General features: G+C 43.5%; 8 protein-coding genes and 4 non-coding genes across 22 annotated transcripts; 1 reads left to right on the top strand and 11 right to left on the bottom strand.

The window, feature by feature from the left end:
• Positions 1 to 5,474: 5,474 nt before the first annotated feature.
• LOC139405764 (C-type natriuretic peptide 1) lies at positions 5,475 to 7,565 on the bottom strand. Its single transcript, XM_071148188.1, has 3 exons — positions 7,374 to 7,565; positions 6,528 to 6,714; positions 5,475 to 6,246 (listed from the first exon to the last, which is right to left on the bottom strand). The coding sequence occupies exons 2-3, from the start codon at positions 6,624 to 6,626 to the stop codon at positions 5,950 to 5,952; spliced, it is 396 nt and encodes a 131-aa protein (XP_071004289.1). The 5' UTR covers positions 6,627 to 6,714; positions 7,374 to 7,565; the 3' UTR covers positions 5,475 to 5,949.
• Positions 7,566 to 12,341: 4,776 nt separating this feature from the next.
• Positions 12,342 to 30,275, bottom strand: LOC139389453 (non-SMC condensin I complex, subunit D2). Its single transcript, XM_071136221.1, has 32 exons — positions 30,190 to 30,275; positions 29,709 to 29,828; positions 29,534 to 29,609; positions 29,363 to 29,421; positions 29,061 to 29,236; positions 28,340 to 28,485; positions 28,078 to 28,205; positions 27,800 to 27,923; positions 27,462 to 27,609; positions 27,068 to 27,265; positions 26,232 to 26,366; positions 26,063 to 26,150; positions 25,269 to 25,455; positions 24,944 to 25,062; positions 24,108 to 24,323; positions 23,792 to 23,966; positions 23,262 to 23,346; positions 22,953 to 23,089; positions 21,170 to 21,302; positions 19,953 to 20,028; positions 19,617 to 19,865; positions 19,283 to 19,452; positions 18,498 to 18,609; positions 18,291 to 18,414; positions 18,009 to 18,164; positions 16,085 to 16,262; positions 14,428 to 14,522; positions 14,028 to 14,108; positions 13,486 to 13,669; positions 13,129 to 13,297; positions 12,880 to 13,002; positions 12,342 to 12,621 (listed from the first exon to the last, which is right to left on the bottom strand). The coding sequence occupies exons 2-32, from the start codon at positions 29,824 to 29,826 to the stop codon at positions 12,539 to 12,541; spliced, it is 4,248 nt and encodes a 1,415-aa protein (XP_070992322.1). The 5' UTR covers positions 29,827 to 29,828; positions 30,190 to 30,275; the 3' UTR covers positions 12,342 to 12,538.
• LOC139406247 (small nucleolar RNA U85) lies at positions 22,581 to 22,885 on the bottom strand. The gene has a single exon (XR_011633967.1). It is a non-coding gene; the product is annotated as a small nucleolar RNA U85 (small nucleolar RNA).
• LOC139406246 (small nucleolar RNA U85) lies at positions 25,721 to 26,017 on the bottom strand. The gene has a single exon (XR_011633966.1). It is a non-coding gene; the product is annotated as a small nucleolar RNA U85 (small nucleolar RNA).
• LOC139406242 (small nucleolar RNA U85) lies at positions 26,643 to 26,947 on the bottom strand. Its single transcript, XR_011633963.1, has one exon. It is a non-coding gene; the product is annotated as a small nucleolar RNA U85 (small nucleolar RNA).
• On the bottom strand, positions 28,683 to 28,981 carry LOC139406243 (small nucleolar RNA U85). Its single transcript, XR_011633964.1, has one exon. It is a non-coding gene; the product is annotated as a small nucleolar RNA U85 (small nucleolar RNA).
• A 276-nt stretch (positions 30,276 to 30,551) lies between the features above and the next one.
• Positions 30,552 to 34,745, bottom strand: LOC139405763 (inhibitor of growth protein 4-like). The gene is made up of 8 exons (XM_071148187.1): positions 34,688 to 34,745; positions 34,318 to 34,389; positions 33,648 to 33,814; positions 33,437 to 33,551; positions 32,858 to 32,972; positions 32,463 to 32,607; positions 32,265 to 32,326; positions 30,552 to 31,283 (listed from the first exon to the last, which is right to left on the bottom strand). Exons 1-8 carry the CDS (start codon positions 34,722 to 34,724, stop codon positions 31,244 to 31,246), a joined length of 753 nt encoding a protein of 250 aa, XP_071004288.1. The 5' UTR covers positions 34,725 to 34,745; the 3' UTR covers positions 30,552 to 31,243.
• Positions 34,746 to 34,967: 222 nt separating this feature from the next.
• LOC139389373 (28S rRNA (cytosine-C(5))-methyltransferase-like) lies at positions 34,968 to 42,846 on the bottom strand. The gene is made up of 16 exons (XM_071136091.1): positions 42,720 to 42,846; positions 41,859 to 41,986; positions 41,650 to 41,692; positions 41,482 to 41,549; positions 41,068 to 41,324; positions 40,714 to 40,912; positions 40,367 to 40,566; positions 40,141 to 40,230; positions 39,860 to 39,947; positions 39,562 to 39,702; positions 37,001 to 37,140; positions 36,796 to 36,885; positions 36,563 to 36,685; positions 36,280 to 36,377; positions 36,034 to 36,170; positions 34,968 to 35,925 (listed from the first exon to the last, which is right to left on the bottom strand). The coding sequence occupies exons 2-16, from the start codon at positions 41,962 to 41,964 to the stop codon at positions 35,456 to 35,458; spliced, it is 2,250 nt and encodes a 749-aa protein (XP_070992192.1). The 5' UTR covers positions 41,965 to 41,986; positions 42,720 to 42,846; the 3' UTR covers positions 34,968 to 35,455.
• A 9,730-nt stretch (positions 42,847 to 52,576) lies between these two features.
• Positions 52,577 to 54,680, top strand: LOC139405760 (histone H1-like). Its single transcript, XM_071148185.1, has 3 exons — positions 52,577 to 53,070; positions 53,667 to 53,959; positions 54,190 to 54,680. The coding sequence occupies exons 1-3, from the start codon at positions 52,779 to 52,781 to the stop codon at positions 54,640 to 54,642; spliced, it is 1,038 nt and encodes a 345-aa protein (XP_071004286.1). The 5' UTR covers positions 52,577 to 52,778; the 3' UTR covers positions 54,643 to 54,680.
• Positions 54,681 to 54,723: 43 nt separating this feature from the next.
• LOC139389365 (ribosomal RNA small subunit methyltransferase NEP1-like) lies at positions 54,724 to 57,879 on the bottom strand. Its single transcript, XM_071136081.1, has 5 exons — positions 57,643 to 57,879; positions 57,022 to 57,123; positions 56,786 to 56,927; positions 56,447 to 56,655; positions 54,724 to 55,748 (listed from the first exon to the last, which is right to left on the bottom strand). Exons 1-5 carry the CDS (start codon positions 57,862 to 57,864, stop codon positions 55,635 to 55,637), a joined length of 789 nt encoding a protein of 262 aa, XP_070992182.1. The 5' UTR covers positions 57,865 to 57,879; the 3' UTR covers positions 54,724 to 55,634.
• A 584-nt stretch (positions 57,880 to 58,463) lies between these two features.
• On the bottom strand, positions 58,464 to 66,181 carry LOC139389332 (Kell metallo-endopeptidase (Kell blood group)). Of its 8 annotated transcripts, none has more exons than XM_071136031.1 (17): positions 65,687 to 66,181; positions 64,406 to 65,327; positions 64,134 to 64,261; positions 63,862 to 64,014; positions 63,629 to 63,700; positions 63,324 to 63,512; positions 63,015 to 63,175; positions 62,750 to 62,867; positions 62,543 to 62,638; positions 61,811 to 61,909; positions 61,635 to 61,712; positions 61,375 to 61,478; positions 61,181 to 61,270; positions 60,997 to 61,064; positions 60,620 to 60,780; positions 59,905 to 59,994; positions 58,464 to 59,777 (listed from the first exon to the last, which is right to left on the bottom strand). In XM_071136031.1, exons 1-17 carry the CDS (start codon positions 65,774 to 65,776, stop codon positions 59,631 to 59,633), a joined length of 2,766 nt encoding a protein of 921 aa, XP_070992132.1. In that variant the 5' UTR covers positions 65,777 to 66,181; the 3' UTR covers positions 58,464 to 59,630. The 8 variants fall into 8 exon arrangements, with proteins under 8 accessions (XP_070992132.1, XP_070992161.1, XP_070992107.1 ...); XM_071136060.1 differs by having other exon boundaries at positions 61,375 to 61,421; positions 65,687 to 65,924; XM_071136006.1 differs by having other exon boundaries at positions 64,134 to 64,258; positions 65,687 to 65,910.
• A 1,779-nt stretch (positions 66,182 to 67,960) lies between these two features.
• On the bottom strand, positions 67,961 to 91,197 carry LOC139389315 (zyxin-like). 4 transcript variants are annotated; one of them, XM_071135986.1, is made up of 10 exons: positions 90,804 to 91,197; positions 78,539 to 78,825; positions 77,632 to 77,891; positions 76,882 to 76,974; positions 74,375 to 74,941; positions 74,146 to 74,287; positions 73,195 to 73,364; positions 72,887 to 73,065; positions 72,665 to 72,785; positions 67,961 to 70,523 (listed from the first exon to the last, which is right to left on the bottom strand). In XM_071135986.1, exons 2-10 carry the CDS (start codon positions 78,807 to 78,809, stop codon positions 70,413 to 70,415), a joined length of 1,914 nt encoding a protein of 637 aa, XP_070992087.1. In that variant the 5' UTR covers positions 78,810 to 78,825; positions 90,804 to 91,197; the 3' UTR covers positions 67,961 to 70,412. The 4 variants fall into 4 exon arrangements, with proteins under 4 accessions (XP_070992087.1, XP_070992094.1, XP_070992067.1 ...); XM_071135993.1 differs by lacking the exon at positions 90,804 to 91,197 and adding an exon at positions 90,244 to 90,527; XM_071135966.1 differs by lacking the exon at positions 67,961 to 70,523 and having other exon boundaries at positions 72,440 to 72,785; positions 90,804 to 90,935.
• Positions 91,198 to 102,336: the final 11,139 nt, after the last annotated feature.

Below are 102,336 nucleotides of genomic sequence, written 5' to 3'. Positions count from 1 at the left end.
GTCCAAAGACCATGACCCTTCACTTTCAACCTCTCTCCTCTCCTTCTCTCCTCTCCTTCCCTGTCTGGGATGTGAGGAGGGCTGTGTGGACCTATGGCCATGTCCTGGTCAGGTAAGTCTATAGAGTCTGAACACACCACATTTTGCACATTCTCATGCCTGAAGCCAAGACACAGTTCTCACAGAAATAACTTGTGTGGGTGTGTTTTTGTCTGTCTACTCAAGTGACTGTGTCTAAGGAGTTGAGTTCTATCTATGTCAGAGTAACCGAATGGCAAGTCTGGTTATAACACAAGACTGGGTCCGTGGATCTGGTTTTGTTCACTTGGTGTCTCAAAAGAACATTTGGAACAAGAAAACACAAGGATTTTAGTTCTTTAAATGAAACTACCCCTCCAGTCTTCTCTTACATACAGAAATCCAGTCTGTCTGAACGTGGTAGGGACAAGTATATATGTACAGAAATCCAGTCTGTCTGGCCGTGGTAGGGACAAGTATATATGTACAGAAATCCAGTCTGTCTGGCCGTGGTAGGGACAAGTATATATGTACAGAAATCCAGTCTGTCTGGCCGTGGTAGGGACAAGTATATATGTACAGAAATCCAGTCTGTCAGGCCGTGGTAGGGACAAGTATATATGTACAGAAATCCAGTCTGTCTGGCCGTGGTAGGGACAAGTATATATGTACAGAAATCCAGTCTGTCAGGCCGTGGTAGGGACAAGTATATATGTACAGAAATCCAGTCTGTCTGGCCGTGGTAGGGACAAGTATATATGTACAGAAATCCAGTCTGTCTGGCCGTGGTAGGGACAACTATATATGTAGCCCTGTGTCATGTGGCAACTTTCCCTAATTTGAAAGCCTTATCTTTTGATTTAACATGAAACAGCCCACCTTGTATATTCCAGTGTACCACCCTCCTAAACCTAATAGTTGGTTCATTGCAGAATTCCCTGACCTCTCTCTTTGGTTATATGACAGGGTTATTCTTGGAGATCTAAACATTCATGTGTTTAGCCCAAATAATGCACTAGCTAGGGAGTTTTGAACCTGTTAGGAACTTTTAACGTTGTGCTACATGCCACAGGGCCGACACACATTCAAGGCCATACTGTTGATCTGGTGCTGTCCTATGGTCCGAATATTGATTACTTGGAAACTATTGATGTGTGTGTCTCTGACAATCTCAGTGTTCTTTTTAAAACGCTTTCTCCTACTCCTCCTAAAAATGTGTTTGTCGCCACTCACGCTCACATCATTATCTCCACAACTCCTAGTAAGTTCCTCTACCAATGCCTTCTGATTTGTCGTCACAACGATGATTTTCTGGAAAGCTGTGATATATGTGAGGCCACTTTAGACTCAGTGGCACCAGTTAAAACCAGAAATAAAGTGCCGGCCAGCGTCTCACCACGATTAAACGACCACACATCTACTTTCAAAAGTGAACTTGGAAAGGCTGAACGTAAATGGAAGGCCTGTAAACTTCAGGTATTCTATGAGATAATGAAGGAGCTGATGAGAAATGATAATGTTGCTGGTTAAAGATGCAAGAGCGAACTACTTCTCTACCCTGATCTCTGAGAACTCCCCCAACTTTAGAAAATATTAGATCCCAGATTGACAGTAGCTGATTCTATACCAGCATTGCTGGCCAGGAGCCACTTGAGGCAACTACTCTGAGACTGTCTACTGCTTCCTTTTTCTCCTTTGAGCAAATATCCTTTGAGTGCCTCCTTGATACTGTAGGTCACCTGAAGACCTAATCCTGCCCCTTGGACATGATCCCTGCTAGATCACGCCTACTGTTGGGTTGGCCCTTACATCCTGCCTATTGTAAGTAGCTCCCAGTCTTCTGGCTCCTTTTCAGCCTATTTTAAAACTGATCTGGTCCAACCTCTCCTTAAAGAGCCCAATATAGAACCCTCCTCACTGAGTAATTATAGACTTATCTCTAAACTTTTTCTCCAAGATTTTTTGAAAAAGTCAAGCTTTTCAAGCTTATTTGAGTATGAACAACTTATCTGAAAATTTCCAGTCTGGCTTCCGCTCACTTCACAGCACGGAAACTATTAAAAGTCAGTAATGACTTTCTGTTGGCTGCCGATCCTGGCAAATGCTCTACCCTAGTTCTTTTGGATCTCAGTGCCGTGTTTGATACTATTGATCATAATATTCTTGTCACGCAGCTGTAGAGGTGGATGGGAATCCCCGGCGTTGCCCTCGATTGGTTCAGGTAATATTTATGTAAAAAATATTTCTCAGTGAACATATGTGGTTCAGTATCATCCCCAGCACCTATTCACGATGGTGTCCCTCGGGTCAATTCTGGGGTCAAATCCTTTTTTCCCCTGAAACACATTCAGTGACGTTTGTCCATGTATGATTACCTTCTTTTTTAAAGCAATGAGCATGTGCTATGACAATTATAAAATGAAAGGACACATCTATGGTTAATACAAAATGCTGGATACCATTACTGCCTATGCGGTCGCTGGTTACAAAGGTCAATGGTTTGAATCCTCAAACCGACTACTGTAGGTGAAAAATCAGTAGATGTGGCCTTGAGCAAGGCACTTAACCCTAATAATGGCTGATCCCTGGCCGTGAACACACTCTCTGAGGGTTGTCCACAGAAATCCCTCCAAAAATCTAATTCACACGGGTATGAAACACACTTGTACATGTGTGAAATAGTACAAATGTAAACACCCAAGTAATTACTATATTGCAAAATGTAAATTGGTTTTCAATAATTTCTAGGTCAATAAAGACTTGTTGGAACCAGGGAGGGGCGTCGGGGATCTTCTCTTTCTGCTCTCTATAGGAATATAAAACAACCAACTAGTAGAGTCTGAACCCGTAGGCCTTTGGCCCATATGCCTCTACAAGCAAAACACACAACAACTTGTACCTAAATATCACAGTGAAGGAAATAACACAGAACTAGCGCAACATGTTCTCAAACACAGCGTGACATGCCATGACCCATGACACATGAACATCATGTTCAACAGCAAAATAGCAGTCATGCCACCCAGCACTAATATTTTTGTCACAGGTGTTGTGATTTAGGGTGGTGACGAGCCAATGACCTGGGCATAGTTGAACTACCACGACCCCATGTGAACACGCACTGCTCTTGGCCTCCGCTGCACAGCTTAAGGTCAGAGAGGTGAAGTAAAGGTCGTTCTATAAATAGAATCAGACCGGTCTACTCCTCGGTGGATGGTATACACTGGTGATACTGTGTACTGTACTTGACCCTGCTTAATATCACACCACATGATCACACAGTCATCATAGGTCATACTGTAATCCATGGTAGGCTCATATAATGGCCAACTTCTCCCTTAATTGAGGGTTTTCATGTAGGCCTACAGATTTCTGTAAGAAAATATTTTATTTGTGTCTGATAACTAAACATCTCAAGTGCTTTTGAGAAAATCAGAAGAAGCCAAAAGTAGTTTAGAATACTAAAGAGGAGCATTGGCCTGGCCCTAAATCTAGACCCAGAAGACCCTAGACCAGATGGTGCGAGGCTGAGAGTAAAGGAAGACTACTGTTGTAGGCTATGTGTCAAATATACAGTGCTCTCCGTAATTATTGGGACAGTGAAGCATGTTTTCTTCTTTTGGATCTATACTCTAAAAGTTTGGATTTTGAAATCAAACAATGACCATGAGGTTAAAGTGCAGACAGTCAGATTTAATTTGAGTGTATTTCATCCATATCAGGTGAACCGTTTAGAAATTACAGCACTTTTTGTACATAGTCCCCCCATTTTTAGGGGAGCAAAGGTATTGGGACAAATTCACTTATGTGTGTTAAAGTAGTAACAAGATAATTGTGCATCTAACTTTCTCACTCATCTTTATTCACAATTCATTCAGGACTATATGTAATCATGGTAGCATCCACATTAATGTAGAAGTGTTTAGAAACATATTATATTCTTATTTTTAATAAAAGTGACTCCAAAATGACACAATACATTATTTATCATTAATTTCTATTGGGCACAAAATAATCTGAAACTCAACCAAAACAAACCGCAAATGCATCCAACAAGTTTGTAGAGTCACAAGCTTGATGTAATCATTGGTGCTATGAATATGAGACCAAATATTTAACTTTTACTGCTTGAATAGAGCAACCCTACAACCCTGGTGTTGCCAGCACTGTTCATGCTCCGACTAACTTGAGTTATCTGAAATATCTTCAGATTTGACCTCTGGTAAAACATGCATCAGAAAGGTGTACACCTGGGTTCATATGCTGCTGAATTATCATCAGTCTCATAATGTCCATTAACAGAGTCCAGCACTAAGTCTGGAGTCTGGAATGCACATCGGTTTGGACCTTGCAACATGACAGACTAATTCAGACTGACCTCTTGTGGTTTACTTTAGGGACTGCATCCAGTCTTTTAACCTGAGTTAACCTCTTCTGTGAGGAACACACTACTGACTCTCTAGAGCCCCCAATCTCAACTCTGGACCTCGAAGTCACTTCCACTGCATGTTTTCATTGTTCCCCTCTAATCAGGGACCTGTTTAGAGCTGGGACACCAGGTGTGTGCAATTAATTACCAGGTAGAACAGAAAACCAGCAGGCTCCAGACCTCGTAGGGTCAGAGTTGAGTACCCCTGCTCTAGAGACTCAGTATTCACCATGGTGAAATGCCCTCTTTCTCCAAACCAGAACTGACCCTTGTGAAATGCCCTCTTTCTCCAAACCAGAACTGACCCTTGTGAAATGCCCTCTTTCCCCAACCCAGAACTGACCCTTGTGAAATGCCCTCTTTCCCCAACCCAGAACTGACCCTGGTGAAATGCCCTCTTTCCCCAACCCAGAACTGACCCTGGTGAAATGCCCTCTTTCCCCAACCCAGAACTGACCCTGGTGAAATGCCCTCTTTCTCCAACCCAGAACTTTATTTAAAGAGAGAAGACTGTTCTGTTTGGGAAGTACTTGTCATATATGCAAGAGTATATGCACCTTCTATAAGTGAGATACTAACGACATAGTAAATTCAGTTTGGAAGCATCAGTGGTAGCTTGATTAGCGTAGCTCCATGTCCTAATTGGTCCTCCCACACAACCCCACCATTTAATGCAGGCATTTCATTTAGCTCTGAGGAAGACATGTACCTTCTCTCTCTCCCTCAGCTGCCTGTGGCAGATTTAATAAAAACGACCATGGAAACAGAGGTATAAATATCTGCTGTGAGAAATTGAACCTTCAAATTGAATGGAAATGCATGAATATGTAGATGACGCATGCCAATGTGAAATGAACACATGGAGGAGTGGAGGATTTGAGGATGAATCTGCCACTGGAAGATGTCAGGACTTTAATAGAACAACACTCAATACAACGTGGTTCAGTGTACATGTATTCATGCCAAATGTCTAATCAATAGCAGAGAGAAGAAACATTGGACTTTAATTATATTTTTATATTTTTTTCAAATATTTATTTCCATTAAACATGCCATAACACAACTATTCCTGCAGGATTAACAAGGACAATATTAGTCAAGAAAGACAACACTTTTAAATATCTAGTTTTAAATAAAGTGCAGATTTACTGTCAAAACAACACTCAGAGACTTAAAATAGAATAACATCTTGATGTAAACATAACTCTGATACTTTCAAGATTCAAATGAATAGATGTACAATATAAGTACAGCTAACCCCTTCCAACAGCCAGGAGACATACAGAGTAACTTTCTTTAAGCTCGATGGAACCACATTAGCAATACAGCAAGTACACTACAGCAAGTACACTACAGCTACGCTACATGTAGACCTCCTTTGTACTCACATTAACATCCTTGTATTCACCACATGTGTGTAAATGACTGTGTGCTGTGTAGCAGCCTACTGTGTGTTCGTCCTCATATCCCCTGAGGGGCGTCAGTCCCTTCCTCTCTCTCCACTAGCAGCCCAGTCCACTCATTGACCCGATCCTGTCCAGTTTGAGTCCGAAGCATCCTCGGTTCCACCCCCTCCTCGACCGGTCCATCACAGCTCTTTTCTGACTGGCCAGGGTCCCCTTCAGGAGGCGGAGCCAGGTGCTGTCACCCTGTGCTGGTATGTCAGCCCATTTGGGGTACTCAGCGACTTTGACCCCGGAAGTGAAAGCCGAGGAGGGCTCCTCTGGTTGGCTGCTCACCAGGTTCTCCAGGTCATCCAGGGTCAGGTCGTTGTAGCGATCCAGAAACTGCTCAACAAACTAGGCAGGAACAACAAATATGCTGTTATTATTATGCAATAAACATGTTATTATTACTACGCAGAAAAGTCACGAGAGCTCAGTAAAAAAGTTATTGATGATCCATCTCTGCCCTCAATCCAAATATACCCACTACTCCACTCTTCCCCATCTCCCCTCTGTCCCACTCTCCCCAGCTCCCCCTACTCTCCCCCCCGTAACTTTACACTCCCCCTCTTTCTCCATCCCCATCCCCTTTTCCTATTCTCCTCCCATTACCCCTCTCCCTTCACCCTCCTTACCTGGATGGCATCAGGTGAGGGGTGCAGGGTGCGCCCCTCTGTGTGCCCCAGGGGTGTTATCAGGAGCAGAGCAGCACAGAGCAGAGCTGGGTACAGCATGGCAGCAGTGAGTAGAGGGAGGGCAGGAACAGTAATGCAGGAGACTGGCTGGACACGACTACACTGACACTGCAATGACAACAGGATTCTGTAAAAACAGAGGAATTCATATTAATATGCCAATATAGATAATACAGTGACTATTGATACAACTATAATACATCTCTAAAACCATACAGAGAAATGTTTATGACTACACATCACACAGAGCAATGACCACCACCACGACTCTACTGACCATAAAGGTAAATCCATGATCATGCTTTATGATGGCTTTTAATACTCTGATGTTAATAATCAAATACATGAGAAAAACTTCATTTTCGCCAAGGGAGAAATTGCCTTGTACACACAATATACTGCTGTATGAAAAGCTGAGACGAGGTAGAAATTGTGACATTATGTCTGTGAGATGAGTAGTGATTTTCATTTAATAACTTGTAAAAAATCAGATCTACAAATGAGCCCCTGATTCCTCTATAACAAATCAGTACATTATACTTCCTGGTTCTTCAAGATCAAATAGACATGGATGCATTTAAGTATTTACTCAAAAATAATTATTATTACATGACAACGTACTAAATAAAATAAAAACATTCATTGTATATGATGAAATATGCAGCAATACCTACTTTTTGGTACAAATTCCATCTTCCTATGTACCTAATCAACCTGAAAGTACAGGTGCATAACCTCTCATCCTTTCGCTAAACAAACAAATAAAGAATGCATGAAACAACTCACACTTTGTCTTCTTCTCTTGTCTCCGATGCTGTGGGTCACTGTGTGCTCTCACAGGCTGGTTGCATCTCTTTCTCTCAGTCTTTCCCTCTCTATCAGCTACCTCTCACTGTTTGGCACCTGCTGAAAGCATCACTATCTCACGCTTTGCCCCTCCTTTTCTCCTCTTCCCTCTCTCTCACTGATGTTATTGAAGGGATGAGTTATCCTCTTGTGTTCGCTTGGCAGAGGTTTAATGTTAGTGTATCAGCTGGGATGATGCGGTGGGTTTATACCGGCAAATATCCTCCCTCCGGCCCCCTCCATCTCCCCTCCCCTACTTCATCACTGGGATGATGTCATGGCAGTAGGAGTGTTTGTCATCACCAAGGTGACTAGAGGTTGCCGGTGGCCACACCTCCCCTGCTCGGAACACAATGATGTCACGGGAGGACACCCGCCAGGGTCAAAGGGCAAACAGAACATGACAAGAGCGCCCAACGGGTACAGTGGCTGGGGAGGACCAATTTTTGTAGCTGGACCTACAGTGGAGGTCGTCCTCCATCGGTCTGGTAACCCCACCACCCCATCAGTAGGTGTGTATATCCCTGCACTGTATTTGTGTCATAGCATCTCTGCTGTGTCATTGCAAAGCCTCACTTTCCATCCTGTGTGTTTATAGCCTCGCTCTACCCTGTGTGTTTATTGCGCTCGCTCTACCCTGTGTGTGTGGTGCCTTCTCTCCCTCATACAGTGAGCTACAATCTGTCAGTACCATCTGCTCTCAGCCCCCTGCAGCCTCTCTGCCATAACACCAGCAGGCATTGCAGATTAATCTCAGCACCCAGGACCAAATATCTCATACATGCTGGTGTTGTCTGTCATAAGAGACTACCAGCAGATATTATTTGGCTATACTCTACAGCTGTGTTGTAGTACATATTGAGTGTCTCAGTCCTGTCTCGGTGTAGGGTTTATTTGTACTCGGTCTTCCCGTAATTTCTTCCCGAGACCAGAGTAAAAAACTCATAACTTGAAACATGAATGTCTTAACAGTCTTTATACCTAATTATAGACAATATGTTTGCGCAGTGGCAAACCTATAGGCCTCCAGTGATTCTGAAAGGTTTGTGATTCTGAAAGGACATCAACCATAATACCAGCGTACTCATGTAGGAGAGTGCACTTTTTGTAAAACACAAAAGGGCCGGTGTAGTGTAAGGTATACGCAGGTATAAACCGTATATCCAGTTTGTTTTCAGTGGGCATAGCATATACTCACTTAATAATCCCTATTGATGCGTATCAAAGTAGTGTAGTGGTCGTATACGATTTATCAATGACCCAGATAAAGCATGCACAAAGTATCCTACACAATCGCGAAGAACGTGGGGCGGCAGGTAGCCAGCCTACTGTTGGGCCAGTAACCGAAATGTTTCTGGACGAGTCCCCGAGCTGACAAGGTAAAAGTTCTGCCCCTGAACAAGGCAGTTAACCCACTGTTCCCCGGTAGGCCGTCATCATGAATAAGAATTAGGTCTTAACTGACTAAAATAAAAATATATTCACATGCGCGCCGCACACACAGCCTAGTTTCAGAAGAATAACATCTGCAGGCAGCTCTCAACTGTTTTTTACGTGGAGCAGCTCACAGAAGAATGACATCAGTAACCGGTAGGAAAGACGTTTCAATTTTGTCAACTCAAACCATCTCTGGCCTCCAGATTAGCTGCAGGGAACTAGAGTGGAGACCATAAAAACACAGACACTAACAGGACAGAAATATCCTATCTATTAAGCATTAATTCCCAACTATTAATATCAAATAAATCAGGTAAATATGTTACTTTTATATCACACTTTACACAGCTAGAGATGCAGGTGTCATTTTGTTAGCTAGCAAGAACTTGAACAACTGTTATACAGTTAGCATATCTCTTGCGTTCGCAAATTCATTCTGGCTATCTACTCTGATTTCAGAGTACTCTCGTCTGAGTTTGCCAGAGCGCAGAACAACTGATGAATTTACACATGGCTGAATATGACCGGTGCCAGTAAACAAAGGCAAAACAAGTAATAGTTAGTCACGAACGCTCTAGATAACAGGTAAACAACCCAATCAGTTTTGCTAGGGCGAGTAAAATAGTCAGAGTGGGGTGTTCTCTCATTTGTGTCTGGAAGTAGTTAACTAGCAAGCTAGCCAACTTTAGCCAGTTAGTTGGGTGCTTAGTTGGGACAAGCATGCATTGGTAGGCAAGCTGCAGAAGGATGAGGCTACAATTCCCTGTCATGTATCAGTGCAATTTTGACAAACATGCTGAAAAAGTGTTTATTTAATGTTCCTTTGTTAGATTTTAGCTCATCTTGCTATGGCTAGCATTAGTTGATGGTATTGTTGTTGTTTATGTGTGTAACTAAGGGAGAGAGAGCCTACCTTTTCATGGTTGTTTGATCAATAGGACTGTAAAGTTCCCAAATGTAAGAGGACTCCCGTGGTGTTTATATATTTGCAGAAATCCATTCCAAGGATATTTTGTGGGTTTTGGTGAATGTATTCTAATGATCCAAAGTCGCTGTTGCAACTGCCTGAAAACACAGTATAGTTCAAAGTGAATGATGGCAGGCCCATGTGGCAAATGGCTCGTTTGTATACTGTAGCTCTGATTGACTATTAGTGCACTGGTCTGTGTTGCCTCCGGATCGGGACAAGTTATTTGGTTTTATTTACTGCAGTGACTATTAATTGCCCAAACGTACAGGCCGCTTTCACACTCTATATTGCTATAGAATTTATTAAAATGTGAAAATGACCATATCGAAGTGGTCACTTGTCAGAATTATGTTTACAAGTGTCACATTCTTCCTGGGGCAGTATATGAACAGATTTTAAGAAGATTTCATGTTGCTAAAATGCTGTCAGTTCCGCTTTAAATGCAAGTGTTTCACACACATTATTTTCAAAGAGATGGCTAACAAGCAAGCGCTTCAATAAAAAAGTTCCACTCACCAGATGGACATTTGAAAGTTATTCTTGAAAAGGGAGACGCTAATAAATGAGCAACATCCTCTTTGATAACACCTGCTGAATCAGCTGACAACAAAAGCTAGAGTGGGAAAACTACTGCTCGCTATCGCGCAGTGACCTGTTGGCCTTCAAGGAGGCAGACGTTTCTATACGTTTTTGTAATAACAGTCCCACTCATTAAGTGAAAATGTGATTGGTTGATTCCACTGTTATTCCAAAATGTTGCCCTAATACAGTTGAATGGCAGATGCCTTTACCTAGCTTCTGATGGCCTAGTCAATGGCAGATGCCTTTACCTAGCTTCTGATGGCCTAGTCAATGGCAGATGCCTTTACCTAGCTTCTGATGGCCTAGTCAATGGCAGATGCCTTTACCTAGCTTCTGATGGCCTAGTCAATGGCAGATGTCCCCAGAGACCAGCAAAGAAAAAAATATCCATTCAGGATTTTTAGTGTTAACCCTTTCCAACAAAAACTGAAGAGATTGTCTTAATTCTATTTTTAATGATCTGATTCAAAGTCGAGACTGAGCCCGGGGGCTCTGTCTCAAACACTGGCCTACAGACAGTAAGGTCTGGCTGTGGATGGATTTGCGAATTCAGCAACATTCTCCAGTAAACCTCTTTTACAGTATAATGAATACAAATCATGAAACAGTTTGACAAGCCCTTGTCTCCTAAAAACATCTTCCATATCACTTAGTACAGGTGTTTGTCTTGGTCACACCAGTTGAGGCCACTCTCAGTTATCTCTGCATTAATATCTAAGTGTTCCAGGGTTGACCTCGTTTTCCCTAGGGGTTCCATTTCAGGAAATTGGGAACCTCTAGGGGAAAAACTGGACAGGAATCCATTGAGCTACTAATAAGTGAGGTTGGATTAGACACGCCCCACAGAAACCAGCCACCATCACTCACCAGTCGCTGAAATCGAAGTAGTTTATTTTCATGCATCTTTAGTTTCTCACAATATATTCAGGAGTTGTCATCCAACAAAATGTCTGTCAGACTGCCAATGCAGAGTTTATAAACCCAAACTTTACATTGTTAGTCTGAAGTCAAAGGGTGTTTTTTTTTACCTTTACAGAAGTGCACTCCTGTGTCAATTAAAAGGAGAGAGAGCTAGTGGGAGGTAGAGTGGGCGAGGGGGAAGACATTAGCTACAAAAGAGGGGTGGGTGAAGCTACAAGACATGAAGAAGTCAGTGAGGAGAGCGACCGAGGAACGTAACGGGCAGAGAAAAAGCATGGAACAGGAGGGAAGAGGTGTGTGGGAGAGGGGAAGACCGTGGCGATATCAGGAGGTATTGAGGAGCAGAGATGGAGCAAGTGTCAGGAAGAAATAGGGAGTGAAGTCTAAAATAAGTGTAAAATAACATGCTACCATTTTGTTCAGGTGTCAGGCACATCATATACCAGGTGAGACCCGGGAAAAAAGTTTGGGATACATTGTTTAAATGTTTTTAACACAAGTGTGTGGGGGGTGAAAAAGCATGTTACTAAGAAAAGTTTAAAGTATTTTATTGTAAGTGCAAAATTGTCCTCTTTAGTGGTCAAAACGTAAATATGATATACACCCCCACACGTGATATAATTGAAAAGCCCAATGTCTTCTCAAACAGGACTTAATAAAAACGGCTTGTATGGCCTCAGATACGGAACAAGATCTAAATGTCCACTAGAGGAATAAAATTAACTGCTGGGTCTCAGGAGGATTTAGGTTAACAGGTTTAATAACTTCCAACAGGTGGGATTACAGAATATTTCAAACTGGCAGAAATAGGACCATGGAGGAGAGAGTGAAGGAGTACGAATGGTAGCAACCGTGTCTAGCCAAGCTGGGACAGTCCAACCTGAACACACACTATTTCACTGACCAAACACATAATGCAAGAGAAGGGCATTCAATACTCCTTGTAATGAGGGCATAAATCTGACTCCACTTGCAAACACACACACGGATGACAGCGGTTGTGTGGTTAACACCAAAGGTTTATTAAAAGTCTTGATTCAGCTACAAAAAAATATGAGTATTTAAAGTATTTAGTACTGACTAGAGCTACATTAAAAAGATAAAGTTATTTTAAAAATTAAAAAACATGACTTAAAAAGATGACAAAAACAACAGAACATGTGACATACAAACTAAAAGCAGAGGAAGAGAGGGATCAGTGTCGGAGACGAGCACGTCGAGAGGTGCGGGCGATGGGTGTGGTCACCTTTGGTGTCTCACTCTCTGCCATGACAGCATCTGATTGGGTAAAAACAAACATCAGTAACATATAACAAGCAACAACTAACCAGATTTGTTCCTATGAAATTGCAAAGATTAAAATAAATGTAATTTCATTCACTGGGCTCAAATGTACTTCATGACACCATCCTGGGAAGCCAGCACCAACAATCTACTGAGAGCATGAATCAGTTTAAATGCTTTCCATCACTTTAACTGAAAAGCACTGCCAAAACTCAGACTAAAACAGATTGCACTTTCTAACAGTACAAATACCTTCTTCCTCCTCCTCTTCGTCACTGCTGAAGGTGATAACAGCTTTCTTGGAGGACTTCCGGGTTGGTTTAGGGGTCACAAAGCTATCGTCATGGCAACTGGATACAGAGGGCCTGGCTTGACCTTTGAGGGGAGAGAAAGAAAATCATGGAACATTAGCTAAAGTCTATATAATAGGCAAAAATAAATATATTCAGGAGGGAAAATTCACTGTCTACCAGAAAAGGCACTACACGTGTGTACGCTCACCTCTCTTGGGCCTGCCACCCCGTCCCTTGTTGGGTAGTGGCGTGTGAGTGGTGTTCTGGCTGGATCCAGCTCCCTCAGGCCGTTTTGTCTCCATCTCAGGGCTCTCTACGTTCTCCAGCCCCCGGGTGTGAACCGCTGTCAGACGCTTCTCAAACTCTTCCACCTGGACCTGGGGACAGAAGAATCAGAATAAGACCCAGCATGTGTATTCATTTAGAGGCACAGTCAAGAAATCAGTCTGGATAGTCAGAAAGAGTCAGGATAGTCTATAGTCTCTCACTTGTCCCAAGTTTGTTATGTATATCTGAATTCGGGGGTGGGGGGGATAAGGGCTTTCTTAGGTGGTTTGATCTGTACCTTGAGCTGTGGCTTGGCTCCTCGGCGTAGCTTAGCAGTGATGGAGAGGAGAGGCTGGTAGACTCCTGTCTCAGTCAGCTTGTCACTGTAACACTCCCAACACTCCTGGAGCCTCTTCAGCCCTCGCTCACACATAGACAGCAGAGACAGAGACACGGCCAGGTCACACCACTGACGCTCAGTCCTGGAGAGAGAATGGGGGGGAGGGGGTGAGGAAATTTGATTATTCACTTACAACAAATAGTATTTCAAGAACAGAGGACGCCTGACCTGACATTTGAAGAAATCATTCTCCGCCCATGGTCTCGATGATTCACTGTCTGTCTGTGGCTTAATCTAAAATGCCCTTTCTATGGAGGTCTGTGCTTTGAATGACGAGCCAGAAAGAGGGAAAGAGTTGGCCCTGCGTTCGCTGAACAGACGACCCAGGCCTCGAATACTCCTGAGACTGAGAGGAACTAATGCCAGCCGTTATGACATGGAGTGGGAGAACAGAAATTAGGAGATAGGAAGGAAGAGCGAGGGGAAGACGGGCTGCTCACTTTGCTGTCCTGAAGCGCTGACACAGCTTCTCCACCAGAGACTCAGTCTGTCTCTCCTTAGTGATGTAGGAAAACAGCTGCCTGAAAACAGAGACAAAGAGGGAAACATTAAAATAAGGCATTAAAACACCACTCACATATTAGCATCCCATTTCCATGTTATTCAGCACAACAGGTTTCAAACCAGAGTCACAATGTGACCCCAGCATGCCAAGTCATCCAGAGTGTGTAAAGCCTGGGAGAGAACACAGTGGGCAACAGACACAGATTAAGTAGCCCTTAGATTATTAAAGCTCGCGGGTATTTGAATAACTCCCTGCAAGACACACAATACTGATCACAACACAATATACACAGTGAGAGCAGAAGAGGCACACAGCTCAGTGTGGACACCACTCACTTCATGATGGTGTGGAAGTCTTCCTCGTTCATGGCTCTCTCTGGGTCTGACAGTCTGCTGATGATGTCTGGGAGCAGGTTGTAGATGGCATTGTCCTGGGAGGAGAGGCCACTGTGGTTTAGAACATTGGAGGATCCATGACCCTCAGTCTATGTAAAAAGTTCACCAATACACCAACTCCGATTTACAGTGCATTCGGAAAGTATTCCGTTGACTTTTTCAGCATTTTGTTACGTTCCAGCCTTATTCTAAATTTGATTAAATTGTTTCCCCCTCCTAATTACACACAATACCCCCAAAACAACAAAGCAAAAACAGGTTTAGAAATGTTTGCTAATTTGTTAAAAATAAAAACCTGAAATAGGACGTTTACATAAGTATTCAGACACTTTACTCAGTACTTTGTTGAAGCACCTTTGGAAGAGATTACAGCCTTGAGTCTTCTTGGGTATGACGCTACAAGCTTGGCACACCTGTATTTGGGCAGTTTCTCCCATTCTTCTCTGCATATCCTCTCAAGCTCTGTCAGGGTGGATGGGGAGTGTTGCTGCACAGCTATTTTCAGGTCTCTCCAGAGATGTTCGATTGGGTTCAAGTCCGGGCTCTGGCTGGGCCACTCAAGGACATTCAGAGACTCGTCCTGAGCAGGTTTTCATCAAGGATCTCTCTACATTGCGCTATTCATCTCGATCCTTACTAGTTTCCCAGTCCCTGCCATTGAAAAAAATACTGCTGCCACTATGTGTCACCGTAGGGATGGTGGCAGGTTTCCTCCAGACATAACACTTGGCATTCAGGCCAGAGTGTTCAATCTTGATTTCATCAGAACAGAGAATCTTGTTTCTCATGGTCAGAGTCCTTTAGGTGCCGTTTGGCAAACTCCAAGTGGGCTGTCATGTGCCTTTTACTGAGGAGTGGCTTCCGTCTGGCCACTACCATAAAGGCCTGATTGGTGGAGTGCTGCAGATGTGGTTGTCCTTCTGGAAGATTCTCCTATCTCCACAGAGGAACTCTAGAGCTCTGTCAGAGTGACCATCAGGTTCTTGGTCACCTCCCTGAACAAGGTCCTTCACCACCACTTGCTCAGTTTTGCTGGGCGGCCAGTTCTAGGAAGAGTCTTAGTGGTTCCAAACTTCTTCTATTTAAGAATGGAGGGCACTGTTCTTGGGGACGTTAAATGCTGCATAAAGTTTTTGGTACCCTTCCCCAGATCTGTGCCTCGAACACAATCCTGTCTCAGAGCTCTATGGACAATTCCTTCAACCTCTGCTCTGACATGCACTGTCAACTGTGGGACCTTATGTAGACAGGTGTACCCCTCTCCAAATCATATCCAATCAATTGAATTTACCACAGGTGGACTCCAATCAAGTTGTAGAAACATCAAGGCTGATCAATGGAAACAGGACGCACCTGAGCTCAATTTCAAGTCTCATAGCAAAGGGTCTGAATACTTATGTAAATAAGGTGTCAAATAAAAACACTGTTTTTGCTTTTGTCATTATGGAGTATGGTGTGTAGATTGGATAAAACAATGAACATTTTCAAATAAGCCTGTAACATAAAGTGTAGAAAAAGTCAAAAGGGTCTGAATATTTCCCGAAGGCACTGTATATCCCAATCAAATAGAAATGCCTGGAAATAATACTGTGTGTACCTTGGAGGCGAGCTCGTTGAAGAAGTTGAGTGCGAGGCTGGCGATGTGTGTCTGGGGGTCGATGAGCAGCACAGCCACCTCGCTGACCTGACCTTTGACCTTGAGCACATCCTTCAGCACTAGTTGGGTCAGAACAGTCACCGCAGTCTGCCTCACCGCCGGGTTCTCGTCACTCAGCCTAGGCAGGGGAGATAGGGACATGTTATGATGAAGAAACAACATTTAAATGGCATGCAGGTTTCTGCTCTAATCAGGATCAGCTGGGATACCATGTAAGAGAGAGACTGGCTAATCAATGACATGACATGAAGCAATCGACTACCTGGGTGAAAATACGACCAGCTATACATTGGACCTGGAGGCTTCGATGCCAATACCCCTGACTGGCATTGACCATAATCCTCTGCTATGCAGTCATTTCAGATGTACGTGTGGGAGGTACAGAAGGCCTCTACCCCGAGGAAGCTCTGACACAAAATGACTGCAGGGTCTCCCTGGCCTCCATTGTTCTAAACAGGGGAATTAATTAACCACATACACTGGGAAGGGATTTGAGGCCAGGTGGGAAAAAAAAACAATATGCAACTTCTCCTCCTGCCGTGGATTAGGACGTTTTGCAGAGGAACCAGACTCGCCGGGTGTGTAGTCTGCTATACAGTAGATGGTCATAAGCCACAGCTTCAGTATAATTAACTATGCCTGTAAAACAGTGCATTACCATTAGAGTAAAAATCATGTTTAATACCCTTATCAGTCCTCTCCCAGGGAGGGCTGTCTGTCTTTGAGGAGACCCAACACAATGGAGGTGTGTGGGAGACAATTACTGACCGCTACAAAACACTTACCATGAGGAAAAACCTGGGGATTAGTGTTCATAGTGAAAAGCCTGGAAAACACTATTCATCTGAAACACCTCAAACGTAAGAATAACCAAGCATCATAATTAGCACTATACAAAGACAAACAGAACTAGTGGAATGAAGAGATAACGAATTGTAATTAAACTTAATGGGGAAGGGGTATGGCTTCAGTGCATCTCAATGTGGGAGGAACAACCAGCAATCATCATTAAGCTTTCTTCAATGAAGTCCCCATCCTTCCTACGGAGTATAACATATGGCATTACCTGAAATTATCCCCCTTCTCCCTCCGATCTACTCATTGTATAATTATACCACCAAGTAGTTCTGGACACAATCAGAACCTTCAAGCTGTTCTAGGCCTTTCTGCTCAAATTTTATTTGAATGCACGAGCGAGCAGCCCATGGTTGCCACAGTCCAGAAGAGAGGTTGGAGTTCTGAAGAGCACAGTACAATGTACTGTCATGCTATAGCAGAGGTCAAGAATGCTAGTGGAGGACATGACAGCATTTTACAATGCTTCCTATTGGTTTTTTCCTGTTCTGAACATATGGAAATAGGTTTTCGATAAACTGGTTCAGTAGACTGCAGCAGCAGGACGGGGGCGCCTGAAGCAACATTAGCAGACAACCAGATATGGAACGAGCTTGAAGCCCTCAGCCATCCTCATCTAATAGCCACGTTTACCTAAATTAAAAAAGACACACAATCCATAGTACAAACAGCTGGGTAATTAAATAAAGATGTGCTTGTTTGCTCCTTCCATATTCTAAACAAGTTCTATTAGCTGCTTGGTTAATATTTAGTCACTGAATGACAGTGGCTTGTGGGGGGTGCACACCTGGTACAGAGGTTCTGGGTCCTGGTGTTTGGATTACCTGGTACAGAGGTTCTGGGTCCAGGTGTTTGGATTACCTGGTACAGAGGTTCTGGGTCCAGGTGTTTGGATTACCTGGTACAGAGGTTCTGGGTCCAGGTGTTTGGATTACCTGGTACAGAGGTTCTGGGTCCAGGTGTTTGGATTACCTGGTATAGAGGATCTGGGTCCAGGTGTTTGGATTACCTGGTATAGAGGTTCTGGGTCCAGGGCTCCAGGATGTTGGGGAAGCGGACGGTGAGGTCTCCCAGGCCGATGATGGCGTTGGCCCTGACGACTGGCAGAGAGGAGCGCTCCAGCACCGTGAACAGGAGACGGATGTGCTCCTCACACACTGACGGACTGACAGAGTAGAGGGGACAGGTTGACAGCAGGAGAGGGGATAGAGGTTGACAGCAGGAGAGGGGATAGAGGTTGACAGACACACACCACACAAAGGAAAATTATAGAAAAACAATGTAGTCTGACCTGATCATCATGTACTGTGAGAGGGCCAGGCAGGCAGCGGTGGTGAGCTGGGGGTGGCAGTATCTCCCTGGGGAACTACACACCCTCACCAACAGGGGCAGGAACGAGCACAACAGGTTCTCCTCTGGGGGGAGGAGATGTGGTTGTCAAGGCAATTAAATCACACCAGGAAAAATGACAGTTTTGAAAAAGTTATGCCTTTCTTACCAGCCAGCAGCTCAGTCTCACAGATCTTCCTGATCAGCTCTGCCTCGGTGTCCTCAGCAGAAGCACCCATCAACCCAAGTTCTTCCTCCACAGAACTGTCATTGGCCGCTTGCTGTGGGAAACATGGATCATGACAGTTGATTAAGAACTCCCTGTTCATGTCTAGTCTACTGAAAAGTTAGTGATTTAATCTAAAAGAGTAATTAGGAAGAAGTTAGCTGTTGAATTTAGCCCCCTGTTGGGAAGAATCATCAAGACCTGTCAATCACCGTGTTGCGTGACCAAAATTAAACTCATCAAGCGTTTCCCAGGGAGAAAAGTCACTGATTGGCAAGACAATCCTGCTCACCAGGAGACTCATCAACATCCTTTTCTGATAACATTTGGTTTATGAAATGCAATGAGAATCAATTTGACACAAATAGTAAAAGCTCCTTAAACACAGAACATGTGTATATCCCAGCAGTCTCATTACCACTAGGTTTGCAGTATCCTAATTATGACCATTATGTGAATTATTGCATCATTGGTTTGGATTTCCTAAAAATACTGGACATCATTGTGTTCTCAGGGCGGCAGGGTAGCCTAGTGGTTAGAGCGTTGGACTAGTAACCGAAAGGTTGCAAGTTCATATCCCCGAGCTGACAAGGTCGCTCTGCACCTGAACAGGCAGTTAACCCACTGTTCCTAGGCAGTCATTGAAAATAAGAATTTGTTCTTAACTGACTTGCCCAGTTAAATAAAGGTAAAATAAAATAATTAAATTCCTCCATGTCCAGACTGACCTTGGCCTTACGAGAGGGTACCTTCGCCTTCTCCTCCCTCTCTTCTGTCTCTCCTCTCCTCCTCCGCAGCTCAGTGCTGACGCTGCGCTCCAGGTGGGACACCTGCCAGAACGCCACGCAGCCACACAGAGACAGCAGCTGGGCCAGGGACACGCAGCTCACCGCAGGAACTAGAAGGACAGGAACACCGTACTGATCATGAAGTACCAATACAAAGTACTGGTCATCATAATACTAGGCACAGTGAAAGAGAACTGGAGAAAGTCATCTATCTACTACTTTGTTTTACCAGAGTGCACCAACTTTTAAAATAAATATCCACTCTGTCTCTCACCTTGTTCTCCCTGCTCCTCAGGGTCCTGAGATGCACCCGGCAACTGGCTGACATCCTTGTTTGCTGGCAACTGGCTGACATCCTTGTTTGCTAACATCTCCCCGCCCTCCGCAATCTGGTCCAATAGCAGACGAGAGCAGCGCTGGAGGAGGCGGGAGCAGAGCTGGTCTGGGGACTCGGACAGGAAGTACAGCAGACGGACAGCCTGCTCCATGAAGCTCTGCCAATGAGGGTCCGCCATCACCACACCTGGGGCGGGACCAGACAGACAGTCAGTTAAGAGAGTCAGGGGCAGAGACACTACATTCTTCCACTCAAGAGACAGTGTGTACACACCTTCAGCGATGGCTTGTGTGAGGCAGGTAAAGAGCTGGTTGTCCTGAGGCAGTCTGAATGGAGCTCCTTTGCATTGCTGGGGGGGACAATTCAACTCAATCACTTTACACAATTCAAACTCTATAGGGCTGACCCCATTTCGTCACCTGGTAGATTGTTTAGTTCAGGCTGTTGGTTGACAGATTTTAGTCAAGCAGTTAAAAAAAAAAAAGTTCCTGTCTGATTCCCACCTGTCTCAGTGGACTAATCCATTGCAGAGGCCACGGGGATGGCACAGTTCATCACTCTAAGACATGAGCTACTGAACTTGTAAGTGATTATATTTTGTAAGAAAATGGTGCAACAGTAATAAACATTATTTTAGAACAAATGCAGTTTCTCACACGATGGATAGCGGGAGAAGGCGCTGTCCGCGGTTCTGAAACGTAATCTTCAGTGCGCCACTGAATTGGCGCCTTTCCCTTTATGTTGCTATGTGCATAATAGCTAAGTTAACCAGCATATTGTTGTTGCGAACAATGCGGCAGAAGCAGAGTAAGGAGAAGAGAAAATAGCCCTAGCCTTAATTGTCTAAGAAACTTGAGGAAACTAACGTAGATATATAATCCATAGCATAACTGTTAAAACGTCCCTGGCTTTATAAATCATCAATTTCTACAGAAATAAAACAGATCCTGTTTGTTGCCAGTTTGAGTGTTTAATAGCCTACTGATTCCGTGAGCACCAAGCCTCTAACAGCCACAGAATGGCAGATAAAGCAACTTCAAATGTGGCTGTTTTTAATCTTTGCTGTAATAAAGGATGTAGATTTTTGTTAGAACAGACTAAATTTGAAGTTGTTTACACAGTTCCAAACAGGCAGAAAATATTGAAATCTAATAGGACTGGGCAGAGGTGCAGTCATGATGGGTGGGCCTGGGTCCACGCACTACGGAGCCAGGCCCAGCCAATCAGAATACATTTTCCCACACAATTAAAAACAGAAATACTGCTCAGCATCCAGCCTCCCCCTCAGACGATCCCACAGGTAAAGAAGCTAGATGTGTCGGGATCTTTTATTTCAGCTCATGAAAAATGGGACCAACACTTTACATGTTTATATTTTTGTTCAGTATAGTTATGTGACTTTTGGTCAACCAAGATAGTATTTATTTTTGTCTGGGACAGCCCTAGACCTCTAGAAAGTCTAGGCCGGGAATCTACGTGTGGGTTCTTACCCTGACATGGTCAGTGATGTTACAGATGGTGATAACTGAGTCTCTGGCCAGTAAGAAGTCTTCAGTCAACTTCTCTCCTAGAGCCACAGAGCACAGAGTGTCCAGGTTACTGAGGACCACCTCCCTCTCCGCTCTACACAGAGAAACACACAATTACATTAGTCACACTGAATAATCTAAAATGCCACATCTAATCTGATACAAGAACACACATACAAACACGCTATTACACAGCAACTTTAGTGTGGGGTGCACAAATGTTCTTATCAGTAAATGTACATACTGCCATGTCTACACACAACAGAGTAGTAGGCTACGTCATTTAAATTATGCCCAGGCTCCAGATTAATTAATCATCTCATTGGTGCTCGGGCCCTGCGCAGAACACACAGTCTACGGGGGATTGTGTGTAGGAGGGAGGGTTAGAGGAAGTGAGGGGAGGATTCAACAGGTTACGGAAAGAGAGGAGGCACGGTATTGTCCATTACAGTGTGGGTGGACTGCAGATAGTCCCCCTCACCCCTCCACCGGCAGTGGCTGTCTTTGAAGGAGACAGAATGTGTGTTTAAAACGCTTGTTCTTCATTGAAAACCCTGGCGGTGAGCCCAGATGTGTGTGGTCGTGACTTAGACTCAATGGAGAGAAGTCTGTGTACTCTGCTGTGCTCCTACTGACAGACTAAAGGCGCCAGCATGCTTCAGTTCAGCTAACCAAATGAGTATGCTAGCATACTCTTAAAAGACATTACCTTTAACGACGAAAAAAAGAGTCAATAGTACTGTTTGTCCATTTTGAGACAGCGTAGCCAGTACACTTCCTCAAAATAGTCTGAATTAATCTAAGATAGAAATTAATGACAGAGTTCACGTTTATGCTCAGGATATCATTTTTTTTGTTTTTGCAACTAAGATGTTTTCGGCAGTATTTCTCAATGAAAAAACATGCACGAAAACGAGTCGTCTCTCGCTGAATGACAGACTATTGAAGAATCCCTACTGTTGACCAATCACCGACAAAGGGGTGTAGACTTGGTGCCCCCGAACTGAAAAAACCTAAGTCTAAAATAAACATGTCACAAGATGTAATAATATATGCACGTCTTCTGAAGTGTTACAGATGGGAAGCATGCAGGCGCCTTAATGAGGTTCAGTGGACAAATTAACCAATGCCAGACTGTTGAGACAAAGCCAAGCACCACAGGTAGGAGTTGCCAATAGGTACAGACCTAGAAACAGTTTACCATACGTCAATAAGGGAACATTGTCAATGGGAGGTTAACAGCAAAACTGGACTTGGATCAGTCTCATATTAAACAAAGATCAAGAGATTAAGATATTAGTAAAATGGCCACAAGGCCAACATAAATGTTACTTTCACTTTTAACTCAACCCCTCCGAAAGACAGGTGTAGAAGCCCTCAGATTACCAAAGAAGAGCGCTCATGGACAACTGAATATTGAGGAGAGGTGGGGTTCTCCCTGCCTCACGCATACAGACAAACACACGTCAGTCACACTGTCAGCACCCTCCCACTATTCTCTACCGTGTCTCTTTAACGGGAGAAACATGTGGGTGGGGCCATGTCACTGTAGGCCGGCCCTTACAGCAGAGCAGCCAATCTTCGCTACACTGCCAAGATTACCGGCCAATCAAGACAAAGGAGAACCCAACTCTCTCGTTCAGTTGGCTCGCATTCGCCTTGGTCTCATCATTGGGCAAGAAGTCAAAGGGGACTTAAAGACAGAGGTGTGGAGTTAGAACTTGTGTTTGTGTGTGGGCCTTACCGTGCAGCCATTCCCAGAAGCAGCACTGCTGCTCGTCTGTGCAGGCTGGAGGTCTCTCGTTTGCCAGTGAACCTCTCCCACAGAACCTGCACCACCGTGGACTGCAGGCTGCTGCCACCACCAAAAAACTCCTGGACCTGGAACGACATGAGAGGTGGTGTTGGAACAGATTAGATGAGAGAGAGAGCATGGGGTTAATTACTGAAAGACAGGATGGCTAGAGAGTAATCAGTAAAGAGTAAGGGCTAACAATCACTGGGTAATATTGATGACAGGATGGATAATAAAAGACTAATAAGAGAAACTCACTATCTCCTCCAGACACTGGATTGTCCCCAGAGAGGCATCCACCATCAGTTCAGACAGACTGTCCACTAGAGTCTGAGCTTTAGCCCTGAGAGGAGAGAGAGAGTCAGGCACCAGAGCAGAGCCCATTGAAGGTTGATGAAGTCGCTCCAAGACATTGTTCTACGGTCAATTGTGCAATTTCCCACCTCAACTTCTACCTCGAGTCTGCACCTCTTTCAGCAGCAATGTGCTAGTGGGAGCAAGATTAACAAATGCACAGCAGAAAATGTAGTACAGGATGTTTTCACACAGGCAGCCCAATTCTGTTAAATGTTTTGGCACTAATTGGTCTTTTGACCAATCACAAATTTTTTCACATCATTTCAGAGCTGATCGGTCAAAAGACCAATTAGTGAAAATAAGATCAGAATGGGATTGCATGTCTATAAATGCAGCCCGAGAATTGAAACCGCGCAGGAGGCGGTGCAAATTGGTAGTGGGATCGAGGGACCTGAGGGGTTGATAGAAAGTTTGAAGGTGTGACAGCGTACCTGGTGTTGTCTCCCTGGGGGTTAAGGTAGAGGCGTCTGTAGGCCTGCACCACAGCATCTTTAATGGCAGCGTCAGTAGACCAGACCAGAGGCAGCATCTTCCTCACGCCAGTCAGAGAGTTCGCCACACTGAACTCGCATACTGTCACACAGAACTGCACCGCCTCCTGGACCACTGAGACACATTCATTCCTCAATACCCCACACATTACATTGTCTCAGAACACATGCATGGAGTCATTGGGGTGAGATGTTGACTGTGCAGGTGATAAAGGTATGGTAATGCAGGTGTAGGTAAGATGAGGTGTGTTTGTACCTGAGGTAGTCTTCCAGTAGAGCATGGTGTTGATGACAGCGATGGCTCTCTCCACCTGCAGGGCAAAGCTCTCAGTGTCTTTCAGATACTGCAACAGCATCTCCTGTTTCTTCAGCTCGCTCTCCTCCACCCCTTCCTTCCCCCCATCCCCTGCTCTCTCCTTCTGGGGGGTGGAAGGCAGGTCCTCTCTGATCTCAGAGGTGTCCTGGTCAGGACCTGGGGAGGAACAGAGGTCAGATTAGAAAAATGTTCCAATGAGAGCAGAGGCAAACATCTTAAATCCTGTCAGTGTGAGCACACATTTGTTCCAGGCCACACGATTTAACTAAATAGTGGTCTAAAATGAAGACCAGTGTTAGTTCTCAGGTGTTAGAGCTAGGTTTGGGTGATTCACCAGTAGAAAACATTTTCACCCACCCCATCAGTATTGCTGTCATCCAAAACTACACCTCCTACACTGCTGAAAGCCCACAGCACTAGATTGACCTTAATTACATTTTGATTGGTTATAGCATACTCTTATTCTAGCACTGATTTCACCACTTGTTTTTGAAGGCTTGGTACTGAATCATTTGTTTAATTGATATGAAAGTGTTTTGATTGAGTGATTACGACTCTTTCAGCAGAGTGCTGGTTAGTTCTGAATAGAGTTTACTTACTAGACGTGTATTATGCGGTTCTTTCAAAGTGCACTTACTATAAGTCGGTTCTAGATAAGAGCATGCACTAAATGACCCAACATTTTCAGAATGCTAACTTTTCCCCCTCCCTTTCTATCTCCTACACTTAACCAATACACATTCTTGGTGATGTGATTGACAGACAGAGTTCAGTACCTTTGAAGAGCAGGGCCAGTGTGTCCAAGAGAGTCTCGGGGGTGAGAGTGGTCAGAGACGAGAACATCTCAGACTCTGGGAACAGGCTGTGTGCTAGCACACACAGACGCACTGCATTCCTGATACACAAACAACAATCAGTTATTATGTGATGACTGTAGAGTTCAGCTTGGAATGCCAATTGGTATCTCATTTCTATAAACAGTTGATCTTGACTTGTTACAAATCTAGTCACGTGGGCAGTGTTTCAAAGTTATTTGATTTTGCCTATTGGATAGGATAAAATGGATAGAAATAGAATGAATAGAACGAGCCCCCCACTTACCGGTATTTGTTGACGCGGAGGAACTGGGCGATCTGTACGGCGGTGGCCCTGTCGTCCTCCTCTCCAACCTCGTCCTCCTCCCTCTCCTGCTGTTCCCCCTCACTGGTGGGCTCCAGCTCCGCTCTGACGGTGAGGAGCAGCTCAGGCTCCATAGCGGCCCACAGCTCGGAGGCCTTGATCACTGCCACTAGACAGAGAGACCAAAGGAATATGGTTAAATGGGAAATCAACACTAAAATCATTTTGCATCATGATGATGTGGCTGGTGACACTGCTTCTCGAAAGTCCAATATCTTCAAAACTTGACTGCTGACATGAAAAACATTTTTTGGGACTGTATCAGGGGATTAATGAAAAAATAAAATTGAGCTTGAGTGGAGTTTCCCTTTAATGATATAGTTTGGACAAAAGAGGCAGAAGAAGCTCAGAATGAATGAATTCTATTGTTACAAAGCCCTCAGATTAACAAAGAAGAGCGCTCAAGGCCAACTGAATATTGAGGAGAGGTTCTCCATGCCTCACACATACAGACAAACACACGTCAGTCACACTGTCAGCACCCTCCCACTATTCTCTACAGTGTTTCTTTAACGGGAGAAGCATGTGGGTGGGGCCAAGTCACTGTAGGCCGGCCCTTACAGCAGAGCAGCCAATCTCCGCTACACTGCCAAGATTACCGGCCAAATCGAGACGAGAGATCCCAACCCTCTTTCAGTTGGCTCACATTCGCCTTGGTCTCATCATTGGGCATTATAGAAAAGATAAATATAAAAGGTGGGGTGTGTATAATTTACCAGGTGCGTTTTCCTGCAGTCTCTCTCTAAGCTCTCGGAGTTTATCCATCTCCTTCTCCAGGGGTTTCTTCAGGTCAGCACTGCTCAACTACAGATGAAAAAAACAATTGTAAGACACTGTGTTGTGTGTGTACTTCACAGTAGTGGTTGTTCGAGTGTGTGCGTGCACCTTGCAGCTGTAGGGGTTGTGCGCGATGAAGGCAGCCAGTAGCTGGATGGCACTCTTGACCACATTGATGGATTTGTCCATCAGCCTTCCCACTGCCAACCCCATCACTTCACTGTACCTGTTCAGGGGCAGAGCCTGGTGGTGGTGGGGGGGGAAAAAATCACACAGGACATTACAGGAACATTCTGTAATCCCAGCGGAAGTGATGCTCTCCTTGTCGCCTTTCCTTCAAAAACAAAATAGTCAGGTTTTTGCTGTAAATAAAATAATTCAAATAATTTCTGTGGGGCTTGAGAATGACAATCAAACAGGGATGATGTTGAGGGACAATTCACTTCAAACCAGCACAGAAGTGTTGGTGACTTTACTGAATGTTGAGGCCACTGCATAGCTGTCACTAAGATTTCTGAATGCCCTCAGATTACCAAAGAAAATGTTCATAGCCATTGCAAAGGCCATAAACCAAGAGTTGTGTCTCCTTGCCAATTGAAACATATTCTCACACTCACAAAGACTTTCAGCAGCCTCCATCCTGCCTTCTCCCATGTCTCTGGGATGGGCAGAGGATGAGGAGGACTGCTAGTTTACTGTAGGTGGGCCCTTACAGCAGAGCAGCCAATCTTCACCACACTGCCAAGATTACCCACCAATCAACAGGAAGGAGAACAATCTCTCAGCCTGATTGGCTCATACTTGCCATGATCTCATCACTGGGCATTGGTGAATACATAATACTGCAGTTTCATAACAGTGCAAGTAGCATCCGGAATTTGCTTCATACATCAACATAGTTGTTTGGGATACACTTTTAGAGATGTAAGCACACACACTCGCACCTTGCTGTTGACGATGCGCGTGTAAACCTGCAGCACTCGGGCCCTGACGTAGGAGTGTGTGTCGTGGAGGTGCTCCTGCAGTGTGTCCATGAAGCGGTCCCTGTCAGCTCTGCCAGACTCATCCAGTCCATCTCCACTCAGGACCCTGACCAGAACCTCTCCCAACACTTCACACACTGCCACACGCAAACTAGGGCTCTGCAGGCACAGAGAGGTTTGAACATTCAGTAATGACAAGTTATTAAGGACATAATGATTGATCAAAGGAAGCACAATTTCAAGGGAAAAAGTAGTACTAAAAAACCTCATGTTGGGGATCATGGTGTATGAGTTACCTCACCCTCCAGGTGTGTGAGTAACACACTGATGTTATGGATCATGGTGTATGAGTTACCTCGCCCTCCAGGTGTGTGAGTAACACACTAATGTTGGGGATCATGGTGTCTGGGACCAGGGTGCCCAGTTCAGACAGGAAGCTGGAGAAGGCCTTGACCCCTGACCCCTCTCTGGCCAGCTCCTCACTAGACTTCTGACCGATCTCCCTGAGAGAGGAGGTTCAGTATAGAAAACAGGGCATCAGAACAGAGACGTCATACACATTCCAACTCAAGTCGCTAATATGTTTCTCTCGCAACACTTTATAAACAGGGATAAAAAGGACATGACACAAGGACCTTAGACATTCTAGCGGTAAATTATACACCAATACAGAAAGTAATCTCTTCAACTGACCTCATGACCTCTCCTACAATAGCCTTGACTCCATACTCAGTGCTCCACACAGACACCGCCTGGGCACACACTGACGACAGCTGCTCAAAGTGCTGCAGCAGCTGGATCACCTTCACACTGGCACCTGTGGATGGAGAAAGAGAGGACATCAGTACAACGCTTCACTTGAACACCATACCACTAATACAAAGGCAGTGGAGCAGTAACATTTGCATGCATCAGTATAGGTTCTATGGAGCTGTCTAATAACAGTGGTTTGGGGGTGTTGAGTTACTGACCCAGAAGGTGGTTGTATTTCTTGACCTGCACCCCCAGCAGGTGAATGATGGCGTCTCTGGTGGGCTTGTTCTTCACGTGGCTGATGGTTGGGTTCTCCAGGAGCTTATAGCAGCAGCATGTCACACAGCTGAGGACATAAAGTATACTGTAAGTCCTGTAGACTGCTGCTCATCGCTCACTATGTTCTCTACCTAGAGTGAAACTCCACAAACCCATGTTTCCTCCAGCCCCACACACTCATCCACAGTCTGGCCCTCTCACCTGATGAACTCCTCCTCGACCAAAGAGAGGCTCCAAAGGGAGCGGATGTCCAGCTGAAGGAGCTGTGTTAGAGCCTGCAGCACCGTCTCCCTCTCAGAGTCCCACTGTAGTAGACCTTCTCCTGCAGCCTTCCCCTTCTTACTGCCCTGAGGGAGTCGACAGAAAGTTCACTTCAAACTGTCAACACAGTACAGGACTCGGGAGGGTTGAGATTCTAGATTGACTGAAAGGGTATACTGTACTATCCTTATGCAGTTACAATATCCTTATGCAGTTAGAGTGACTCCTTGTTTATGAGGCCACTATGCATAGCAGTCACAAAAATCTGGGTGTGGTTTTTGAATGCCCTCAGATTACCAAAGAAAAATGTCATAGCCATAGCAAAGGCCATCAACGAAGAGTTGTGTCTCCATGCCAACTGAAACATATTCTAACACAAAGCATTTCAGCAGCCTCCGTCCTGCCTTCTCCCATGTCTCTGGGATGGGCAGAGGATGAGGAGGACTGCTAGTTTACTATAGGTGGGCCCTTACAGCAGAGCAGCCAATCTTCACCACTCTGCCAAGATTACCCACCAATCAGGAGGAAGGAGCACACTCTCAGCCTGATAGGCTCATACTTGCCATGATCTCATCACTGGGCATTAGTGGGTGTATTAATTGACTATAGAGCATGCTATGAGACTACATATTCCAATATGACTGGGTGCAGAAGGACCTACCTTACTGGGTGCAGTGACGATACTCTGCCTGTAAGAGTCACTCTCCAGGATTTCTGTGAGCTTGCAGAGGAGGAATACACTCATTTTGACAGCATTGAGCTGCTCCTTGCGGTCCGGGGCGGAGAGTGAGGCGTTGAGGAGGAGGGAGGGCAGGGAGACGGACAGGCCACTCACCACTAATAGAGAACGCAATGAAATACGGATGAGGACTTCGACTGAATAGTGAGCACTAGCAGGCACAAGTATGCCATCATGTGTATAAGTTGAAAGACATTTCAACACACACCATCACAAACACTGACCTTGTATGAGTAACTCCAGGGTGTCCTCTTTCACACTCATGTCCACTTTATGGCAATGCCTGTGACATACAATAGAATGCAACATGAGTCAAAATTCGAGAAGTCACATCATAGTTGTGGTAGGTTTAAGAAATAAAAAATACAATAATTTGGGTAAATGTAGCTACTCACTGCAGCACAGTGTAACCCGTGTCAAAGTGTTCCAGGATACACAATGGACCCTGGCTTCTCAGTGCAGCCTTGAAACCTGGAAAATATATAGAATAGTAAAGGAGTTGCTTGGTCAGATTTCAGGATGACAATAGTCTAACAATTGTAAGTCTGTAACAAACTATGGGATATTTACTGTTGAGATGGGAGGGCAGTTGTTTAGGGGAGACGACATCCTGAACCACGTACTGGTTAATGCCCCCAGTCTTCACCAGGTCACCCACGCACACAGGCACAAAGAAGTCCCACGACATCACTATACACGAAAAAAACGTGTTAGCCGTCTGGTTGACATTCTAGGTATCGTTAATTATAGTAAGGTAAATTCATTCCATGTAGCTAGAAACGACCCAATCACACTAATTTATTAACAAAGTTAACTTGGTCAAAAGAAAGCTAGCTATTAGTTACGTGTTTGTTTCGATTTATTCGCGAACTAGTTAACGTTAGTTAGCTACCTTAGTTAGCCACAATATAACTTTAGCTAGCTACGTTAATTTATTTTAAGATAGCTACAGTATTTAACGTTGATTTTAGTCAACTAACTGACTAGCTATATTTCACAACTAAGAAAAAGTCCAAACATAAGTAACGTTAACCAAGTATAACAAACTTACCAATATTTTTTTTAGCGCTCTTAGCCACAATTTCGGATCTTTAGAAACTGTTGAACAGATTGAAACAGCACGGTTCTACTCTAAACGGTTTGTGGCGAAGGGTTTTGAATTTTTAACAGCAGCGCGCCAAAGGACTACGTCATCAGCATCGCTCCCCTCCTCCCACTGACCCTCTTCCGTGAACAAACTACGCCATCTGTCTGCGGATAACTGACGCTACAATGTTATTAATACTTTATTACTGCAAACTCAAATATTGCAATATCAAGTACAGTAAATCTGATAACCTCATGCAACATACAATTGTAGCTATGCTGTTCAGAACCAATCTACATGATAAAGGACAAAAAGGACAAGACTGATTTGAGGTAGTAGCTGTATTCAAACTGAAAATACAATTTTCCTCACATGTACCCAGGTGTCAGCTACAGTTTTGATATTTCCCTTATGCAATGTATTCGCTCTTAACCAGATCTATCATTTTGAAAATGTAAAAAGTCAAAAGTAGTTCAATCAACTAACTACCACACAGATAAAAGCACTAATGTCTTGAATTAACATTTCCCCACTCAGTCAGGCTAAAATACGTGTTTTAGAGCGCACACAATATAATCGAAAATTATGTAACAAACTTGAAAGCACAACAGTTCTCCATGGTCCAACACTGCATCCATTACAATACGTCAATCCACTTCACTCCAGTCAATCACATGTAGTCAAACACACACTGCAATATTATGGACACGAACTGTCACATTTTAGTGTTTATTGTTCAGTTACAAAAAAATAGAAACATAAAAATTTAAAAACAAAGCAACTCTCGTACCTATCAACTCTCATAACCTCTGAAACATTTTTAAATACATCTGTAACCACATATCTCCATCACACTGCATTAAACCAAGACAGAACAATCAAGTAAACAAAAAAAGAAAGCACCAATTGTTCAATGCTAGAAGACTGATAAACAATGTAATACTGTCATGTTACTTTCTCTTCATTACTAACGTAGTATCCTGACTCTACAATCGGTTGGCCCCTCTACCTTAGGGGCTTACTTTCTCTTTCTGTCTTGAGAGCAGCGTGGACAATACCTGCAGAGTTAGAAAAAAGGAAATATTCAGTTGTAAACCTTAAAATCCCATCATTATTTCCGTTATGTAAGATACACACTCACCGGCCAGTTTATCAGGTACACCACCCTGTTTATAAAAATGGATCGCTCCTACAGACAGTGAGTCACATGGCCGTAGCTTGCTATATAAAGCCGGCATTCAGTTACTGTTTGATTGAACGTTAAAATTGGCAAAACAAGTGACCTAAGCGATTGAGTGTGGTATGATCGTCATTGCCAGGCGCGTCGGATCCAATATCTCAGAAACAGCTGCCCTCCTGAACTTTTCACACACGGCAGTGTCTGCGGTTTACCGAGAACGGTGTGACAAACAAAAAAAACTCCAGTCAGCAGCAGTCCTGTGAGCAAAAACTGTAAGCGTTGATGAGAGGTCGAAGGAGAAGGGCAAGAATCGTACAAGATAACAGGCGGGACCGCAAACAGACAAATAACGGCGCAATGCAACAGTGCTGTGCAGAACGGCCTCTAGGAATGCACAACTTATCGATCCTTGGCACGAATGGGCTATTACAGCAGACGACCACACCGGGTTCCACTCCTATCAGCTAAAAACAAGAAGAGTGGCTTCAGTGGACACGTGATCACCAACACCGGACGATTGAGGAGTGGAAAAACATCACCTGTTCCAACGAATCCCGGTTCCTGTTGCGTCATGCTGATGGCAGAGTCAGGATTTAGCATAAGCAGTCCATGGACCCATCCTGCCTGGTGTCACCTGCGTACCACTGTCCAATCTGCAGCAACTGTGTGATGCCATCGCGTCAGCAGGACAAACATCCCTGTGGAATGTTTCTGACTTGTAGAATCCATGCCCCAAAGAATTCAGGCTGTTCTAGAGGCAAAGGGTGGTCTGACCCTGTACTAGATGTGTGTATCTAATAAACTGGCCAGTGAGTGTAGTATGTACAGTTAGTCTGTGGAGGTTGGCTGATTCCCTCACCATTTCCCTCTTGGTTTCGTCGTCAGGCCCACGCAGGCAAAGTGGAACCACTCGATGGAACACTGCAAAAACAATCAACACAGGGGTTTGATGAAGTCTGTACACACTGTAGCTTTCAAGACCCAGGATCAACACAACAATATAGGTCAGGTCAGTGCACACACTGGGGGAAACTCAGAGGTTTCTGGGGAAACTCACGTCTGTGTTGTCACAGCCAATCATCTCTCCATAGGACACCTGGTGACACAGGCAGTAGGTGGGCTCATTGGGGTCCACTGGCATGTCCAGCACGTCAGAGGGATGCACATTCCCAAAATTAGCAGCTGGAGCAGTGAACTCCCCCCTGACAATGAGAGTTGTGGGTGAGCGCGCACGCACGCACGCACGCACGCACGCACGCACGCACGCACACACGCACACACGCACACACGCACACACGCACACACGCACACACACACACACACACACACACACACACACACACACACACACACACACACACACACACACACACACACACACACACAATTAAGGCCAATGAAAGAGATTGTCTTCAAGGAAGGAAGTGATAGAGTGCACAATAACAAACGCACGGCTGGAGAAGTTTGACTTTCTTCTGTGCACTCTTCGGACTGCCATCTTCATCTGAGCTTTTCACTTTAGACCGAGTTTTAGCCACCTTCTTCTCTTTCAGCCCCCTGGACTCACCTGAAATATCAGAACATAGCTTTAAATATACAGTGAGCTCCAAAAGTATTGGATAAGTGACATTTTAATGATACAATGACTATGGGGTTAAAGTGCAGACGGTCAGCTTTCATTTGAGGGTATTTTTGTCCATATCGGGTGAATCGTTTAGAAATTACAACACTTTTATTAACAAATTACAACACTTTTTTTTTTTGTACATACATGATATTTATGCCTCTTTCACTCATTATTCACGATTCATTCAGGACTATCCGTAATCATGGTAGCATCCACATGAATGTAGAGTATTTAGAAATATATTCTTATTTACAATAAAAGTGACTCCAAAATGACAATACATTTACCATCGTTTTTTCTCGGAATGATTTGATATTTTGAAGTGTGCCAAGATGCTACAAGGCAAACACTCATGCGAAACAGACCCGAACGTACACACAAACACACACACTTCAAATACGTACATTTCTTTCCCTTACTGGAGGTGGAATCATAGTCTGTGCTCTCTATCTGCTTCTCCTTCAGGTCGGCCTCAAAGCGGGCCAGGTCTGTGTCCAGTCTCCGGATGTGCTTGTCCACCTAGGGAACAACCACTGCACTTTAGGATTCATTTGACTGACCCACACAGGCTCCAATACAAAAAGACGCACAGAGCTCCAAAGTACTACTACTGACCATCTCATAAGTCTGCATGGCCAGTTGCACTTTGTCATCCCCAAACTCCTTGCTTTTGCTGTACGACTGCTGGATCTGCCTCAGAATAGTAAGCTTCTGTTCAGACGAGAGGGTCCTGGCGTTGGATGTGTAATCCTTTGCCAGGGAGTCGATCTGACCCTTTAGATCTGTGAGAAAGACAGATGGGTTGGGTGAGAAGTTTGGATAAGCAATTTTATTGATGGCACTTGTCTGAGAATATCAGCCTTATGTGATGTGTGTTACTGTGTCACTTGCTTCCACATAACATGTATTTTTAATGAAGTATGTGTATCTAGGGCTTTTACAAGTATGAATGGATCTAAGAAATCCCATGCCTGTGCCCTTCAAAAGCTCAACAAAGTACTGCTATGTAAAGACTTCTCACAGAATTCTAGTGCAGCTTTTGGTCTATATGACCTGACGATGTTTGAAGATTAGATCATTGAATGGTAAATTGTTGAGAACCGTGGACATGAATGTTCTGGAGGCTAGACAGATTTCATTTGCATACATTCATCATGGGCAATTCAAATGCACAACTTGTGGGTGGGCTGACTGCTACTTTATTATGCATTGTAAACATGGTTCACACATACTCTGCAGAGTAGTGAATTGGTTGGTAACAGTTGTAGTTAGTGTTATTTCTCACCCTCCGTACGTTGATCCAAGTCCCTCATCAAATTGAAGTTCCTCTGCAGTTCAAATGGCAGGTTCTCTATGCCTGTGGCGAGAAATTAACAATCATCAACTTTTGACTAATAGTCACTAAAAATACAAACTATTGGTATAACAAATGTATATTCAATTTGTGATGATACTCTAGCTAGGCTATTGCCTAGCAGGCAAAACGACCGTTGGTGTTGCTTAGCTAGGTAGCTAGCGGCCTAATTCTCCAAATAAAGCATTCCTTCTTGCAATGCATTGACTAAACATACAGACAAATTTAAATTGATAGTTAAACTATCGAAAACATAAGCAGATTTTTATCTTTAAATCTTTTAAATAGAAAATGAACTCACTGTCCAAATAGTGTTCCAAATACATTCCCGCCGCCATCTTGGAAAATGTAAACAACACAACTTCCGGCGAGGACGTGTTCTTCGGTTTTATCCGAAATCAAATCTAAGTACCGGTATTTTATTATCAATCGATAATGCATACGGATATTGTATTTGCACGTGTCAGAGACTGAATGTAATTGATTAAACATACCGTTTATGAAAACTATCTAATAACATATTTGATGTCATACACAGCCAACAATACCGCAGTAATATAAAAATAAACACAAGATGGGGGTATATGGCAAACAATCTGAAACATTTTATTGTCTCAAGGATTAGTCTTTACAATACATATCAATTTGACCAAAAGACAGAAAATGAAATTAAACCAAACAGATAACATTGCAAGGAAGGAATAAAATGTGAAATTGTGATGCTTAACGAGTTGAAGTTAGAACGTTGCCCTCAACCAGAGCTAGGATCATATTACCATATTCCTAACCTAGAACCAATCATCCACGAGGGCCATGAAACATTTCTGATCCAGTATCTGCGTGGTTAGGGACATCATCTATCTACTCCAAAAGGGGCTGAGGCTCAGGGCCCTCGAAGGAGGGCCTACTGCAGGGATTTTCAGTCTAAAGGGAGGCAATATTTAACAACGCCAACATGCTCTGCTCAACTTTTGTGAAAATTACTGTTCTGTCATGAAAATTAGACCTCTCTGACTAGCGACAACTGCAAAATAATTAGTCTTAATTTTCATAAACATTTTATACATGTTCATTGTCCAACCTCTTCTTTTTTCAGCAGCTTCTTCAACTTATTGAATTTGTTCTTCCCCATTCTCTTCTTGCTCTGCATGGGGGATTTCCTCTGTTTATCGCCCTTTTTCTCAAACCTGCTCCCTTCCTTTGACTGTTTGGTCGTTTCCCCTTCTGTTTTGACTGTGTTGGACTTCTTGAGCTCTCCATCCACTTTCACAGTCCCACCATCCATCTTAGCGATCTTTGCCTTTTTCGGCCCAGTTGGTTTCTCATTCTTTTTCAAGGTGCTTGGGTTTGTTGTTTTCTTGCCGATGCTTTTGGCTGGCTTCCCGTTGGCTGTGGCCTTCTGTGACACAGTTGGCGTGCCAGGGACTGGCTTCTGCTTCTTGGACTTGTTCTTAGACCCTGCTTTAGATGGCATGTCCTCATCAGAGGAATCAGCTGTAACCTCTACTGCCTCAGATGGCTCGGTTTCCTCTTCTCCGTCTGAAAGTGACAATAACAGGATGTTAGTTTATTATAACACAAGTGATGTTTCCATGACACTGGAAAAAGCATTGTGGTTTATTAGATCCAAGATGACATCTACTTTACCTTTGTCAACTGCTGTGGTTGGGACCGTGTTGGAGAACTTTTTCAGCTTGGCCACAAAGAAACCGTCCATGTTGTGGGAATGAGGATAGAACCGGCGTGAGAGTTTCAGAGAGGGATGGAATCGTCTCTCTTTGAATCTAAATGGAGGAAATATATTTGTTCATATTGCATGAGGAAATGGTTAGGGTGGTACGGGTAAATATCTGGATGAATGTGAATAATGTGGTGTTCTTATAACCCCTTTACCTGGTGAAACCTTCTTTGCCAAAGTCCAGTCCAGTCTGGACGAGTTTGACGTTTCTTTTCTTAAGAGCATAGTCCACTACCCACTCGTTCTCCTCCACCTGGTGATGAAGTCAATTACGTCATTTCAGCTATTCTAGTCCAAATGAATTTAACCATCAGACATGTTGTACATGCACCAAAAACAAAAAGTCTACGATAAAGTGAATTGCAATGATTTATTGTAAGTAAAGCCCCACAATTTAGATTGTGTTTATTTGTCATCAGTGTGACACTGTGTACCCACCATTATAGAGCATGTGCAGTACACCAGATAGCCTCCAGAGGGAGACTCAGCGTTGACCGAGTCGATGGCCGCCAGGATGAGCTCCTTCTGCAGATGGGCCAACCGCTGGATGTCAGACTCGTCCTGAGAGACAGGACGTAGGATTAGGAAGACATGAACAGGAAGTTGTCATTAAAGGCCAGTGTCTACTATAAATCTAAAGGCCCATGTAGTGTATAATAGGTTTTTCTCACTTTACTGGTCTTCACAGCAGGGTCTTTGGAGATTACTCCTGTGCCTGAGCAGGGAGCATCAAGCAGCACTCTGTCAAACCCACCCATTACCTGCAAATATAGTAACCAACAGGTTAACATACCATCAATGGGTGTAACATACTTACTTATATTGTGTCATACAGTACATGTATAAACTGCATGTAGAGCAAGAACCCCTCATTACCTTAGGGAACTGCCTCCCGTCGTAGTTACAGATCATTGAGTTGGTGACTCCCAGACGGTGGATGTTGCCCACCACACTCTTCAGTCTGTCAGCACTGGCATCATTGGCCACAATCACACCTGTGTTCCTCATCAACTGGGCTGTGGGACACACACATATACACAATAAATAAGTTATCCAATAAAAATACAAGTCTTGCCTGTCAAGCCACCAGATCAGGGGTTCTTCATATTGTTCAGGATCGGGCCCAAATGAGAAATTAAGTGTTTTCATGGGACCGAAGCACATGAAAACATGCCCCCTTTTGAGGGCCCTAAGCAAGATATGGTTGGGGGGGCTCCCCCACCTCGCAGGCAAAACATTTTAGTTTTAAAGTTAATTTCCTGCAATTCTACACACTTTGCCATGACTTATGGCATTTTAATATGATATCTGAGTGAGAGTGCCTAACAAAATCAATGGGGGGGCCCCTTGGAGGTCAGGGCCCTTGGGCACGTGCACGGTCAGTATTCGGCCATGATTAGATAGCTGGCTAGACTAACTTACCAATCTAAAAAGTGTTTGCTGACATGGCTAATTAAGTAACTGTCAGTAACTAGGTTTCCAAACAATCGTCAACAGATTTTCATACAAATATTCCAAAGTCTGCATAAAGAAAGTATGCACATTTTCCCACAAGTGGTGTGTTTTCACTAAACTGACTTCCGTGATGACGTAGTGCACACAAAATGTACTTTCACACTTAAGTTCTCATGTACCGAATAAATATCTAAAGTTTCCATCACCTTTTCAACTCTGCTGATAGTTTTGTCACAAAAACTGTTGCGTTACACAGCAAATGTGCCTAGACGGCCTACAGGGAGGAGGTGAGGGCCCTCGGAGTGTGGTGTCAGGAAAATAACCTCACACTCAACGTCAACAAAACTAACGAGATGATTGTGGACTTCAGGAAACAGCAGAGGGAACACCCCCCTATCCACATCGATGGAACAGTAGTGGAGAGGGTAGCAAGTTTTAAGTTCCTCGGCATACACATCACAGACAAACTGAATTGGTCCACTCACACAGACAGCATTGTGAAGAAGGCGCAGCAGCGCCTCTTCAACCTCAGGAGGCTGAAGAAATTCGGCTTGTCACCAAAAGCACTCACAAACTTCTACAGATGCACAATCGAGAGCATCCTGGCGGGCTGTATCACCGCCTGGTACGGCAACTGCTCCGCCCTCAACCGTAAGGCTCTCCAGAGGGTAGTGAGGTCTGCACAACGCATCACTGGGGGCAAACTACCTGCCCTCCAGGACACCTACACCACCCGATGTCACAGGAAGGCCATAAAGATCATCAAGGACATCAACCACCCGAGCCACTGCCTGTTCACCCCGCTATCATCCAGAAGGCGAGGTCAGTACAGGTGCATCAAAGCTGGGACCGAGAGACTGAAAAACAGCTTCTATCTCAAGGCTATCAGACTGTTAAACAGCCACCACTAACATTGAGTGGCTGCTGCCAACACACTGACACTGACTCAACTCCAGCCACTTTAATAATGGGAATTGATGGGAAATTATGTAAATATATCACTAGCCACTTTAAACAATGCTACCTTATATAATGTTACTTACCCTACATTATTCATCTCATATGCATACGTATATACTGTACTCTATATCATCGACTGTATCCTTATGTAATACATGTATCACTAGCCACTTTAACTATGCCACTTTGTTTACATACTCATCTCATATGTATATACTGTACTCGATACCATCTACTGTATCTGCCTATGCTGCTCTGTACCATCACTCATTCATATATCCTTATGTACATATTCTTTATCCCCTCACACTGTGTACAAGACAGTAGTTTTGGAATTGTTAGTTAGATTACTTGTTGGTTATTACTGCATTGTCGGAACTAGAAGCACAAGCATTTCGCTACACTCGCATTAACATCTGCTAACCATGTGTATGTGACAAATAAAATTTGATTTGATTTGATTTGATTTAGTCTGGTCTTGGTACGTGCACTCTCAGATGCAGTCCGGGTAGGCTAGTCTACATTCCTTTTTTTATGGATGAGAGCGAGAATAGTTTTATTTGTCAAACGGCAGTCATGCATCGATCATCATGTCACCAGAACAAGACCCATGATATTTATTGGAGAGGAGCATCAAGTTCACCACCCTGTGAAGTTTATCCTAACTTATTTCATTTGTAGCCTAATAAATTGCATGGTTTCCCAAGTCACGTTTCCACCAAAATTTCTCGCATAATTAATTTTAGACAAAAAGATCCCACCATGTCGACCGAACAAATGATATGTCGGCATTTATAGTAATATATATATTTTTATACATTATGAATTTACTCACATAAAAACTGTGGATGGAAACGTGGTTATTGACAGACATAGCAAGAGAAAAACGGCTGCTGCATGTCGCAACACAATGTCGCAACACAAGAAAGGCTGCCCTTGATTGTTAGGCTAATTGTAGAGATCAACAGCAGTAAACAGTATTGTGATCATGGTCATTCAACTCTCATTTTTAACATCCTCACCCATATAGGTGGTCTTTCCCCCAGGAGCTGAGCTCATGTCGAGCACAGTCTCCCCCTCCTGGGGAGAGAGAGCCATGACAGGCAGGAAGCTGGAGGCTCCCTGCAGCATGTAGTGACCAGCTAGGTACTCTGGGGTCGCACCTGGGAACAAGAAAACACAGCTAGGGTATACACTCATCAATTCATCAATGTATACTTACTCATAACACACAGAAAGCAGGATAACAGTAGTAGAGAGAGAATTAACATTCTAATCTTTCATACAAATATAAAAAGGTTTCACTGTGCTGGTACTGACCGATGGGTACCGAGGAGTCGAAGATGACCAGGCCCACTTTAGACCACTTCCCCAGAGGATCCAGATTCACCCCTCTGTTGATCAGGGCCTGGGACAAACAACATACATGTCACTTGGTCAGTCTGGCAGAGGAACAGGCATTACTAATAGCATCCAATTATCCTTTGGTCAATTCCAAATGGACCTTTAGTCTTAATCCTTTCAGAGATACACAAATGCCTAGGGGGTAGGGGTGGATTTGGTGCACCTTTATTTGATCCAACTTGAAATAGATTTGTTACCTGAGCCAAGTCCCTCCTCCTTGTCTTCAGTGTATTGGTCCGAATGGTGACAGGTCGCTGAATTTCATTGGCCTCCAGGAAATCAATCAGCTACAAAGCACATAAAACGAGGGAAGCCTTAGTTCAGCATGATGACAAAACCGTTACAACAAAACGTAACCTTGCATAGATTCCTGTTCATTTTGTGTTTCTATGACATTTGGGAGAACAAAGCAATGACACATACCTCTGACACTGGGAAGATATCCAGCAGTTTGTCTATGAGGAAATTGTTGTAGCTGTAGTAAGTGGAAAGATCCTTTTTGAGGAGAGAGAGGTACTCTGTTCTCTCTTTCCCCTCCTCTCTCTTGGTTGCAAAGTGAGAGAGAACATCCACGTTGTCCTTTATTCTCTGGTGGATGGTCTGCAGGTCTACAAGCAAAACACCTGCAATCACAGGAGAGAGAAAGAAACTCAGTACAGATGGAGTCCACAGGCACTGATAAAGAACATGTAGCAATGTGTAAACTGGCATAACAAAAAGCAGAACTGTCAAATCAAAAAAAAAAGTACAAATCTAAGCTTTAAACTGACCCTCTTTTGCTATCTCCTCTGCTCCAGGTAGTATGAATTTGTCCATATCATCTAAATTAGCCTGTACCGTGTCATCTTCATCCATGTCTTCATCTCCACTCTTCCCCTTATTATCATCATCATCATCATCACCACTCTCCTGGCCCATTGCTTCCTGCAGCTTCTTCTGCTTCCTGGCAGCTCGCTCGATGGGGAGCAGCTGAACGAGGGATGAAAAGAGGAGTACGGAACAGATGATTCAACAGACAAAGATTCAACACCTTGCTAAAGAACAGTAAGAACTTTGAAGGACGAACATTGTTTTGCTATATAGAACATGTCCTGGACACAAATTCAGTGAATAATTTAACATACCTCCTCTCCATCACCATCTACTTCCCCCTCTCCTTCACTGCTGTCCTCCAATGCACCGTAGTCATCAACCAGGTCATCGTCATCATCACCATCTCCCTCAATTAGAATGTTTTTCCCTTTATTGTTCTCCCCTCCCTCTTGTCCCTCGTCCTCTTCCTGCTCCCATTGGCTGTCACTGTCGTCCTCGTTATCTGATTGGCCGACCTCACGCTTCCTCTTTGCTGGCTTCAGCCATTCACTGTTTTCATCTGTGAATCCTTGAGAACAGGGGAAACAAACCAATTAAATCCCCATAGACATTCATGGCTATTGTATTGAGAACACAGTGAGTGGATGGGGCTGTCTGACTCTGGATCCACATGGACTGGGGTGACTTACCCCCCCCCCAATGCTTACAAATTAACAGTAACTTACCTTTTTTTGGCTCCTCCTTCTCAATGCTTTCCTTGGGCTTTTTGGTCACTTGAGCTCGCTTCCCAGCTCTACAAAACATCATCATCTTCAGCAAAAGTGTGTGACACATTACATAGTGGTTTAAAAAAAGGGATTGACGACATAACATACAAAAGACTACAAACTGACCTTTTCCTGGACCTGCTTGACAGTCGTTTTGGTGCAGTATCCTCTGCCAATGACAAGCATAGTTAGTGAGCATCAACCTCTAAAGCTTCATGTCTCATTCCCAGTCATGCATCTTTGCTTTAGTGCCACTGTACTCCCAGCAAGTGAAGTTATACTGAGCATGACTTCAGCTCTTTAGAAGCTGTATGTTATAATAGCATCCCTCTCACCATCCGTTAAGAACTTGGCCAGCTCAGTCTCTGCTCCTTTCTGCTTCCTGGACTTCCGCCCCGGCCCCTTCTTCACATAAGTGGTGGGATCCAACTTCCTGCCCATGACTGACACCTACACAGGTAGTCTTGGAGAGAAGATATAGCTCATGATCATGTTGGATTTACACACTACGGCATAGGATCAGAATGGGATTAAAGTAGTCACTATCTATGCACTGATGGCAGCTCTGAAAGATGGTATTCTCAGTAACATGTTGCTCAGAATCTGTTCCAAGAATGTTGCAAATAACAAAATGATAAATAACGACAAATCAGCTTAACTTGAAGTGTTTACTGAAAATGCTCCTGAGAACATATCACCTCCTAACTCTGACCAGCACTGACGTGGGGAAATAAAAAGCTATGTGAAATAGAAAAAAGTTGTCTCTAACATCACGGTGTAATATGTAACGTTGGTTATTATAATACGTGGAAAGTCCTTTTCACATGACAGCATTCTCGTCATAAGAATGTTAGGTAGCTATCTAGCTAACTAGTTGACAACTGCTAATGTTAGTACACTTTTCCACGCATGCTAACGTTATCCATCAATGGTATCGCCCTATATTCAAGTATGATGATGTGCCGGTAATTAGCTAACGACACGTTGACTTACAAAAAAAACAAAAAACAGACGAGTTGCAGTCTAGAGACAACCCAACATTCATCTCATGAGGCTGCTATGAGCAGTAAAGAATGTTCGTTAGTTGGAATTTGATATCACATACGCAGTGCATGTCCGTCACCATGACTTGTTCATTCACTTGTGTATGGCACAAACAATCAAGGCATTTATCTTTACAACTCTCCAAAACCCACCTTTGCAATAGTTAAAGTATAATGTATTTATTCGATCCTTGATTCCAGTTAACAGATCAAATTTACGCACATGTGTTTTTTTCCTCGCGCACGTTGATTTCCGGAAGAAACAACCATGCGTTTCCGGCGCATGTGATATACGAAGGCAAAATGCTCATTTCGTTTCGTGTAGACCTACGTGAAAATGTTTCAGTTGGATGCGTTGTCCCGATTAATAATATGTTATTTCCCTGGGACATTGACAATCAGAGAGAATAATACAAAAAAAAATCGATTATATACTGAACAAAAATAGAAACGCAACATGCAAAGTGTTGGTCCCATTTTTCATGAGCTGATGGAAAACAGATAGGAAAACGCTGCGCACTGCTGCTCATGCTCCCAGGTGATATTTATAACAACGTTTCGACCCTTAATTCATCAGGCAGCCATATCCCAGGTGGGGGTGGAAGGTCCTTTCTTTTTTTTCTTTTTTTACTGTAAAATAAACCGTATTTAATTTATAACCAATAAAATAATACATGATGCAGGACACTCAGTTATAAGGGAATTAACTGGTTTAACTTCTCAAACAGAAACACACACATTTCCATTTTCTGTGGATCGCCCATGTTTACATTTTACTGAATGCTAGTCTGACCTTTGACCTGTAGATGGCAGTAAAGGTCTACTTTTGCTGCAGATCCACTTCTAAAGCTCAAACCTCTCTGGACAAGTAGCCAAAACATTTGTCCCTAGTGAGAGAGTATGTGTGTGTGGCAAAAAAAGGGAATATTGCACTACACTTTTATGATAAAGATACATTTTGCATTCGGTAGCATAGCACAGCTGTATTTTTTTTCAAATGCCAAATGTACATGTAGCATGCTTCTGCCTACAGATGCTTTTCTGAGTGACTTGTGTTGTGAGAGAACCAGAATTCAAACAGAAACTCCTGGATTACATTTTATAATATTGTTTGCTCTTTTTAGTAACATATGGTAGCATACATGTTTCACACGGTGGCAAGTCAAGCTAGTTAGTTACATGTAACAACATTACATTATATGGTCAATGTTTTTATTTTAATTTTATTTTTTATTAATTTCAAATCAATACATAAAGCACATGAGGGAACACAAGCATACATAGATTACAAACAATAGACAATCGAGCTAGGGGGTACAATATCACATTACAATTACACAAGGACCTTAAGGGACATGCATATACTTACAATTCTAACAGCTTTTTTGTTAGTAGAGCAGTTAACTGTCTTAAAATACAGTTCAATTTATTTTTGTAGGGTACGAAAATGTGGTTTTCTGTTTGTAAATTTACATTTGTGTATATGAAATTTGGCCAAAAGAATAATGAAATTAATTACATAAAAATGATTCCGCTTATTTCTATTGTATGTAAAGAATCCAAACAGTACATCTCTCCACAATAGTGTAAAATCTTCATAAATGTGTTCAATTATAAACCTACTGATGTCTTGCCACAGTTTTCTGACATGCATACAATGCCAAAAAAGATGCACAACTGTTTCTGGGTGGTCATTACAAAAGGAGCAATTTGAGTTGATGTTTTCCTTAAACTTCTTCATATAGTGGTTGGCTGGATAATATTTATGAATAATTTTGTTAAGTTTGTTAACAAGTAGGTATGTGTGTTGCAACATCCAAACTTTTTCCAACAGATATTATCAATAAATCCATTCCAATAAGGCATGACATAAGGTATACAACATCCTGCTGAAACAAGGATCGTATCGCTCTGTTGTTGAATGGACCAAAAGAGAAAAATCTTTCCTACTGATGAGTCAACAGGGTCAATGGAAGGTAGGCTAAGGGTCAGGTCTTGACACGTTCCTGAATAACATAGCAACACCTGAGGGAATGGCATCTAAAACAATTGCAAAATCTTTAGGTGTTACAGGGACCTTGTAAAGTGATAAGAATTCTTTATAACTGAGTAAAAGACCCTCTGCATTTACCAGTTGGCTCACCAATAGGATATTATTTCAGAACCAATATTCTAAAAACAGAGAGGTATTTTTATACAATATATCCCGATTATTCCATATATAATCTCTGTGTGGAGAAAAATTGTGTTTATAAATGAAGGACCATGACAAGAAAACCTGCCGATGAAAAGCAGAAAGTTTCACTGGAACTTTGTCAAATTATAATTGCAAAACATGAAGTTAAGTCCACCAAAAGTAGAGTAGACATGATGAGGAATAAAATTCCAGATAGAAGTGGGTCTTCTTAGGAATTGTTTTATCCAATTGATCTTAAAAGTATTATTTAAAGTAGTAAAATCCAGAAAATTCAGTCCTCCATTCTCATAAGTGTTCATTACAACAGTTTTCCTAATGTAATGGGTACGGTTTCTCCAAAGAAAGTTGAAAAGCATCTGGTCTATCTCCTTGCTTATTTTACGGTCAAGATATAAAGATAGCGCACCATATGTTAGTCTAGAGATACCTTCAGCCTTGCTTATTAGGACTTTTTCTTCCTTTTAAAGATAAGTCCCTCTGTAGCCATTGATTTAGCTTCTTCTGGGGGTTTTTAATAAGAGAGTTCAAATTTAGTAAGCCTCTAGACTTCTGATCCTTTGTAATGGTTATGCCTAAATATGTAAGTTCTTATTTTACTGGAATACCATAATATGAAGGTGTCACAATCTTTGACAGCCATGTGTTCACATTTCTTAATGTTAAGATATACAGTGCCTTGCGAAAGTATTCGGCCCCCTTGAACTTTGCGACCTTTTGCCACATTTCAGGCTTCAAACATAAAGATATAAGACTGTATTTTTTTGTGAAGAATCAACAACAAGTGGGAAACAATCATGAAGTGGAACGACATTTATTGGATATTTCAAACTTTTTTAACAAATCAAAAACTGAAAAATTGGGCGTGCAAAATTATTCAGCCCCCTTAAGTTAATACTTTGTAGCGCCACCTTTTGCTGCGATTACAGCTGTAAGTCGCTTGGGGTATGTCTCTATCAGTTTTGCACATCGAGAGACTGACATTTTTTCCCATTCCTCCTTGCAAAACAGCTCGAGCTCAGTGAGGTTGGATGGAGAGCATTTGTGAACAGCAGTTTTCAGTTCTTTCCACAGATTCTCGATTGGATTCAGGTCTGGACTTTGACTTGGCCATTCTAACACCTGGATATGTTTATTTTTGAACCATTCCATTGTAGATTTTGCTTTATGTTTTGGATCATTGTCTTGTGGAAGACAAATCTTCGTCCCAGTCTCAGGTCTTTTGCAGACTCCATCAGGTTTTCTTCCAGAATGGTCCTGTATTTGGCTCCATCCATCTTCCCATCAATTTTAACCATCTTCCCTGTCCCTGCTGAAGAAAAGCAGGCCCAAACCATGATGCTGCCACCACCATGTTTGACAGTGGGGATGGTGTGTTCAGCTGTGTTGCTTTTACGCCAAACATAACGTTTTGCATTGTTGCCAAAAAGTTCAATTTTAGTTTCATCTGACCAGAGCACCTTCTTCCACATGTTTGGTGTGTCTCCCAGGTGGCTTGTGGCAAACTTTAAACGACACTTTTTATGGATATCTTTAAGAAATGGCTTCCTTCTTGCCACTCTTCCATAAAGGCCAGATTTGTGCAATATACGACTGATTGTTGTCCTATGGACAGAGTCTCCCACCTCAGCTGTAGATCTCTGCAGTTCATCCAGAGTGATCATGGGCCTCTTGGCTGCATCTCTGATCACTCTTCTCCTTGTATGAGCTGAAAGTTTAGAGGGACGGCCAGGTCTTGGTAGATTTGCAGTGGTCTGATACTCCTTCCATTTCAATATTATCGCTTGCACAGTGCTCCTTGGGATGTTTAAAGCTTGGGAAATCTTTTTGTATCCAAATCCGGCTTTAAACTTCTTCACAACAGTATCTCGGACCTGCCTGGTGTGTTCCTTGTTCTTCATGATGCTCTCTGCGCTTTTAACGGACCTCTGAGACTATCACAGTGCAGGTGCATTTATACAGAGACTTGATTACACACAGGTGGATTGTATTTATCATCATTAGTCATTTAGGTCAACATTGGATCATTCAGAGATCCTCACTGAACTTCTGGAGAGAGTTTGCTGCACTGAAAGTAAAGGGGCTGAATAATTTTGCACGCCCAATTTTTCAGTTTTTGCATTGTTAAAAAAGTTTGAAATATCCAATAAATGTCGTTCCACTTCATGATTGTGTCCCACTTGTTGTTGATTCTTCACAAAAAAATACAGTTTTATATCTTTATGTTTGAAGCCTGAAATGTGGCAAAAGGTCGCAAAGTTCAAGGGGGCCGAATACTTTCGCAAGGCACTGTAGACCAGACGCTTTGGAAAAGGATTGTATCACATTGATCGATATGGGAATTTGGTTAGCGTCTTTCAGAAAAAGTGTAGTATCGTCAGCCAGCTGGCTTATAATACTTTCTTTACCAGCTATGGAGATACCTTGTACAGGACTATTGTTTAAAGAATTTGTAAAAAGTTGGGTGATTAATAAAAACAGGTACGGAGAGATAGGACAACCTTGCCTAATTCCTCTCTTTAACTCAAATCTAGGTGAGGTGCCATATTTCAATTTGATAGAGCTGTTACCATTTGCATAGAGAGTCTTAATAGCCTTACAGAAAAAATCCCCAAAGCCAAGTCTCTCAAGGGAGTGGAAGAGAAACTGATGCTCTACTGTGTCAAATGCTTTATAAAAATCTAAAAATAATATGAAGCTATCCTCAGTTATTAGGTCTGAGTAGTCAAGTACGTCTAATACTAGTCTGACATTGTTAGAAATATGTCTATTCCTCATGAAGCCAGACTGTGTTTAATCAATGATTGCATCCAGGACTTATTTAATTATTTTTGCAAGTAGGCTAATATCTTATAGTCATTATTAAGAAGACAAATTGGACGCCAGTTATCGATGAGCAGCACTTCTTATTTGGGTTTAGGTATCAGTGTTATTAACCCCTGACTCATTGTAGGAGGGATAACATTGTTTTTAATACTCTCTAAAAAAGACTTCAAATAGGAAGGGAGCTACTTGTTCAGAAAATAATTTGTAAAATTCTGATGTAATTCCATCAACACCTGGTGATTTATTGTTCTTTAGATGTTTGATAGACTCTATAATCTCTTCAACTTTGATGGGTTCATCACACTGTTTAGATTCTATATCACTGATAGAGTGAACATTATTCAGTGAGTTAAAAAACATATCTGTGGATTCCTGACAGTACGTAGAGCTATACAATTTTCAGTAAAAATTGCTGCAGTATTTAGCGATTAATTTTTGGTCATCTGTAATAACACCATCAATGTTTAACTTATGGATATTCTTATTTTTAGAGTGAAATTTCTCAAGTCTAAAGAAATAGGATGAATTCTGTTCTCCCTCCTCAATCCATTTTTTTCTAGATCTAATAAAGGCTTATTCTGCTTTTAATCTATATATATTATCCAGTTTATTTTGTAACTCAATCAGTTCCATCTTCTCCTCCCCAGAGAGGCTGACTGGGGACCTCTGAGAAAGGGAAGTTATCTTAATGATCACCTTTTCCTCCACAGCTCTTCTGGTCTTAGCAAGATTACTACCACATTTTCTAAGGTATTTGGACACCTCAAATTTAAAGAGCTCGCAGTTCTTGCAATAAGATTTTTCTTCACAAGCCCTTTCCCAAAAGTGTGAGAGCAGATCTTTCACCTCAAATGTAACTATATCATTATTTAATAATGAGCTATTTAGCTTCCAGTAGGATGCTCTACCAAGGTTCGTATCAGGGGTAAATATTTTGATATCAATGTAAATAGCCTTATGAGGGGAGTAGTACAAATATTTGTAGTAACACACTCACTATCAATACATTTGGATATAAGCCAAAAATCTATTCTGGATTGTCTGGAGCCTGTTTTGTTACTCCAAGTGAATGATCTTTCGGCCGGAAACCTCTCTCTCCGTATATCAGTAAGATCAAACTTTTCCATAAAAAGTATTAAACCCAAATTCTGATTGGTTGGCCTACCTGGGGGCCATCTATCAGTTGAATTATCTATTGTAATGTTAAAGTCCCCTCCTATCAATAATAACGAATTTGGAAATTTAGATAACCAATGAAGTATATGTTTCTCTATAGAGTCAAGCAACTAATCATGTTTTGTGTTGTCATGTTTACAGTAATGAGCGTAATGTCATTGTAACTGATCATTCTCCCGTAGAAGTTTACAGTAATGAGCGTAATGTCATTGTAACTTAGTTTACAGTAATGAGCGTAATGTCATTGTAACTGATCATTCTCATGTTTGGTGTTGTGCCAGTAGAAGTTTACAGTAATGAGCGTAATGTCATTGTAACTTATTATTCTCATGTTTTGTGTTGTACTAGTAGAAGTTTACAGTAATGAGTGTAATGTCATTGTAACTTAACATTCTCATGTTTGGTGTTGTACCCGTAGAAGTTTACAGTAATGAGTGTAATGTCATTGTAACTTAACATTCTCATGTTTGGTGTTGTACCCGTAGAAGTTTACAGTAATGAGTGTAATGTCATTGTAACTTAACATTCTCATGTTTTGTGTTGTGCCAGTAGAAGTTTACAGTAATGAGCGTAATGTCATTGTAACTTAACATTCTCATGTTTGGTGTTGTACCCGTAGAAGTTTACAGTAATGAGCGTAATGTCATTGTAACTTATTATTCTCATGTTTGGTGTTGTACCAGTAGAAGTTTACAGTAATGAGCGTAATGTCATTCATTGTAACTTAACATTCTCATGTTTGGTGTTGTACCCGTAGAAGTTTACAGTAATGAGTGTAATGTCATTGTAACTTAACATTCTCATGTTTTGTGTTGTGCCAGTAGAAGTTTACAGTAATGAGCGTAATGTCATTGTAACTTAACATTCTCATGTTTGGTGTTGTACCCGTAGAAGTTTACAGTAATGAGCGTAATGTCATTGTAACTTATTATTCTCATGTTTGGTGTTGTACCAGTAGAAGTTTACAGTAATGAGCGTAATGTCATTCATTGTAACTTAACATTCTCATGTTTGGTGTTGTACCCGTAGAAGTTTACAGTAATGAGCGTAATGTCATTGTAACTTATCATTCTCATGTTTGGTGTTGTACCCGTAGAAGTTTACAGTAATGAGCGTAATGTCATTGTAACTGATCACAAGACAAATAAAGTGACCAAAGGGGTCACATTCCGAGTGTAGAATATTACCACCAAAAGGTATTTTTCATTGTAGTGACACCAGCAGAGCGTTCAGATCCATGGGAAAGCCAAATATCGTTGCCCCACTGTGTCCTCCAGAAGTTGGCATCAGCCAAAATTTAGTGAGACTCTTGAAAAAAGCAAAAATCTGTTCGAAATTGTTTAGCAAATAAAAATAAGGCCTTGCGCTTCACACTGTTTCGTAACCCCCTAGCATTAAGAGATAATATAGACAAAGACAAAACAGCAAAGATTATATAAAATTATAAACTGTAGTAGGATGAGTCAAAGACGTAGGAGCAGTGAACGTAAACGATAAGGAACCGAGATCTGCACCATTTAAGTCAATTTAAAGTGAAAATAGCTTATTCCATAACCTTTGAAATTCAACTCAACTGGAAATTATGTTCAAGACCAAACCAAGGGTTCTTGTAGTAAGAGAGACTAAAAACCCTCTTTAGTGTAATCAGGAACTATTCTGAGAAATAAAACAAATAATAATTTAAATAAAAGGGTACCTACTATTTTAAGTACATATGAAAACTGATTATAAAATAATTGAATAACTAAATGTTTTACATATAAACGTTCCTAAGACCTTTTTTGGAAATAAGTATTAATAACTAAATAGAACAATAACCGTGTAAAGTCAGAGCAGACCTGTATGCCATTTAAAACAGTATCTTGGTTACTGTATACATAAAACATAAATTCAGCTTTCAATCTTCTTCGTAATTTTGTAAACAAAATAGGACTTCTGGTCATACAAGAACAAACTAATGAATTGAAATTCCTGAGTATTCCTGTAAAATAGTCACCTGATGCTTGTTAGGTAAACCACATAAGGAAAATGAGAAGGGTGGAAGGTCCTACATATATAGGGGTAGTACTCAGTGACATCACTTCCTAAAACAGGTTCACAACATAGGTTCACAATATTAACATTCAATGTATCAAAATATGTGATCAATATTTACTGTAATATACATACACATACAATATTAAATTAGGATAAGAAAATATATAATTTGAACATTTTGAAACTGAATAAAAGATGCCAGAAATGTTCCATATGCACAAAAATAGTATTTATCTCAAATGTTGTGCATAAATTGATTTACATCCCTGTTAGTGAGCATTTCTACTTTGCCACGATAATCCATCCATCTGACAGGTGTGGCATATCAAGAAGCTGATTAAATAGCATGATCATTACACAGGTGCACCTTGTGCTGGTGACAATAAAAGTCCACTAAAATGTGCAGTTTTGTCACATAACACAATGCCATAGATGATTCAAGTTGAGGGAGCAATTGGTATGCTGACTGCAGGAATGTCAACCTGAGCTGTTGCCAGAGAATTTAATGTTAATTTCTCTATCATAAGCCAGGTCCATAGTGGTTTTAGAAAATCAGAATGTCCAACAGGCCTCACAACCGCAGACCAAACGTAACCACGCCAACCCAGGACTTTCACATCTGGCTTCTTCACCTGCGGAATTGTATGAGACCAGCCACCTGGACAGCTGATCAAAGTGGGTTTGCACAACCAAAGAATTTCTGCACAAACTGTCAGAAAACGTCTCAGGGAAGCTCTTCTGCGTGCTCGTAGTCCTGCAGTTCGGCATCGTAACCAACTTCAGTGGGCGAATACTCACCTTCGACAGCCACTGGCACACTGGAGAAGTGTGCTCTTCATGGATGAATCCCGGTTTCAATTGTACCGGGCAGATGGCAGACAGCATGTGATGGCGTTGTGTGGGCGAGCGGTTAACTGATGTCAACGTTGTGAACAGTGCCCCTTGGTGGTGTGGGGTTATGGTACAGACAGTGAACACAATTGCATTTAATCAATTGCAATTTGAATGCAGAGGTACCGTGACGAGATCCTGAGGCCCAATGTCCTGCCATTCATCCGCAGTCATCACATCAAGCTGAAAATGTCCCTGTACTTCCTTGGTCTGCCTGCATACTCACCAAACATGTCACCCATTGAGCATGTTTGGGATGCTCTGGATCGACATGTACAACATGTTCCCACCAACATCCAGCAACTCCGCACAGCCATTGAAGAGGAGTGGGACAACATTCAACAGGCCACAACCAACAGCCTGATCAACTCTACCAGATACTAACTCGTTTTGAGATCCAGGCTCATACCTTTTTTTAAAGTATCTGTGACCAACCGATGCATATCTGTATTCCCAGTTATATGAAATCCATAGATTAGGGCCTAATGATTTTATTTCAATTGACTGATTTCCTTACATGAACTGTAACTAAAATATTTTAAACATGTTGCGTTTGTTCCGTGTTCAAGGGAGCGAAAATAATGTAGAAAAACGAATGTCTCAAAATGTAAATTATTTTTCAAAGTGTGAATTAACAGTTACAAAGAACAACAAATACCAACCAAGCACCACACGACTTTATTGCGGAGACGTTTCGTTCTCCTTCAATGACACTCACAGACGGTAGTTTTATTATAGGCAAATAAGCGCCACCAACCAGTACACGCACACACCTAAGCTTTGCTTGCAGTGAGGAGCTATTTAAAACCTACAGTGTATGTTGGTTGCTGGCTTGTTGATTTTCTTGCTTCTGGTGACCCGACCCGCGTTCAATACAATTATCGAACGACCGTTAAAAAAATGTTTCGAACGACCGTTTGAAAACTGATATTGTTGTTTTTTGTAAATTGAAATTGATAAAACGTTGTCATCATTTCGTTCGCTAACGTATCCCACTTTCCCAACTCACTGTTTAACCAAATATAGCAACGTTAGCTAGTTATCTTTACTTTGTGTGATTTGCTCGACCACAACTTGTAATCAACAATATGCCTAAAAACGCCCGCAAAAAGGAAGATGTCAAACAAGAGAGAAAGGGGAAAGTTAACATAGAATCAAAGGGAACAGTTACAGTAATCAACCGAGGACAAGAGAAAGTTACACGTAAACCGCCAGTAAAACCACCGGTCAAGTCGCCCGTGAAGCAGCAAACGAAGCCAGTAAAAACCCCAGGTGGTCGGGGCCTTGGGAAAGCAGGGGCTAGACGTTTGGGTCAGCTATTGAAGCGTGCAATCCAAGAGAAGAAGAATGTTACAGGAAACGAAAAAGTGCCTTTGCCAAGTGAGTGATCTAGCTAGCCAATTTCTTTAGCTGGTTCAATATTTGCTTGCGCATCATATTTCAGCAAAGTCGGGGGGGGGGGTTGCCCCATTCCCAGGTAGCACAAAAGTCTTTAAACAAACCTCTGGCCGGTGTGGGCTAGAGGTGGATGCTAACGTTACCTGGGGACCGGGGCCAGGATGACATCTTGTCAACTCCTAGCTGTTACACGAAGAGATCGGCACATTTTGACGAGGTCACTTGGTTTTGGGTCAAGGTTGCTACACTACCCCCATCCTTCAGGGAGCACATTCTTGTGCTTCACTACAGTTAATTGCGGCGCTTGCACTCTTGATGACTGCAACCAGGGGATATCTAATGTCTAACACCAATGCAGCAAAGTCAGGGGGTAGTCACAAATGGGTCTTGAACCCAGGACTGTCAACCCAACACACCTGGTGTGCCAAGACATCCAAAGCTCTTGACCAGGTCGCTAGGTGTTGGGTTAAGGTCACTACAATATCTTAATGATTTTCAAAAAGCAATTTTGAAGTATGTGATGTTTATGTCAAATAAAATATTGAATAACTAATGACCCCATCCCCATCTGTATCCAGCGACCCCAGTTCGCCTGTTCAAGTACCAGGCAGAGGCTGCATCTGCACCCAAAACCAACGATGCAAGGCGTGTGGCTACCCGGGTCTCCCAGCTCATCCTTCGGGTAGTCTCCCAGTGCAAGCACCGGGGTGGCATCTCCATGGTGGACCTCAAGCATGCCCTGGCTGCTGGTGGCTATGATGTTACCAAGAACAATACCCGTGTGAACTTAGCTGTGAAAGGCCTGGTGAGGAAGGAGACACTGGTGCAGACTACTGGAGTTGGTGCATCTGGGTCATTTAAACTCAACAAGGTAACTGTTTAAGTAATACATTTCTGTCTGTGTTTTTTTGTTTGTTTTAGCTCTTTGGCAGTTTGAGGTTCCACTGGCTCATTTCACCTGAGCAGGAAGCAAATTGCACCATGGTGCATAATTCATTGATAAAAGGTGCTCAAGTTGTCATTGTCAAACCACAACCAGTTATTTGGGAATTTTGAATTATGCAGATGTTTCTCTCTCGTCTCCTGTTCTAAAAACTACAGAAACTGACGTATGAGAAGAGAGTTAAGACAAGAGCCATGAGAAACCTTGCAGCAGCTGAGAGGGCCAAGCAGAAAAAAGGAATGTTGAAGCCAGCAGCAGAGAAAGGAAAGGCCTTGAAACCAAAAGGAAAAGGCCAGAAACCAGGAGCAAAAACAACTAAACCAGCAGGAAAAGCTCTGAAACCAGGAGCAAAAACAACTAAACCAGCAGGAAAAACAGCTCAACCAGCAGACAAGAACAAAACAGTTGTAGGAAAAGGTCAAAGGGAAATAGGAGATAGACCAAAACAAGTAGGCAAAAGCCACAAACCAGCAGGACAAGCATCAAAATCACCAGCCAAGGTCCAAAAAACAGGCTACAAAGCCCCTAAATCTGCAGGAAAGTCCTTGAAAGCAGCCAATCAGAAAACCCGTAAAATGGTTGTAAGCCGCAATACAAAGCCACGGATATAGTGACCTGGGCTTGCTAAAAGACGTGCTTCCTTTTGGAAATGGACTGAGTATGGACTAGAAGAATAATATGTTCGTAGTAGATTTGTCAAATTACCTTAGCCTTACGTATGACTGTTATATTTTGTCAATGTAATAAAAATCAATACAATGTTCCTCACAAATTACATGTACACTACCGTTCAAAGGTTTGGGGTCACATAGAAATGTCCTTTAATCAGAACAGTTTTCAGCTGTACTAACATAATTACCAAATGGTTTTCTAATGATCAATTAGTCTTTTAAAACAAACTTGGATTATCTAACACAATGTGCCATTGGAACATAGGAGTGATGGTTGCTGATAATGGGCCTCTGTACACCCATGTAGATATTCCATAAAATATCTGCCGTTTCCAGCTACAATAGTCTACACTGTATTTCTGATCAATTTGATGTTATTTTATTTAATGGACAAAACATTTGCTTTTCTTTCAAAAACAAGGCCATTTAAGTGACCCCAAAGTTTTGAACAGTAGTGTATATTGAGTGATTATTTGACCAGTATTACATGAAAACATGATTTTTGTCCCCATCATGTGTTAAATTGTTTTGTTCCCTACAGTCTCTTTGACAAGGTACAACAGAAACCAGAGGACAAACTATACAGATTATTTCCACTGTATAACCATGGGAACAATGATGCACTGGATACATGTACAAAAACAAGTAGGAAGACCATATTTGGTGCCAAGTCCTTACAGATGGTGTATTCAAAACAGTATTCATTTCATATTGAAACTACCTTAATTAAGACATGTAAAATACCATATTTTACACACAATACATACACCCATAGTATCGTACAAATCCACAGGAGGTAATTGGTGAAATGGACCATTTCTGTACAATGTTCCTTGACTGAACGTGACTGTCCAATCCATTTCTAGTCCCCGTAAGACAATGTTCATTTTGACAACCTTTTTAGCTGGAGCAGCAGTGTGCTGTCAACTTCATCACAACACGCCCCAGACCTCCTCAAAGGCAGAGCACATCTTGGCACAGGTGAGGGCAGCAGAGAGAGGGTAGTTACTGATGGAAACAGTCTTCTCTGTGTAGTCCACATTCACCTAAGACAGAAGAGGACAAGCAGAGCTCAAACCAATGCATAATCAAATGTATTTATAAAGCCATTCTTACATCAGCTGATGTCACAAAGTGCTGTACAGAAACCCAGCCTAAAACCCCAAACAGCAAGCAATGCAGGTGTAGAAGCACGGTGGCTAGGAAAAACTCCCTAGAAAGGCCAAAACCTAAGAAGAAACCTAGAGAGGAACCAGGCTGTGGGGTGGCCAGTCCTCTTCTGTCTGTGCCGGGTGGAGATTATAACAGAACATGGCCCAAATGTTCATAGATGACCAGCGGTGTCAAATAATAATAATCACAGTGGTTGTCGAGGGTGCAGCAAGTCAGCACCTCAGGAGTAAATGTCAGTTGGCTTTTCATAGCCGATCATTCAGAGTATCTCTACCAGAGAGTTGAAATCATAGCCGCAGGCAGAACAGTTCAAACTGGAGCAGCAGCACAATCATTTACCAAATTCCAGCTCCTTTTTTAATTGGTAGAGAATAAAATCAACCCCCAACATCTACATTTCTAACACACACTACCTACATCAACAGTACCTAAATCAGCTTCTGCCCCAGAGAAGTAGGATGAAGATGCCCCATAACACTGATCTAAGGTCTGTAAATGAGGGAGGGTAAGTGAAGCTGATCCTGGATCGGTGCACACGGGCCATTACCCTAGAGCCTTAAGCTAAACTCACCGCTCCGTGTGCAAATGCTCCGACCACCACAGTGGCGGGCCCCTCCTCTGGTACCACGGTGCGGGCGCCCACTGCCTCCCCAGAGGAGAACGAGGTACAAATACGGGGGCAGCCAGGGGGCAGGTGGTCTGACACAGGGTTCTTGATGAGCTTCAGCAGGCGTTGGGGGCCGTCAGCTGCCCTCACACTCAGCTTGTGCAGGAGCTGGACTAGGAGGAGACATAAATACAAGTGGGATGAAATGAGAGAGGGAGAAATACAGTACAATAGAGGGGTAGGAGAGGAGGATGGTAGGAGAGAAGGTATTTAGAGAATTTCAGCAGAACGTAGCAGGCTTACCCATGAGGCCACAGAAGCGGTTGAAGGTTCGGGGGATGCGTGTCTGTGGGTTGATCTCTATCAGGGCGTTCCTCTCTGTGTGGATGTAAACTTGCAGGAGACCTGCCCTGTTCAATGGACTGTCCATCAGCATCAACAAACACTGGGGGGGAACAATTACAGGATATGGCTGGGTTAGAGGAGCGAAGAAGAAAGATGACTGGTATTCCAGGGTCAAAGTGAAAATGACAGCTTACCTGATGTGTAATGTCAGGTCGAATCTTCCCTGGGTCCCGTCCACTTTTGATTATCATGCCCTTGTGTTGGTCACAGTTCAGCAGTTCAAATGTCTTGCCAACCTGAGGGGAAAGAGTAGAACATGACTAACATCCTTCTTTGATTATGGTGCAAATTCCATGCCCACTATTTAGAACAGGGTTTTCCAAACTTGGTCCTGGGGGCACGTTAAGGTTTTTGCCCTAGCACTACACAGCTGATTCAAATAATTAAAGCTTGATGATGGGTTGGTTATTTGAATCAGCTGTGTAGTGCTAGGACAAAAAAACAAAACGTGTACACAGGGGGGGGGGCAGGACCGAGTTTGGGAAACCCTGCTTTAGGATATGCATCAGTGGGCCTGCAGGCAGGTGCTAACTAATAACAAATAGTTCCATTCAGTCACAAAACACAGTTATCGTGCAGAATGCAATATTCATATCACAAATCTACCAGGCAAGTCTGGTTGAACAGGAAGCTATCTAAATTGTTTATATCCAATAACGCAGGAAGTAAGAGACGCAGCTAACATTAGCTTTAACGTTAGTTTCCCAACACAGCAGTTGGGTGCCGGAGGTGAATAGCAAAATACTCGTCTTTACCTTCACTGTTTCCAGCGTTGCCCCCTCTAAAATAACTACTAGTCGCCTTTCCACCATGCGATCGTGCAGGCTACGCATATGTTTTGCTGGTTTGGGTTCATATTCGTCTAAATGCTCAAGACCACGCTTGTCACAACTGTGGGCTTCCATGTTGCTTCGGGATGGTAGTCGCCGGAATAACGCGTCATACTGATGGAGTTTTGCCAAGGTTCTACCCCTCATTTGAATAATTAGGCAGCAGGCGGCAGTCTATGGCGGCAGATTGACGAAGACTGCATTTTCTGAGCTAAACTGACAAAGACATACCTCTAACAACAGATAAAAGCTCACATAATTCTGCCGAAAATCAATGACAGTTTATCTCAACCAGTGGCATATGGACTTTTTAGGTGAGCGCTGATGCCGCCCTGTGATAAGCAGTGCCCACTTTGTCAAAAGGTAGGGAGGGACGCGAAAATATTTATCATGTCCAGTCCCAGCCGCCTCTCCAGGGTGATGTTGGAGAGACGTATCGCTGCAGAGCTCCACCAACATTCAGTCAAAACACGAATCTAACGTAAATCATGTAGCAGATATAGCATATAGTAGAAATAGTATGTGGCCTTTTCTGTAGCTTTCAGACCGGAGATCAAATGTATGACAATGTAATTAGAAGGAAACGTTTTACATTAGGTTACTCCGATCAAATAGCCTACACTAAATAGCGCCCAATCACTAGTCCTACCCGCTTACCTGTCCAGTTTTGACCTAGCTATTAGAAACATGTATAACAATCACATATTACATGTATACGTTATTACTCCATAAGAAATACAACTCCCTTCACATTAAAAAATCAACTTTATTTTGTAGAATTATCAGCCCTATATCTATGACCGCACCTCTGATTCAGAGGGATTGGGTTAAATGCGCAAGACACATTTCAGTTGAATGCATTCAGTTGTAAAACTGACTAGATATCCCCCTTTCCCTATTCATTTACATCCACACACTTCATACACACTTTTTCAACACTGTTTGTGTCTTTGGCACCATCTAAACTGGCAGACACACTCTCCCCTACCTTTAACAAAGGTAAGCAGACCAGAACCTCCAAACATAACTAATAGTATCCTTATGGATAACAATGTGCTTGTTACATACTGCAGTTTTAAATAAAACACAGACTTATCTCCCATGCACAGGATGTCACAAGAGACTGGATGGATGTGCCTAATGAATAATCAACTATCCTGTCAGTTGCATTTGGATTTAGTGTTCTGTTCTATTGTCTTCTTAAAGATCTGACCCTTTTAAAAAAAATGTTTGTCTAAAATGACATACCCAAATCTAACTGCCTGTAGCTCAGGACCTGAAGCAAGGATATGCATATTCTTCATACCATTTGAAAGGAAACACTTCGAAGTTTGTGGAAATGTTCAATTAATGTAGGAGAATATAACACATTAGATCTGGTAAAAGATAATACAAAGAAAAAAACATGCTTTTTTTTTACCATCATCTTTGAAATGCAAGAGAAAGGCCATAATGTATTATTCCAGCCCAGGCGCAATTTTGATTTTGGCCACTAGATGGCAGCAGTGTATGTGCAAAGTGTTAGACTGATCCAATGAACCATTGCATATATGTTCAAAATGTTGTTTCAAGACTGTCCAAATGTGCCTAATTGGTTTATTAATACATTTTCAAGTTCATAATTGTGCACTCTTCTCAAACAATAGTAAGGTATTATTTCACTGTAATAGCTACTGTAAATTGGACAGGACAGTTAGATTAACAAGAATTTAAGCCTTCTGCCCATATCAGATGTGTTTATGTCCTGAGATTTTTTTTGTGTGTTACTTACAACCTCATGCTAATCATATTAGCCTACATTAGATCAACCGTCCCGGGGGGGACACACTGATCTGTTTAAATCACAGTCTTGTGTTTTCATCAATGGCTCTGCATTTTTTGTTTGGTAGGAGATGTTACTGTAGATCTGTAGGTCAGCATGTCCCTAAGAGGTGCTGCTGGGGTTTGTTGGGGCAGGAGAGGGTCGTAGGGCAGAGGTTAGAGTACCCACAGATGACAGTAACCAGAAAGGAAGGTTCAAAGGGCATGAACTCGTGGTACGGGTCAGAGTCGCAGTTGATCTGAAAGAAGATAAAATCAAAACGATTATAGGAAGGAAAACATCCATTCGTAGGACCTTCATATGCATGTTAAAGTGAACCTTTTAGACATCTGCAATTAGTGTTATGTTACTGTTGTTATCCTTACCTGAGTGAATGAAGTAAGGAACAGATGAGTGTGAGAGAGGCCTGAGAGAGAGGAGTCGCCAGGATACTTCTTCAAACTCTGATTGTAAGCCTGAGACACAGAGAGTAAAGGATAAAGAGGGAGACATAATTAGATAAAGCTTTGACAAACATAGTAGGCCTCTGATATCAACCAAAACATAGTAGGCCTCTGATATCAACCAAAACATAGTATGCCTCTGATATCAACCAAAACATAGTATGTCTCTGATATCAACCAAAACATAGTATGCCTCTGATATCAACCACAACATAGTATGTCTCTGATATCAACCACAGTATGCCTCTGATATCAACCAAAACATAGTATGCCTCTGATACCAACCACAACATAGTATGCCTCTGATACCAACCAAAACATAGTATGTCTCTGATATCAACCAAAACATAGTATGCCTCTGATATCAACCACAACATAGTATGCCTCTGATATCAACCAAAACATAGTATGCCTCTGATATCAACCACAACATAGTATGCCTCTGATATCAACCAAAACATAGTATGCCTCTGATATCAACCACAACATAGTATGCCTCTGATATCAACCAAAACATAGTATGCCTCTGATATCAACCAAAACATAGTATGCCTCCGATATCAACCAAAACAACTAAGGTGCTGAAATTGAAATAGCCTAGATACCCTAGAATATATTTGGAATCCCAAAAACGGACCTGTAGTGCAATCTGCAGAGCAGAGTACTGCACCCACATCTCCTGCTGCTGTGCCGGTGACAGCGAGAACGCCCCCTCTCTCCCTGGTCCCTCTGTCATACTCAGGTACTGGTACCGCACACACTCTGCTATGGACCTGGGAGACACACTCTGAGAATGGACTAAAGCACAGGGTGAACAGTCAGGGCACACACATGGATCATGTATAAACCTACACACACATGGATCATGTATAAACCTACACACACATGGATCATGTATAAACCTACACACACATGCATACACACAAATAAACATGTGCAAAATGCAAACTCTGCACATAATTTCATTAACTGCATTACAATCATAGAGTAATTCATTGAGACTATTTGCCTTACTGTTGGGTAGAAGGAGATGGAGAATATCTTTGGCCATCAAAGATCCCAAAACCCCAAAGTTGATGGCCCTGACACAAAAACATGCAAATACTCAACAAAACACTTTGAGGGATTTGATTATTTATCTCAAAAAGACTACTTGGTTATTTATAGTTTATTATGTGATAGTATGAGTTTGGGTTACCTGGGATAGGTAGGGTGGAAGAGAGGCTGGACAAACATCCCTATGGGAAAGACTAGCTCATTGCCGGAGAGAAATGGAGTGAGGGACCAACTGGAGGAGAAGATGGAGAGAATCAATTCTCATATTCACATATTAATAACACATATCTACCCAAACCAAATCACATAGACTTTTCATGACAACTGGGCTCTCACATATCATCTCCTTCAGCCTGGGAAAAGAGTTTGCTTGGTCTCTGGCGCTGGAGGGAGAGAGACTGGATGTAGTTGGAGAAATACATGTGTTCGTCAATTGTCACCTATTAATTAAATAAATGGGGGAAAATTATCTACCAGTATGTATATAGTACAATGTATTATCATCACTGGTAATATGATTCATTAGTGATATTGATTAAGAAATCCTATATCTTATTGGCAATGTAGACTAGTTCCACTACAATAAAATACTCTACCTTTGAATACAGTTGGTTGAGTTCAGCTTCACTGAAAATGTTGTTTTTAGTTGAAAGTCTTGGAGTTAGAGACTGAATCTGGGAAAACACAGATTGTACATTTCAAGTGGACAATGAATACACAGTTGTTTTTAAATAAGGATTCCAGTAAATTACTTCCACTGTTGACTTTTTACCTTATTCAAAACAGACATGCGAGACTCCTCATCTCTCCACCTGAGATCAGGTAGTTTGGACTTGATGGAGGAATAGACATTCTGAATCAGCTCCTCTGCCTAGAGGAAACAGACAATACCATTTCAACACACTTATAATGTAATAACACATTTATGAGGTAGTTATCTTGTATTTTGTTGCTAAAAATAATATTTCTTGAAGATTTTCGCATTTGAAAATCATAAATACTGTAGTTCACATAAATACAATTCATCAATACATTTGAGTTCATAATTACATAACATGATTTACAAATGTAATAGCCTATGGGAGTTTTTGGAGTCCATCTTATTTATTTTAGTTATGTTTTGATATTTTTTTTAATATAAATTGTGTTCGATCAAAATATGTTTTTATAGTCATAATGCATATTGTCTTCCAAATTTTACTGTTCACCTTAATTCTTTAGTAATGTCATCAATGTGAGTATCGAAGACACCCTGAAAGACTTATACATACATCAAAAAATATACTTCTTATCAGAACCCATATTTCTTTAGTTCTGTAGCAGTTCAGAGGGGTTGGATTAAATGCGGAAGACACATTTCAGTTGAATACATTCAGTTGGACAACTGACTAGGTATCCCCCTTTCACTAAAAGGTGTTCTAAACTCTTCCTCATGACAATTAGGCCTAGGACACTTTGCTTTCTCTATGCACACACAGACACACAAACACACAGTGCCTCTCACCTCTGTGTATGCGGTGGTCTCTCTCAGTATGTGTTTTAGTACCGTGTCAAACCCTTTCTCAGTCTGCAGAACACACTGCCTCCAGCGAGGGACATCCTGAGAGAGGCAAGTAGCAATGAACTACAAGTCCCAGACAATATAATCACTCCAAGCCAGTGTTATTCAACTACAAGAGCAAGCTGGGAAATGTAGTCCATATTCAGTTACCTCCTCTGTAGTCCCCAGAGCTAAAGAGAAATTCCTCTCTGTCTGAGTGAACCTGGAGTCCAGCGCGGGTATGACAGTGTGGAGGAGACTGAGGACCATGAAGGTGTGAAGAGGGCCACTAAACAGAAAGATGGACAGGCACCAAACAAACGTGTACTGATTACTATACACCATGCTGTAAGTAACAGAGGTAGCTTGTGTGATGAGAAACCTTGTTATATTGGTTACTGTCTTTTGCATGATATTTTTGATTGATATAAAGTACCTGCCACTCAATTCATGCTTGTTCAGCCATTTGCCGATGATGCGGGACATGTGGACTATGTAAGGGAGGTTGTGCAGGAGGACGTGATCCGATTGGCTAACAGGGTGGGGATGGAAGGTGGTCTGTAGACAGCCCAGCCAATCAATGGCAGGGGCCAGGGTCTGTTCACAAAATAAGAAAGATGCATTCTGTATAGGGAAATACAGGCACACATATACAATAGCTCTATGAGAGTGAAGGTTAGGTTAAAGGGAGAGAGAACTAGACACACACACACTCACACATAAGTACATACACACACACCCGCACCTGTAGCTCTTTGATGGTGATGCGCTGGTACAGCAGCCCCTGTTGCAGGCGATGCGGCAGAGGAGAGGCAGCTACAGCCAGTTCAGAGGACAGAGAGATGAACAGGCCTATATGGAGAATGGTGCTGCTGGAGGGAGAGCCCAACAGGGCCAGCAACCTCTGATACGAGGCCAGGAACAGACGCAGGATCTGGGGGGAAAAGAGAGAAATAAAGAGCGGGAGCAGAGGGGATGAGAGACATAATGCCAAATGTTGACATCAGCAGATAGATGATATACTATAGAACCGATATAGACTTAGTGTACCTGGGTGTTAGCTTTGGACTTCTGAGTCTTGCTGCTCCATTCAGTAGGTATCTGAAAATCCGGCTGATCAATCTATAGAAAAAAAGTATATGCTATAAATGTATAGTGGATGGGGAAGTTACCCTTTATGTAAAGCTCCAGTGAAAAGTGCTGTATGAATATAATCCATTACTGTATATACTGTAGAACACCCATTAGGTATTTCACTGCCCCAGAACCCCAGTCTAACTGACCTGTATGTATCGCTTGTCTCCTTGAGTGTCGTTAGGATCCTTGCCCACATAAACACTAAAGAATGGGAAGGTGCCATAGTCTCTCATCAGTAGAGACAGAGTGGAGTTGAAATCTGTCTGGTTCCACCGGCCTGATACAGCCCAGCCACCCAGCTTAAGGGGGGGGGGGGGGGGGGGGGGTAGAGAGAGAGAGAGGGAAATAGTTTTTACCATAAGAGTAGAGAAGGTGTAATCAGTCACCATACCCCACCAATCTATTCCAGGGATCTGACCTTGTGGACTAGTCTGAGGAAAGGTTCTGGCCCGGCGGTCTCTGTGGGGCCAGTGTCCATACAAGAACGGTAGAACATACAGGCCTTCTGCTTCGCTGAGTTACCCGGGCTGGAGCGGTCCTCAGCTTCTGACAGAGGAACATTATATAAAAGTTTCATTGTGAGGATTAAAGGTCCTGTTATGGAAACGGTTTCAGCAGTTCTATTTAAATGGTTGTCCCAAAGAACAGGTACAAAATCTACAAGGGATAAACACATTTTTAGATTCTCACCCAAAATCTCCCTCATTGTCAGCAGTAGTGCAGTCTGTCTGTCTGGCATTCTGTCTGCTGGAGCCTTTTCTATTATGTCCGTGCCTGTCTTTCTCTCCTTCCTCCCTCTTTCTCTCTCTTTCTCTGCCTGTGCTGCCCTGCTCTTGTGGCCCTGTGGGTGTAGGGGCATGCCCTTGCCCCTCTGTCTCCCCCTGTTGGACAGAGACGCCCCTTCAGACCCACAGGGAAACAGGAAGTAGTCACAGGGCTGAGAGAAGGGGTCGACTGAGATGGAAAGACGGGCGGTAGCCCTCTGACAAGCTGGGGAGGTACATGGAGGAGAGGCTGGCGGTGTGCTCTCTGGTGGGAGGTGCTGCTGGGAGTAGTAGGCCAGGCCCACTATGGAGGCACAGAAGGAGGATGCCAGGAGGAAGAGAAGGAGTACGCAGTGACGTGTCCACACCCAGGGCTTCACCTCCTCTTCAGACTGGGGCTGGGGCTCAGGGAGGGTATCAGGCTGGGGTAGGAGCTGGGGCCCAGGAAGGCTATCCGGCTGAGGCTGGGGCAGGGGATGGGGAAGGGTATCAGGCTGGGGTAGTGGCTGGGGCTCATGGAGGGTATCAGGCTGGGGTAGGAGCTGGGGCCTAGGAAGGCTATCCGGCTGAGGCTGGGGCTGGGGCTCAGGGAGGGTATCAGGCTGGGGTAGGAGCTGGGGCTCAGGAAGGCTATCCGGCTGAGGCTGGGGCAGGGGCCAAGGCTGGGGAAGGCTACCCGGCTGAGGCTGGAGCTGGGGCTCAGGAAGGCTATCTGGCTGAGGCTGGGGCAGGGGCTGGGGAAGGGTATCAGGCTGGGGTAGTGGCTGGGGCTCAGAGAGAGGATGTAGTTGGTACTGGAGCTGAGGCTCAGAAAGGGTATTAGATGGGGGCCGCAGCTCACAGTCAATCTTAACAAAATTGAATGATAGTCAATTTCATATCAGGATTATCATGATACACATTTCTGCTTCATTTAGGACTAATTTGACACAACAGGCTTATAACCTATCTGTCCTCTATATACATTTAATTAATACCGCATTAAAAACAGGAAGACACTCCTCTATGCAACTTGAAATGTACAGTATGAGGCGCAGGAAAATTGAGAGCTTGCTCCAACACCCCCTCCCCCCAAAAACAACTGATGCAATAAGTAGAAAGTGTTGAGCCTGTGGCAGGCCAACATTGATTTGACATCACCTAGGATCAGCATAAACTTCATAATAACATTTCATTAAATAATTAAAAGTCCTTCTGCAGGTTTTACCTGAGGCTCTGCTGGGGTTTCTGCCATACTCTGTTGTGTCTTGTTCGGTCTGTCTGGGTTTAGCTTGTTGCAGCCACTGACGTTTCTCATTTCTCCCTCACACGTAACCTCCAGCCCTCTATCTCTCCCTCCATCAGCCAGCTGTCATCTCAGCTCTCTATCTTCTTTCATCACTCACTCCTCTGACGTTTTGATAAACAGAGTTGACCTGGCAGCCTACCTCTCTCTCTGCTACATTATCAGGTGGCACTGTGGATTCATTTAGACTGTGACATGCACGTGGGTGTGTTTGATGTGTAGGAGGAATCCTCTTCAACCCTAAAATGACTTTTGAGTTTTAACTCAAATGTCATTCAAATGTAATGAGAACATAATGTCCCTAAGCAACAGGTCGGTACAGAGCCAATAAAATCCGCCCAACTCTGAAACACAGAAAAAGTCAAAACGTTAAGAGGACACATTGTTACCCTGCATCGAGAGGACAAACATTTTCTCAAATGCAAAAACAGTGCACACACAGCCGTCTACCCGCGTCACTATCAGTGCAGCAGAGGGTCTGGTATGAATTGATAGAGAGAGCGAGGGTGTCCTAGAGGTCATCTGGCAATGGAACACGTCACTGATAGCATAGTGGAGGACACGTCACAAGGCCGCTGGGCCAGACGGATTACCAGAACGTGTACTGCGAGTGTGCGCTGACCAACTGGCAAGTGTCTTCACTGACATTTTCAACCTCTCCCTGTCAGTCTATAATACCAACATGTATCTGTGCCAAAGAACACTAAGGTAACCTGCCTAAATGACTACCGACCCTGAGCACTCACGTCTGTAGTCATGAAATGCTTTGAAAGGCTGGTAATGGCTCACACCAACACTGCTATCCCAGAAACCCTAGACCCACTCCAATTTGCATACCGCACCAACAGATCCACAGATGATGCAATCTCTATTGCACTCCACAATGCCCTTTTCTACCTGGACAAAAGGAACTCCTACAGGAGAATGCTATTCATTGACTACAGCTCAGCGTTCAACACCATAGTGCCCTCAAAACTCATCACTCAGCTAATGACCCTGGGACTAAACACCTCCCTCTGCAACTGGATCATAGACTTCCTGACAGGCCACCCCCAGGTGGTAAGGGTAGGTAACAGCACATCCACCATGCTGATCCTCAACCCTTAGGGGTGCGTGCTCAGTCCCCTCCTGTACTCCCTGTTCACTCATGACTGCACGGCCAGGCACAACTCCAACACCATCATTAAGTTTGCTGATGACACAACAGTGGCAGGCCTGATCACTGACAACGATGAGACAGCCTATAGGGAGGTCAGAGACCTGACCATGTGGTGCAAGGACAACAACCTCTCCCTCAATGTGATCAAGACAAAGGAGATGATTGTGGACTACAGGAAATAGAGGATCGAGCACGCCCCCATTCTCATCGATGGGGCTGTAGTGGAGCAGGTTGAGAGCTTCAAGTTCCTTGGCGTCCACATCAACAAACTAACATGGTCCAAGCACACCAAGACAGTCGTAAAGAGGGCACGACATAACCTATTCCCCCTAAGGAGACTGAAAAGATTTGGCATGGGTCCTCAGATCCTCAAAAGATTTTACAGCTGCACCATTGAGAGCATCACTGCCTGGTATGGCAACTGCTCGGCCTCCGACCACAAGGCACTACTGTGGGTAATGCATACGGCCCAGTACATCACTGTGGCCAAGCTTCCTGCCATCCAGGACCTCTATACCAGGCGGTGTCAGATGAAGGCCCCATAGTCATATACTGTTTTCTCTGCTACCACACAGCAAGTGGTACTGGAGCACCAAATCTAGGTCCAAGAAGCTTCTAAACAGCTTCTACTTTGCACCCCCCACGCTGCTACTACTGTTATTATCTATGCATAGCCACTTTAACAACCCTACCTGCATGTACATAATTATCTCAATTATCTCGACACCGGTACCCCCTGTATATAGCCCTGCTATTGTTATTCACTGCTGCTCTTAATTATTTTTTCTGACTTTCTTCTTTATTTTTTGGGGATATTTTCTTAAAACTGCATCGTAGGTTAAGGGCTTCTAAGTAAGCATTTCAGTGTAAGGTCTGTTGTATTTGGCGCATGTGACAAATAACATTTGATTTGATTTGAGAGAGAGAAATACTATATTTGATGTGAGAGAATGAGGACAATACTGAACAATAACTTCCAGGGGTAAAGACCTTTAATTATTGCAAATGCCAAACAGGCACAATAAAACCACACAGGATTTAGGCTATTAGCAGTTTTATTTTGAGTACAGTAAAATTAAAGAAGAAAAATTATGACATGTACAGGTAATTAATGTTGGCATGTTTGGAACCGTAAACACACAAATATAAGAGGAATTTATAAAAACTATATGAAAAGAACAAGGCAATCATCATTAAATAAATGAGCAACGTGGTGTTTTTGAAGGCATCATCACACACCAATGGTCTGACAGTGAAGACAAAGGCATGGTCACAAGGGTGGAATCATGTGTGCAAATAAAAAACTAAAAACTGAGAATACTAAAGATGATACCGACGACCCAGATAACATGCATATGGAGTTGTATTTGGCCATATGGTTTAGGATGTTAGTTTGGTCATTAGGGTTGTGTTGCTATGCCAGACTGAGGATTGTAATAAGGATGGGTGTTTGGTGCCAAACCAGTCTGAACAGGAGAGATAGGAATACTAGGGTGGAAATGGCAACTCACCAAGTTTCACAGAAAAATCACTGAAAATAAGTACTTATCAATGAAATACAGTATGGTAAGATTACAAGCAGAGTAAATATAACTGATATCGAGACATAAAAGAACACTAAGCTGACTAATGGAAACAGTGGTATTTATTGAAGTATTTTGAGAAAGGAAGAGGAACAATATACTGTGTAAAGCACAAAAAACATGATTAAAACTTGAAGTGAATTCCACAAAAACAAAGGCAGTGAATTTAAAGTGTGATGCATTTGAGTAACGTGTTACCATCACCTTGAACTGTATTGGTTTGATCTACATGCTACTGCTACAGTCAATGACCTACTACACTCTACTGGAAAACAGACTGGCCATTTGATCTGTTGCATGTTTATAATACTTAAAACCCTGATTCAGAGCCAGTTCTATTATGTTATTCAGAGAGCTGCAAATGCCCAAAATACTAAGCATTTGTAAATGCAGGTGTATAGTGCAAAAATCCATGAGTTTACCTTTAGGTGAATTGAATTAATGAGAGGTAATATCTCTATGTTAATCATTAGATATCTTAACTCGCCTGCACACTAGATAAGTATGCGTTCAAGAGCGCTTCATTGAGGATGATAGGATTATACTGTACTGTAGGTCCTGGAAGTTGCCCCTAACTACTGATGCAGGATCCAACGTTTTCCCTCCATCCCCTTTAAATTAAGATTAGGGATGGGGTAGGGTAATCTGATCCTAGCGGTTAAGAGCAACTTCTGCCTGTAGCGTAGGTTCTGTTCTAAGCCATGTGGTCCTCTTTAAACTACAGCACTCTATTTAACATGAGGAGATCATAGGAATGGAATCTGTGCCTGGCTAACTTTTGACCTTTGTTCTAGGTAGTGTCTCTAATCATGATCTTAAATCTTCTATTCTTTTGACAAAGAAATAAATGGTCATTTTGATCGTATTGTACCCTCATTCTGTGCTTGACAAACTGGTGAGAGTAACTGACAGTGATCTGTAGCTATGCATGCCTATAAAGCAACAAACACACACAACAAAAACAAACGAGAGCGACATTCACATATATATATATATATATTTTTTTTTTTGCACTCAGTTTTTAGCCCAAGAGGAACTACATTTCCTACAACACACTGCTCTGCTACATTGTGTCTGGTGTTATATGTAGTTCTCTAAAAAGCACTCTCTAAAGGCAGTTAAGTAACTTGTATGTTTGCAGGCACTCCAAAGTGCTTCATGTGCCACCAGCCCACCAGAGCTCAGCCCTATGGGAGGTGCAGGGGAACATGAATTAGTCCACCTTAAACTTTTGTTCAACTCCTCGTGCACTGGGGTCAGGGGGTTACACTAAACTTCTGGGAAAAGTTGCCAGTAGGCACAGATCTAAGATCTAACCATAATCAGTAAGGGGGAGATTGCAAGACTGACCCAAGATCAGCATTTAGGGTCAACTTCATCTTACTATGTCTCACTCTGAAATACTTCCACTCTTTTCCTTCTGTACCACTGAAAAGTGAAAGACAAATCAAAGTTTTAAGGCTGAAACCTTCTCAACATGTTTTCCTATCAGTGGAGAGAGAAGAGGAGAGGAAACCATCTTTGACTGTTGGGACAGCCCATGACTAAGCTATACTTGTGCAAGTCATGCTGGGAATTTAAGCATAAACAAAAAATGACCTTGATAACACTGGCATTAACACAAGGGGAGAAGGGGAGGAGGAATGGAGTCTCTCAGTGCAGTACATTACCTCTGGACTGAGAGGGGGAATAAGCAGAAAGAGGAGAGAGACATAACGACATCTGCATGCAAACATACTCGCTTTCACTCACTCACTCACTCACTCACTCACTCACTCACTCACTCACTCACTCACTCACAGCGCACAAGTAAAGCCCTGTTGCAAAGACAGAATGGTGGAAGCTGAATGGATCCCGTCTTGGATTTGGTTCAAAGTTTGACTTGAATAACAGATGTGTCCACCAATCACTGCATAGCCTTGGCCCGCTGGGTGTGGCACTTCATGCACAGGATCCTGCCGTCCAATGGGTAGCAGCCGTCTGCGTCCGCCTCTATGGAGAGGGGGCGGGAACAATCCTGCAACCAGGAAGAGAGACTTCAGGATGTGCAGAAGGTCACTGGAAAACATTTACATCCAAAACACTCGGGGGGCACCATTCAAACTGTTAAGATATTTCACCAGCTCTTCATAATACATCTTTAGGAGTTCATCTTTACATCTGGCACTTTCTTTACAGTGCCTTGCAAAAGTATTCATCCCCGTGGCATTTTTCCTATTTTGTTGCATTACAACCTGTAAGTTAAATAGATTTTTATTTGGATTTCATGTAATGGACATACACAAAATAGTCCCAGAAAAATGACTTGTTTCAAAAAATTCTATAAAATAAAAAACTGAAAAGCGTTGCATGCATATGTATCCACCCCCTTTGCTATGAAGCCCCTAAATAAGATCTGGTGCAACCAATTACCTTCAGAAGTCACATCATTAGTTAAATAGATTGCACACAGGTGGATTTTAAGTGTCACATGATCAGTCACATGATCGATAGATAGATATACACATACACCTGTTCTGAAAGGCCCCAGAGTGTGCAACACCAGTAAGCAAGGGGCACCACCAAGCAAGCAACACTATGAAGACCAAGGAGCTCTCCAAACAGGTCAGGGACAAAGTTGTGGAGAAGTACAGATCAGGGTTGGGTTATAAAAAAATATCCGAAACTTTGAACATCCCACAGAGCACCATTAAATCCATTATTAAAAAATGGAAAGAATATGGCACAACAACAAACCTGCTAAGTGAGGGCCGCCCACCAAAACTCACAGACCAGGCAAGGAGGGCATTAATCAGAGAGGCAACAAAGAGACCAAAGATAACCCTGAAGGAGCTGCAAAGCTCCACAGCAGAGATTGGAGTATCTGCCCGTAGGACCACTTTATGCCGTACACTCCACAGAGCTGGGCTTTAAAGAAGAGTGGCCAGAAAAGCCATTGCTTAAAGTGTTCGCCAAAAAGCATTTGGGAGATTCCCCAAATATATGGAAGAGGGTACTCTGGTCAGATGAGACTAAATTGAGCTTTTTGGCCATCAAGATAAATGCTATGTCTGGCGCAAACCCAACAACTCTCATCACCCCGAGAACGCTCATCACCCCAGTGAAGCATGGTGGTGGCAGCATCATGCTGTGGGGATGTTTTTCATCGGCAGGGACTGGGAAACTGGTCAGAATTGAAGGAATGATGGATGGTGCTAAATACAAATTCTTGAGGGAAACCTGTTTCAGTCTTTCAGAGATTTGAGACTGGGACAGAGGTTCACCGTCCAACAGGACAATGATCCTAAGCATACTGCTAAAGCAACACTCCAGATGTTCATGGGGAAACATTTAAATGTCTTGGAATGGTCTAGTCAAAGCCCAGAGCTCAATCCAATTGGAAATATGTGATATGACAAAGATTGCTGTACACCAGCAGAACCCATCCAACTTGAAGGAGCTGGAGCAGTTTTGCCTTGAAGAATGGGCAAAAATCCCAGTGGCTAGATGTGCCAAGCTTTTAGAGACATACCCCAAGAGACTTGCAGCTGTAATTCCTGAAAAAGGTGGCTCTACAAAGTATTGACTTTGGGGGGGGGTGAATAGTTATGCACACTCAAGTTCTGTTTTTTTTGTCGTATTTCTTGCATCTTCAAAGTGGTAGGCATGTTGTGTAAATCAAATGACACAACATTAATTCCAGGTAAGGCAACAAAATAGGAAAAATGCCTCACAGCGGTAGTACTTTAGATGTAGCAGGTCTGTTGTCCTTACCTCATAGCGGTACTACTTTAGATGTAGCAGGTCTGTTGTCCTTACCTCACAGCGGTAGTACTTTAGATGTAGCAGGTCTGTTGTCCTTACCTCACAGCGGTACTACTTTAGATGTAGCAGGTCTGTTGTCCTTACCTCATAGCGGTACTACTTTAGATGTAGCAGGTCTGTTGTCCTTACCTCATAGCGGTACTACTTTAGATGTAGCAGGTCTGTTGTCCTTACCTCACAGCGGTAGTACTTTAGATGTAGCAGGTCTGTTGTCCTTACCTCATAGCGGTAGTACTTTAGATGTAGCAGGTCTGTTGTCCTTACCTCACAGCGGTAGTACTTTAGATGTAGCAGGTCTGTTGTCCTTACCTCACAGCGGTAGTACTTTAGATGTAGCAGGTCTGTTGTCCTTACCTCACAGCGGTAGCACTTGAGGTGGAAGTTCTTGTCGAGGGCCACGACTCTGACGGTCTCTTGACTGCCGGCGTCAGGAACTATGGGCTCATTACAGCTCACACACAGGGGAGAGAAACGCCTACAGGCAGGGGGACAGAGAGGACATTAGACTGTACCACACACACAGAGGACAATACCTGAGAGAGACAGAGAGAAAGACAAGGAGATGAGAGGCCGTACCTGTGGTAGTCTGGGACACAGTATGGGTTGTTGTTGTCGTCGGTGATGAAGGGCGCCCCCTCCAGGCTGCAGGCGCAGGTGCAGCAGCGGAAACAATGGGCATGGAAACACTGGCCCACCGCCTTCAACACACGGTCTGTAATACGCTCCCCACACCGAGAACACACCGCCAGAGAACTCTGTAGACACACACAGACAGGAGGGTGGGAGAGCAAACACGGTACATGTCTTTGTCGGTGAGAGAGTGAATGAATTACTGTAAGCTGTTTGTGCATGTAATTACTGTGTGTGTACATGTGTGTACTCACAGTGTAGCAGTCGTCACACTGTGGCGTCCCGTCCTTGTCGTAGAACTGCATGCCCTGCAGGGGGCGATGGCAGCTCATACAGCAGAAACAGTCAGAGTGGAAGAGTTTGTTCATGGCTCTCACTGCAGGCTGGGAACGAGACAGAGCCTCACCACACTTACCACATACCTCTGAAAGAGAGAAATGAGGAGAGAGAGAGAGAGAGTGGAGAGAGGGAGTGGAGAGGGAGAGATGAGGAGAGAGAGAGAGAGAGATGAGGAGAGAGAGAGATGGAGATGAGGAGAGAGAGATAGAAAGGGAGAGGGGACAAAGAGAGAGGACGAAGAGAGAGGGGATAATAGTTGGTTGACGCTGACAGAGGCAGAGCCCAGCCAGTCCTATTCCACACAGTCATTAAGTCATTACCACAGACATACTGGTCTAGCACCAATGAGGAGAGGAGGAGGCTCAGCCCATCAGCACCTCAGCCCATCAGCACCCCAGCCCATCAGCACCCCAGCCCAGTCTACTAGCACTACAGCCCAGTCGACTAGAACTACAGCCCAGTCGACTAGAACTACAGCCCAATCAATCAGAACCAATAGCATACTGAGAGTGTTGTCAGGCAGGAACTGGACAAGATAATGACGCTCTGATAATAGAGTTCGTTCTGACACGATGGGTATGGTAGTATGAAACAATGAACTAGTGTAGGTGATGAACAGAGGGTGTGTGTGTACCTGTAGGTGCTGAGGTGATGAACGAAGGGTGTGTGTGTGTACCTGTAGGTGCTGAACGGAGGGTGTGTGTGTACCTGTTGGTGCTGAGGTGATGAACGGAGGGTGTGTGTGTACCTGTAGGTGCTGAGGTGATGAACGGAGGGTATGTGTGTACCTGTAGGTGCTGAGGTGATGAACGGAGGGTGTGTGTACCTGTAGGTGCTGAGGTGATGAACAGAGGGTGTGTGTGTACCTGTAGGTGCTGAGGTGATGACGGGAGCGTGTGTGTCCATGTCTTTGATGAATGCATTGGTCATTCTCTCCAGCTCCTCCACCTCCCTCATGGAGAGAGGAACACCTCCACCTGGGACAGAGACAGGCCCAGGAGGCGAGGGCTGGGGGACAGAAAACACACATCTAACAGGGGGAGTACTAAACACACACACACACACACACTCACCCCAAAGGGTCTCCTAACATACCTTTGATGAAGGGGGAGATTTCATTGGCTGGCTGAAAGAAGAAGGTGGTGATGTCATCGCTTTGGGCTGAGGAGGGGGCATGGGAGCAGGAGGGGGTGGGCTCACAGTCATCTGAGAGTCAATGGAAGAGGGCTTTGAGTGATTGAAGGCTGGGGGAGCCACTTTGTTGGCTGGTGGGGCGGGAGGAGCGGCAGGAGGAGGAGGGAAGGAGCTGGCTGCAGGGGAAGGTTTAGGAGCAACACCAAATGGAGCCGGGGCGTGGTTCTGGTTCTTCAGCCCCACAGGAGACACGAACGTCCCCGTTTTCATGCCCCCAAAAGCCTTAGGAGCCACGACTGGGGCTTTAGCAAATGGCTGTGGGGCAGGAGCAGGAACTGGGGCGGATATAGGGTTATTGGCTTGTCTGTGTGTCGTCCGGAGTTTGAGCTCCTCGGCCCAGGGAGCGGGAGGGGGCTTGTCTCCCATCTCTGGAGGGGGGAGGAAGGAGAGGTTGGGCTTGGGAGCAGTGGGGGGAGGACCTGCAGGCTTGGGGGCAGGAGGAGGAGGAGCTGAGTACTGACTGGGCAACTGGGGAGACAAGATCAGACAAGAAAACATTACAGGCTATATGTACTGAAGAGTTGAAGAGAACTATGAGAGAACACACAACAACAAGCTGTGGTATGAAACTCAAACCTACTTTTAGACTAAAAGCATTAGGAACTGAGTGCCCCTTCAGCTATTTTGGAAGTTTCCAGGTGAAAATACAATGTTCTATACAGTACTATTTGAAACATTCTAAACAATCCACCCTCCTTAACAAGCCGGCTGTGTTTTTAGGAACGGTGAAAACGGCTATTAGTATCATTCAAGTACAGAATTCAAACATTTTAAAAGGTTGCAGGTAGTGATTTTCTATCGTATCAAATTTTCAACTTCCACAAAGCACAGGCTCTGAGTCATACAGAGGAACTTGAGCTCATCAGTAGTAATCTGTCTCTGACATTCTTATCAAGAGCTTGTGCCAACATTTCTCTGTTCTGATCCAGTTCATCCCAGGAGGATAAAAACACTCTCCATTTATGGCTGTTTCCCCAGACCACTGGCTTGGCCCCACACACACAGGCCTGATCACAATGGAGTATGCATTGTGTACCACGTCTCTCTCTCTCTCTCTCTCGGTCTTGCTTGGTCCCTCTTTCTGTTTGTATCTCCATCTTTCTTTATATACATCATTCAGTGTGAGTTTCTCTGCATCACTCACTTCCTCTGTTTTTGTACATCACTCTCTCATTGTCTGTCTGTGTACAGTAACGAACAGCTTACTCATCCTAGAGCCATCAGCCTGAACAGACACAAAACAGCCTGGCATCTGGCCAAACGGTTTATCCTAACCTGCACTCTCTCCCCCTCTTTCTCTCTACCTTGGAGGCCCCTTTATTCAAACTTCTGAGTCAACGTCTCCTCTTTTTTCCCCCTCCCTACTCCTCCATTCAATCCCCCTCCCTACTCCTCCATTCAATCCCCCCCCTACTCCTCCATTCAATCCCCCCCCTACTCCTCCATTCAATCCCCCCCCTACTCCTCCATTCAATCCCCCCTACTCCTCCATTCAATCCCCCCCTACTCCTCCATTCATTCCCCCTCCCTACTCCTCCATTTATTCCCCCTCCCTACTCCTCCATTTATTCCCCCTCCCTACTCCTCCATTTATTCCCCCTCCCTACTCCTCCATTTATTCCCCCTCCCTACTCCTCCATTTATTCCCCCTCCCTACTCCTCCATTTATTCCCCCTCCCTACTCCTCCATTTATTCCCCCTCCCTACTCCTCCATTTATTCCCCCTCCCTACTCCTCCATTCATTCCCCCCCCTACTCCTCCATTCAATCCCCCCCCCCTACTCCTCCATTCAATCCCCCCCCCTACTCCTCCATTCATTCCCCCTCCCTACTCCTCCATTCATTCCCCCTCCCTACTCCTCCATTCATTCCCCCTCCCTACTCCTCCATTCATTCCCCCTCCCTACTCCTCCATTTATTCCCCCTCCCTACTCCTCCATTTATTCCCCCTCCCTACTCCTCCATTTATTCCCCCTCCCTACTCCTCCATTTATTCCCCCTCCCTACTCCTCCATTTATTCCCCCTCCCTACTCCTCCATTTATTCCCCCTCCCTACTCCTCCATTTATTCCCCCTCCCTACTCCTCCATTTATTCCCCCTCCCTACTCCTCCATTTATTCCCCCTCCCTACTCCTCCATGTATTTCCCTCCACATCGCATCCTTATTTCCCTCCATCTTCTCAGTCCCAAGTCTTTCCTACTCTCTCTGTATCATACTATGTCTACTGCAGTCTTTTGTTACAGTCAGTTTCCCTGTTGGTTTACTGACGTTGTGTGCTTCTATGAAGCTCTACAGTATACGACGCTCTACAGTATACGACGCTCTACAGTATACGACGCTCTACAGTATACGACGCTCTACAGTATACGAAATACTTTCCCTCCTCCCCCTTGTCCTTCTCTGTACCTTGGGGTTGAAGGGTCCTCTGGTCTCCATCTCAGACAGCAGGTCAGTCAGAGAATCCAGCTGTTTGTCAAAACTAGTCTGTTTTGCCAGACGCTGTGGGAGTGAGAGAGAAAGAGAGAGAGTGAGAGAGAGGGTTGATCAACAGGCTGAATCTTGACTTGAAAAATGTAGCAAACTCCAACTGCCACCTAAATCATACACTTGTGTCAATGGGGAATGTGCACAGAAGTGTACTGATAGAACAGAATGTAACTGATTTTCATGGATCAGAACTTAAGCACTCACATCAGGTTAGACAATAGACTTCCACATCTGTTTACTGGGGACATCCACCATGGTAGTAGATGTGTGGATGAGAGTTCTGGCCGTCATCCAACACAACTACACCAATACAATATGCTTTGGGACCTTATGGAAAGTTCTATATTTAAGCAATAAGGCACAAGGGGGTGTGGTATATTGCCAATATACCAACGCTAAGGGCTGTTCTTATGCACGACGCAACGCGAAATGCCTGGACAGACCTTAGCCGTGGTATATTGGCCATATATCACAAACTCCCGAGGTGCCTTATTGCTATTATAAACTGGTTACCAACGTAATTAGAACAGTAAAAATACATGTTTTATCATACCCGTGGTATACGGTCTGATATACCACAGCTGTTAGCCAATCAGCATTCAGGGCTCAAACCACCCAGTTTATAATACAGAAAGCATTCCATTCCTATGATTATTAACCCTGACTCACCTGAAAGTTCTCCCCAGCACTGGGGACACTGCTGGGACCAGAGACTGGGAGAGGGGGAGGGGGTGGTGGAGGAGGGGGAGACGGGGAACGGGGGAGACAGGCATTCTCCTCAAGCGGGGTGGGGGGGAGGGGCAGGTCATCCACCGCGGGAGGGGGAGGGAAGGCAGGGGGAGGGGCATCAGAGGCTGGGGGTGTGGTTGCACAGTTGGGGGGAGGGGCTGGCAGCTCATCGTCCAACGGAGGAGGAGGGGGCGGGAAGTCTAATAGAAACGGGGAGGGTTGATTGGTTAAATCAAAGGCATGGCAATCCAATGGTTTCTAAACATTCTATAATTCATTCAAAACCTGTCATCTATTCACTGCACCCACCCAGACATTGATTCAAGGGAACTCGATGACAATACAGTTTCCACACACAGAGACAGTGAAATGATACTGTCAAGAAAATAGACTTAAAGGGATAAGTAGGTGGGTAAGTAGAAAAACAGCTTAATTGCCAGAATCTCGCAGTATCCCTTTAAATGCAGTAATTAGTGTGAGAAACAGGAAAGGTGAGTTTCATTGACGGGATAAGGGCCATGTTGCAGTCTACCAATCTGTTGGGTTGCCAACACCAGGCTCAAACTCTGGGATCCAACATCCTTGTTTTATCAGAAACAAAGATAAATACTTGTAACTAAATAATAACATGCTTGATGCTTCTGTTGCGAGATAAGTCTGGTCCTAAAACAACCCCTAGCCACTTCCCCTAACCTCTACCACCATATTTTTACACCTATCCAGTTACTTCACATCTGCACTGTGAAGGGAAAGAGTTCAAGTGAAGGAGTTAGGGGTCACATTGAACCAGACAACTAGATGCATGGGATAAATGTTTACAAAATGACAAACGAAAACGGCCAATCACCTTCGCAGAGCGATGGTGGGGGTGGAGGCATCACTCCAACTCGACCAATGACAGCTGTGCCGACACCGCGTGTTGAGACCAGGCTGGGGGGAGGAGAGGGACCTGCGGGAGGAGTTGAGCCCGGGGGAGGCCACGGGTCGGACTGGCTTTTGGGGCGCGGCGGGTTGACCGAGGCAAACTTCTTTGGCTGGTTGTAGAAGGAAGGGGTGGTGACTTTGAGGTTGATGGAGGAAGTCACCATGAAGGGTTTACTACCGCTGGAGTCAGCCATGTTGTCGTTTTACTGTCTGAGGAGAGAAGAAGAGGACAGCTGTTGTTTATGACCATTATTACGACGGTTTAGAAGAGGACAAACACAATCCATCCAAATCAACACAAACTGAAATGAGCGGTAGGGAGGCTGCCAACTGTTAAAGAGATGGCTGTGTTACAGAGGAGGTCTAGCAAACCTGGAGGCCAGCTGTAGAAAGGATAGCGGGGAAGATAAAATAAACCTTTGATATAGAAATGAACCATAGAGCATTAGCTTATCTGAGGTGAGCACACAGAGCTTTTGAAACAGTAGGGGAATATTTCTGTTTGGTGAATTAGTGGGGACACATCAACAAAGGATCTAACAACCCTGTAGCCTAACTACAGGAGAGAACATCCAAAGCATGCATAGAAACACACACACACACCTCTGATAGATCTTGACTGCTTTACACAGTACCTCAACACAGATTGTAAATACACACTAGCCACTCCTTAGGCTCAGTATGGAGAGAGGTATACCGTAACCATAGCAGCACTTACAGCTGCTTCAAGGTCAACTCTCAGTATGAAACCGTTCATTGTAATAAAAACAGTTGAGAACTACAGCAAGGTTTACTATAGGGCTGACCGGGTCGGACCCGAGACGGGTAAAACCATCATAACATGTTCATGTGAGCTACGTCAAGGAGAGGGTCATTCAACGGGTTAGCTCAAATATTTACCTCACGTGTTTGTGGTTAAAAATGCTGACGTTACCACAGCGGCTCTATCTCAGATTCCCCAAACGCCTGTGGCCCTGTAGGTTACCCCTGGTTAAACAGAGACGTGGCCCTGTAGGTGACCCCTGGTTAAACAGAGACGTGGCCCTGTAGGTGACCCCTGGTTAAACAGAGACGTGGGCCCTGTAGGTGACCCCTGGTTAAACAGAGACGTGGGCCCTGTAGGTGACCCCTGGTTAAACAGAGACGTGGGCCCTGTAGGTGACCCCTGGTTAAACAGAGACGTGGGCCCTGTAGGTGACCCCTGGTTAAACAGAGACGTGGGCCCTGTAGGTGACCCCTGGTTAAACAGAGACGTGGGCCCTGTAGGTGACCCCTGGTTAAACAGAGACGTGGGCCCTGTAGGTGACCCCTGGTTAAACAGAGACGTGGGCCCTGTAGGTGACCCCTGGTTAAACAGAGACGTGGGCCCTGTAGGTGACCCCTGGTTAAACAGAGACGTGGCCCTGTAGGTGACCCCTGGTTAAACAGAGACGTGGGCCCTGTAGGTGACCCCTGGTTAAACAGAGACGTGGGCCCTGTAGGTGACCCCTGGTTAAACAGAGACGTGGCCCTGTAGGTGACCCCTGGTTAAACAGAGACGTGGCCCTGTAGGTGACCCCTGGTTAAACAGAGACGTGGGCCCTGTAGGTGACCCCTGGTTAAACAGAGACGTGGCCCTGTAGGTGACCCCTGGTTAAACAGAGACGTGGCCCTGTAGGTGACCCCTGGTTAAACAGAAACGTGGGCCCTGTAGGTGACCCCTGGTTAAACAGAGACGTGGCCCTGTAGGTGACCCCTGGTTAAACAGAGACGTGGGCCCTGTAGGTGACCCCTGGTTAAACAGAGACGTGGCCCTGTAGGTGACCCCTGGTTAAACAGAGACGTGGGCCCTGTAGGTGACCCCTGGTTAAACAGAGACGTGGCCCTGTAGGTGACCCCTGGTTAAACAGAGACGTGGGCCCTGTAGGTGACCCCTGGTTAAACAGAGACGTGGGCCCTGTAGGTGACCCCTGGTTAAACAGAGACGTGGGCCCTGTAGGTGACCCCTGGTTAAACAGAGACGTGGGCCCTGTAGGTGACCCCTGGTTAAACAGAGACATGGGCCCTGTAGGTGACCCCTGGTTAAACAGAGACGTGGGCCCTGTAGGTGACCCCTGGTTAAACAGAGACGTGGGCCCTGTAGGTGACCCCTGGTTAAACAGAGACGTGGGCCCTCTCTCTCAGTACCTGTCTTAACGTTACTTTCAGCTAGACAGTGCATTCCGATTCCCTTTTTCAACATTTTGTTAAGTTACAGCCTTATTCTAAAATTGATTAAATAATTCCCCTCCCCCTCATCAAGCCACACAATACCCCATAATTACAAAGGAAAACAGTTTTTTTGCAAATGTATATATATATTTTTTTAAAGACATACCTTGTGTAAATAAGCATTCACACCATTTGCTATGAGACTCCAAATTGAGCTCTGGTGCATCCTGTTTCCATTGATCATCCTTAAGATGTTTCTACAACTTGATTGCAGTCCACCTGTGGTAAGTTCAATTGATTGGATATGATTTGGAAAGGCACACACCTGTCTACATAAGGTCCCACAGCTGACAGTGCATGTCAGAGCAAAATCCAAGCCATAAGGTCGAAGGAATTGTCCATAGAGCTCCGAGACAGGATTGAGTCGAGGCACAGATCAGGGGAAGGGTATCAAAACATTTCTGCAGGATTGAAGGTCCCCAAGAACAGAGTGGCCTCCATCATTCTTAAATGGAAGAAGTTTGGAACCACCAAGACTCTTCCTACAGCTGGCCGCCCAGCCAAACTGAGCAATTGGGGGAGAAGGGCCTTGGTCAGGGAGGGAGAACCATCAGAAGGACAAACATCTCTGCAGCACTCCACCAATCAGGCCTTTATGGTAGAGTGGCCAGGTGGAAGCCACTCCTCAGTAAAAGGCACATGACAGCCCTCTTGGAGTTTGCCAAAAGGCACCTAAAGGACTCTCAGACCATGAGAAACAAGATTCTCTCATCTGATAAAACCAAGATTGAATTCTTTGGCATGAATGCCAAGCGTCACATCTGGAGGAAACCTGGCAACATCGCTATGGTTAAGAATGCTTGCCTCATGCTGTGAGGATGTATTTCAGTGGCAGGGATTGGGACACTAGTCAGGATTGAGGGAAAGATGAACAGAGTAAAGTACAGATGAAAGATGAAAACTGAAAGATAAAAGATGAAAACTGACAGATGAAAGATGAAAACCTGCTCCAGAGCGCTCAGGACCTCAGACTGGGGCAGAGGTTTAACTTTCAACAGGACAACAACCCTAAGCACACAGCCAAGACAACGCAGGAGTGGCTTCAGGACAAGTTTCTAAATGTTCTTGAGTGTCCCAGCCAGAGTCCGGACTTGAACCCGATCGAACATCTCTGGAGAGGCCTGAAAATAGCTGTGCAGTGACGCTCCCCTCCAACCTGACAGAGCTTGAGAGGATCTGCAGAGAAGAATGGGAGAAACTCCCCAAATACTGGTGTGCCAAGCGTGTAGCGTCATACCCAAGAAGACTCGAGGCTGTAATTGCTGATAAAGGTGCTTCAACAAAGTACTGACTAAAGGGTCTGAATACTTATGTAAATGTGATATCAGATTTTTTTTTTTAATAAATTAGCAAACTAGAATTAAATTAGCAAAAATCTGTTTTAGCTTCGTCATTATGGGATATTGTGTGTAGATTGATGGGGAAAAAAACAATTAAATACATTTTAGAATAAGGCTGTGATTTAACAAAATGTGGAAAAAGTCAAAGTGTCTGAATACTTTTAGAATGCACTGTATATAACGGCATTGATGGGTCCTAGTCAGTGTCTGAATACTTTTAGAATGCACTGTATATAACGGCATTGATGGGTACTAGTCAGTGTCTGAATACTTTTAGAATGCACTGTATATAACGGCATTGATGGGTCCTAGTCAGTGTCTGAATACTTTTAGAATGCACTGTATATAACGCCATTGATGGGTCCTAGTCAGTGTCTGAATACTTTTAGAATGCACTGTATATAACGGCATTGATGGGTCCTAGTCAGTGTCTGAATACTTTTAGAATGCACTGTATATAACGGCATTGATGGGTCCTAGTCAGTGTCTGAATACTTTTAGAATGCACTGTATATAACGGCATTGATGGGTCCTAGTCAGTGTCTGAATACTTTTAGAATGCACTGTATATAACGGCATTGATGGGTCCTAGTCAGTGTCTGAATACTTTTAGAATGCACTGTATATAACGCCATTGATGGGTCCTAGTCAGTGTCTGAATACTTTTAGAATGCACTGTATATAACGACACCGATGGGTCCTAGTCAGTGTCTGAATACTTTTAGAATGCACTGTATATAACGACACCGATGGGTCCTAGTCAGTGTCTGAATACTTTTAGAATGCACTGTATATAACGACACCGATGGGTCCTAGTCAGTGTCTGAATACTTTTAGAATGCACTGTATATAACGACACCGATGGGTCCTAGTCAGTGTCTGAATACTTTTAGAATGCACTGTATATAACGACACCGATGGGTCCTAGTCAGTGTCTGAATACTTTTAGAATGCACTGTATATAACGGCATTGATGGGTCCTAGTCAGTGTCTGAATACTTTTAGAATGCACTGTATATAACGACACCGATGGGTCCTAGTCAGTGTCTGAATACTTTTAGAATGCACTGTATATAACGACACCGATGGGTCCTAGTCAGTGTCTGAATACTTTTAGAATGCACTGTATATAACGACACCGATGGGTCCTAGTCAGTGTCTGAATACTTTTAGAATGCACTGTATATAACGACACCGATGGGTCCTAGTCAGTGTCTGAATACTTTTAGAATGCACTGTATATAACGACACCGATGGGTCCTAGTCAGTGTCTGAATACTTTTAGAATGCACTGTATATAACGACACCGATGGGTCCTAGTCAGTGTCTGAATACTTTTAGAATGCACTGTATATAACGACACCGATGGGTCCTAGTCAGTGTCTGAATACTTTTAGAATGCACTGTATATAACGACACCGATGGGTCCTAGTCAGTGTCTGAATACTTTTAGAATGCACTGTATATAACGACACCGATGGGTCCTAGTCAGTGTCTGAATACTTTTAGAATGCACTGTATATAACGCCATTGATGGGTCCTAGTCAGTGTCTGAATACTTTTAGAATGCACTGTATATAACGGCATTGATGGGTCCTAGTCAGTGTCTGAATACTTTTAGAATGCACTGTATATAACGGCATTGATGGGTCCTAGTCAGTGTCTGAATACTTTTAGAATGCACTGTATATAACGCACATTGATGGGTCCTAGTCAGTGTCTGAATACTTTTAGAATGCACTGTATATAACGACACCGATGGGTCCTAGTCAGTGTCTGAATACTTTTAGAATGCACTGTATATAACGACACCGATGGGTCCTAGTCAGTGTCTGAATACTTTTAGAATGCACTGTATATAACGACACCGATGGGTCCTAGTCAGTGTCTGAATACTTTTAGAATGCACTGTATATAACGACACCGATGGGTCCTAGTCAGTGTCTGAATACTTTTAGAATGCACTGTATATAACGACACCGATGGGTCCTAGTCAGTGTCTGAATACTTTTAGAATGCACTGTATATAACGACACCGATGGGTCCTAGTCAGTGTCTGAATACTTTTAGAATGCACTGTATATAACGACACCGATGGGTCCTAGTCAGTGTCTGAATACTTTTAGAATGCACTGTATATAACGACACCGATGGGTCCTAGTCAGTGTCTGAATACTTTTAGAATGCACTGTATATAACGACACCGATGGGTCCTAGTCAGTGTCTGAATACTTTTAGAATGCACTGTATATAACGACACCGATGGGTCCTAGTCAGTGTCTGAATACTTTTAGAATGCACTGTATATAACGACACCGATGGGTCCTAGTCAGTGTCTGAATACTTTTAGAATGCACTGTATATAACGACACCGATGGGTCCTAGTCAGTGTCTGAATACTTTTAGAATGCACTGTATATAACGACACCGATGGGTCCTAGTCAGTGTCTGAATACTTTTAGAATGCACTGTATATAACGACACCGATGGGTCCTAGTCAGTGTCTGAATACTTTTAGAATGCACTGTATATAACGACACCGATGGGTCCTAGTCAGTGTCTGAATACTTTTAGAATGCACTGTATATAACGACACCGATGGGTCCTAGTCAGTGTCTGAATACTTTTAGAATGCACTGTATATAACGACACCGATGGGTCCTAGTCAGTGTCTGAATACTTTTAGAATGCACTGTATATAACGACACCGATGGGTCCTAGTCAGTGTCTGAATACTTTTAGAATGCACTGTATATAACGACACCGATGGGTCCTAGTCAGTGTCTGAATACTTTTAGAATGCACTGTATATAACGACACCGATGGGTCCTAGTCAGTGTCTGAATACTTTTAGAATGCACTGTATATAACGACACCGATGGGTCCTAGTCAGTGTCTGAATACTTTTAGAATGCACTGTATATAACGACACCGATGGGTCCTAGTCAGTGTCTGAATACTTTTAGAATGCACTGTATATAACGACACCGATGGGTCCTAGTCAGTGTCTGAATACTTTTAGAATGCACTGTATATAACGACACCGATGGGTCCTAGTCAGTGTCTGAATACTTTTAGAATGCACTGTATATAACGACACCGATGGGTCCTAGTCAGTGTCTGAATACTTTTAGAATGCACTGTATATAACGACACCGATGGGTCCTAGTCAGTGTCTGAATACTTTTAGAATGCACTGTATATAACGACACCGATGGGTCCTAGTCAGTGTCTGAATACTTTTAGAATGCACTGTATATAACGACACCGATGGGTCCTAGTCAGTGTCTGAATACTTTTAGAATGCACTGTATATAACGACACCGATGGGTCCTAGTCAGTGTCTGAATACTTTTAGAATGCACTGTATATAACGACACCGATGGGTCCTAGTCAGTGTCTGAATACTTTTAGAATGCACTGTATATAACGACACCGATGGGTCCTAGTCAGTGTCTGAATACTTTTAGAATGCACTGTATATAACGACACCGATGGGTCCTAGTCAGTGTCTGAATACTTTTAGAATGCACTGTATATAACGACACCGATGGGTCCTAGTCAGTGTCTGAATACTTTTAGAATGCACTGTATATAACGACACCGATGGGTCCTAGTCAGTGTCTGAATACTTTTAGAATGCACTGTATATAACGACACCGATGGGTCCTAGTCAGTGTCTGAATACTTTTAGAATGCACTGTATATAACGACACCGATGGGTCCTAGTCAGTGTCTGAATACTTTTAGAATGCACTGTATATAACGGCATTGATGGGTCCTAGTCAGTGTCTCACCGTTGGATCATTAACAAGCCTAATGGCTTATGTCTAGAAACATGGTTTTGTCCATCATGTGAAATGTTTTTGTTAGAGCAACAACATATTTAAGAACCATTGCCATAGTGATAATATAAATGGGTTTCCTCAGGCCCTGTTTGTTTTGGAAGAAAAAGCAATGCCCCAGAACTAGCCTAGTACATTCTCCGATGTGGGCTTGTGATGCGGGTGACTGATTTCTTTCTCTATGATCAGAATCAGCCCTTAGACGGGGAATGATTTACCACCTGTTTACGCCATGTCAGTTTCATGAGAAACTTTACGGAACTTCCTTCCCAGGGTTACCAGATTTCTGTGAAATATGACCTATAATTAATTATATGAGTGAAAGTTATTTAATTTGTAGGTTAAAAAGCAGCTTTTCTGTGTTGGAATGGTGTGGGTGTACCCCAGCGACAGAATGGTGTGGGTGTACCCCAGCGACAGAATGGTGTGGGTGTACCCCAGCGACAGAATGGTGTGGGTGTACCCCAGCGACAGAATGGTGTGGGTGTACCCCAGCGACAGAATGGTGTGGGTGTACCCCAGCGACAGAATGGTGTGGGTGTACCCCAGCGACAGAATGGTGTGGGTGTACCCCAGCGACAGAATGGTGTGGGTGTACCCCAGTGACAGAATGGTGTGGGTGTACCCCAGTGGCAGAATGGTGTGGGTGGTGTATACTGTTCATTAAAAATATTAAGGCAAGTAGACGGCCGACTCTCAAGCTCAGCCAATCAGCCAACATGACATCATGTTCTAGGAGCAAATAGCAGGTACCTTTTTAAAGGGTCTGTGAGATACAAGTTGGTTGGTAGGTTTTTTAAAGTGTTTTTTTCTCCAATTCATGCTTTGGTCGCAAATACGAGTACAGGACGAGTTAACAGAATATGAACTATAAAAAGTGAGATTTTAACTTGACAGTTACCTTAAGACACGCTTTTCAGTTTGAAATTGAGGTTTCCACATTGCATGTAGCTGTGACTTGGAGGCCTGGACACAAGTTCTGACAAGATAAAGACATCAAATGTGGGTGAAAGTATTCCTGAAATGCTGACTCAGGCCTCAACACAGTATGAAGAAAAAAACAGCGTAAGTAAGCTAACTTTGTTTGTTAGGATCCTCTGGAAAACACATTTCACTCATAACTTCGTACTTTAACAGTTAAAATGCTGACAGGAAGCCAAAGAGAGAAGATCTCATATTTGCACTCACAAGCCCCTTCAAAGTGAGCAACAAAAATCCACAAACTGTTAAAACTTTTCTATTTTCAAAATGGATTTACTGTTAAATAATGCAGAGAAGAGCAGGATGAAATATTAAAGGCAAATGACGAAAGGGGACATCAACCAATCTGGTTGCCCACCCTAGCACAGCTTGCTACAGCCTGTAGGCTAGCTAGCCGTCTTATATTTCCAAGACCACACAAAGCAGCCTTGGAAACTGGCTGTAAAAGTCCAACCTAGTAAGAGTCCAACGCTCCACTGACAAAGCGTTGGCTCCTCTCTGTGATGAAAGAGCCTGCATCAAGCAGAGCAGACCTCCCCTGTAATATCCTCAGTCAGACAGAAACCTGCTCTCCTTGGCCAATAGAACCCTGTTGAAACCTCTGCTAATGAGGGCCAGTGCATTGGATACCAGCAGACTGTTCAGTTGTGAGGGAAATATTACTAGGCTTTGATCTAAAGGCTTTCTATCTTTCTAGAGAGCCAGCGCTCTACACTAAGTGGAGGCAGAGAACTAGGCTTATTGGTTCTAGTGCTCTCATTTAAAAGTGTCTCATTATATTAGCCTACTGTAGAAAAGCCCTGGGGATAATGCATGAGACGGTCACGGGACTGAGACATGCTAAGAGCAAACGTTCCTCATGGTGCCCCTGGAAATAGAACACCCTATTTGAGGAATTAAAAAAACAAATACCGCTGTAAACGTCATCCTACATAAGTCAAGTTATTTTTTATGATGTATTATTTAATTCACTACTCAGCCAACTGTAAAGGCATTGACAAAAAAACATTCCCCACAGATTCCATGTGGCTGTAGACCTGGCTAATGGTTTTATATGGTGAGGTCAGCTGCAGGCTCCTCCCAGACAGTCCCCTAAGCCTAACTAAAGTAAACCATTGTGAAATTGGATCCAGAGATGATGAGACCCATGGTGAGAATGTTTGGCACTTCAGTTGAATGACATCATCAACACCATGGTCTGCTTTTTCCTTTCCCTCCATCTCCAATCTGCTCCCCCTTTCACTCCCTAAATCACTCCTACCTCAACACCCCCCCAAAAAGCTCCCTCCTATCATTTCAGTTGGATGACATCACCACGGCTTGTATTTCATCATCTTAACTAGTTTTACAGCTTGGCTATGAGGCGACATCATGTGTGCAGAGAACTCATGCAAACCGTCTACTGTAAATAATAGCTCATAGCTTATCGAGTACGTTATGATTTCCACATGGTCGGTTGGTCATCGGTCTACAAAGGAGGATTAGAAGACAATTCATTTGGTAGAGGAGATGATATTTGAGATGGTATCAAGGCCCAGACATCGATTGAAGCATCATTCTGTGTTGGATGTGGATGGATGGGACTATAACACTAAACACTTACAGTACACTGTTGTTTTACCACTGGCTGTTTGTCTGTAAGTGTTCACCTGAGAGAAACAACAGCAACAATAGATACTGTGCCAGACCAATAAGAACACTAGTGACAAGCCAACACGCTGCTTGGAGGCGATCGCTTTGGAATCCAGATGAGGAGTATAAACAGGCAGAAGCACTTGATTCTGAAAGCCACTCTTGAACTAGGGCTGAGAATTGCCAGGGACGTCACGATACGATATTATCACGATACTTAGGTGACGATACTATACGTATTGCGATTCTCACGATTCTATATGTATCACGATGCGATACTGTGATTTTATTGCGACTCAATGTGCCAAACATGCTGCGCACCATACATCTACTGCAGGAGGACAAGAGAGAGCCATGAGAAAACAAGTTTTGATCAGTCATGGAAATAAAAGTGCTGAAAACAAATTGGCTCCTTATTTAAAAAGATTGAGTACAAGCTATGAAGAAAAAATTATTATTTGATAAAATTGCGATATTGTCAAAATGATACATTGTCAAAAATAATATCCCGATATATAACTGTATCAACCCCCTCCACCCCACACACACACACAATCTTGGACCCTAACACTTAACCCTATCCCCTAACGTTACCATGACCCTAGCCCTAAATCAACAACAAAAATACTCCCATACTAACTCATCAGCTCTGACGCCAGTGTTGTCCTCTCTACCATGGCCATCTAGTGACTACCCTACAGTTGCTAAAGCTCCATCGTTGTCCCCGAGTTTCAGCACAGACACGCGTGGTGTGTTGATGCCTATTCGGCAGCTAGGTTAATTGATCATGCTACTTTGTATGCGTTGTTTGTTGGCAACCTTGTACTTTACAACGTTTTTGGAACAGATTCCTGTAGGAATGTTACACAAAAATCACCCATTTCACTGTCAGTCTACAGCTGCTGTTTATGAAGCATGTGATGAATAACATTTGATTTGGCCAGTGACACTTTGCTTCTTGAAAGTCCAATATATTGAACACTTGACTGCTGACATGCAAAACATTTGGACTAATGAAAACAGTGGACTAATGGGGGGGGGGAATACCAAAAAGAGTTTGAGGTGATTTTCCCTTTAATTGCACTTTTGTCTATGGGGCTGGAAAACTACCACAGCACTCAGTTTTAAATCTATATTCTCTCTTTACATTTTAGTCAGTGGGTTTGCGTGAGAACAACCATCTTGTGAAACAATGGAATCCCATTTTGGATGAAATAACAGCTGGTAGGAACTTGATGGATAACCATGATCCACTGTATTGCATTAGCGCCCCACCCACCTTTTAGCATGCCTATGATTAGCTATGGTAGGTCTGCTAAGCTCAAGACAGCTAAGAACACATAATATACTAAATATCCGACGTTCATCAATGAATCATGTAGTCATAGCTAGGTAAAGGCTATCTAACCCTGATTCAAGAGAATGTCAGTGTGTGTCAATCCGTATTGATAGCCCTGGTCTAGCATTCACCTGCATACAACCCAGTGTTGAAATAACTTCAAAACGGCAAATGTATATAATAGCTACATATAAAAGCGCAATCTGTCTAGACATGCTGGCTAGTTAGTTTGTGCACTCACCTATATTTTTGCTGGCTAGCAGCCTCCCTACAGTTGGTAGCTAGCCAGAGGTTGTAGAGGGCTAACGTTACTTCCTCGCCTCTCTACTTCGATGACACGGTTTATCGTTCTCAACTGGCCCCTTTCTATTTATTCTTCAACGGCAGGTCTATATGTACCCTAAATGGATGTTGCCATCACCCTTTCCCTGTCTATTTTCAAAGGAATGTGAGATTTCTGTCTGGCTAATCAGCCAGCTAACTATTCCTCCTAAACTGTACTTCCGGTTACAGCCTCTGAATTTTTCTTTGTCGTGAGCGAGCGGGAATCTATCAAAAACTGTAAAAGTGTAAATGCCCCCTTGCACAAGGACTGCTCAGTGGCTAAAAAGCGGAACACCCGCCCCGGTAGATGAGTAATAATCGTACCAGGCACTTTGCTATTGTTCTTTCATAACTGTTGAAACTCTGCAATGCACCAAAACTATATATCACATAATCTGATTATAGCATTGCTTAGACCGAAATGATAAGGCTACAAAATATTTAATAACTCATAATCAGTGTAACATCTGTTCTTACCTATGTGTGCAGTTGGGAGAGCAAACTATTACCCCCCTACAGTATCTCTTCCTTCTCCTTTTCCCTAGCTGTAGATCCAAACCGACACAGAAAGAAAGTGTGCTTGTTAACTTTCCTCTACCCCCCCCCCCCCCCCCCCCCCCCCCCTCTCTCTCAGTTCCCCTACAGCTGTTAGATCCCCCTCTCTCTATCTCTCCTCCCTACCTCTCTCTCCTCTCTCTCTCTCTCCTCCCCCTCTCCATGGAAAAGGAATGACACCATCCTTCCAAACAAGTTCTTTCTCGTTGGACTTTCTCTCAGGATGTGCATATTACTATGTAAACACCACCTCTCTCTTTCTCATTCTGTATGTTCATAAACTGCTGTAAGGCAGTAGCCCCTGTCTTTCCCCTCTGTTTCTCCCTGTCTCACTCTCTCTCTGGATTCCTGCAACATTCTTCATTCTATGACATCAATGCTGCCTGCCTTTCCTTGTAAGGTCAGAGAGAGAGGGAACGAGGGAGGGAGGAGAGAGATAATGGAGGTAGAGGCTTGATTAGGTACAGACACTAAAATGGTTGGGGGACACAAGGGAAAGAGAAAGGCCACATCACATAGTGCTGTTGCACTCGCTGAAAGCCCTGTTCCTGTCCTGGTGTAAAAGGCATTTCCATGCAGTTTGGTTCAGGTATCACATACATGCATAACCATTATTTCCTTTAAATATAAAGTAATACATTGCTGTGACTCTGTTACTCAGTTTGATTGAGTGAAAAAAAAGGAGCCTAACCCTAACCTACAGTAATATCACAACCACGGAGAATGACCCCTCCCATCCTGCACATCTGCTACCTCTGACACAGCTTCCCTATCACACACACACACACACATTATGTTTTCTATCCTCGTGGGGACCTAAAATTAATTTTCATTCAAAATCATATTTTCCCTAACCATAAACCTTAACCCATAACCCTAAACCTAACCACTTACCCAAACCCTATCCCTAACCACTAACCCCTTACCCAAACCTAACTCCTAAACCGAACCACTAACCCCTTACCCAAACCTAACTCCTAAACCTAACCACCAACCCCTTACCCACACCCTAAACCTAACTCCTAAACCTAACCACTAACCCCTTACCCAAACCTAACTCCTAAACCTAACCACTAACCCCTTACCCAAACCTAACTCCTAAACCTAACCACTAACCCCTTACCCAAACCTAACTCCTAAACCTAACCACTAACCCCTTACCCAAACCCTAAACCTAACTCCTAAGCTTAAAATGGGAAATGTTCCCATAAGATAGACTTTTCCTTGTTTTACTGTCCTTGTGGGGGATTTTAGATCCCCACAAGAAGAAGCAATACACACACACACCTTTTGACCTCACCTTCCAGCCTCTTAGTTATCATGCTCTCAGGTGTGTTTTACAGCTGGTACAGGGATGCGTTGTACACCTTATAGTAGTTCCTTGTTCTATTATCACTGATGTGCTCTTTGCTGTCTGTCACACACTAGGGCCTAGGTAGTTTGATTCTCTTTTAGCCCACAATAGGGCTAATCTTCCAAGAATCCAGTGTGACAAGTCAACAAGCAGCACTTTAACTTGTGTTATTTTATATAGTAGTATGTGGCGGGATGATAATGTATGCTGTTGTGTTATACATTGTAGTGTTCTGTTGTGTTGTAAAGTGTTGTGTTGTGTAACCCACCACTCTTAGGGCTAATCCATGAACCAGAGGGTGTGGTCATGGGATTGCCTATTGTCCCTTATGGAAACTTTCCAGGCCCTCCCCACTTCCATTAGGAAAATAATGCAGTGTTTCCATACATAGCATTCCACTGGTGCAGGCCTGAGAAATCTGTCCCTCCCAGCGTATCACTAGATGGTCATGCCAGAAAGAAGCATGTGAGCTATTTGATCGTTATTTAAGGTTAGGGAGGGGTCATGCAATCCTGTTTGTAGTTATACACCGCTAGCCATACTCTCCAACATGGGTAGATAGAGACATCCTGGTCTCATGTGTAGTTTGTTTTTCTTACCATGTGACCTGACCAGGAACAATTCCTATTGCCTATATGTAGGCCCCAGTTTCTCTAGGTCAGAAATATCTCTGGGCTCACAAGGAGGTTGTAGTTGGAGTCAGGCAGTGGTAGGGCAGCTGTGGGGTCCTGCAGCCTGCATGGAGGTGAGCCTAAAACCACAGAAGAGTGTCAGAATCACAGCCAGACAGGCTGGAATGTCGCCAAACCCGGTATGAAAAGTCTGCCACTCCTCCTCCCTTTTTTTTCTCTCTCTTCCCTTCTTTTTTCTCACACTCCCTCTTTTTCCTTCTCCCTCTCTCATTCAATGATTACCACTTTTCCCAAATCTCTATATTCTACCACTTAGTTTCTTTCTTTCTTAATCCTCCTTCAATCACTCCTTCTCTCTTCCCCACCTTCTCCCTCCCTCTACCTCTCTCTCTGCTCCTCCCTCCCTCTGTTACAGTGAGTCATTACCTGTTCCTATCTTGGTGCAGAGTTAATATCCTGATCCTGCTCTGCTTCCAGGGCTGATTCATGACATGATGAAAGAGGCACACACACGTACACACACGTACGCACACACACGCACACACACGCACCCACACGCACCCACACACGTACACACACGCACGCACACACACGCACGCACACACACACACACACACACACACACTGAACTGAGTGAGGGAGCCAACATTCTATATTACTCAAACACTGTATTTCTACCTCCCTGGCACCAACACAGACCATCTCAAATTCACCGTAAGTCTACAGAGCCATTTCTACACAATGTTCACTGAACTCTCTGTGATTTCAAAACATCTATAGTATATGCACTACCATTCTAAAGTTTGGGAGCACTTAGAAATGTCCTTGTTTTTGAAAGAAAGGCCATTTTTATTGTCCATTAAAATAGCATCAAATTGATCAGAAATACAGTGTAGACATTGTTAATGTTGTAAATGACTATTGCAGCTGGAAATGGCAGATTGTTTTATGGAATATCTACATAGGCGTACAGAGGCCCATTATCAGCAACCATCACTCCTGCGTTCCAATGGCACGTTGTGTTAGCTAATCCAAGTTTATCATTTTAAAAGGCTAATTTATCATTATAAAACCCTTTTGCAATTATGTTAGCACCACTGAAAACGTTTGTTCTGATTTAAGAAGCAACAAAAGTATCTGGAGCATCAGCATTGTGGGTTCGATTACAGGCTCAAAATGGCCAGAAAAAAAGTACTTTCTTCTGAAACTTGTCAGTCTATTCTTGTTCTGAGAAATGAAGTCTATTCCATGCGAAAAATTGCCAAGAAACTGAAGATCTCGTACAACGCTGTGTACTACTCCCTTCACAGAACAGCGCAAACTGGCACTAACCAGAATAGAAAAAGTGGGAGGCCCCGGTGCACAACTGAGCAAGAGGACAAGTACATTAGAGTGTCTAGTTTGTGAAACAGACGCCTCTATCAAGGTGAGACCCAGATGCAGATGGTTGGAGTCTTACAATGTTTATTAATCCAAAGGGGTCGGCAAGAAAATGGTCGTGGACAGGCAAAAAGGTCAAACCCGATTAAAGTCCAGGAGGTACAGAGTGGCAGACACGCTCGGGGTCATGGCTGGCGGGTACAAAGTCCAGAAACAGGCAAGGGTCAAAACCGGGAGGACCAGAAAAAGGAGAATGGGGGGTGAATCACGTGACCCTTGAACGAGATGGCCGCATGAACTAAGAGCTCCGCACAAGTAGTTTCCAATTCCTAATCTTACCTCCACTCCAAGTTCAAACTCATTTATCTTTAGTAAGAAAAAGTCATGGCGGCTACAAAAGGCGACACTATAGGTGACATTTTTACCCAGACTCGAGCATTAGCGACGGAAAAAGTCTCCAAGAAGAAGCTAGCTTCAGAAAAAACTAGCGCCATTAGCCAGGAGCAAGAGAACCCGCCCCCCCCCCCCGAGGCACAACGAATGCCAACCTCGCACTCTGTCGAAGACATCCTTTCTGAGTTGAGATCCCAACGTACAGAACTAAACACCAAATTAGATGCCATTAACTCTCAGCTCAGTGCGATAGGGGGCAAGGTGACAATCCTGGAAAACGCTTTGCCTGACATCAACAACAAGATAACCATAAACGCGGGGCGCCTGGACGAGGCAGAGGGGCGAATCCTATCCATGGAAAACTTATTGACAGATGCCATGGAAACAATAGCATATGCTAAAAAGAAAATTGAACATCTGGAAGAGAAAACAGAGGACCTGGAAAACAGGGGGCAAAGGAATAATTGTGTTCTATTCAATCTGGGCGAAAAAGAAGAGGGAAACATGCCACTGATCCGCTACCTGCAAGACAAACTTCCCGAGTGGCTCCACCTGTCCACCGACAGGCCCGTAGAACTCGAGAGAGCTCACAGAGCACTGAGGCCCCCACCAGCAGCCAGACAACCACCACGCCCAATCCCCATACGTTTCCTGAGATTCACCGACAAGGAACGAGTCCTACAGGCGGCGAAAAACAACACCATCACAGTGGGAAATGCCAAACTCGCCTTACACCAGGACATGTCAGCTGGAATACGCCGAAAGCGCTGAGAGTTTGACGAAGTGAAGAAATACTCAATTGACCGAGGCATCTTCAGGGGATTCAAATACCCAAACGAGCTCTGTATTCTTCACCAAGGAGCCTTGCGACACTTCAAAACTCCCGAAGAGGCAAAACGTTTCTTGAAAGACAATCCTGGTCAATGAGAAACGGACCAATGACTAAATGCGATTAATGCCATTACTAAAGGAGTGTGGTCTGGACGAGGGCAACTGTGTCATTTACTCAATGCGGGGTGGAGAGGATGAGGCATTTCTTTGGTGGGGAGAGGGAGACGTTGTGCGTTGCTAACTGTTCCCGGTTTTTTATTCGGAACACAGAATTGAGACTGAGCGGGGGGGTAATAGATCCAACGGGATGTGTCGAGTTGTTTGGGAACTCGGCTGGGGTGTTCAGAGATTTTTTTTTTATGTACACCATTTATTTTCCTTTTATGTGAACGCAGCTGTAACTACTATCCACTTTTACCCAGCGATGACTTGCACTAAAGTTCGATTACTGTTCGATGACGATGACTAGTACCTTAAATCTATTGACATGGAACTGCCATGGTCTAGGACATGCAATAAAACGAAAAAAAAGATACTATGTGCTCTAAAAAAGGAAAAAGCAGACATTGCACTATTACAAGAGACACACATCTGTGATTCTGAACATGCCAAACTCCGCAGAGCTTGGGTGGGACAGGTGTATTTCTCATCTTTCAAATCAAACAGTAGAGGTACAGCCATACTTATCCATAAAAATGTTCCATTCATAATTGACAAAAACATATCTGATCCGGAGGGGAGATTTATTTTGATAACTGGGTATGGTCAACCAATTACTATCATAAACATATACGCCCCTAACACAGATACTCCTGCCTTCATGTCAAAAATGATAACCCTGTTCAATGAGCATTGTGTCTCCTTTGGCGTGGTGGCCGGAGATTTTAATTGTACCCTCAACCCAACCCTAGACAAATCATCTCAAGTCCCCACCACAAATCCTAGATCTGCAAAGATGTTGAACTCTCTTACTAAAGAGATGGGACTGATAGATATCTGGAGAGAGACTAATAGTTCATCTATGGACTATACATACTACTCTAATGTCCATAACACCTACTCCCGTATAGATTACATTTTTATCCCAAAGAGTTTAATAAATTCAGCCACATGTACAATCGGACCCATAGCACTTTCAGATCACGCCTTTGTCCACCTCCGCTTTGACCTCTGCAAAAACATCCCGAGGTCAAAGAGCTGGAAATTCAACACCTCCATGCTATCAAATGAAGTGTTCCATACATTGGTAACTACATGGATAGACAACTACACACAAGACAACAAAGATTCTCCTGTTTCTCCGGCCACAATGTGGGACGCTACTAAAGCCACACTAAGAGGTCATCTAATTGCATATGCTTCCTCTAAGAAAAAAGCAATGGAAGCACACAGGCTAGATCTTGAGAGGGAGCTGGAATGCTGTGAAAGAATACATAAACAATCCCCAGACAGCACCTCCTGGAGTCATCCTAAAGCAGCCAAAGCCAAACTGAATTTGGACTACACTCGGGAGATAAAAAAAAGAAGTTTTCTTTACTAAACAGAAATACCATGAGTATAGCAATAGGCCCAGTAGATTGCTTGCTTACCAATTAAAAAAGGAGCAGTCAGAGCGTACAATCATGGCTATCTGAACAGCAGAGGACGAGGTCACATACGACCCCAAAAAGATCAATTTAACTTTATGATTTTTACTGCAAACTATACACCACTGAGAGAAAACACACGGAGGCAGAACTCCACTCTTTCCTAGAGGGAATCTCGCTACCTAAACTATCAGAGACCGACCAAGAAGATCTCAACTCCCCCTTCACTCCTGAGGAGATCCTGGAGGCAATTACCTCCATGCCACCTAATAAGTCCCCAGGCCCAGATGGATTCCCCAGATAGTTCTACAAAGCTTGCCAATGCTGGACGATTTTTGCAAAAACTGAGTTCTCCCAGACTCAATGCACACAGCCAATATTACAGTGTTGCTAAAAAAGGACAAGGACCCCCTATCCTGCTCGTCCTTCCGGCCCATAAGCTTGTTGAATTTCGACTATAAAATAATTACCAAATTGCTCGCCAAAAGACTAAACACTCTTCTTCCCAAAATAATAAAAGCGGAGCAAACTGGATTTATTAGAGACAGATTCTCTTCTGATAACATTCGCCGTCTTTTTGATATTATTGATCAAGTAAACGCACAGAAGACCCCTGTCCTGCTGGCTTTACTGGATGCTGAGAAGGTGTTCTACACTCCTGTCCTGCTGGCTTTACTGGATGCTGAGAAGGTGTTCTACACTCCTGTCCTGCTGGCTTTACTGGATGCTGAGAAGGTGTTCCACACCCCTGTCCTGCTGGCTTTACTGGATGCTGAGAAGGTGTTCCACACCTCTGTCCTGCTGGCTTCACTGGATGCTGAGAAGGTGTTCCACACCCCTGTCCTGCTGGCTTCACTGGATGCTGAAGGTGTTCCACAGTCCTGCTGGCTTCACTGGATGCTGAGAAGGTGTTCTACACCCCTGTCCTGCTGGCTTTACTGGATGCTGAGAAGGTGTTCTACACCCCTGTCCTGCTGGCTTCACTGGATGCTGAGAAGGTGTTCCACACCCCTGTCCTGCTGGCTTTACTGGATGCTGAGAAGGTGTTCCACACCCCTGTCCTGCTGGCTTTACTGGATGCTGAGAAGGTGTTCCATACACCTCTGTCCTGCTGGCTTTACTGGATGCTGAGAAGGTGTTCCACACCTCTGTCCTGCTGGCTTTACTGGATGCTGAGAAGGTGTTCCACACCCCTGTCCTGCTGGCTTTACTGGATGCTGAGAAGGTGTTCCACACCCCTGTCCTGCTGGCTTCACTGGATGCTGAGAAGGTGTTCCACACCCCTGTCCTGCTGGCTTTACTGGATGCTGAGAAGGTGTTCCATACCCCTGTCCTGCTGGCTTCACTGGATGCTGAGAAGGTGTTCCACACCCCTGTCCTGCTGGCTTCACTGGATGCTGAGAAGGTGTTCCACACCTCTGTCCTGCTGGCTTTACTGGATGCTGAGAAGGTGTTCTACACCCCTGTCCTGCTGGCTTCACTGGATGCTGAGAAGGAGTTCGACAGAAGGGAGTGGAGCTTTCTGTTTTCAGTTTTCAGTTCAAATTTTATTAAATGGATCAAATCACTATACTCTCATCCAAATGCCATGGTGACTACTAATGGACTGAACTCTGACAGATTCCCTCTGGAACGGGGCACAAGACAAGCGTGCTCGCTGTCCCCCCTGCTTTACTTGTTGGGGGCGGAGCCTCTGGCAGAGCTGATAAGGAGCAATCCAAGTATTATGGGTGTTTCTGCAGGCGGCCTGCAGCACAAGATTTCGCTTTACGCGGATGATGTCTTGCTCTACATATCCAACCCTGAGAAATCCCTCCCTCTCATTTTAGACACAATTGCTCAGTATGGCAAGTTTTCAGGTTATAAGATCAATTTTAACAAATCCACTGTCTGCCCTCTCAATATTACACTCACCAGCTCTATGAAGACACTATGTCCTTTCCAATGGAAGACACAGGGGTTTCAATACCTCGGGATCTTCATAACACCAGATCTGAATAGCCTTTTCAAGGAAAATTATCTTCCACTCCTGGATCGAATCAAGAACGATCTCCAAACCTGGATCTCCCTCACAATTAGCTTAGTAGGAAGAATTAATGTCATCCGTATGAACGTCCTCCCTAGACTGAACTACTTATTTCAGATGCTCCCATGCTATCTCCCAGTTTCCTTCTTCAAAACAACTAACCAAAGCATCACCAAATTTATATGGGGCAATAAAAAACCTAGGATCAAGTTTTCCACTCTATCGAAACCTGAATCTAAGGGTGGTCTTGCCCTTCCCTCCCTTCAATTGTACTACTGGTCTGCCCAAATCCGCAACATGTTAACATGGATCACAAACAGACAAGAGTCAACGTGGATTCAGATAGAAGCCCAATCCTGTGGTTCATTGCCCTTAAGCTCAATTATATTCATTAATAACTTTAGTGAAGTGGGCAACATAGCCAAAACCTTTGTGATTTACAGCACCCTACTAGCGTGGAGGGACTGTAAGAAATACCTGGGCATTTCCTCCCAAATATGTTCTCACTCGCCTATAGTAGGCAACCCAGACTTGCCAAAAGCCCTGAGGGATGCCAACTTTAATCTTTGGCATACTCTAGGAATCAGGACCTTTTCAGACCTATTTCATCAGAAAACCACTACACTGAAATCCTTTCAAGAGCTCTGCAGTGAATTCAATGTGCCAAGATCCATTAAAAAAAAAAAAGATATCTTCAAATTAGCCATGTAATTTCCTCATTTACCTCCAAGAGGAGGTTTAGAACTCAGTTGAATGAAGTTGAAACCCTTCTTGTCACAGCACAATCCATTAAAGGCAAAATATCATACATCTATAGACTCCTTTCTGAGAAAGGAGGCTCCTCCTTTACTCCTTTGAAAATAATCTGGGAAAAGGACCTTGGTCTGACTATCAGTGATGAGTTATGGGTGGAGGTTTGCGACAGGGTATACTGCTCCTCTACCAGTGTAAAAATGAAAGAATCTAATTACAAATGTTTTTTACAAATGTTATTATACTCCTTTGAGAGTCCATAGAATGAAAACAGATATGTCTCCTAACTGTAAAAGATGTACCTCTGAAAGTGGAACCTATATGCATGTATTTTGGAGCTGTAGGAAGATTGCCAGATTCTGGCAATCTGTACATACTGCTGCACAGAAAATACTAGAGGTACAGTTTGATATGACCCCGCGTATCTATCTTCTTAATGCCCAGCAGGACTTTGTTCTTGATCCTGACAGAATAAATTAGCTTATGACTATTACATACTTTGCTAAGAAATGTATTCCTCTATTGTGGGCCTCTAATACCCCTCCTACATTTAAAATGTGGATTGACCAGATTGTTGACTTTCTTCCTCTTGAAAAGCTCACTTATGACCTCCACAAGAGACAGCCCAAGTTTGATAGACTCTGGTCTCCACTACTCAACTATATTTCAAACTGGACAGAGTGAACGGGGTGACTAGGGAAATGCGCAGATACATGTTGTGTAAGGTACTGTAAAACCTAAAAACAAATTATTGGCCCGTCGTCTCAGTAAATGCTAGAAATAACTGATAAGAACCTTGATAGTGCTGCTGCAAGTGTTATATATGGTTTTTTGTGTTTTTATTTTAATTTTGTTTTTGAGTACGTGTGCGTATGTATGTATGTATGTGTATATATGTATGTATGTATGTGTATATATATATATATATATGCACCAAGGAAAATAAATAGATTAAGAAAAATAAGTGTTTTATTTGACTTTCTTTCATTTTAATTGTATTTTTATTTTTTATTTTTTCAAATGTATTATTTTTAATTGTACACTTATAGCCACAATGTTGAAGTATGCTTTATTGGCAATATTTGCCATGACGCGTTCTTATTTGTTCTAAAAACGGAAATTGAAGATACATGTTGACATGAGTACCCTGATATCGGGGAATTTGTGCCATTCTGAAAAAATTGTTAGAGTGCCTTTTCATTTTTATTTTTTTAAGCCTGTCACATCTGTGAATGTGGAATGTGTTTTGTTGGTTGATTGAAAAACAAGAAAACTTAATAAAACTTTAAATTGAAAAAAAAGAAAAAGGAGAATACAAAAAGCTGTAGAACGGGAAAACCACTGGTTGACTTGGAAACATACAAGACGAACATTTCCCTCAGCAATGACATATCCCAGAAAGGTGATGGTAGAGCGGCGGAACTCGGCTTTCACAAACAGTTGGTTCTCCAGGAGGCGTTGAAGGACCTGTCTGACATGAAGAACATGTTCTTGTGCAGATCGGGAAAAAAACAGGATGTTGTCAAGGTAGACGAACACAAACCGGTTAAGCATGTCCCGGAGCACATCGTTAACCAAAGCCTGGAAAACAGGGGCGCCGGTGAGTCCAAATGGCTTGACCTGGTACTCATAATGTCCACTGGCTGTGTTGAAGGCTGTCTTCCACTCATCCCCCTCGCGTATCCGAACCAGGTGGTAGGCATTTCAAAGGTCCAACTTGGAAAATACGGTGGCCACCTGGAGAGGTTCAAACGCAGAGGAGAAGAGAGGTAGGGGGTAACGATTCTTGACAGTAATGTCATTAAGTCCCGGGTAGTCAATGCACGGACGCAGGGTCTTGTCCTTCTTCTCCACAAAGAAAAACCCTGCGACGGCAGGAGATGCAGATGGACGGACGGCCCCAGTGGCCAGAGAATCCTCTATGTACTCCTCCATAGCTTTGGTCTCTGGTCCAGACAGAGAATACAATCGACCCCGAGGTGGTGTAGTGCCTGGGAGAAGATCAATGGCACAATCATAAGGACGGTGTGGGGAAGGGAAGTAGCATGTGCCTTACTTTACACTTCCAGGTGGTCATGGTATTCTGTGGGGATAGCAGAGACATCCACAGTCTTGTTAACATCCTGAGGAAGATGACTTGAGGAAGGCTGTGCTGCTTGAAGGCAGTGGGAATGGCAAAATGGGCTCCAACCCAGGATGGAGCTTGTGGTCCAATCAATCATCGAATTGTGCTTTTAAAGCCAGGAAAATCCAAAAGCAACCTGAACATGGGGAGATATAATGAGGAGGAACTGTATGGTCTCACTGTGGTTACCAGAAACCCATAATTAAATGGGCACAGTACTATGGGTGACTTCCCCTATAGAGCGGCCATCCAGTGCCCTAGCATCCATGGGCACAGAGAGAGGCTGAGTGGGAATACCAAGCTCCATGGCATCCATAAGATTTTCATCAGCCCCAGAGTCAATGAGCACTCGGAGAGACTTAGATTGGTCTCCCC

This window comes from Oncorhynchus clarkii, chromosome 3, assembly GCF_045791955.1.
Source record: "Oncorhynchus clarkii lewisi isolate Uvic-CL-2024 chromosome 3, UVic_Ocla_1.0, whole genome shotgun sequence".
Taxonomy (NCBI): domain Eukaryota; kingdom Metazoa; phylum Chordata; class Actinopteri; order Salmoniformes; family Salmonidae; genus Oncorhynchus; species Oncorhynchus clarkii.
Note: the sequence above shows the minus strand (reverse complement) of the source record. Positions and strands in the feature narration are given on the sequence as shown.

Bases quoted from the DNA above. Each gene is read 5' to 3' on its own strand.
- LOC139389365 (XM_071136081.1), bottom strand. From the start codon at position 57,864: ATGAGGGGTAGAACCTTGGCAAAACTCCATCAGTATGACGCGTTATTC. The intron at 57,124-57,642 runs GTAAAGACGAGT...CTTTCCCCTCAG, and splicing joins CAACGCTGGAAACAGTGAAG to GTTGGCAAGACATTTGAACT. The intron at 56,928-57,021 runs GTAAGCTGTCAT...GTTCCCCCCCAG, and splicing joins GACCTGACATTACACATCAG to TGTTTGTTGATGCTGATGGA.
- LOC139389373 (XM_071136091.1), bottom strand. From the start codon at position 41,964: ATGGGCAGGAAGTTGGATCCCACCACTTATGTGAAGAAGGGGCCGGGG. The intron at 39,948-40,140 runs GTAACAAATCTA...TGTTTGTCCCAG, and splicing joins GGAGGAGGGACTTGGCTCAG to GCCCTGATCAACAGAGGGGT. The intron at 36,378-36,562 runs GTGGGTACACAG...CTTCATCACCAG, and splicing joins ACTGCACATGCTCTATAATG to GTGGAGGAGAACGAGTGGGT.
- LOC139405764 (XM_071148188.1), bottom strand. From the start codon at position 6,626: ATGCTGTACCCAGCTCTGCTCTGTGCTGCTCTGCTCCTGATAACACCC. The intron at 6,247-6,527 runs GTAAGGAGGGTG...GTTCCTGCCTAG, and splicing joins CCTCACCTGATGCCATCCAG to TTTGTTGAGCAGTTTCTGGA.
- LOC139405760 (XM_071148185.1), top strand. From the start codon at position 52,779: ATGCCTAAAAACGCCCGCAAAAAGGAAGATGTCAAACAAGAGAGAAAG. The intron at 53,071-53,666 runs GTGAGTGATCTA...ATCTGTATCCAG, and splicing joins CGAAAAAGTGCCTTTGCCAA to CGACCCCAGTTCGCCTGTTC. The intron at 53,960-54,189 runs GTAACTGTTTAA...TAAAAACTACAG, and splicing joins GGTCATTTAAACTCAACAAG to AAACTGACGTATGAGAAGAG.
- LOC139389315 (XM_071135966.1), bottom strand. From the start codon at position 78,809: ATGGCTGACTCCAGCGGTAGTAAACCCTTCATGGTGACTTCCTCCATC. The intron at 74,942-76,881 runs GTACAGAGAAGG...TTGTCTCCCCAG, and splicing joins GAGGACCCTTCAACCCCAAG to TTGCCCAGTCAGTACTCAGC. The intron at 74,288-74,374 runs GTATGTTAGGAG...TCTGTCCCCCAG, and splicing joins AATCTCCCCCTTCATCAAAG to CCCTCGCCTCCTGGGCCTGT.
- LOC139389453 (XM_071136221.1), bottom strand. From the start codon at position 29,826: ATGTCGTGGGACTTCTTTGTGCCTGTGTGCGTGGGTGACCTGGTGAAG. The intron at 28,206-28,339 runs GTGAGAGGGCCA...TTATGTCCTCAG, and splicing joins GTCGAGGAGGAGTTCATCAG to CTGTGTGACATGCTGCTGCT. The intron at 18,610-19,282 runs GTCAGTCTGGAC...TGTTTCCCACAG, and splicing joins TACCCTCTCGTAAGGCCAAG to CAAGCGGCCAATGACAGTTC.
- LOC139389332 (XM_071136031.1), bottom strand. From the start codon at position 65,776: ATGAGAAACGTCAGTGGCTGCAACAAGCTAAACCCAGACAGACCGAAC. The intron at 62,639-62,749 runs GTAACTGAATAT...TGCCTCTCTCAG, and splicing joins CTCTGGGGACTACAGAGGAG to GATGTCCCTCGCTGGAGGCA. The intron at 59,778-59,904 runs GTAAGGATAACA...ATCTTCTTTCAG, and splicing joins TCCTTACTTCATTCACTCAG to ATCAACTGCGACTCTGACCC.
- LOC139405763 (XM_071148187.1), bottom strand. From the start codon at position 34,724: ATGGCGGCGGGAATGTATTTGGAACACTATTTGGACA. The intron at 34,390-34,687 runs GTGAGTTCATTT...TTCTCGCCACAG, and splicing joins TTTGGAACACTATTTGGACA to GCATAGAGAACCTGCCATTT. The intron at 32,973-33,436 runs GTACGTATTTGA...CTGATATTTCAG, and splicing joins CTCCAGTAAGGGAAAGAAAT to GTGAGTCCAGGGGGCTGAAA.